The sequence below is a fragment of the Castor canadensis genome, chromosome 10 (genome assembly GCF_047511655.1).
Source record: "Castor canadensis chromosome 10, mCasCan1.hap1v2, whole genome shotgun sequence".
Taxonomy (NCBI): Eukaryota; Metazoa; Chordata; class Mammalia; order Rodentia; family Castoridae; genus Castor; species Castor canadensis.
The window spans coordinates 92,738,872-92,883,050 of NC_133395.1; positions in this window are offsets into that span (position 1 = coordinate 92,738,872).

Consider the following 144,179-nt stretch of genomic DNA (forward strand, 5'->3'; position numbering starts at 1 on the left):
TCTAAGAGAATCCTTCATGTTAGAAACAAGAGGGTCTAGAAACTCGGTTACTATGGTGAATTCAGTTTGCTCTTTAAAGGAGTACTGCGTTCCTCTCAGTGTTTTCCTGGATGAACAATATCACCTCTGTGTTGAATCACTCCACTCACGTGAAATTGAGAAGCAGTGCAGGTCTTGTAAGAGAAGAATTAATATTAAAAGCAAGAGGGTCTTGCACCTTGTTAAGCATGGTGAACTGAGCTAGTTTTTAAGACTAACGCTGCCTAACTTTCAGTGTTTCCATGGGTGAGGAACATAAACTTTGTGCAAAATCACCACATAAAAGTAAATTGGAGAAAAACTGTAGCTTTTCTAAGAGATTCCTTAATGTTAGAAACAAGAGGGTCTAGCAACTTGGTTAATATTATGAATTCAGTTTGCTCTTTAAAGGAGTACTGCGTAATGTTCAGTGTTTTCCTGGATGAGCAGCATCACCTTTCTGCTGAATCTCCCCTTTCAAGTGAGTGGGAGAAGCACTTCAGCTCTTATAAGAGAAGCATTAATGTTCCAAGCAAGAGGGAATTTCACCTTGTTAAGCATGGTGAACTGAGGTAGCTTTTGAAAGGAATGCTGCCCAACTGTCAGCGTTTTTATTGGTAAGGATCATCAACTTTGTGCAAAATCACCACATACACTAAATGGGAGAAAACCTGAAGTTTTCTAAGAGAATCCTTAATGTTAGAAACAAGAGGGTCTACCAACTTGGTTAATGTTGTGAATTCAGTTTGCTCTTTAATGGAGTACTGCGTAATGCTCAGTGTTTTCCTGGATGAGCAACATCACCTTTCTGCTGAATCACCCCATTCAAGTGAACGGGAGAATCACTGCAGCTCTGTAAGAGAAGCATTAATATTAAAAGCAAGAGGGTCTTGCACCTTCTTAAGCATGGTGAACTGAGCTAGTTTTTAAGAGGAACGCTGCCTAACTTTCAGTGTTTCCATGGGTGAAGAACATAAACTTTGTGCAAAATCACCACATAAAAGTAAATGGGAGAAAAACTGCAGCTTTTCTAAGAGATTCCTTAATGTTAGAAACAAGAGGGTCTAGCAACTTGGTTAATATTATGAATTCAGTTTGCTCTTTAAAGGAGTACTGCGTAATGTTCAGTGTTTTCCCGGATGAGCAACATCACCTTTCTGGTGAATCACCCCATTCAAGTGAACGGGAGAATCACTGCAGCTGTGTAAGAGAAGCATTAGTGTTACAAGCAAGAGGGCCTGTCACCTTGTTATGCATGGTGAACCGAGTTAGCATTTGAAAAGAACGCTTCCTGACTCTCAGCGTTTTCAAAGGTGAAGAATATCAACTTTGTGCAAAACAGCCTCTTTCAAGTGAATGGAGAAAAAGTGTAGCTTTTCTAAGAAAACAATTAATGTTAGAAGCAAGATGATTTAGCAGCATGTTTAAGTTTGAGAATTGAGTGTGCTGTTTAAGGCAATACGCTCTCCCTAGCAGTGTTTCCATGGGTGAGGAACCTCATCTTGTGCATAAGGAGAGCACACAAGTGAATGGGAGAAAAACTGCAGTTTTTTAGAGAATCCTTTTACGTTATAAACAAGATGGTCTAGCAACTTGAATAATATTGTGAATTCAGTTTGCTGTTTAAACGAGTACTGAATACTTCTCAGTGTATTCCTGGATCAGCAACATCACCTTTCTGCTGAATCTCCCCATTCAAGTGAAAGGGAGAAGCACTGCAGCTCTTGTAAGAGAAGCATTAATGGTACAAGCAAGAGGGCCTTGCACCTTGTTCAGCATGGTGAACTGAGTTAGCTTTTGAAAGGAACGCTGCCCAACTGTCAGCGTTTTCATGGGTGAGGATCGTCAACTTTGTGCAAAATCTCTGCATACCAGTAAATGGGAGAAAAACTGCAGGTTTCTAAGAGAATCTTTAACGTGAGAAACAAGAGGGTCTAGCAACTTGGTTAATATATTGAATTCAGTTTGCTCTTTAAAGGAGTACTGAATACCTCTCAGTGCTTTCCTGGAGGAGAAACATCACCTTTGTGCAGAATCACCCCTTTCAAGTGAAAGGAGGAGCATTGCAGCTCTTGTAAGAGAAGCATTAATGTTACAAGCAAGAGGGCCTTGCCCCTTGTTAAGCATGGTGAGCTAAGTTAGCTTTTGAAAGGAACGCTGCCTAACTGTCTGCAATTTCATGGGTGAGGAATATCAACTTTGTGCAAAATCACCACATACAAGTAAAGGGCAGAAAAACTGCAGATTTGTAGGAGAATCCTTCATGTTAGAAACAAGAGGGTCTACCAACATGGTTAGTATGGTGAATTCAGTTTGTTTTTTAAAGGAGTACTGCCTACCTCTCAGTGTTTTCCTGGATCAGCAACATCAACTTTCTGCTGAATCTCCCCTTTCAAGTGAATGGGAGAAGCACTGCAGCTCTTATAAGAGAAGCATTAATGTTCCAAGCAAGAGGGAATTTCACCTTGTTAAGCATGGTGAACTGAGGTAGCTTTTGAAAGAAACGCTCCCCAACTGTCAGCGTTTTCATGGGTGAGGATCATCAACTTTGTGCAAAATCACTGCATACACTAAATGGGAGAAAACCTGCAGTTTTCTAAGAGAATCCTTCATGTTAGAAACAAGAGGGTCTAGAAACTCGGTTACTATGGTGAATTCAGTTTGCTCTTTAAAGGAGTACTGCGTTCCTCTCAGTGTTTTCCTGGATGAACAATATCACCTTTGTGTAGAATCACCCCATTCAAGTGAAAGGGAGAAGCACTGTAGCTCTTGTAGAGAAGGATTAATTTTACAAGCAAGAGGGTCTTGCATCTTGTTAAGCTTGGTGAACTCTGTTAGTTTTTGAAAGGTACGCTGCCTAACTTTCAGGGTTTTCATGTGTGAGGAACATAAACTTTGTGCAAAATCACCGCCTTAAATAAAAGGGAGAGAAACTGCAGTTTTTGTAAGAGCATCCTGAATGTTAGAAACAAGAGGGTCTAGCAACATTGTCAGTATCGTGAATTCAGTTTGCTCTATAAAGGAGTACTGCTTACCTCTCAGTGTTTTCCTGGATCAGCAACATCACCTTGCTGCTGAGTCTCCCCATTCAAGTGAAAGGGAGAATCACTGCAGCTTTGTAAGGGAAGTATTAATGTTACAAGCAAGATGGTGCTGCACCTTGTTAAGAATGGTGAACTGTGTTACATTTTGAAAGGAACGCTGCCTAACTTTCAGCGTTTTCATGTGTGAGGAACATAAACATTGTGCAAAATCACCGCATACAAGTGAATGGGAGGAAAACTGCACTTTTTGAAAGACATTCCTTAATGTTAGAAACAAGAAGGTCTAGCAACTTGGTTAATATGGTGAATTCAGTTTGCTACTTTAAGGAGTATTGCGTACCTCTCAGTGTTTTCCTGGATGAGCAGCATCACCTTTGTGTTGAATCACACCATTCAAGTGAAAGGGAGAAGCACTGTAGCTCTTGTAGAGAAGGATTAATTTTACAAGCAAGAGGGTCTTGCACCTTCTTAAGCAACGTGAACTCTGTTAGCTTTTGAAAGGAACGCTGCCTAAATTTCAGGGTTTTCATGTGTGAGGAACATAAACGTTGTGCAAAATCACCGCATACAAGCAAATGGGAGAAAAACTGCAGGTTTGTAAGAGAATCTTTAATGTTAGAAAAAAGAGGGTCTAGCACCATGGTTAGTATTGTGAATCCATTTTGCTCTTTAAAGGAAGTCTGCCTACTTAGCACTGTTTTCCTGGATGAGCAATATCACTTTTGTGTTGAATCACCCCATTCAAGTGAATTGGAGAATCCCTGTAGCACTTGTAAGAGAACGATTTACTTTACAAGCAAGAGTGTCTTGCACCTTGCTAAGCGTGCTGAACTGTGTTAGTTTTTGAAAGGAATGCTGCCTAACCTTCAGCCTTTTCATGGGTGAGGAACATAAACTTTGTGCAAAATCACCGCATACAAGTGAAAGGGAGAAATACTGCAGATTTGTAAGAGAATCCTTCAGGTTAGAAACAAGAGGGTCTAGCAACATGGTTACTATGGTGAATTCAGTTTGTCTTTGAAGGAGTACTGCCTACCTCTCAGTGTTTTACTGGATCAGCAACATCACCTTTCTGCTGAATCTCCCCATTCAAGTGAGTGGGAGAAACACTGCAGCTCTTATAAGAGAAGCATTAATGTTCCAAGCGAGAGGGAATTTCACCTTGTTAAGCATGGTGAACTGAGGTAGCTTTTGAAAGGAATGCTGCCCAACTGTCAGCGTTTTCATGGGTGAGGATCATCAACTTTGTGCAAAATCACCACATACACTAAATGGGAGAAAACCTGCAGTTTTCTAAGAGAATCCTTAATGTTAGAAGTAAGAAGGTCTAGAAACTCAGTTACTATGGTGAATTCAGTTTGCTCTTTAAAGGAGTACTGCATTCATCTCAGTGTTTTCCTGGATGAGCTATATCACCTTTGTGTTGAATCACCCCACTCAAGTGAAAGGGAGAAGCAGTGCAGCTCTTGTAAGAGAAGCATTAATATTAAAAGCAAGAGGGTCTTGCACCTTGTTAAGCATGGTGAACTGAGCTAGTTTTTAAGACTAACGCTGCCTAACTTTCAGTGTTTTCATGGGTGAGGAACATAAACTTTGTGCAAAATCACCACATAAAAGTAAATGGGAGAAAAACTGTAGCTTTTCTAAGAGATTCCTTAATGTTAGAAACAAGAGGGTCTAGCAACTTGGTTAATATTGTGAATTCAGTTTGCTCTTTAAAGGAGTACTGCGTAACGCTCAGTGTTTTCCTGGATGAGCAACATCACGTTTCTGCTGAATCACCCCATTCAAGTGAACGGGAGAAAAACTGCAGCTCTGTAAGAGAAGCATTAGTGTTACAAGCAAGAGGGCCTGTCACCTTGTTATGCATGGTGAACCGAGTTAGCATTTGAAAAGAACGCTTCCTGACTGTCAGCGTTTTCAAAGGTGAAAAATATCAACTTTGTGCAAAACAGCCTCTTTCAAGTGAATGGAGAAAAAGTGTAGCTTTTCTAAGAAAACAATTAATGTTAGAAGCAAGATGATTTAGCAGCATGTTTAAGTTTGAGAATTGAGTGTGCTGTTTAAGACAATACGCTCTCACTCTCAGTGTTTCCCTGGGTGAGGAACCTCATCTTTGTGCATAAGGAGAGCACACAAGTGAATGGGAGAAAAACTGCAGTTTTTTAACAGAATCCTTTTAAGTTATAAACAAGATGGTCTAGCAACTTGGATAATATTGTGAATTCAGTTTGCTGTTTAAAGGAGTACTGAATATTTCTCAGTGTATTCCTGGATCAGCAACATCACCTTTCTGCTGAATTTCCCCACTCAAGTGAAAAGGAGAAGCACTGCAGCTCTTGTAAGAGAAGCATTAATGGTACAAGCAAGAGGGCCTTGCACCTTGTTCAGCACGGTGAAGTGAGTTAGCTTTTGAAAGGAACGCTGCCCAATTGTCAGCGTTTTCATGGGTGAGGAACGTCAACTTTGTGCAAAATCTCTGCATACCAGTAAATGGGAGAAAAACTGCAGGTTTCTAAGAGAATCTTTAACGTTAGAAACAAGAGGGTCTAGCAACTTGGTTAATATATTGAATTCAGTTTGCTCTTTAAAGGAGTACTGCCTACCTCTCAGTGCTTTCCTGGAGCAGCAACATCAGCTTTCTGTTGAGTCTCCCCATTCAAGTGAATGGGAGAAGCACTGCAGCTCTTATAAGAGAAGCATTAATGTTCCAAGCAAGAGGGAATTTCACCTTGTTAAGCATGGTGAACTGAGGTAGCTTTTGAAAGAAACGCTGCCCAACTGTCATCGTTTTCATGGGTGAGGATCATCAACATTGTGCAAAATCACCGCATACACTAAATGGGAGAAAACTTCAGTTTTCTAAGAGAATCCTTCATGTTAGAAACAAGAGGGTCTAGAAACTCGATTACTATGGTGAATTCAGTTTGCTCTTTAAAGGAGTACTGCGTTCCTCTCAGTGTTTTCCTGGATGAACAATATCACCTTTGTGTAGCATCACCCCATGCAAGTGAAAGGGAGAAGCACTGTAGCTCTTGTAGAGAAGGATTAATTTTACAAGCAAGAGGGTCTTGCACCTTGTTAAGCTTGGAGAACTCTGTTAGTTTTTGAAAGGAACGCTGCCTAACTTTCAGCGTTTTCATGTGTGAGGAACATAAACTTTGTGCAAAATCACCGCATACAAGCAAATGGGAGAAAAACTGCAGGTTTGTTAGAGAATCTTTAATGTTAGAAAAAAGAGGGTCTAGCACCATGGTTAGTATTGTGAATCCATTTTGCTCTTTAAAGGAATTCTGCCTACTTAGCACTGTTTTCCTGGATGGGCAATATCACTTTTGTGTTGAATCAATCCATTCAAGTGAATTGGAGAAGCCCTGTAGCACTTGTAAGAGAATGATTAACTTTACAAGGAAGAGTGTCTTGCACCTTGCTAAGCCTGCTGAACTGTGTTAGTTTTTGAAAGGAATGCTGCCTAACCTTCAGCCTTTTCATGGGTGAGGAACATAAACTTTGTGCAAAATCACCGCATACAAGTGAATGGGAGAAATACTGCAGATTTGTAAGAGAATCCTCAGGTTAGAAACAAGAGGGTCTAGCAACATGGTTAGTATGGTGAATTCAGTTTGCTCTTTAAAGGAGTACTGAGTACCTCTCACTGCTTTCCTATACGAGCAACATCACCTTTGTGCAGAATCACCCCTTTCAAGTGAAAGGAGGAGCATTGCAGCTCTTGTAAGAGAAGCATTAATGTTACAAGCAAGAGGGCCTTGCCCCTTGTTAAGCATGGTGAGCTAAGTTAGCTTTTGAAAGGAACGCTGCCTAACTGTCTGCAATTTCATGGGTGAGGAATATCAACTTTGTGCAAAATCACCACATACAAGTAAAGGGCAGAAAAACTGCAGATTTGTAGGAGAATCCTTCATGTTAGAAACAAGAGGGTCTACCAACATGGTTAGTATGGTGAATTCAGTTTGTTTTTTAAAGGAGTACTGCCTACCTCTCAGTGTTTTCCTGGATCAGCAACATCAACTTTCTGTTGAGTCTCCCCATTCAAGTGAATGGGAGAAGCACTGCAGCTCTTATAAGAGAAGCATTAATGTTCCAAGCAAGAGGGAATTTCACCTTGTTAAGCATGGTGAACTGAGGTAGCTTTTGAAAGAAACGCTGCCCAACTGTCATCGTTTTCATGGGTGAGGATCATCAACTTTGTGCAAAATCACCGCATACACTAAATGGGAGAAAACTTGCAGTTTTCTAAGAGAATCCTTCATGTTAGAAACAAGAGGGTCTAGAAACTCGGTTACTATGGTGAATTCAGTTTGCTCTTTAAAGGAGTACTGCGTTCCTCTCAGTGTTTTCCTGGATGAACAATATCACCTTTGTGTAGCATCACCCCATTCAAGTGAAAGGGAGAAGCACTGTAGCTCTTGTAGAGAAGGTTTAATTTTACAAGCAAGAGGGTCTTGCACCTTGTTAAGCTTGGTGAACTCTGTTAGTTTTTGAAAGGAACGCTGCCTAACTTTCAGCGTTTTCATGTGTGAGGAACATAAACTTTGTGCAAAATCACCGCATACAAGCAAATGGGAGAAAAACTGCAGGTTTGTAAGAGAATCTTTAATGTTAGAAAAAAGAGGGTCTAGCACCATGGTTAGTATTGTGAATCCATTTTGCTCTTTAAAGGAATTCTGCCTACTTAGCACTGTTTTCCTGGATGGGCAATATCACTTTTGTGTTGAATCAATCCATTCAAGTGAATTGGAGAAGCCCTGTAGCACGTGTAAGAGAATGATTAACTTTACAAGGAAGAGTGTCTTGCACCTTGCTAAGCCTGCTGAACTGTGTTAGTTTTTGAAAGGAATGCTGCCTAACCTTCAGCCTTTTCATGGGTGAGGAACATAAACTTTGTGCAAAATCACCGCATACAAGTGAATGGGAGAAATACTGCAGATTTGTAAGAGAATCCTTCAGGTTAGAAACAAGAGGGTCTAGCAACATGGTTAGTATGGTGAATTCAGTTTGCTCTTTAAAGGAGTACTGCCTACCTCTCAGTGTTTTCCTGGATCAGCAACATCACCTTTCTGCTGAATCTCCCCTTTCAAGTGAGTGGGAGAAGCACTGCAGCTCTTATAAGGGAAGCATTAATGTTCCAAGCGAGAGGGAATTTCACCTTGGTAAGCATGGTGAACTGAGTTAGCTTTTGAAAGGAATGCTGCCCAACTGTCAGCATTTTCATGGGTGAGGATCATCAACTTTGTGCAAAATCACCACATACACTAAATGGGAGAAAACCTGCAGTTTTCTAAGAGAATCCTTAATGTTAGAAGTAAGAGGGTCTAGAAACTCAGTTACTATGGTGAATTTAGTTTGCTCTTTAAAGGAGTACTGCATTCATCTCAGTGTTTTCCTGGATGAGCTATATCACCTTTGTGTTGAATCACTCCACTCACGTGAAAGGGAGAAGCAGTGCAGCTCTTGTAAGAGAAGAATTAATATTAAAAGCAAGAGGGTCTTGCACCTTGTTAAGCATGGTGAACTGAGCTAGTTTTTAAGACTAACGCTGCCTAACTTTCAGTGTTTCCATGGGTGAGGAACATAAACTTTGTGCAAAATCACCACATAAAAGTAAATGGGAGAAAAACTGTAGCTTTTCTAAGAGATTCCTTAATGTTAGAAACAAGAGGGTCTAGCAACTTGGTTAATATTGTGAATTCAGTTTGCTCTTTAAAGGAGTACTGCATAACGCTCAGTGTTTTCATTGATGAGCAACATCACCTTTCTGCTGAAACACCCCATTCAAGTGAACGGGAGAATCACTGCAGCTCTGTAAGAGAAGCATTAGTGTTACAAGCAAGAGGGCCTGTCACCTTGTTATGCATGGTGAACAGAGTTAGCATTTGAAAAGAACGCTTCCTGACTGTCAGCGTTTTCAAAGGTGAAGAATATCAACTTTGTGCAAAACAGCCTCTTTCAAGTGAATGGAGAAAAAGTGTAGCTTTTCTAAGAAAACAATTAATGTTAGAAGCAAGATGATTTAGCAGCATGTTTAAGTTTGAGAATTGAGTGTGCTGTTTAAGGCAATACGCTCTCCCTCTCAGTGTTTCCATGGGTGACTAACCTCATCTTTATGCATAAGGAGAGCACACAAGTGAATGGGAGAAAAACTGCAGTTTTTTAACAGAATCCTTTTAAGTTATAAACAAGATGGTCTAGCAACTTGGATAATATTGTGAATTCAGTTTGCTGTTTAAAGGAGTACTGAATACTTCTCAGTGTATTCCTGGATCAGCAACATCACCTTTCTGCTGAATCTCCCCATTCAGGTGAAAGGGAGAAGCACTGCAGCTCTTGTAAGAGAAGCATTAATGGTACAAGCAAGAGGGCCTTGCACCTTGTTCAGCATGGTGAACTGAGTTAGCTTTTGCAAGGAACGCTGCCCAACTGTCAGCGTTTTCATGGGTGAAGATCGTCAACTTTGTGCAAAATCTCTGCATACCAGTAAATGGGAGAAAAACTGCAGGTTTCTAAGAGAATCTTTAACGTTAGAAACAAGAGGGTCTAGCAACTTGGTTAATATATTGAATTCAGTTTGCTCTTTAAAGGAGTACTGAATACCTCTCAGTGCTTTCCTATAGGAGCAACATCACCTTTGTGCAGAATCACCCCTTTCAAGTGAAAGGAGGAGCATTGCAGCTCTTGTAAGAGAAGCATTAATGTTACAAGCAAGAGGGTCTTGCACCTTGTTAAGCATGGTGAACTGAGCTAGTTTTTAAGACTAACGCTGCCTAACTTTCAGCGTTTTCATGTGTGAGGAACATAAACTTTGTGCAAAATCACCGCCTTAAATAAAAGGGAGAGAAACTGCAGTTTTTGTAAGAGCATCCTGAATGTTAGAAACAAGAGGGTCTAGCAACATTGTCAGTATCGTGAATTCAGTTTGCTCTATAAAGGAGTACTGCTTACCTCTCTGTTTTCCTGGATCAGCAACATCACCTTGCTGCTGAATCTCCCCATTCAAGTGAAAGGGAGAATCACTGCAGCTTTGTAAGGGAAGTATTAATGTTACAAGCAAGATGGTGCTGCACCTTGTTAAGAATGGTGAACTGTGTTAGCTTTTGAGAGGAACGCTGCCTAACTTTCAGCGTTTTCATGTTTGAGGAACATAAACATTGTGCAAAATCACCGCATACAAGTGAAAGGGAGAAAAACTGCACTTTTTGAAAGACAATCCTTAATGTTAGAAACAAGAAGGTCTAGCAACTTGGTTAATATTGTGAATTCAGTTTGCTACTTTAAGGAGTATTGCCTACCTCTCAGTGTTTTCCTGGATGAGTAGCATCACCTTTGTCTTGAATCACCCCATTCAAGTGAAAGGGAGAAGCACTGTAGCTCTTGTAGAGAAGGATTAATTTTACAAGCAAGAGGGTCTTGCACCTTCTTAAGCAATGTGAACTCTGTTAGCTTTTGAAAGGAACGCTGCCTAACTTTCAGGGTTTTCATGTGTGAGGAACATAAACGTTGTGCAAAATCACCGCATACAAGCAAATGGGAGAAAAACTGCAGGTTTGTAAGAGAATCTTTAATGTTAGAAAAAAGAGGGTCTAGCACCATGGTTAGTATTGTGAATCCATTTTGCTCTTTAAAGGAATTCTGCCTACTTAGCACTGTTTTCCTGGATGGGCAATATCACTTTTGTGTTGAATCACCCCATTCAAGTGAATTGGAGAAGCCCTGTAGCACTTGTAAGAGAATGATTAACTTTACAAGGAAGAGTGTCTTGCACCTTGCTAAGCATGCTGAACTGTGTTAGTTTTTGAAAGGAATGCTGCCTAACCTTCAGCCTTTTCATGGGTGAGGAACATAAACTTTGTGCAAAATCACCGCATACAAGTGAATGGGAGAAATACTGCAGATTTGTAAGAGAATCCTTCAGGTTAGAAACAAGAGGCTCTAACAACTTGGTTAGTATGGTGAATTCAGTTTGCTCTTTAAAGGAGTACTGCCTACCTCTCAGTGTTTTCCTGGATCAGCAACATCACCTTTCTGCTGAATCTCCCCATTCAAGTGAGTTTGAGAAGCACTGCAGCTCTTATAAGAGAAGCATTAATGTTCCAAGCAAGAGGGAATTTCACCTTGTTAAGCATGGTGAACTGAGTTAGCTTTTGAAAGGATTGCTGCCCAACTGTCAGCGTTTTCATGGGTAAGGATCATCAACTTTGTGCAAAATCACCACATACACTAAATGGGAGAAAACCTGCAGTTTCCTAAGAGAATCCTTAATGTTAGAAGTAAGAGGGTCTAGAAACTCAGTTACTATGGTGAATTCAGTTTGCTCTTTAAAGGAGTACTGCATTCATCTCAGTGTTTTCCTGGATGAGCTATATCACCTTTGTGTTGAATCACTCCACTCACGTGAAAAGGAGAAGCAGTGCTGCTCTTGTAAGAGAAGAATATATATTAAAAGCAAGAGCGTCTTGCACCTTGTTAAGCATGGTGAACTGAGCTAGTTTTTAAGACTAACGCTGCCTAACTTTCAGTGTTTCCATGGGTGAGGAACATAAACTTTGTGCAAAATCACCACATAAAAGTAAATGGGAGAAAAACTGTAGCTTTTGTAAGAGATTCCTTAATGTTAGAAACAAGAGGGTCTAGCAACTTGGTTAATATTGTGAATTCAGTTTGCTCTTTAAAGGAGTACTGCATAACGCTCAGTGTTTTCCTGGATGAGCAACATCACCTTTCTGCTGAAACACCCCATTCAAGTGAACGGGAGAATCACTGCAGCTCTGTAAGAGAAGCATTAGTGTTACAAGCAAGAGGGCCTGTCACCTTGTTATGCATGGTGAACCGAGTTAGCATTTGAAAAGAACGCTTCCTGACTGTCAGCGTTTTCAAAGGTGAAGAATATCAACTTTGTGCAAAACAGCCTCTTTCAAGTGAATGGAGAAAAAGTGTAGCTTTTCTAAGAAAACAATTAATGTTAGAAGCAATATGATTTAGCAGCATGTTTAAGTTTGAGAATTGAGTGTGCTGTTTAAGGCAATACGCTCTCCCTCTCAGTGTTTCCATGGGTGAGTAACCTCATCTTTGTGCATAAGGAGAGCACACAAGTGAATGGGAGAAAAACTGCAGTTTTTTAACAGAATCCTTTTAAGTTATAAACAAGATGGTCTAGCAACTTGGATAATATTGTGAATTCAGTTTGCTGTTTAAACGAGTACTGAATACTTCTCAGTGTATTCCTGGATCAGCAACATCACCTTTCTGCTGAATCTCCCCATTCAAGTGAAAGGGAGAAGCACTGCAGCTCTTGTAAGAGAAGCATTAATGGTACAAGCAAGAGGGCCTTGCACCTTGTTCAGCATGGTGAACTGAGTTAGCTTTTGAAAGGAACGCTGCCCAAGTGTCAGCGTTTTCATGGGTGAGGATCGTCAACTTTGTGCAAAATCTCTGCATACCAGTAAATGGGAGAAAAACTGCAGGTTTCTAAGAGAATCTTTAACGTTAGAAACAAGAGGGTCTAGCAACTTGGTTAATATATTGAATTCAGTTTGCTCTTTAAAGGAGTACTGAATACCTCTCAGTGCTTTCCTATAGGAGCAACATCACCTTTGTGCAGAATCACCCCTTTCAAGTGAAAGGAGGAGCATTGCAGCTCTTTTTTTTTTTTTTTTTGATTTCTTTTTTTTTTTTTTATTTTTCTTTTATTATTCATATGTGCATACAAGGCTTGGTTCATTTCTCCCCCCTGCACCCACCCCCTCCCTTACCACCCACTCCACCCCCTCCCGCTCCCCCCCTCAATACCCAGCAGAAACTATTTTGCCCTTATCTCTAATTTTGTTGTAGAGAGAGTATAAGCAATAATAGGAAGGAACAAGGGGTTTTGCTGGTTGAGATAAGGATAGCTATACAGGGCATTGACTCACATTGATTTCCTGTGTGTGGGTGTTACCTTCTAGGTTAATTCTTTTTGATCTAACCTTTTCTCTAGTTCCTGGTCCCCTTTTCCTATTGGCCTCAGTTGCTTTAAGGTATCTGCTTTAGTTTCTCTGCGTTAAGGGCAACAAATGCTAGCTAGTTTTTTAGGTGTCTTACCTATCCTCACCCCTCCTTGTGTGCTCTCGCTTTTATCATGTGCTCATAGTCCAATCCCCTTGTTGTGTTTGCCCTTGATCTAATGTCCACATATGAGGGAGAACATACGATTTTTGGTCTTTTGAGCCAGGCTAACCTCACTCAGAATGATGTTCTCCAATTCCATCCATTTACCAGCGAATGATAACATTTCGTTCTTCTTCATGGCTGCATAAAATTCCATTGTGTATAGATAACACATTTTCTTAATCCATTCGTCAGTGCTGGGGCATCTTGGCTGTTTCCATAACTTGGCTATTGTGAATAGTGCCGCAATAAACATGGATGTGCAGGTGCCTCTGGAGTAACAGTCTTTTGGGTATATCCCCAAGAGTGGTATTGCTGGATCAAATGGTAGATCGATGTCCATCTTTTTAAGTAGCCTCCAAATTTTTTTCCAGAGTGGTTGTACTAGTCTACATTCCCACCAACAGTGTAAAAGGGTTCCTTTTTCCCCACATCCTCGCCAACACCTGTTGTTGGTGGTGTTGCTGATGATGGCTATTCTAACAGGGGTGAGGTGGAATCTTAGTGTGGTTTTAATTTGCATTTCCTTTATTGCTAGAGATGGTGAACATTTTTTCATGTGTTTTCTGGCCATTTGAATTTCTTCTTTTGAGAAAGTTCTGTTTAGTTCACATGCCCATTTCTTTATTGGTTCATTAGTTTTGGGAGAATTTAGTTTTTTAAGTTCCCTTTATATTTTGGTTATCAGTCCTTTGTCTGATGTATAATTGGCAAATATTTTCTCCCACTCTGTGGGTGTTCTCTTCACTTTAGAGACCATTTCTTTTGATGAACAGAAGCTTTTTAGTTTTATGAGGTCCCATTTATCTATGCTATCTCTTAGTTGCTGTGCTGCTGGGGTTTCATTGAGAAAGTTCTTACCTATACCTACTAACTCCAGAGTATTTCCTACTCTTTCTTGTATCAACTTAAGAGTTTGGGGTCTGATATTAAGATCCTTGATCCATTTTGAGTTAATCTTGGTATAGGGTGATATACATGGATCTAGTTTCAGTTTTTTGCAGACTGCTAACCAGTTTTCCCAGCAGTTTTTGTTGAAGAGGCTGCTATTTCTCCATCGTATATTTTTAGCTCCTTTGTCAAAGATAAGTTGCTCATAGTTGTGTGGCTTCATATCTGGATCCTCTATTCTGTTCCACTGGTCTTCATGTCTGTTTTTGTGCCAGTACCATGCTGTTTTTATTGTTATTGCTTTGTAATATAGTTTGAAGTCAGGTATTGTGATACCTCCTGCATTGTTCTTTTGACTGAGTATTGCCTTGGCTATTCGTGGCCTCTTGTGTTTCCATATAAATTTCACAGTAGATTTTTCAATCTCTTTAATGAATGTCATTGGAATTTTGATGGGAATTGCATTAAACATGTAGATTACTTTGGGGAGTATCGACATTTTTACTATGTTGATTCTACCAATCCATGAGCATGGGAGATCTCTCCACTTTCTATAGTCTTCCTCAATCTCTTTCTTCAGAAGTGTATAGTTTTCCTTGTAGAGGTCTTTCACATCTTTTGTTAGGTTTACACCTAGGTATTTGATTTTTTTTGAGGCTATTGTAAATGGAATTGTTTTCATACATTCTTTTTCCGTTTGCTCATTGTTAGTGTATAGAAATGCTAATGATTTTTCTATGTTGATTTTATATCCTGCTACTTTGCTATAGCTATTGATGATGTCTAGAAGCTTCTGAGTAGAGTTTTTTGGGTCTTTAAGGTATAGGATCATGTCGTCTGCAAATAGGGATATTTTGACAGTTTCTTTACCTATTTGTATTCCTTTTATTCCTTCTTCTTGCCTAATTGCTCTGGCTAGGAATTCCAGTACTATGTTGAATAGGAGTGGAGATAGTGGGCATCCTTGTCTGGTTCCTGATTTTAGAGGGAACGGTTTTAATTTTTCTCCGTTAAGTATAATGCTGGCTGTAGGTTTGTCATATATAGCTTTTATAATGTTGAGGAACTTTCCTTCTATTCCTAGTTTTCTTAGAGCTTTTATCATGAAATGATGTTGGATCTTATCAAAGGCTTTTTCTGCGTCTATTGAGATGATCAAGTGGTTTTTGTCTTTGCTTCTGTTAATGTGGTTTATTACGTTTATTGATTTTCGTATGTTGAACCACCCCTGCATCCCTGGGATGAAGCCTACCTGGTCGTGGTGGATAATCTTTTTGATGTGTTGCTGAATTCGGTTTGCCATTATTTTGTTGAGGATTTTTGCATCAATGTTCATTAAGGAGATTGGCCTATAGTTCTCCTTTTTGGAGGTGTCTTTGCCTGGTTTTGGGATAAGTGTAATAGTGGCTTCATAAAATGTGTTTGGCAGTTTTCCTTCCCTTTCTATTTCATGGAACAGTTTAAGGAGGGTTGGTATCAGTTCTTCTTTAAAGGTCTGATAGAATTCAGCAGAGAATCCATCAGGTCCTGGACTTTTCTTTTTGGGGAGACTCTTGATTGCTGCTTCAATTTCATTTTGTGTTATAGGTCTATTCAGGTGATTAATTTCCTCTTGGTTCAGTTTTGGATGATCATATGTATCTAGAAATCTGTCCATTTCTTTTAGATTTTCAAATTTATTTGAATATAGGTTCTCAAAGTAGTCTCTGATGATTTCCTGGATTTCCATGGTGTTTGTTGTTATCTCCCCTTTTGCATTCCTGATTCTACTAATTTGGGTTTTTTCTCTCCTCATTTTAGTCAGGTTTGCCAGGGGTCTATCGATCTTGTTTATTTTTTCAAAGAACCAACTTTTTGTTTCATTAATTCTTTGTATGGTTTTTTTGGTTTCTATTTCGTTGATTTCAGCTCTTATTTTTATTATTTGTCTCCTTCTATTTGTTTTGGGATTTGCTTGTTCTTGTTTTTCTAGGAGTTTGAGATGTATCATTAGGTCATTGATTTGGGATCTTTCAATCTTTTTAATATATGCACTCATGGCTATAAACTTTCCTCTCAAGACTGCCTTAGCTGTGTCCCATAGGTTCCGGTAGGTTGTGTTTTCATTTTCATTGACTTCTAGGAACTTTTTAATTTCCTCTTTTATTGCATCGATGATCCATTCTTCATTAAGTAATGAGTTATTTAGTTTCCAGCTGTTTGCATGTTTTTTGTCTTTACTTTTGTTGTTGAGTTCTACTTTTACTGCATTGTGGTCAGATAGTATGCACAGTATTATTTCTATTTTCTTATATTTGCTGAGGCTTGCTTTGTGCCCTAGGATATGATCTATTTTGGAGAAGGTTCCATGGGCTGCTGAGAAGAATGTATATTGTGTAGAGGTTGGATGAAATGTTCTATAGACATCTACTAGGTCCACTTGATCTATTGCATATTTTAGATCTTGGATTTCTTTATTGAGTTTTTGTTTGGATGACCTATCTATTGATGATAATGGAGTGTTAAAGTCTCCCACAACCACTGTGTTGGCGTTTATATATGCTTTTAGGTCTTTTAGGGTATGTTTGATGAAATTGGGTGCGTTGACATTGGGTGCGTACAGATTGATGATTATTATTTCCTTTTGGTCTATTTCCCCTTTTATTAGTATGGAATGTCCTTCTTTGTCTCATTTGATCAATGTAGGTTTGAAGTCTACTTTGTCAGAGATAAGTATTGCTACTCCTGCTTGTTTTCGGGGGCCATTAGCTTGGTAAATCTTCTTCCAGCCTTTCATCCAAAGCATATGCTTATTTCTGTCAGTGAGATGAGTCTCCTGTAAGCAACAAATTGTTGGATCTCCTTTTTTAATCCATTTTGTCAAACGGTGTCTTTTGATGGGTGAATTAAGTCCATTGACATTAAGTGTTAGTACTGATAGGTATGTGGTGATTCCTGCCATTTAGTTATCTTAGTTGTTTGAAGGTTTGATTGTGTGTACCTAACTTGATGTTACTCTCTACTGTCTTGCTTTTTCTTATCCTGTGGTTTGGTGCATTGCAGCTCTTGTAAGAGAAGCATTAATGTTACAAGCAAGAGGGCCTTGCCCCTTGTTAAGCATGGTGAGCTAAGTTAGCTTTTGAAAGGAACGCTGCCTAACTGTCTGCAATTTCATGGGTGAGGAATATCAACTTTGTGCAAAATCACCACATACAAGTAAAGGGCAGAAAAACTGCCGATTTGTAGGAGAATCCTTCATGTTAGAAACAAGAGGGTCTACCAACATGGTTAGTATGGTGAATTCAGTTTGCTTTTTAAAGGAGTACTGCCTACCTCTCAGTGTTTTCCTGGATCAGCAACATCAACTTTCTGCTGAATCTCCCCATTCAATTGAATGGGAGAAGCACTGCAGCTCTTATAAGAACAGCATTAATGTTCCAAGCAGGAGGGAATTTCACCTTGTTAAGCATGGTGAACTGAGGTAGCTTTTGAAAGAAACACTGCCCAACTGTCAGCGTTTTCATGGGTGAGGATCATCAACTTTGTGCAAAATCACCGCATACACTAAATGGGAGAAAACCTGCAGTTTTCTAAGAGAATCCTTCATGTTAGAAACAAGAGGGTCTAGAAACTCGGTTACTATGGTGAATTCAGTTTGCTCTTTAAAGGAGTACTGCGTTCCTCTCAGTGTTTTCCTGGATGAACAATATCACCTTTGTGTAGAATCACCCCATTCAAGTGAAAGGGAGAAGCACTGTAGCTCTTGTAGAGAAGGATTAATTTTACAAGCAAGAGGGTCTTGCACCTGGTTAAGCTTGGCGAACTCTGTTAGTTTTTGAAAGGAACGCTGCCTAACTTTCAGCGTTTTCATGTGTGAGGAACATAAACTTTGTGCAAAATCACCACCTTAAATAAAAGGGAGAGAAACTGCAGTTTTTGTAAGAGCATCCTGAATGTTAGAAACAAGAGGGTCTAGCAACATTGTCAGTATCGTGAATTCAGTTTGCTCTATAAAGGAGTACTGCTTACCTCTCAGTGTTTTCCTGGATCAGCAACATCACCTTGCTACTGAATCTCCCCATTCAAGTGAAAGGGAGAATCACTGCAGCTTTGTAAGGGAAGTATTAATGTTACAAGCAAGATGGTGCTGCACCTTGTTAAGAATGGTGAACTGTGTTAGTTTTTGAAAGGAACGCTGCCTAACTTTCAGCGTTTTCATGTGTGAGGAACATAAACATTGTGCAAAATCACTGCATACAAGTGCATGGGAGAAAAACTGCACTTTTTGAAAGACATTCCTTAATGTTAGAAACAAGAAGGTCTAGCAACTTGGTTAATATTGTGAATTCAGTTTGCTACTTTAAGGAGTATTGCCTACCTCTCAGTGTTTTCCTGGATGAGCAGCATCACCTTTGTGTTGAATCACCCCATTCAAGTGAAAGGGAGAAGCACTGTAGCTCTTGTAGAGAAGGATTAATTTTACAAGCAAGAGGGTCTTGCACCTTCTTAAGCAATGTGAACTCTGTTAGCTTTTGAAAGGAACGCTGCCTAACTTTCAGGGTTTTCATGTGTGAGGAACATAAACGTTGTGCAAAATCACCGCATACAAGCAAATGGGAGAAAAACTGCAGGTTTGTAAGAGAATCTTTAATGTTAGAAAAAAGAGGGTCTAGCACCATGGTTAGTATTGTGAATCCATTTTGCTCTTTAAAGGAATTCTGCCTACTTAGCACTGTTTTCCTGGATGAGCAATATCACTTTTGTGTTGAATCACCCCATTCAAGTGAATTGGATAAGCCCTGTAGCACTTGTAAGAGAACGATTTACTTTACAAGCAAGAGTGTCTTGCACCTTGCGAAGCATGCTGAACTGTGTTAGTTTTTGAAAGGAATGCTGCCTAACCTTCAGCCTTTTCATGGGTGAGGAACATAAACTTTGTGCAAAATCAACGCATACAAGTGAATGGGAGAAATACTGCAGATTTGTAAGAAAATCCTTCAGGTTAGAAACAAGAGGGTCTAGCAACATGGTTAGTATGGTGAATTCAGTTTGCTCTTTAAAGGAGTACTGCCTACCTCTCAGTGTTTTCCTGGATCAGCAACATCACCTTTCTGCTGAATCTCCCCATTCAAGTGAGTGGGAGAAGCACTGCAGCTCTTTTAAGAGAAGCATTAATGTTCCAAGCAAGAGGGAATTTCACCTTGTTAAGCATGGTGAACTGAGTTAGCTTTTGAAAGGAATGCTGTCCAAATGTCAGCGTTTTCATGGGTGAGGATCATCAACTTTGTGCAAAATCACCACATCACTAAATGAGAGAAAACCTGCAGTTTTCTAAGAGAATCCTTAATGTTAGAAGTAAGAGGGTCTAGAAACTCAGTTACTATGGTGAATTCAGTTTGCTCTTTAAAGGAGTACTGCATTCATCTCAGTGTTTTCCTGGATGAGCTATATCACCTTTGTGTTGAATCACTCCACTCACGTGAAAGGGAGAAGCAGTGCAGCTCTTGTAAGAGAAGAATTAATATTAAAAGCAAGAGGGTTTTGCACCTTGTTAAGCATGGTGAACTGAGCTAGTTTTTAACACTAACGCTGCCTAACTTTCAGTGTTTCCATGGGTGAGGAACATAAACTTTGTGCAAAATCACCACATAAAAGTAAATGGGAGAAAAACTGTAGCTTTTCTAAGAGATTCCTTAATGTTAGAAACAAAAGGGTCTAGCAACTTGGTTAATATTGTGAATTCAGTTTGCTCTTTAAAGGAGTACTGCCTACCTCTCAGTGTTTTCCTGGATCAGCAACATCACCTTTCTGCTGAATCTCCCCATTCAAGTGAGTGGGAGAAGCACTGCAGCTCTTATAAGAACAGCATTAATGTTCCAAGCAAGAGGGAATTTCACCTTGTTAAGCATGGTGAACTGAGTTAGCTTTTGAAAGGAATGCTGCCCAACTGTCAGCGTTTTCATGGGTGAGGATCATCAACTTTGTGCAAAATCACCACATACACTAAATGGGAGAAAACCTGCAGTTTTCTAAGAGAATCCTTAATGTTAGAAGTAAGAGGGTCTAGAAACTCAGTTATTATGGTGAATTCAGTTTGCTCTTTAAAGGAGTACTGCATTCATCTTAGTGTTTTCCTGGATGAGCTATATCACCTTTGTGTTGAATCACTCCACTCACGTGAAAGGGAGAAGCAGTGCAGCTCTTGTAAGAGAAGAATTAATATTAAAAGCAAGAGGGTTTTGCACCTTGTTAAGCATGGTGAACTGAGCTAGTTTTTAAGACTAACGCTGCCTAACTTTCAGTGTTTCCATTGGTGAGGAACATAAACTTTGTGCAAAATCACCACATAAAAGTAAATGGGAGAAAAACTGTAGCTTTTGTAAGAGATTCCTTAATGTTAGAAACAAGAGGGTCTAGCAACTTGGTTAATATTGTGAATTCAGTTTGCTCTTTAAAGGAGTACTGCGTAATGTTCAGTGTTTTCCTGGATGAGCAGCATCACCTTTCTGCTGAATCTCCCCTTTCAAGTGAGTGGGAGAAGCACTGCAGCTCTTATAAGAGAAGCATTAATGTTCCAAGCGAGAGGGAATTTCACCTTGGTAAGCATGGTGAACTGAGTTAGCTTTTGAAAGGAATGCTGCCCAACTGTCAGCGTTTTCATGGGTGAGGATCATCAACTTTGTGCAAAATCACCGCATACACTAAATGGGAGAAAACCTGCAGTTTTCTAAGAGAATCCTTAATGTTAGAAGTAAGAGGGTCTAGAAACTCAGTTACTATGGTGAATTCAGTTTGCTCTTTAAAGGAGTACTGCATTCATCTCAGTGTTTTCCTGGATGAGCTATATCACCCTTGCGTTGAATCACTCCACTCACGTGAAAGGGAGAAGCAGTGCAGCTCTTGTAAGAGAAGAATTAATATTAAAAGCAAGAGGGTCTTGCACCTTGTTAAGCATGGTGAACTGAGCTAGTTTTTAAGACTAACGCTGCCTAACTTTCAGTGTTTCCATGGGTGAGGAACATAAACTTTGTGCAAAATCACCACATAAAAGTAAATGGGAGAAAAACTGTAGCTTTTCTAAGAGATTGCTTAATGTTAGAAACAAGAGGGTCTAGCAACTTGGTTAATATTGTGAATTCAGTTTGCTCTTTAAAGGAGTACTGCATAACGCTCAGTGTTTTCCTGGATGAGCAACATCACCTTTCTGCTGAAACACCCCATTCAAGTGAGTGGGAGAAGCACTGCAGCTCTTATAAGAGAAGCATTAATGTTCCAAGCAAGAGGGAATTTCACCTTGTTAAGCATGGTGAACTGAGGTAGCTTTTGAAAGGAATGCTGCCCAACTGTCAGCGTTTTCATGGGTGAGGATCATCAACTTTGTGTAAAATCACCACATACACTAAATGGGAGAAAACCTGCAGTTTTCTAAGAGAATCCTTCATGTTAGAAACAAGAGGGTCTGGAAACTCAGTTACTATGGTGTATTCAGTTTGCTCGATAAAGGAGTACTGCGTTCCTCTCAGTGTTTTCCTGGATAAACAATATCACCTTTGTGTAGAATCACCCCATTCAGGTGAAAGGGAGAAGCACTGTAGCTCTTGTAGTGAAGGATTAATTTTACAAGCAAGAGTGTCTTGCACCTTGTTAAGCTTGGTGAACTCTGTTAGTTTTTGAAAGGAACGCTGCCTAACTTTCAGCGTTTTCATGTGTGAGGAACATAAACTTTGTGGAAAATCACCGCCTTAAATAAAAGGGAGAGAAACTGCAGTTTTTGTAAGAGCATGCTGAATATTAGAAACAAGAGGGTCTAGCAACATTGTCAGTATCGTGAATTCAGTTTGCTCTATAAAGGAGTACTGCTTACCTCTCAGTGTTTTCCTGGATCAGCAACATCACCTTGCTACTGAATCTCCCCATTCAAGTGAAAGGTAGAATCACTGCAGCTTTGTAAGGGAAGTATTAATGTTACAAGCAAGATGGTGCTGCACCTTTTTAAGAATGGTGAACTGTGTTAGTTTTTGAAAGGAACGCTGCCTAACTTTCAGCGTTTTCATGTGTGAGGAACATAAACATTGTGCAAAATCACCGCATACAAGTGAATGGGAGAAAAACTGCACTTTTTGAAAGACATTCCTTAATGTTAGAAACAAGAAGGTCTAGCAACTTGGTTAATATTGTGAATTCAGTTTGCTACTTAAAAAGAGTACTGCCTACCTCTCAGTGTTTTCCTGGATGAGCAGCATCACCTTTGTGTTGAATCACCCCATTCAAGTGAAAGGGAGAAGCACTGTAGCTCTTGTAGAGAAGGATTAATTTTACAAGCAAGAGGGTCTTGCACCTTCTTAAGCAATGTGAACTCTGTTAGCTTTTGAAAGGAACGCTGCCTAACTTTCAGGGTTTTCATGTGTGAGGAACATAAACGTTGTGCAAAATCACCGCATACAAGCAAATGGGAGAAAAACTGCAGGTTTGTAGAGAATCTTTAATGTTAGAAAAAAGAGGGTCTAGCACCATGGTTAGTATTGTGAATCCATTTTGCTCTTTAAAGGAATTCTGCCTACTTAGCACTGTTTTCCTTGATGGGCAATATCACTTTTGTGTTGAATCACCCCATTCAAGTGAATTGGAGAAGCCCTGTAGCACTTGCAAGAGAATGATTAACTTTACAAGGAAGAGTGTCTTGCACCTTGCTAAGCATGCTGAACTGTGTTAGTTTTTGAAAGGAATGCTGCCTAACCTTCAGCCTTTTCATGGGTGAGGAACATAAACTTTGTGCAAAATCAATGCATAGAAGTGAATGGGAGAAATACTGCAGATTTGTAAGAGAATCCTTCATGTTAGTAACAAGAGGGTCTAGCAACATGGTTAGTATGGTGAATTCAGTTTGCAATTTAAAGGAGTACTGCCTACCTCTCAGTGTTTTCCTGGATCTTCAACATCACCTTTCTGCTGAATCTCCCCTTTCAAGTGAGGGGAGAAGCACTGCAGCTCTTATAAGAGAAGCATTAATGTTCCAAGCGAGAGGGAATTTCACCATGTTAAGCAGGGTGAAATGAGGTAGCTTTTGAAAGAAACGCTGGCCAACTGTCAGCGTTTTCATGGGTTAGGATCAATAACTTTGTGCAAAATCACCGCATACACTAAATGGGAGAAAACCTGCAGTTTTCTAAGAGAATCCTTCATGTTAGAAACAAGAGGGTCTAGAAATTCGGTTACTATGGTGAATTCAGTTTGCTCTTTAAAGGAGTACTGCGTTCCTCTCAGTGTTTTCCTGGATGAAAAATATCACCTTTGTGTTGAATCACTCCACTCACGTGAAAGGAAGAAGCAGTGCAGCTCTTGTAAGAGAAGAATTAATATTAAAAGCAAGAGGGTCTTGCACCTTGTTAAGCATGGTGAACTGAGCTAGTTTTTAAGACTAACGCTGCCTAACTTTCAGTGTTTGCATGGGTGAGGAACATAAACTTTGTGCAAAATCACCACATAAAAGTAAATGGGAGAAAAACTGTAGCTTTTCTAAGAGATTCCTTAATGTTAGAAACAAGAGGGTCTACCAACTTGGTTAATATTGTGAATTCAGTTTGCTCTTTAAAGGAGTACTGCTTAATGCTCAGTGTTTTCCTGGATGAGCAACATCACCTTTCTGGTGAATCACCCCATTCAAGTGAACGGGAGAATCACTGCAGCTCTGTAAGAGAAGCATTAGTCTTACAAGCAAGAGGGCCTGTCACCTTGTTATGCATGGTGAACCGAGTTAGCATTTGAAAAGAACGCTTCCTGACTGTCAGCGTTTTCAAAAGTGAAGAATATCAACTTTGTGCAAAACAGCCTCTTTCAAGTGAATGGAGAAAAAGTGTAGCTTTTCTAAGAAAACAATTAATGTTAGAAGGAAGATGATTTAGCAGCATGTTTAAGTTTGAGAATTGAGTGTGCTGTTTAAGGCAATACGCTCTCCCTCTCAGTGTTTCCATGGGTGACTAACCTCATCTTTGTGCATAAGGAGAGCCCACAAGTGAATGGGAGAAAAACAGCAGTTTTTTAACAGAATCCTTTTAAGTTATAAACAAGATGGTCTAGCAACTTGGATAATATTGTGAATTCAGTTTGCTGTTTAAAGGAGTACTGAAAACTTCTCAGTGTATTCCTGGATCAGCAACATCACCTTTCTGCTGAATCTCCCCATTCAAGTGAAAGGGAGAAGCACTGTAGCTCTTGTAGAGAAGGATTAATTTTACAAGCAAGAGGGTCTTGCACCTTCTTAAGCAATGTGAACTCTGTTAGCTTTTGAAAGGAACGCTGTCTAACTTTCAGGGTTTTCATGTGTGAGGAACATAAACGTTGTGCAAAATCACCGCATACAAGCAAATGGGAGAAAAACTGCAGGTTTGTAAGAGAATCTTTAATGTTAGAAAAAAGAGGGTCTAGCACCATGGTTAGTATTGTGAATCCATTTTGCTCTTTAAAGGAATTCTGCCCACTTAGCACTGTTTTCCTGGATGAGCAATATCACTTTTGTGTTGAATCACCCCATTCAAGTGAATTGGAGAAGCCCTGTAGCACTTGTAAGAGAACGATTAACTTTACAAGCAAGAGTGTCTTGCACCTTGCTAAGCATGCTGAACAGTGTTAGTTTTTGAAAGGAACGCTGCCTAACTTTCAGCGTTTTCATGTGTGAGGAACATAAACATTGTGCAAAATCACCGCATACAAGTGAATGGGAGAAAAACTGCACTTTTTGAAAGACATTCCTTAATGTTAGAAACAAGAAGGTCTAGCAACTTGGTTAATATTGTGAATACAGTTTGCTACTTTAAGGAGTATTGCCTACCTCTCAGTGTTTTCCTGGATGAGCAGCATCACCTTTGTGTTGAATCACCCCATTCAAGTGAATTGGAGAAGCCCTGTAGCTATTGTAGAGAAGGATTAATTTTACAAGCAAGAGGGTCTTGCACCTTCTTAAGCAATGTGAACTCTGTTAGTTTTTGAAAGGAACGCTGCCCAACTGTCAGCGTTTTCATGGGTGGGGTTCGTCAACTTTGTGCAAAATCTCTGCATACCAGTAAATGGGAGAAAAACTGCAGGTTTCTAAGAGAATCTTTAACGTTAGAAACAAGAGGGTCTAGCAACTTGGTTAATATATTGAATTCAGTTTGCTCTTTAAAGGAGTACTGAATACCTCTCAGTGCTTTCCTGGAGGAGCAACATCACCTTTGTGCAGAATCACCCCTTTCAAGTGAAAGGAGGAGCATTGCAGCTCTTGTAAGAGAAGCATTAATGTTACAAGCAAGAGGGCCTTGCCCCTTGTTAAGCATGGTGAGCTAAGTTAGCTTTTGAAAGGAACGCTGTCTAACTGTCTGCAATTTCATGGGTGAGGAATATCAACTTTGTGCAAAATCACCACATACAAGTGAATGGGAGAAATACTGCAGATTTGTAAGAGAATCCTTCAGGTTAGAAACAAGAGGGTGTAGCAACATGGTTAGTATGGTGAATTCAGTTTGCTCTTTAAAGGAGTACTTCCTACCTCTCAGTGTTTTCCTGGATCAGCAACATCACCTTTCTGCTGAATCTCCCCATTCAAGTGAGTGGGAGAAGCACTGCAGCTCTTATAAGAGAAGCATTAATGTTCCAAGCGAGAGGGAATTTCACCTTGTTAAGCATGGTGAACTGAGTTAGCTTTTGAAAGGAATCCTGCCCAACTGTCAGCGTTTTCATGGGTGAGGATCATCAACTTTGTGCAAAATCACCACATACACTAAATGGGATAAAACCTGCAGTTTTCTAAGAGAATCCTTAATGTTATAAACAAGATGGTCTAGCAACTTGGATAATATTGTGAATTCAGTTTGCTGTTGAAAGGAGTACTGAATACTTCTCAGTGTATTCCTGGATCAGCAACATCACCTTTCTGCTGAATCTCCCCATTCAAGTGAAAGGGAGAAGCACTGCAGCTCTTGTAAGAGAAGCATTAATGGTACAAGCAAGAGGGCCTTGCACCTTGTTCACCATGGTGAACTGAGTTAGCTTTTGAAAGGAACGCTGCCCAACTGTCAGCGTTTTCATGGGTGAGGATCGTCAACTTTGTGCAAAATCTCTGCATACCAGTAAATGGGAGAAAAACTGCAGGTTTCTAAGAGAATCTTTAACGTTAGAAACAAGAGGGTCTAGCAACTTGGTTAATATATTGAATTCAGTTTGCTCTTTAAAGGAGTACTGAATACCTCTCAGTGCTTTCCTGGAAGAGCAACATCACCTTTGTGCAGAATCACCCCTTTCAAGTGAAAGGAGGAGCATTGCAGCTCTTGTAAGAGAAGCATTAATGTTACAAGCAAGAGGGCCTTGCCCCTTGTTAAGCATGGTGAGCTAAGTTAGCTTTTGAAAGGAACGCTGCCTAACTGTCTGCAATTTCATGGGTGAGGAATATCAACTTTTTGCAAAATCACCACATACAAGTAAAGGACAGAAAAACTGCAGATTTGTAGGAGAATCCTTCATGTTAGAAACAAGAGGGTCTAGCAACATGGTTAGTATGGTGAATTCACTTTGCTCTTTAAAGGAGTACTGCCTACCTCTCAGTGTTTTCCTGGATCAGCAACATCACCTTTCTGCTAAATCTCCCCATTCAAGTGAGTGGGAGAAGCACTGCAGCTCTTATAAGAGAAGCATTAATGTTCCAAGCAAGAGGGAATTTCACCTTGTTAAGCATGGTGAAGTGAGTTAGCTTTTGAAAGGAATGCTGCCCAACTGTCCGCGTTTTCATGGGTGAAGATCATCAACTTTGTGCAAAATCACCACATACGCTAAATGGGAGAAAACCTGCAGTTTTCTAAGAGAATCCTTCATGTTAGAAACAAGAGGGTCTAGAAACTCGGTTACTATGGTGAATTCAGTTTGCTCTTTAAAGGAGTACTGCGTTCCTCTCAGTGTTTTCCTGGATGAACAATATCACCTTTGTGTAGAATCACCCCATTCAAGTGAAAGGGAGAAGCACTGTAGCTCTTGTAGAGAAGGATTAATTTTACAAGCAAGAGGGTCTTGCACCTTGTTAAGCTTGGTGAAATCTGTTAGTTTTTGAAAGGAACGCTGCCTAACTTTCAGCGTTTTCATGTGTGAGGAACATAAACTTTGTGCAAAATCACCGCCTTAAATAAAAGGGAGAGAAACTGCAGTTTTTGTAAGAGCATCCTGAATGTTAGAAACAAGACGGTCTAGCAACATTGTCAGTATCGTGAATTCAGTTTGCCCTATAAAGGAGTACTGCTTACCTCTCAGTGTTTTCCTGGATCAGCAACATCACCTTGCTGCTGAATCTGCCCTTTCAAGTGAAAGGGAGAATCACTGCAGCTTTGTAAGGGAAGTATTGTTGTTATAAGCAAGATGGTGCTGCACATTGTTAAGAATGGTGAACTGTGTTAGTTTTTGAAAGGAACGCTGCCTAACTTTCAACGTTTTCATGTGTGAGGAACATAAACATTGTGCAAAATCACCGCATACAAGTGAATGGGAGAAAAACTGCACTTTTGGAAAGACATTCCTTAATGTTAGAAACAAGAAGGTCTAGCAACTTGGTTAATATTGTGAATTCAGTTTGCTACTTAAAAGAGTTCTGCCTACCTCTCAGTGTTTTCCTGGATGAGCAGCATCACCTTTGTGTTGAATCACCCCATTCAAGTGAAAGGGAGAAGCACTGTAGCTCTTGTAGAGAAGGATTAATTTTACAAGCAAGAGGGTCTTGCACCTTCTTAAGCAATGTGAACTCTGTTAGCTTTTGAAAGGAACGCTGCCTAACTTTCAGGGTTTTCATGTGTGAGGAACATAAACGTTGTGCAAAATCACCGCATACAAGCAAATGGGAGAAAAACTGCAGGTTTGTAAGAGAATCTTTAATGTTAGAAAAAAGAGGGTCTAGCACCATGGTTAGTATTGTGAATCCATTTTGCTCTTTAAAGGAATTCTGCCTACTTAGCACTGTTTTCCTGGATGAGCAATATCACTTTTGTGTTGAATCACCCCATTCAAGTGAATTGGAGAAGCCCTGTAGCACTTGTAAGAGAACGATTAACTTTACAAGCAAGAGTGTCTTGCACCTTGCTAAGCATGCTGAACTGTGTTAGTTTTTGAAAGGAATGCTGCCTAACCTTCAGCCTTTTCATGGGTGAGGAACATAAACTTTGTGCAAAATCACCGCATACAAGTGAATGGGAGAAATACTGCAGATTTGTAAGAGAATCCTTCAGGTTAGAAACAAGAGAGTCTAGCAACATGGTTAGTATGGTGAAATCAGTTTGCTCTTTAAAGGAGTACTGCCTACCTCTCAGTGTTTTCCTGGATCAGCAAAATCACCTTTCTGCTGAATCTCCCCATTCAAGTGAGTGGGAGAAGCACTGCAGCTCTTATAAGAGAAGCATTAATGTTCCAAGCGAGAGGGAATTTCACCTTGTTAAGCATGGTGAAGTGAGTTAGCTTTTGAAAGGCATGCTGCCCAACTGTCAGCGTTTTCATGGGTGAGGATCATCAACTTTGTGCAAAATCACCACATACGCTAAATGGGAGAAAACCTGCAGTTTTCTAAGAGAATCCTTCATGTTAGAAACAAGAGGGTCTAGCAACTTGGTTAATATTGTGAATTCAGTTTGCTCTTTAAAGGAGTACTGCGTAATGCTCAGTGTTTTCCTGGATGAGCAACATCACCTTTCTGCTGAATCACCCCATTCAAGTGAACGGGAGAATCACTGCAGCTCTGTAACAGAAGCATTACTGTTACAAGCAAGAGGGACTGTCACCTTGTTATGCATGGTGAACCGAGTTAGCATTTGAAAAGAACGCTTCCTGACTGTCAGCGTTTTCAAAGGTGAAGAATATCAACTTTGTGTAAAACAGCCTCTTTCAAGTGAATGGAGAAAAAGTGTAGCTTTTCTAAGAAAACAATTAATGTTAGAAGCAAGATGATTTAGCAGCATGTTTAAGTTTGAGAATTGAGTATGCTGTTTAAGGCAATAAGCTCTACCTCTCAGTGTTTCCATGGGTGAGGAACCTCATCTTTGTGCATACAGAGAGCACACAAGTGACTGGGAGAAAAACTGCAGTTTTTTAACAGAATCCTTTTAAGTTATAAACAAGATGGTCTAGCAACCTGGATAATATTGTGAATTCAGTTTGCTGTTTAAAGGAGTACTGAATACTTCTCAGTGTATTCCTGGATCACCAACATCACCTTTCTGCTGAATCTCCCCATTCAAATGAAAGGGAGAAGCACTGCAGCTCTTGTAAGAGAAGCATTAATGGTACAAGCAAGAGGGCCTTGCACCTTGTTCAGCATGGTGAACTGAGTTAGCTTTTGAAAGGAACGCTGCCCAACTGTCAGCGTTTTCATGGGTGGGGATCGTCAACTTTGTGCAAAATCTCTGCATACCAGTAAATGGGAGAAAAACTGCAGGTTTCTAAGAGAATCTTTAACGTTAGAAACAAGAGGGTCTAGCAACTTGGTTAATGTATTGAATTCAGTTTGCTCTTTAAAGGAGTACTGAATACCTCTCAGTGCTTTCCTGGAGGAGCAACATCACCTTTGTGCAGAATCACCCCTTTCAAGTGAAAGGAGGAGCATTGCAGCTCTTGTAAGAGAAGCATTAATGTTACAAGCAAGAGGGCCTTGCCCCTTGTTAAGCATGGTGAGCTAAGTTAGCTTTTGAAAGGAACGCTGTCTAACTGTCTGCAATTTCATGGGTGAGGAATATCAACTTTGTGCAAAATCACCACATACAAGTGAATGGGAAAAATACTGCAGATTTGTAAGAGAATCCTTCAGGTTAGAAACAAGAGGGTCTAGCAACATGGTTAGTATGGTGAATTTACTTTGCTTTTTAAAGGAGTACTGCCTACCTCTCAGTGTTTTCCTGGATCAGCAACATCACCTTTCTGCTGAATCTCCCCATTCAAATGAGTGGGAGAAGCACTGCAGCTCTTATAAGAGAAGCATTAATGTTCCAAGCGAGAGGGAATTTCACCTTGTTAAGCATGGTGAACTCAGTTAGCTTTTGAAAGGAATCCTGCCCAACTGTCAGCGTTTTCATGGGTGAGGATCATCAACTTTGTGCAAAATCACCACATACACTAAATGGGAGAAAATCTGCAATTTTCGAAGAGAATCCTTAATGTTAGAAACAAGAGGGTCTAGCAACTTGGTTAATATTGTGAATTCAGTTTGCTCTTTAAAGGAGTACTGCGTAATGCTCAGTGTTTTCCTGGATGAGCAACATCACCTTTCTGCTGAATCAACCCATTCAAGTGAACGGGAGAATCACTGCAGCTCTGTAACAGAAGCATTACTGTTACAAGCAAGAGGGACTGTCACCTTGTTATGCATGGTGAACCGAATTAGCATTTGAAAAGAACGCTTCCTGACTGTCAGCGTTTTCAAAGGTGAAGAATATCAACTTTGTGTAAAACAGCCTCTTTCAAGTGAATGGAGAAAAAGTGTAGCTTTTCTAAGAAAACAATTAATGTTAGAAGCAAGATGATTTAGCAGCATGTTTAAGTTTGAGAATTGAGTATGCTGTTTAAGGCAATAAGCTCTACCTCTCAGTGTTTCCATGGGTGAGGAACCTCATCTTTGTGCATACAGAGAGCACACAAGTGACTGGGAGAAAAACTGCAGTTTTTTAACAGAATCCTTTTAAGTTATAAACAAGATGGTCTAGCAACCTGGATAATATTGTGAATTCAGTTTGCTGTTTAAAGGAGTACTGAATACTTCTCAGTGTATTCCTGGATCACCAACATCACCTTTCTGCTGAATCTCCCCATTCAAATGAAAGGGAGAAGCACTGCAGCTCTTGTAAGAGAAGCATTAATGGTACAAGCAAGAGGGCCTTGCACCTTGTTCAGCATGGTGAACTGAGTTAGCTTTTGAAAGGAACGCTGCCCAACTGTCAGCGTTTTCATGGGTGGGGATCGTCAACTTTGTGCAAAATCTCTGCATACCACTAAAAGGGAGAAAAACTGCAGGTTTCTAAGAGAATCTTTAACGTTAGAAACAAGAGGGTCTAGCAACTTGGTTAATGTATTGAATTCAGTTTGCTCTTTAAAGGAGTACTGAATACCTCTCAGTGCTTTCCTGGAGGAGCAACATCACCTTTGTGCAGAATCACCCCTTTCAAGTGAAAGGAGGAGCATTGCAGCTCTTGTAAGAGAAGCATTAATGTTACAAGCAAGAGGGCCTTGCCCCTTGTTAAGCATGGTGAGCTAAGTTAGCTTTTGAAAGGAACGCTGTCTAACTGTCTGCAATTTCATGGGTGAGGAATATCAACTTTGTGCAAAATCACCACATACAAGTGAATGGGAAAAATACTGCAGATTTGTAAGAGAATCCTTCAGGTTAGAAACAAGAGGGTCTAGCAATATGGTTAGTATTGGGAATTCAGTTTGCTCTTTAAAGGAGTACTGCCTACCTCTCAGTGTTTTCCTGGATCAGCAACATCACCTTTCTGCTGAATCTCCCCATTCAAATGAGTGGGAGAAGCACTGCAGCTCTTATAAGAGAAGCATTAATGTTCCAAGCGAGAGGGAATTTCACCTTGTTAAGCATGGTGAACTCAGTTAGCTTTTGAAAGGAATCCTGCCCAACTGTCAGCGTTTTCATGGGTGAGGATCATCAACTTTGTGCAAAATCACCACATACACTAAATGGGAGAAAACCTGCAGTTTTCGAAGAGAATCCTTAATGTTAGAAACAAGAGGGTCTAGCAACTTGGTTAATATTGTGAATTCAGTTTGCTCTTTAAAGGAGTACTGCGTAATGCTCAGTGTTTTCCTGGATGAGCAACATCACCTTTCTGCTGAATCACCCCATTCAAGTGAACGGGAGAATCACTGCAGCTCTGTAACAGAAGCATTACTGTTACAAGCAAGAGGGACTGTCACCTTGTTATGCATGGTGAACCGAGTTAGCATTTGAAAAGAACGCTTCCTGACTGTCAGCGTTTTCAAAGGTGAAGAATATCAACTTTGTGCAAAACAGCCTGTTTCAAGTGAATGGAGAAAAAGTGTAGCTTTTCTAGAAAACAATTAATGTTAGAAGCAAGACAATTTAGCAGCATGTTTAAGTTTGAGAATTGAGTGTGCTGTTTAAGGCAATACGCTCTCCCTCTCAGTGTTTCCATGGGTGAGGAACCTCATCTTTGTGCATAAGGAGAGCACACAAGTGAATGGGAGAAAAACTGCAGTTTTTTAAGAGAATCCTTTTAAGTTATAAACAAGATGGTCTAGCAACTTGGATAATATTGTGAATTCAGTTTGCTGTTTAAAGGAGTACTGAATACTTCTCAGTGTATTCCTGGATCAGCAACATCACCTTTCTGCTGAATCTCCCCATTCAAGTGAAAGGGAGTAGCACTGCAGCTCTTGTAAGAAAAGCATTAATGGTACAAGCAAGATGGCCTTGCACCTTGTTCAGCCTGGTGAACTGAGTTAGCTTTTGAAAGGAACGCTGCCCAACTGTCAGGGTTTTCATGGGTGAGGATCGTCAACTTTGTGCAAAATCTCTGCATACCAGTAAATGGGAGAAAAACTGCAGGTTTCTAAGAGAATCTTTAACGTTAGAAACAAGAGGGTCTAGCAACTTGGTTAATATATTGAATTCAGTTTGCTCTTTAAAGGAGTACTGAATACCTCTCAGTGCTTTCCTGGAAGAGCAACATCACCTTTGTGCAGAATCACCCCTTTCAAGTGAAAGGAGGAGCATTGCAGCTCTTGTAAGAGAAGCATTAATGTTACAAGCAAGAGGGCCTTGCCCCTTGTTAAGCATGGTGAGCTAAGTTAGCTTTTGAAAGGAACGCTGCCTAACTGTCTGCAATTTCATGGGTGAGGAATATCAACTTTTTGCAAAATCACCACATACAAGTAAAGGACAGAAAAACTGCAGATTTGTAGGAGAATCCTTCATGTTAGAAACAAGAGGGTCTAGCAACATGGTTAGTATGGTGAATTCACTTTGCTCTTTAAAGGAGTACTGCCTACCTCTCAGTGTTTTCCTGGATCAGCAACATCACCTTTCTGCTGAATCTCCCCATTCAAGTGAGTGGGAGAAGCACTGCAGCTCTTATAAGAGAAGCATTAATGTTCCAAGCGAGAGGGAATTTCACCTTGTTAAGCATGGTGAAGTGAGTTAGCTTTTGAAAGGAATGCTGCCCAACTGTCAGCGTTTTCATGGGTGAAGATCATCAACTTTGTGCAAAATCACCACATACGCTAAATGGGAGAAAACCTGCAGTTTTCTAAGAGAATCCTTCATGTTAGAAACAAGAGGGTCTAGAAACTCGGTTACTATGGTGAATTCAGTTTGCTCTTTAAAGGAGTACTGCGTTCCTCTCAGTGTTTTCCTGGATGAACAATATCACCTTTGTGTAGAATCACCCCATTCAAGTGAAAGGGAGAAGCACTGTAGCTCTTGTAGAGAAGGATTAATTTTACAAGCAAGAGGGTCTTGCACCTTGTTAAGCTTGGTGAAATCTGTTAGTTTTTGAAAGGAACGCTGCCTAACTTTCAGCGTTTTCATGTGTGAGGAACATAAACTTTGTGCAAAATCACCGCCTTAAATAAAAGGGAGAGAAACTGCAGTTTTTGTAAGAGCATCCTGAATGTTAGAAACAAGACGGTCTAGCAACATTGTCAGTATCGTGAATTCAGTTTGCCCTATAAAGGAGTACTGCTTACCTCTCAGTGTTTTCCTGGATCAGCAACATCACCTTGCTGCTGAATCTACCCTTTCAAGTGAAAGGGAGAATCACTGCAGCTTTGTAAGGGAAGTATTGTTGTTATAAGCAAGATGGTGCTGCACATTGTTAAGAATGGTGAACTGTGTTAGTTTTTGAAAGGAACGCTGCCTAACTTTCAACGTTTTCATGTGTGAGGAACATAAACATTGTGCAAAATCACCGCATACAAGTGAATGGGAGAAAAACTGCACTTTTTGAAAGACATTCCTTAATGTTAGAAACAAGAAGGTCTAGCAACTTGGTTAATATTGTGAATTCAGTTTGCTACTTAAAAGAGTACTGCCTACCTCTCAGTGTTTTCCTGGATGAGCAGCATCACCTTTGTGTTGAATCACCCCATTCAAGTGAAAGGGAGAAGCACTGTAGCTCTTGTAGAGAAGGATTAATTTTACAAGCAAGAGGGTCTTGCACCTTCTTAAGCAATGTGAACTCTGTTAGCTTTTGAAAGGAACGCTGCCTAACTTTCAGGGTTTTCATGTGTGAGGAACATAAACGTTGTGCAAAATCACCGCATACAAGCAAATGGGAGAAAAACTGCAGGTTTGTAAGAGAATCTTTAATGTTAGAAAAAAGAGGGTCTAGCACCATGGTTAGTATTGTGAATCCATTTTGCTCTTTAAAGGAATTCTGCCTACTTAGCACTGTTTTCCTGGATGAGCAATATCACTTTTGTGTTGAATCACCCCATTCAAGTGAATTGGAGAAGCCCTGTAGCACTTGTAAGAGAACGATTAACTTTACAAGCAAGAGTGTCTTGCACCTTGCTAAGCATGCTGAACTGTGTTAGTTTTTGAAAGGAATGCTGCCTAACCTTCAGCCTTTTCATGGGTGAGGAACATAAACTTTGTGCAAAATCACCGCATACAAGTGAATGGGAGAAATACTGCAGATTTGTAAGAGAATCCTTCAGGTTAGAAACAAGAGAGTCTAGCAACATGGTTAGTATGGTGAAATCAGTTTGCTCTTTAAAGGAGTACTGCCTACCTCTCAGTGTTTTCCTGGATCAGCAACATCACCTTTCTGCTGAATCTCCCCATTTAAGTGAGTGGGAGAAGCACTGCTGCTCTTATAAGAGAAGCATTAATGTTCCAAGCGAGAGGGAATTTCACCTTGTTAAGCATGGTGAAGTGAGTTAGCTTTTGAAAGGAATGCTGCCCAACTGTCAGCGTTTTCATGGGTGAGGATCATCAACTTTGTGCAAAATCACCACATACGCTAAATGTGAGAAAACCTGCAGTTTTCTAAGAGAATCCTTCATGTTAGAAACAAGAGGGTCTAGCAACTTGATTAATATTGTGAATTCAGTTTGCTCTTTAAAGGAGTACTGCGTAATGCTCAGTGTTTTCCTGGATGAGCAACATCACCTTTCTGCTGAATCACCCCATTCAAGTGAACGGGAGAATCACTGCAGCTCTGTAACAGAAGCATTACTGTTACAAGCAAGAGGGACTGTCACCTTGTTATGCATGGTGAACCGAGTTAGCATTTGAAAAGAACGCTTCCTGACTGTCAGCGTTTTCAAAGGTGAAGAATATCAACTTTGTGTAAAACAGCCTCTTTCAAGTGAATGGAGAAAAAGTGTAGCTTTTCTAAGAAAACAATTAATGTTAGAAGCAAGATGATTTAGCAGCATGTTTAAGTTTGAGAATTGAGTATGCTGTTTAAGGCAATACGCTCTACCTCTCAGTGTTTCCATGGGTGAGGAACCTCATCTTTGTGCATACAGAGAGCACACAAGTGACTGGGAGAAAAACTGCAGTTTTTTAACAGAATCCTTTTAAGTTATAAACAAGATGGTCTAGCAACCTGGATAATATTGTGAATTCAGTTTGCTGTTTAAAGGAGTACTGAATACTTCTCAGTGTATTCCTGGATCACCAACATCACCTTTCTGCTGAATCTCCCCATTCAAATGAAAGGGAGAAGCACTGCAGCTCTTGTAAGAGAAGCATTAATGGTACAAGCAAGAGGGCCTTGCACCTTGTTCAGCATGGTGAACTGAGTTAGCTTTTGAAAGGAACGCTGCCCAACTGTCAGCGTTTTCATGGGTGGGGATCATCAACTTTGTGCAAAATCTCTGCATACCAGTAAATGGGAGAAAAACTGCAGGTTTCTAAGAGAATCTTTAACGTTAGAAACAAGAGGGTCTAGCAACTTGGTTAATGTATTGAATTCAGTTTGCTCTTTAAAGGAGTACTGAATACCTCTCAGTGCTTTCCTGGAGGAGCAACATCACCTTTGTGCAGAATCACCCCTTTCAAGTGAAAGGAGGAGCATTGCAGCTCTTGTAAGAGAAGCATTAATGTTACAAGCAAGAGGGCCTTGCCCCTTGTTAAGCATGGTGAGCTAAGTTAGCTTTTGAAAGGAACGCTGTCTAACTGTCTGCAATTTCATGGGTGAGGAATATCAACTTTGTGCAAAATCACCACATACAAGTGAATGGGAAAAATACTGCAGATTTGTAAGAGAATCCTTCAGGTTAGAAACAAGAGGGTCTAGCAATATGGTTAGTATTGGGAATTCAGTTTGCTCTTTAAAGGAGTACTGCCTACCTCTCAGTGTTTTCCTGGATCAGCAACATCACCTTTCTGCTGAATCTCCCCATTCAAATGAGTGGGAGAAGCACTGCAGCTCTTATAAGAGAAGCATTAATGTTCCAAGCGAGAGGGAATTTCACCTTGTTAAGCATGGTGAACTCAGTTAGCTTTTGAAAGGAATCCTGCCCAACTGTCAGCGTTTTCATGGGTGAGGATCATCAACTTTGTGCAAAATCACCACATACACTAAATGGGAGAAAACCTGCAGTTTTCGAAGAGAATCCTTAATGTTAGAAACAAGAGGGTCTAGCAACTTGGTTAATATTGTGAATTCAGTTTGCTCTTTCAAGGAGTACTGCGTAATGCTCAGTGTTTTCCTGGATGAGCAACATCACCTTTCTGCTGAATCACCCCATTCAAGTGAACGGGAGAATCACTGCAGCTCTGTAACAGAAGCATTACTGTTACAAGCAAGAGGGACTGTCACCTTGTTATGCATGGTGAACCGAGTTAGCATTTGAAAAGAACGTTTCCTGACTGTCAGCGTTTTCAAAGGTGAAGAATATCAACTTTGTGCAAAACAGCCTGTTTCAAGTGAATGGAGAAAAAGTGTAGCTTTTCTAGAAAACAATTAATGTTAGAAGCAAGACAATTTAGCAGCATGTTTAAGTTTGAGAATTGAGTGTGCTGTTTAAGGAAATACGCTCTCCCTCTCAGTGTTTCCATGGGTGAGGAACCTCATCTTTGTGCATAAGGAGAGCACACAAGTGAATGGGAGAAAAACTGCAGTTTTTTAAGAGAATCCTTTTAAGTTATAAACAAGATGGTCTAGCAACTTGGATAATATTGTGAATTCAGTTTGCTGTTTAAAGGAGTACTGAATACTTCTCAGTGTATTCCTGGATCAGCAACATCACCTTTCTGCTGAATCTCCCCATTCAAGTGAAAGGGAGTAGCACTGCAGCTCTTGTAAGAAAAGCATTAATGGTACAAGCAACATGGCCTTGCACCTTGTTCAGCATGGTGAACTGAGTTAGCTTTTGAAAGGAACGCTGCCCAACTGTCAGGGTTTTCATGGGTGAGGATCGTCAACTTTGTGCAAAATCTCTGCATACCAGTAAATGGGAGAAAAACTGCAGGTTTCTAAGAGAATCTTTAACGTTAGAAACAAGAGGGTCTAGCAACTTGGTTAATATATTGAATTCAGTTTGCTCTTTAAAGGAGTACTGAATACCTCTCAGTGCTTTCCTGGAAGAGCAACATCACCTTTGTGCAGAATCACCCCTTTCAAGTGAAAGGAGGAGCATTGCAGCTCTTGTAAGAGAAGCATTAATGTTACAAGCAAGAGGGCCTTGCCCCTTGTTAAGCATGGTGAGCTAAGTTAGCTTTTGAAAGGAACGCTGCCTAACTGTCTGCAATTTCATGGGTGAGGAATATCAACTTTTTGCAAAATCACCACATACAAGTAAAGGACAGAAAAACTGCAGATTTGTAGGAGAATCCTTCATGTTAGAAACAAGAGGGTCTAGCAACATGGTTAGTATGGTGAATTCACTTTGCTCTTTAAAGGAGTACTGCCTACCTCTCAGTGTTTTCCTGGATCAGCAACATCACCTTTCTGCTGAATCTCCCCATTCAAGTGAGTGGGAGAAGCACTGCAGCTCTTATAAGAAAAGCATTAATGTTCCAAGCGAGAGGGAATTTCACCTTGTTAAGCATGGTGAAGTGAGTTAGCTTTTGAAAGGAATGCTGCCCAACTATCAGCGTTTTCATGGGTGAAGATCATCAACTTTGTGCAAAATCACCACATACGCTAAATGGGAGAAAACCTGCAGTTTTCTAAGAGAATCCTTCATGTTAGAAACAAGAGGGTCTAGAAACTCGGTTACTATGGTGAATTCAGTTTGCTCTTTAAAGGAGTACTGCGTTCCTCTCAGTGTTTTCCTGGATGAACAATATCACCTTTGTGTAGAATCACCCCATTCAAGTGAAAGGGAGAAGCACTGTAGCTCTTGTAGAGAAGGATTAATTTTACAAGCAAGAGGGTCTTGCACCTTGTTAAGCTTGGTGAAATCTGTTAGTTTTTGAAAGGAACGCTGCCTAACTTTCAGCGTTTTCATGTGTGAGGAACATAAACTTTGTGCAAAATCACCGCCTTAAATAAAAGGGAGAGAAACTGCAGTTTTTGTAAGAGCATCCTGAATGTTAGAAACAAGACGGTCTAGCAACATTGTCAGTATCGTGAATTCAGTTTGCCCTATAAAGGAGTACTGCTTACCTCTCAGTGTTTTCCTGGATCAGCAACATCACCTTGCTGCTGAATCTACCCTTTCAAGTGAAAGGGAGAATCACTGCAGCTTTGTAAGGGAAGTATTGTTGTTATAAGCAAGATGGTGCTGCACATTGTTAAGAATGGTGAACTGTGTTAGTTTTTGAAAGGAACGCTGCCTAACTTTCAACGTTTTCATGTGTGAGGAACATAAACATTGTGCAAAATCACCGCATACAAGTGAATGGGAGAAAAACTGCACTTTTGGAAAGACATTCCTTAATGTTAGAAACAAGAAGGTCTAGCAACTTGGTTAATATTGTGAATTCAGTTTGCTACTTAAAAGAGTACTGCCTACCTCTCAGTGTTTTCCTGGATGAGCAGCATCACCTTTGTGTTGAATCACCCCATTCAAGTGAAAGGGAGAAGCACTGTAGCTCTTGTAGAGAAGGATTAATTTTACAAGCAAGAGGGTCTTGCACCTTCTTAAGCAATGTGAACTCTGTTAGCTTTTGAAAGGAACGCTGCCTAACTTTCAGGGTTTTCATGTGTGAGGAACATAAACGTTGTGCAAAATCACCGCATACAAGCAAATGGGAGAAAAACTGCAGGTTTGTAAGAGAATCTTTAATGTTAGAAAAAAGAGGGTCTAGCACCATGGTTAGTATTGTGAATCCATTTTGCTCTTTAAAGGAATTCTGCCTACTTAGCACTGTTTTCCTGGATGAGCAATATCACTTTTGTGTTGAATCACCCCATTCAAGTGAATTGGAGAAGCCCTGTAGCACTTGTAAGAGAACGATTAACTTTACAAGCAAGAGTGTCTGGCACCTTGCTAAGCATGCTGAACTGTGTTAGTTTTTGAAAGGAATGCTGCCTAACCTTCAGCCTTTTCATGGGTGAGGAACATAAACTTTGTGCAAAATCACCGCATACAAGTGAATGGGAGAAATACTGCAGATTTGTAAGAGAATCCTTCAGGTTAGAAACAAGAGAGTCTAGCAACATGGTTAGTATGGTGAAATCAGTTTGCTCTTTAAAGGAGTACTGCCTACCTCTCAGTGTTTTCCTGGATCAGCAACATCACCTTTCTGCTGAATCTCCCCATTCAAGTGAGTGGGAGAAGCACTGCAGCTCTTATAAGAGAAGCATTAATGTTCCAAATGAGAGGGAATTTCACCTTGTTAAGCATGGTGAAGTGAGTTAGCTTTTGAAAGGAATGCTGCCCAACTGTCAGCGTTTTCATGGGTGAGGATCATCAACTTTGTGCAAAATCACCACATACGCTAAATGGGAGAAAACCTGCAGTTTTCTAAGAGAATCCTTCATGTTAGAAACAAGAGGGTCTAGCAACTTGGTTAATATTGTGAATTCAGTTTGCTCTTTAAAGGAGTACTGCGTAATGCTCAGTGTTTTCCTGGATGAGCAACATCACCTTTCTGCTGAATCACCCCATTCAAGTGAACGGGAGAATCACTGCAGCTCTGTAACAGAAGCATTACTGTTACAAGCAAGAGGGACTGTCACCTTGTTATGCATGGTGAACCGAATTAGCATTTGAAAAGAACGCTTCCTGACTGTCAGCGTTTTCAAAGGTGAAGAATATCAACTTTGTGTAAAACAGCCTCTTTGAAGTGAATGGAGAAAAAGTGTAGCTTTTCTAAGAAAACAATTAATGTTAGAAGCAAGATGATTTAGCAGCATGTTTAAGTTTGAGAATTGAGTATGCTGTTTAAGGCAATACGCTCTACCCCTCAGTGTTTCCATGGGTGAGGAACCTCATCTTTGTGCATACAGAGAGCACACAAGTGACTGGGAGAAAAACTGCAGTTTTTTAACAGAATCCTTTTAAGTTATAAACAAGATGGTCTAGCAACCTGGATAATATTGTGAATTCAGTTTGCTGTTTAAAGGAGTACTGAATACTTCTCAGTGTATTCCTGGATCACCAACATCACCTTTCTGCTGAATCTCCCCATTCAAATGAAAGGGAGAAGCACTGCAGCTCTTGTAAGAGAAGCATTAATGGTACAAGCAAGAGGGCCTTGCACCTTGTTCAGCATGGTGAACTGAGTTAGCTTTTGAAAGGAACGCTGCCCAACTGTCAGCGTTTTCATGGGTGGGGATCGTCAACTTTGTGCAAAATCTCTGCATACCAGTAAATGGGAGAAAAACTGCAGGTTTCTAAGAGAATCTTTAACGTTAGAAACAAGAGGGTCTAGCAACTTGGTTAATGTATTGAATTCAGTTTGCTCTTTAAAGGAGTACTGAATACCTCTCAGTGCTTTCCTGGAGGAGCAACATCACCTTTGTGCAGAATCACCCCTTTCAAGTGAAAGGAGGAGCATTGCAGCTCTTGTAAGAGAAGCATTAATGTTACAAGCAAGAGGGCCTTGCCCCTTGTTAAGCATGGTGAGCTAAGTTAGCTTTTGAAAGGAACGCTGTCTAACTGTCTGCAATTTCATGGGTGAGGAATATCAACTTTGTGCAAAATCACCACATACAAGTGAATGAGAAAAATACTGCAGATTTGTAAGAGAATCCTTCAGGTTAGAAACAAGAGGGTCTAGCAATATGGTTAGTATTGGGAATTCAGTTTGCTCTTTAAAGGAGTACTGCCTACCTCTCAGTGTTTTCCTGGATCAGCAACATCACCTTTCTGCTGAATCTCCCCATTCAAATGAGTGGGAGAAGCACTGCAGCTCTTATAAGAGAAGCATTAATGTTCCAAGCGAGAGGGAATTTCACCTTGTTAAGCATGGTGAACTCAGTTAGCTTTTGAAAGGAATCCTGCCCAACTGTCAGCGTTTTCATGGGTGAGGATCATCAACTTTGTGCAAAATCACCACATACACTAAATGGGAGAAAACCTGCAGTTTTCGAAGAGAATCCTTAATGTTAGAAACAAGAGGGTCTAGCAACTTGGTTAATATTGTGAATTCAGTTTGCTCTTTAAAGGAGTACTGCGTAATGCTCAGTGTTTTCCTGGATGAGCAACATCACCTTTCTGCTGAATCACCCCATTCAAGTGAACGGGAGAATCACTGCAGCTCTGTAACAGAAGCATTACTGTTACAAGCAAGAGGGACTGTCACCTTGTTATGCATGGTGAACCGAGTTAGCATTTGAAAAGAACGCTTCCTGACTGTCAGCGTTTTCAAAGGTGAAGAATATCAACTTTGTGCAAAACAGCCTGTTTCAAGTGAATGGAGAAAAAGTGTAGCTTTTCTAGAAAACAATTAATGTTAGAAGCAAGACAATTTAGCAGCATGTTTAAGTTTGAGAATTGAGTGTGCTGTTTAAGGCAATACGCTCTCCCTCTCAGTGTTTCCATGGGTGAGGAACCTCATCTTTGTGCATAAGGAGAGCACACAAGTGAATGGGAGAAAAACTGCAGTTTCTTAAGAGAATCCTTTTAAGTTATAAACAAGATGGTCTAGCAACTTGGATAATATTGTGAATTCAGTTTGCTGTTTAAAGGAGTACTGAATACTTCTCAGTGTATTCCTGGATCAGCAACATCACCTTTCTGCTGAATCTCCCCATTCAAGTGAGCTCTTGTAAGAAAAGCATTAATGGTACAAGCAAGATGGCCTTGCACCTTGTTCAGCATGGTGAACTGAGTTAGCTTTTGAAAGGAACGCTGCCCAACTGTCAGGGTTTTCATGGGTGAGGATCGTCAACTTTGTGCAAAATCTCTGCATACCAGTAAATGGGAGAAAAACTGCAGGTTTCTAAGAGAATCTTTAACGTTAGAAACAAGAGGGTCTAGCAACTTGGTTAATATATTGAATTCAGTTTACTCTTTAAAGGAGTACTGAATACCTCTCAGTGCTTTCCTGGAAGAGCAACATCACCTTTGTGCAGAATCACCCCTTTCAAGTGAAAGGAGGAGCATTGCAGCTCTTGTAAGAGAAGCATTAATGTTACAAGCAAGAGGGCCTTGCCCCTTGTTAAGCATGGTGAGCTAAGTTAGCTTTTGAAAGGAACGCTGCCTAACTGTCTGCAATTTCATGGGTGAGGAATATCAACTTTTTGCAAAATCACCACATACAAGTAAAGGACAGAAAAACTGCAGATTTGTAGGAGAATCCTTCATGTTAGAAACAAGAGGGTCTAGCAACATGGTTAGTATGGTGAATTCACTTTGCTCTTTAAAGGAGTACTGCCTACCTCTCAGTGTTTTCCTGGATCAGCAACATCACCTTTCTGCTGAATCTCCCCATTCAAGTGAGTGGGAGAAGCACTGCAGCTCTTATAAGAGAAGCATTAATGTTCCAAGCGAGAGGGAATTTCACCTTGTTAAGCATGGTGAAGTGAGTTAGCTTTTGAAAGGAATGCTGCCCAACTGTCAGCGTTTTCATGGGTGAGGATCATCAACTTTGTGCAAAATCACCACATACGCTAAATGGGAGAAAACCTGCAGTTTTCTAAGAGAATCCTTCATGTTAGAAACAAGAGGGTCTAGAAACTCGGTTACTATGGTGAATTCAGTTTGCTCTTTAAAGGAGTACTGCGTTCCTCTCAGTGTTTTCCTGGATGAACAATATCACCTTTGTGTAGAATCACCCCATTCAAGTGAAAGGGAGAAGCCTTGTAGCTCTTGTAGAGAAGGATTAATTTTACAAGCAAGAGGGTCTTGCACCTTGTTAAGCTTGGTGAAATCTGTTAGTTTTTGAAAGGAACGCTGCCTAACTTTCAGCGTTTTCATGTGTGAGGAACATAAACTTTGTGCACAATCACCGCCTTAAATAAAAGGGAGAGAAACTGCAGTTTTTGTAAGAGCATCCTGAATGTTAGAAACAAGACGGTCTAGCAACATTGTCAGTATCGTGAATTCAGTTTGCCCTATAAAGGAGTACTGCTTACCTCTCAGTGTTTTCCTGGATCAGCAACATCACCTTGCTGCTGAATCTACCCTTTCAAGTGAAAGGGAGAATCACTGCAGCTTTGTAAGGGAAGTATTATTGTTATAAGCAAGATGGTGCTGCACATTGTTAAGAATGGTGAACTGTGTTAGTTTTTGAAAGGAACGCTGCCTAACTTTCAACGTTTTCATGTGTGAGGAACATAAACATTGTGCAAAATCACCGCATACAAGTGAATGGGAGAAAAACTGCACTTTTGGAAAGACATTCCTTAATGTTAGAAACAAGAAGGTCTAGCAACTTGGTTAATATTGTGAATTCAGTTTGCTACTTAAAAGAGTACTGCCTACCTCTCAGTGTTTTCCTGGATGAGCAGCATCACCTTTGTGTTGAATCACCCCATTCAAGTGAAAGGGAGAAGCACTGTAGCTCTTGTAGAGAAGGATTAATTTTACAAGCAAGAGGGTCTTGCACCTTCTTAAGCAATGTGAACTCTGTTAGCTTTTGAAAGGAACGCTGCCTAACTTTCAGGGTTTTCATGTGTGAGGAACATAAACGTTGTGCAAAATCACCGCATACAAGCAAATGGGAGAAAAACTGCAGGTTTCTAAGAGAATCTTTAATGTTAGGAAAAAGAGGGTCTAGCACCATGGTTAGTATTGTGAATCCATTTTGCTCTTTAAAGGAATTCTGCCTACTTAGCACTGTTTTCCTGGATGAGCAATATCACTTTTGTGTTGAATCACCCCATTCAAGTGAATTGGAGAAGCCCTGTAGCACTTGTAAGAGAACGATTAACTTTACAAGCAAGAGTGTCTTGCACCTTGCTAAGCATGCTGAACTGTGTTAGTTTTTGAAAGGAATGCTGCCTAACCTTCAGCCTTTTCATGGGTGAGGAACATAAACTTTGTGCAAAATCACCGCATACAAGTGAATGGGAGAAATACTGCAGATTTGTAAGAGAATCCTTCAGGTTAGAAACAAGAGAGTCTAGCAACATGGTTAGTATGGTGAAATCAGTTTGCTCTTTAAAGGAGTACTGCCTACCTCTCAGTGTTTTCCTGGATCAGCAACATCACCTTTCTGCTGAATCTCCCCATTCAAGTGAGTGGGAGAAGCACTGCAGCTCTTATAAGAGAAGCATTAATGTTCCAAACGAGAGGGAATTTCACCTTGTTAAGCATGGTGAAGTGAGTTAGCTTTTGAAAGGAATGCTGCCCAACTGTCAGCGTTTTCATGGGTGAGGATCATCAACTTTGTGCAAAATCACCACATACGCTAAATGGGAGAAAACCTGCAGTTTTCTAAGAGAATCCTTCATGTTAGAAACAAGAGGGTCTAGCAACTTGGTTAATATTGTGAATTCAGTTTGCTCTTTAAAGGAGTACTGCGTAATGCTCAGTGTTTTCCTGGATGAGCAACATCACCTTTCTGCTGAATCACCCCATTCAAGTGAACGGGAGAATCACTGCAGCTCTGTAACAGAAGCATTACTGTTACAAGCAAGAGGGACTGTCACCTTGTTATGCATGGTGAACCGAATTAGCATTTGAAAAGAACGCTTCCTGACTGTCAGCGTTTTCAAAGGTGAAGAATATCAACTTTGTGTAAAACAGCCTCTTTGAAGTGAATGGAGAAAAAGTGTAGCTTTTCTAAGAAAACAATTAATGTTAGAAGCAAGATGATTTAGCAGCATGTTTAAGTTTGAGAATTGAGTATGCTGTTTAAGGCAATACGCTCTACCCCTCAGTGTTTCCATGGGTGAGGAACCTCATCTTTGTGCATACAGAGAGCACACAAGTGACTGGGAGAAAAACTGCAGTTTTTTAACAGAATCCTTTTAAGTTATAAACAAGATGGTCTAGCAACCTGGATAATATTGTGAATTCAGTTTGCTGTTTAAAGGAGTACTGAATACTTCTCAGTGTATTCCTGGATCACCAACATCACCTTTCTGCTGAATCTCCCCATTCAAATGAAAGGGAGAAGCACTGCAGCTCTTGTAAGAGAAGCATTAATGGTACAAGCAAGAGGGCCTTGCACCTTGTTCAGCATGGTGAACTGAGTTAGCTTTTGAAAGGAACGCTGCCCAACTGTCAGCGTTTTCATGGGTGGGGATCGTCAACTTTGTGCAAAATCTCTGCATACCAGTAAATGGGAGAAAAACTGCAGGTTTCTAAGAGAATCTTTAACGTTAGAAACAAGAGGGTCTAGCAACTTGGTTAATGTATTGAATTCAGTTTGCTCTTTAAAGGAGTACTGAATACCTCTCAGTGCTTTCCTGGAGGAGCAACATCACCTTTGTGCAGAATCACCCCTTTCAAGTGAAAGGAGGAGCATTGCAGCTCTTGTAAGAGAAGCATTAATGTTATAAGCAAGAGGGCCTTGCCCCTTGTTAAGCATGGTGAGCTAAGTTAGCTTTTGAAAGGAACGCTGTCTAACTGTCTGCAATTTCATGGGTGAGGAATATCAACTTTGTGCAAAATCACCACATACAAGTGAATGGGAAAAATACTGCAGATTTGTAAGAGAATCCTTCAGGTTGGAAACAAGAGGGTCTAGCAATATGGTTAGTATTGGGAATTCAGTTTGCTCTTTAAAGGAGTACTGCCTACCTCTCAGTGTTTTCCTGGATCAGCAACATCACCTTTCTGCTGAATCTCCCCATTCAAATGAGTGGGAGAAGCACTGCAGCTCTTATAAGAGAAGCATTAATGTTCCAAGCGAGAGGGAATTTCACCTTGTTAAGCATGGTGAACTCAGTTAGCTTTTGAAAGGAATCCTGCCCAACTGTCAACATTTTCATGGGTGAGGATCATCAACTTTGTGCAAAATCACCACATACACTAAATGGGAGAAAACCTGCAGTTTTCGAAGAGAATCCTTAATGTTAGAAACAAGAGGGTCTAGCAACTTGGTTAATATTGTGAATTCAGTTTGCTCTTTAAAGGAGTACTGCGTAATGCTCAGTGTTTTCCTGGATGAGCAACATCACCTTTCTGCTGAATCACCCCATTCAAGTGAACGGGAGAATCACTGCAGCTCTGTAACAGAAGCATTACTGTTACAAGCAAGAGGGACTGTCACCTTGTTATGCATGGTGAACCGAGTTAGCATTTGAAAAGAACGCTTCCTGACTGTCAGCGTTTTCAAAGGTGAAGAATATCAACTTTGTGCAAAACAGCCTGTTTCAAGTGAATGGAGAAAAAGTGTAGCTTTTGTAGAAAACAATTAATGTTAGAAGCAAGACAATTTAGCAGCATGTTTAAGTTTGAGAATTGAGTGTGCTGTTTAAGGCAATACGCTCTCCCTCTCAGTGTTTCCATGGGTGAGGAACCTCATCTTTGTGCATAAGGAGAGCACACAAGTGAATGGGAGAAAAACTGCAGTTTTTTAAGAGAATCCTTTTAAGTTATAAACAAGATGGTCTAGCAACTTGGATAATATTGTGAATTCAGTTTGCTGTTTAAAGGAGTACTGAATACTTCTCAGTGTATTCCTGGATCAGCAACATCACCTTTCTGCTGAATCTCCCCATTCAAGTGAAAGGGAGTAGCACTGCAGCTCTTGTAAGAAAAGCATTAATGGTACAAGCAAGATGGCCTTGCACCTTGTTCAGCATGGTGAACTGAGTTAGCTTTTGAAAGGAACGCTGCCCAACTGTCAGGGTTTTCATGGGTGAGGATCGTCAACTTTGTGCAAAATCTCTGCATACCAGTAAATGGGAGAAAAACTGCAGGTTTCTAAGAGAATCTTTAACGTTAGAAACAAGAGGGTCTAGCAACTTGGTTAATATATTGAATTCAGTTTGCTCTTTAAAGGAGTACTGAATACCTCTCAGTGCTTTCCTGGAAGAGCAACATCACCTTTGTGCAGAATCACCCCTTTCAAGTGAAAGGAGGAGCATTGCAGCTCTTGTAAGAGAAGCATTAATGTTACAAGCAAGAGGGCCTTGCCCCTTGTTAAGCATGGTGAGCTAAGTTAGCTTTTGAAAGGAACGCTGCCTAACTGTCTGCAATTTCATGGGTGAGGAATATCAACTTTTTGCAAAATCACCACATACAAGTAAAGGACAGAAAAACTGCAGATTTGTAGGAGAATCCTTCATGTTAGAAACAAGAGGGTCTAGCAACATGGTTAGTATGGTGAATTCACTTTGCTCTTTAAAGGAGTACTGCCTACCTCTCAGTGTTTTCCTGGATCAGCAACATCACCTTTCTGCTGAATCTCCCCATTCAAGTGAGTGGGAGAAGCACTGCAGCTCTTATAAGAGAAGCATTAATGTTCCAAGCGAGAGGGAATTTCACCTTGTTAAGCATGGTGAAGTGAGTTAGCTTTTGAAAGGAATGCTGCCCAACTGTCAGCGTTTTCATGGGTGAGGATCATCAACTTTGTGCAAAATCACCACATACGCTAAATGGGAGAAAACCTGCAGTTTTCTAAGAGAATCCTTCATGTTAGAAACAAGAGGGTCTAGAAACTCGGTTACTATGGTGAATTCAGTTTGCTCTTTAAAGGAGTACTGCGTTCCTCTCAGTGTTTTCCTGGATGAAGAATATCACCTTTGTGTAGAATCACCCCATTCAAGTGAAAGGGAGAAGCACTGTAGCTCTTGTAGAGAAGGATTAATTTTACAAGCAAGAGGGTCTTGCACCTTGTTAAGCTTGGTGAAATCTGTTAGTTTTTGAAAGGAACGCTGCCTAACTTTCAGCGTTTTCATGTGTGAGGAACATAAACTTTGTGCACAATCACCGCCTTAAATAAAAGGGAGAGAAACTGCAGTTTTTGTAAGAGCATCCTGAATGTTAGAAACAAGACGGTCTAGCAACATTGTCAGTATCGTGAATTCAGTTTGCCCTATAAAGGAGTACTGCTTACCTCTCAGTGTTTTCCTGGATCAGCAACATCACCTTGCTGCTGAATCTACCCTTTCAAGTGAAAGGGAGAATCACTGCAGCTTTGTAAGGGAAGTATTATTGTTATAAGCAAGATGGTGCTGCACATTGTTAAGAATGGTGAACTGTGTTAGTTTTTGAAAGGAACGCTGCCTAACTTTCAACGTTTTCATGTGTGAGGAACATAAACATTGTGCAAAATCACCGCATACAAGTGAATGGGAGAAAAACTGCACTTTTGGAAAGACATTCCTTAATGTTAGAAACAAGAAGGTCTAGCAACTTGGTTAATATTGTGAATTCAGTTTGCTACTTAAAAGAGTACTGCCTACCTCTCAGTGTTTTCCTGGATGAGCAGCATCACCTTTGTGTTGAATCACCCCATTCAAGTGAAAGGGAGAAGCACTGTAGCTCTTGTAGAGAAGGATTAATTTTACAAGCAAGAGGGTCTTGCACCTTCTTAAGCAATGTGAACTCTGTTAGCTTTTGAAAGGAACGCTGCCTAACTTTCCGGGTTTTCATGTGTGAGGAACATAAACGTTGTGCAAAATCACCGCATACAAGCAAATGGGAGAAAAACTGCAGGTTTGTAAGAGAATCTTTAATGTTAGGAAAAAGAGGGTCTAGCACCATGGTTAGTATTGTGAATCCATTTTGCTCTTTAAAGGAATTCTGCCTACTTAGCACTGTTTTCCTGGATGAGCAATATCACTTTTGTGTTGAATCACCCCATTCAAGTGAATTGGAGAAGCCCTGTAGCACTTGTAAGAGAACGATTAACTTTACAAGCAAGAGTGTCTTGCACCTTGCTAAGCATGCTGAACTGTGTTAGTTTTTGAAAGGAATGCTGCCTAACCTTCAGCCTTTTCATGGGTGAGGAACATAAACTTTGTGCAAAATCACCGCATACAAGTGAATGGGAGAAATACTGCAGATTTGTAAGAGAATCCTTCAGGTTAGAAACAAGAGAGTCTAGCAACATGGTTAGTATGGTGAAATCAGTTTGCTCTTTAAAGGAGTACTGCCTACCTCTCAGTGTTTTCCTGGATCAGCAACATCACCTTTCTGCTGAATCTCCCCATTCAAGTGAGTGGGAGAAGCACTGCAGCTCTTATAAGAGAAGCATTAATGTTCCAAACGAGAGGGAATTTCACCTTGTTAAGCATGGTGAAGTGAGTTAGCTTTTGAAAGGAATGCTGCCCAACTGTCAGCGTTTTCATGGGTGAGGATCATCAACTTTGTGCAAAATCACCACATACGCTAAATGGGAGAAAACCTGCAGTTTTCTAAGAGAATCCTTCATGTTAGAAACAAGAGGGTCTAGCAACTTGGTTAATATTGTGAATTCAGTTTGCTCTTTAAAGGAGTACTGCGTAATGCTCAGTGTTTTCCTGGATGAGCAACATCACCTTTCTGCTGAATCACCCCATTCAAGTGAACGGGAGAATCACTGCAGCTCTGTAACAGAAGCATTACTGTTACAAGCAAGAGGGACTGTCACCTTGTTATGCATGGTGAACCGAATTAGCATTTGAAAAGAACGCTTCCTGACTGTCAGCGTTTTCAAAGGTGAAGAATATCAACTTTGTGTAAAACAGCCTCTTTGAAGTGAATGGAGAAAAAGTGTAGCTTTTCTAAGAAAACAATTAATGTTAGAAGCAAGATGATTTAGCAGCATGTTTAAGTTTGAGAATTGAGTATGCTGTTTAAGGCAATACGCTCTACCCCTCAGTGTTTCCATGGGTGAGGAACCTCATCTTTGTGCATACAGAGAGCACACAAGTGACTGGGAGAAAAACTGCAGTTTTTTAACAGAATCCTTTTAAGTTATAAACAAGATGGTCTAGCAACCTGGATAATATTGTGAATTCAGTTTGCTGTTTAAAGGAGTACTGAATACTTCTCAGTGTATTCCTGGATCACCAACATCACCTTTCTGCTGAATCTCCCCATTCAAATGAAAGGGAGAAGCACTGCAGCTCTTGTAAGAGAAGCATTAATGGTACAAGCAAGAGGGCCTTGCACCTTGTTCAGCATGGTGAACTGAGTTAGCTTTTGAAAGGAACGCTGCCCAACTGTCAGCGTTTTCATGGGTGGGGATCGTCAACTTTGTGCAAAATCTCTGCATACCAGTAAATGGGAGAAAAACTGCAGGTTTCTAAGAGAATCTTTAACGTTAGAAACAAGAGGGTCTAGCAACTTGGTTAATGTATTGAATTCAGTTTGCTCTTTAAAGGAGTACTGAATACCTCTCAGTGCTTTCCTGGAGGAGCAACATCACCTTTGTGCAGAATCACCCCTTTCAAGTGAAAGGAGGAGCATTGCAGCTCTTGTAAGAGAAGCATTAATGTTACAAGCAAGAGGGCCTTGCCCCTTGTTAAGCATGGTGAGCTAAGTTAGCTTTTGAAAGGAACGCTGTCTAACTGTCTGCAATTTCATGGGTGAGGAATATCAACTTTGTGCAAAATCACCACATACAAGTGAATGGGAAAAATACTGCAGATTTGTAAGAGAATCCTTCAGGTTAGAAACAAGAGGGTCTAGCAATATGGTTAGTATTGGGAATTCAGTTTGCTCTTTAAAGGAGTACTGCCTACCTCTCAGTGTTTTCCTGGATCAGCAACATCACCTTTCTGCTGAATCTCCCCATTCAAATGAGTGGGAGAAGCACTGCAGCTCTTATAAGAGAAGCATTAATGTTCCAAGCGAGAGGGAATTTCACCTTGTTAAGCATGGTGAACTCAGTTAGCTTTTGAAAGGAATCCTGCCCAACTGTCAGCGTTTTCATGGGTGAGGATCATCAACTTTGTGCAAAATCACCACATACACTAAATGGGAGAAAACCTGCAGTTTTCGAAGAGAATCCTTAATGTTAGAAACAAGAGGGTCTAGCAACTTGGTTAATATTGTGAATTCAGTTTGCTCTTTAAAGGAGTACTGCGTAATGCTCAGTGTTTTCCTGGATGAGCAACATCACCTTTCTGCTGAATCACCCCATTCAAGTGAACGGGAGAATCACTGCAGCTCTGTAACAGAAGCATTACTGTTACAAGCAAGAGGGACTGTCACCTTGTTATGCATGGTGAACCGAGTTAGCATTTGAAAAGAACGCTTCCTGACTGTCAGCGTTTTCAAAGGTGAAGAATATCAACTTTGTGCAAAACAGCCTGTTTCAAGTGAATGGAGAAAAAGTGTAGCTTTTCTAGAAAACAATTAATGTTAGAAGCAAGACAATTTAGCAGCATGTTTAAGTTTGAGAATTGAGTGTGCTGTTTAAGGCAATACGCTCTCCCTCTCAGTGTTTCCATGGGTGAGGAACCTCATCTTTGTGCATAAGGAGAGCACACAAGTGAATGGGAGAAAAACTGCAGTTTTTTAAGAGAATCCTTTTAAGTTATAAACAAGATGGTCTAGCAACTTGGATAATATTGTGAATTCAGTTTGCTGTTTAAAGGAGTACTGAATACTTCTCAGTGTATTCCTGGATCAGCAACATCACCTTTCTGCTGAATCTCCCCATTCAAGTGAAAGCGAGTAGCACTGCAGCTCTTGTAAGAAAAGCATTAATGGTACAAGCAAGATGGTCTTGCACCTTGTTCAGCATGGTGAACTGAGTTAGCTTTTGAAAGGAACGCTGCCCAACTGTCAGGGTTTTCATGGGTGAGGATCGTCAACTTTGTGCAAAATCTCTGCATACCAGTAAATGGGAGAAAAACTGCAGGTTTCTAAGAGAATCTTTAACGTTAGAAACAAGAGGGTCTAGCAACTTGGTTAATATATTGAATTCAGTTTGCTCTTTAAAGGAGTACTGAATACCTCTCAGTGCTTTCCTGGAAGAGCAACATCACCTTTGTGCAGAATCACCCCTTTCAAGTGAAAGGAGGAGCATTGCAGCTCTTGTAAGAGAAGCATTAATGTTACAAGCAAGAGGGCCTTGCCCCTTGTTAAGCATGGTGAGCTAAGTTAGCTTTTGAAAGGAACGCTGCCTAACTGTCTGCAATTTCATGGGTGAGGAATATCAACTTTTTGCAAAATCACCACATACAAGTAAAGGACAGAAAAACTGCAGATTTGTAGGAGAATCCTTCATGTTAGAAACAAGAGGGTCTAGCAACATGGTTAGTATGGTGAATTCACTTTGCTCTTTAAAGGAGTACTGCCTACCTCTCAGTGTTTTCCTGGATCAGCAACATCACCTTTCTGCTGAATCTCCCCATTCAAGTGAGTGGGAGAAGCACTGCAGCTCTTATAAGAGAAGCATTAATGTTCCAAGCGAGAGGGAATTTCACCTTGTTAAGCATGGTGAAGTGAGTTAGCTTTTGAAAGGAATGCTGCCCAACTGTCAGCGTTTTCATGGGTGAAGATCATCAACTTTGTGCAAAATCACCACATACGCTAAATGGGAGAAAACCTGCAGTTTTCTAAGAGAATCCTTCATGTTAGAAACAAGAGGGTCTAGAAACTCGGTTACTATGGTGAATTCAGTTTGCTCTTTAAAGGAGTACTGCGTTCCTCTCAGTGTTTTCCTGGATGAACAATATCACCTTTGTGTAGAATCACCCCATTCAAGTGAAAGGGAGAAGCCTTGTAGCTCTTGTAGAGAAGGATTAATTTTACAAGCAAGAGGGTCTTGCACCTTGTTAAGCTTGGTGAAATCTGTTAGTTTTTGAAAGGAACGCTGCCTAACTTTCAGTGTTTTCATGTGTGAGGAACATAAACTTTGTGCAAAATCACCGCCTTAAATAAAAGGGAGAGAAACTGCAGTTTTTGTAAGAGCATCCTGAATGTTAGAAACAAGACGGTCTAGCAACATTGTCAGTATCGTGAATTCAGTTTGCCCTATAAAGGAGTACTGCTTACCTCTCAGTGTTTTCCTGGATCAGCAACATCACCTTGCTGCTGAATCTACCCTTTCAAGTGAAAGGGAGAATCACTGCAGCTTTGTAAGGGAAGTATTATTGTTATAAGCAAGATGGTGCTGCACATTGTTAAGAATGGTGAACTGTGTTAGTTTTTGAAAGGAACGCTGCCTAACTTTCAACGTTTTCATGTGTGAGGAACATAAACATTGTGCAAAATCACCGCATACAAGTGAATGGGAGAAAAACTGCACTTTTGCAAAGACATTCCTTAATGTTAGAAACAAGAAGGTCTAGCAACTTGGTTAATATTGTGAATTCAGTTTGCTACTTAAAAGAGTACTGCCTACCTCTCAGTGTTTTCCTGGATGAGCAGCATCACCTTTGTGTTGAATCACCCCATTCAAGTGAAAGGGAGAAGCACTGTAGCTCTTGTAGAGAAGGATTAATTTTACAAGCAAGAGGGTCTTGCACCTTCTTAAGCAATGTGAACTCTGTTAGCTTTTGAAAGGAACGCTGCCTAACTTTCAGGGTTTTCATGTGTGAGGAACATAAACGTTGTGCAAAATCACCGCATACAAGCAAATGGGAGAAAAACTGCAGGTTTCTAAGAGAATCTTTAATGTTAGGAAAAAGAGGGTCTAGCACCATGGTTAGTATTGTGAATCCATTTTGCTCTTTAAAGGAATTCTGCCTACTTAGCACTGTTTTCCTGGATGAGCAATATCACTTTTGTGTTGAATCACCCCATTCAAGTGAATTGGAGAAGCCCTGTAGCACTTGTAAGAGAACGATTAACTTTACAAGCAAGAGTGTCTTGCACCTTGCTAAGCATGCTGAACTGTGTTAGTTTTTGAAAGGAATGCTGCCTAACCTTCAGCCTTTTCATGGGTGAGGAACATAAACTTTGTGCAAAATCACCGCATACAAGTGAATGGGAGAAATACTGCAGATTTGTAAGAGAATCCTTCAGGTTAGAAACAAGAGAGTCTAGCAACATGGTTAGTATGGTGAAATCAGTTTGCTCTTTAAAGGAGTACTGCCTACCTCTCAGTGTTTTCCTGGATCAGCAACATCACCTTTCTGCTGAATCTCCCCATTCAAGTGAGTGGGAGAAGCACTGCAGCTCTTATAAGAGAAGCATTAATGTTCCAAACGAGAGGGAATTTCACCTTGTTAAGCATGGTGAAGTGAGTTAGCTTTTGAAAGGAATGCTGCCCAACTGTCAGCGTTTTCATGGGTGAGGATCATCAACTTTGTGCAAAATCACCACATACGCTAAATGGGAGAAAACCTGCAGTTTTCTAAGAGAATCCTTCATGTTAGAAACAAGAGGGTCTAGCAACTTGGTTAATATTGTGAATTCAGTTTGCTCTTTAAAGGAGTACTGCGTAATGCTCAGTGTTTTCCTGGATGAGCAACATCACCTTTCTGCTGAATCACCCCATTCAAGTGAACGGGAGAATCACTGCAGCTCTGTAACAGAAGCATTACTGTTACAAGCAAGAGGGACTGTCACCTTGTTATGCATGGTGAACCGAATTAGCATTTGAAAAGAACGCTTCCTGACTGTCAGCGTTTTCAAAGGTGAAGAATATCAACTTTGTGTAAAACAGCCTCTTTGAAGTGAATGGAGAAAAAGTGTAGCTTTTCTAAGAAAACAATTAATGTTAGAAGCAAGATGATTTAGCAGCATGTTTAAGTTTGAGAATTGAGTATGCTGTTTAAGGCAATACGCTCTACCCCTCAGTGTTTCCATGGGTGAGGAACCTCATCTTTGTGCATACAGAGAGCACACAAGTGACTGGGAGAAAAACTGCAGTTTTTTAACAGAATCCTTTTAAGTTATAAACAAGATGGTCTAGCAACCTGGATAATATTGTGAATTCAGTTTGCTGTTTAAAGGAGTACTGAATACTTCTCAGTGTATTCCTGGATCACCAACATCACCTTTCTGCTGAATCTCCCCATTCAAATGAAAGGGAGAAGCACTGCAGCTCTTGTAAGAGAAGCATTAATGGTACAAGCAAGAGGGCCTTGCACCTTGTTCAGCATGGTGAACTGAGTTAGCTTTTGAAAGGAACGCTGCCCAACTGTCAGCGTTTTCATGGGTGGGGATCGTCAACTTTGTGCAAAATCTCTGCATACCAGTAAATGGGAGAAAAACTGCAGGTTTCTAAGAGAATCTTTAACGTTAGAAACAAGAGGGTCTAGCAACTTGGTTAATGTATTGAATTCAGTTTGCTCTTTAAAGGAGTACTGAATACCTCTCAGTGCTTTCCTGGAGGAGCAACATCACCTTTGTGCAGAATCACCCCTTTCAAGTGAAAGGAGGAGCATTGCAGCTCTTGTAAGAGAAGCATTAATGTTACAAGCAAGAGGGCCTTGCCCCTTGTTAAGCATGGTGAGCTAAGTTAGCTTTTGAAAGGAACGCTGTCTAACTGTCTGCAATTTCATGGGTGAGGAATATCAACTTTGTGCAAAATCACCACATACAAGTGAATGGGAAAAATACTGCAGATTTGTAAGAGAATCCTTCAGGTTAGAAACAAGAGGGTCTAGCAATATGGTTAGTATTGGGAATTCAGTTTGCTCTTTAAAGGAGTACTGCCTACCTCTCAGTGTTTTCCTGGATCAGCAACATCACCTTTCTGCTGAATCTCCCCATTCAAATGAGTGGGAGAAGCACTGCAGCTCTTATAAGAGAAGCATTAATGTTCCAAGCGAGAGGGAATTTCACCTTGTTAAGCATGGTGAACTCAGTTAGCTTTTGAAAGGAATCCTGCCCAACTGTCAGCGTTTTCATGGGTGAGGATCATCAACTTTGTGCAAAATCACCACATACACTAAATGGGAGAAAACCTGCAGTTTTCGAAGAGAATCCTTAATGTTAGAAACAAGAGGGTCTAGCAACTTGGTTAATATTGTGAATTCAGTTTGCTCTTTAAAGGAGTACTGCGTAATGCTCAGTGTTTTCCTGGATGAGCAACATCACCTTTCTGCTGAATCACCCCATTCAAGTGAACGGGAGAATCACTGCAGCTCTGTAACAGAAGCATTACTGTTACAAGCAAGAGGGACTGTCACCTTGTTATGCATGGTGAACCGAGTTAGCATTTGAAAAGAACGCTTCCTGACTGTCAGCGTTTTCAAAGGTGAAGAATATCAACTTTGTGCAAAACAGCCTGTTTCAAGTGAATGGAGAAAAAGTGTAGCTTTTGTAGAAAACAATTAATGTTAGAAGCAAGACAATTTAGCAGCATGTTTAAGTTTGAGAATTGAGTGTGCTGTTTAAGGCAATACGCTCTCCCTCTCAGTGTTTCCATGGGTGAGGAACCTCATCTTTGTGCATAAGGAGAGCACACAAGTGAATGGGAGAAAAACTGCAGTTTTTTAAGAGAATCCTTTTAAGTTATAAACAAGATGGTCTAGCAACTTGGATAATATTGTGAATTCAGTTTGCTGTTTAAAGGAGTACTGAATACTTCTCAGTGTATTCCTGGATCAGCAACATCACCTTTCTGCTGAATCTCCCCATTCAAGTGAAAGCGAGTAGCACTGCAGCTCTTGTAAGAAAAGCATTAATGGTACAAGCAAGATGGTCTTGCACCTTGTTCAGCATGGTGAACTGAGTTAGCTTTTGAAAGGAACGCTGCCCAACTGTCAGGGTTTTCATGGGTGAGGATCGTCAACTTTGTGCAAAATCTCTGCATACCAGTAAATGGGAGAAAAACTGCAGGTTTCTAAGAGAATCTTTAACGTTAGAAACAAGAGGGTCTAGCAACTTGGTTAATATATTGAATTCAGTTTGCTCTTTAAAGGAGTACTGAATACCTCTCAGTGCTTTCCTGGAAGAGCAACATCACCTTTGTGCAGAATCACCCCTTTCAAGTGAAAGGAGGAGCATTGCAGCTCTTGTAAGAGAAGCATTAATGTTACAAGCAAGAGGGCCTTGCCCCTTGTTAAGCATGGTGAGCTAAGTTAGCTTTTGAAAGGAACGCTGCCTAACTGTCTGCAATTTCATGGGTGAGGAATATCAACTTTTTGCAAAATCACCACATACAAGTAAAGGACAGAAAAACTGCAGATTTGTAGGAGAATCCTTCATGTTAGAAACAAGAGGGTCTAGCAACATGGTTAGTATGGTGAATTCACTTTGCTCTTTAAAGGAGTACTGCCTACCTCTCAGTGTTTTCCTGGATCAGCAACATCACCTTTCTGCTGAATCTCCCCATTCAAGTGAGTGGGAGAAGCACTGCAGCTCTTATAAGAGAAGCATTAATGTTCCAAGCGAGAGGGAATTTCACCTTGTTAAGCATGGTGAAGTGAGTTAGCTTTTGAAAGGAATGCTGCCCAACTGTCAGCGTTTTCATGGGTGAAGATCATCAACTTTGTGCAAAATCACCACATACGCTAAATGGGAGAAAACCTGCAGTTTTCTAAGAGAATCCTTCATGTTAGAAACAAGAGGGTCTAGAAACTCGGTTACTATGGTGAATTCAGTTTGCTCTTTAAAGGAGTACTGCGTTCCTCTCAGTGTTTTCCTGGATGAACAATATCACCTTTGTGTAGAATCACCCCATTCAAGTGAAAGGGAGAAGCACTGTAGCTCTTGTAGAGAAGGATTAATTTTACAAGCAAGAGGGTCTTGCACCTTGTTAAGCTTGGTGAAATCTGTTAGTTTTTGAAAGGAACGCTGCCTAACTTTCAGCGTTTTCATGTGTGAGGAACATAAACTTTGTGCAAAATCACCGCCTTAAATAAAAGGGAGAGAAACTGCAGTTTTTGTAAGAGCATCCTGAATGTTAGAAACAAGACGGTCTAGCAACATTGTCAGTATCGTGAATTCAGTTTGCCCTATAAAGGAGTACTGCTTACCTCTCAGTGTTTTCCTGGATCAGCAACATCACCTTGCTGCTGAATCTACCCTTTCAAGTGAAAGGGAGAATCACTGCAGCTTTGTAAGGGAAGTATTATTGTTATAAGCAAGATGGTGCTGCACATTGTTAAGAATGGTGAACTGTGTTAGTTTTTGAAAGGAACGCTGCCTAACTTTCAACGTTTTCATGTGTGAGGAACATAAACATTGTGCAAAATCACCGCATACAAGTGAATGGGAGAAAAACTGCACTTTTGCAAAGACATTCCTTAATGTTAGAAACAAGAAGGTCTAGCAACTTGGTTAATATTGTGAATTCAGTTTGCTACTTAAAAGAGTACTGCCTACCTCTCAGTGTTTTCCTGGATGAGCAGCATCACCTTTGTGTTGAATCACCCCATTCAAGTGAAAGGGAGAAGCACTGTAGCTCTTGTAGAGAAGGATTAATTTTACAAGCAAGAGGGTCTTGCACCTTCTTAAGCAATGTGAACTCTGTTAGCTTTTGAAAGGAACGCTGCCTAACTTTCAGGGTTTTCATGTGTGAGGAACATAAACGTTGTGCAAAATCACCGCATACAAGCAAATGGGAGAAAAACTGCAGGTTTCTAAGAGAATCTTTAATGTTAGGAAAAAGAGGGTCTAGCACCATGGTTAGTATTGTGAATCCATTTTGCTCTTTAAAGGAATTCTGCCTACTTAGCACTGTTTTCCTGGATGAGCAATATCACTTTTGTGTTGAATCACCCCATTCAAGTGAATTGGAGAAGCCCTGTAGCACTTGTAAGAGAACGATTAACTTTACAAGCAAGAGTGTCTTGCACCTTGCTAAGCATGCTGAACTGTGTTAGTTTTTGAAAGGAATGCTGCCTAACCTTCAGCCTTTTCATGGGTGAGGAACATAAACTTTGTGCAAAATCACCGCATACAAGTGAATGGGAGAAATACTGCAGATTTGTAAGAGAATCCTTCAGGTTAGAAACAAGAGAGTCTAGCAACATGGTTAGTATGGTGAAATCAGTTTGCTCTTTAAAGGAGTACTGCCTACCTCTCAGTGTTTTCCTGGATCAGCAACATCACCTTTCTGCTGAATCTCCCCATTCAAGTGAGTGGGAGAAGCACTGCAGCTCTTATAAGAGAAGCATTAATGTTCCAAACGAGAGGGAATTTCACCTTGTTAAGCATGGTGAAGTGAGTTAGCTTTTGAAAGGAATGGTGCCCAACTGTCAGCGTTTTCATGGGTGAGGATCATCAACTTTGTGCAAAATCACCACATACGCTAAATGGGAGAAAACCTGCAGTTTTCTAAGAGAATCCTTCATGTTAGAAACAAGAGGGTCTAGCAACTTGGTTAATATTGTGAATTCAGTTTGCTCTTTAAAGGAGTACTGCGTAATGCTCAGTGTTTTCCTGGATGAGCAACATCACCTTTCTGCTGAATCACCCCATTCAAGTGAACGGGAGAATCACTGCAGCTCTGTAACAGAAGCATTACTGTTACAAGCAAGAGGGACTGTCACCTTGTTATGCATGGTGAACCGAATTAGCATTTGAAAAGAACGCTTCCTGACTGTCAGCGTTTTCAAAGGTGAAGAATATCAACTTTGTGTAAAACAGCCTCTTTGAAGTGAATGGAGAAAAAGTGTAGCTTTTCTAAGAAAACAATTAATGTTAGAAGCAAGATGATTTAGCAGCATGTTTAAGTTTGAGAATTGAGTATGCTGTTTAAGGCAATACGCTCTACCCCTCAGTGTTTCCATGGGTGAGGAACCTCATCTTTGTGCATACAGAGAGCACACAAGTGACTGGGAGAAAAACTGCAGTTTTTTAACAGAATCCTTTTAAGTTATAAACAAGATGGTCTAGCAACCTGGATAATATTGTGAATTCAGTTTGCTGTTTAAAGGAGTACTGAATACTTCTCAGTGTATTCCTGGATCACCAACATCACCTTTCTGCTGAATCTCCCCATTCAAATGAAAGGGAGAAGCACTGCAGCTCTTGTAAGAGAAGCATTAATGGTACAAGCAAGAGGGCCTTGCACCTTGTTCAGCATGGTGAACTGAGTTAGCTTTTGAAAGGAACGCTGCCCAACTGTCAGCGTTTTCATGGGTGGGGATCGTCAACTTTGTGCAAAATCTCTGCATACCAGTAAATGGGAGAAAAACTGCAGGTTTCTAAGAGAATCTTTAACGTTAGAAACAAGAGGGTCTAGCAACTTGGTTAATGTATTGAATTCAGTTTGCTCTTTAAAGGAGTACTGAATACCTCTCAGTGCTTTCCTGGAGGAGCAACATCACCTTTGTGCAGAATCACCCCTTTCAAGTGAAAGGAGGAGCATTGCAGCTCTTGTAAGAGAAGCATTAATGTTACAAGCAAGAGGGCCTTGCCCCTTGTTAAGCATGGTGAGCTAAGTTAGCTTTTGAAAGGAACGCTGTCTAACTGTCTGCAATTTCATGGGTGAGGAATATCAACTTTGTGCAAAATCACCACATACAAGTGAATGGGAAAAATACTGCAGATTTGTAAGAGAATCCTTCAGGTTAGAAACAAGAGGGTCTAGCAATATGGTTAGTATTGGGAATTCAGTTTGCTCTTTAAAGGAGTACTGCCTACCTCTCAGTGTTTTCCTGGATCAGCAACATCACCTTTCTGCTGAATCTCCCCATTCAAATGAGTGGGAGAAGCACTGCAGCTCTTATAAGAGAAGCATTAATGTTCCAAGCGAGAGGGAATTTCACCTTGTTAAGCATGGTGAACTCAGTTAGCTTTTGAAAGGAATCCTGCCCAACTGTCAGCATTTTCATGGGTGAGGATCATCAACTTTGTGCAAAATCACCACATACACTAAATGGGAGAAAACCTGCAGTTTTCGAAGAGAATCCTTAATGTTAGAAACAAGAGGGTCTAGCAACTTGGTTAATATTGTGAATTCAGTTTGCTCTTTAAAGGAGTACTGCGTAATGCTCAGTGTTTTCCTGGATGAGCAACATCACCTTTCTGCTGAATCACCCCATTCAAGTGAACGGGAGAATCACTGCAGCTCTGTAACAGAAGCATTACTGTTACAAGCAAGAGGGACTGTCACCTTGTTATGCATGGTGAACCGAGTTAGCATTTGAAAAGAACGCTTCCTGACTGTCAGCGTTTTCAAAGGTGAAGAATATCAACTTTGTGCAAAACAGCCTGTTTCAAGTGAATGGAGAAAAAGTGTAGCTTTTCTAGAAAACAATTAATGTTAGAAGCAAGACAATTTAGCAGCATGTTTAAGTTTGAGAATTGAGTGTGCTGTTTAAGGCAATACGCTCTCCCTCTCAGTGTTTCCATGGGTGAGGAACCTCATCTTTGTGCATAAGGAGAGCACACAAGTGAATGGGAGAAAAACTGCAGTTTTTTAAGAGAATCCTTTTAAGTTATAAACAAGATGGTCTAGCAACTTGGATAATATTGTGAATTCAGTTTGCTGTTTAAAGGAGTACTGAATACTTCTCAGTGTATTCCTGGATCAGCAACATCACCTTTCTGCTGAATCTCCCCATTCAAGTGAAAGCGAGTAGCACTGCAGCTCTTGTAAGAAAAGCATTAATGGTACAAGCAAGATGGCCTTGCACCTTGTTCAGCATGGTGAACTGAGTTAGCTTTTGAAAGGAACGCTGCCCAACTGTCAGGGTTTTCATGGGTGAGGATCGTCAACTTTGTGCAAAATCTCTGCATACCAGTAAATGGGAGAAAAACTGCAGGTTTCTAAGAGAATCTTTAACGTTAGAAACAAGAGGGTCTAGCAACTTGGTTAATATATTGAATTCAGTTTGCTCTTTAAAGGAGTACTGAATACCTCTCAGTGCTTTCCTGGAAGAGCAACATCACCTTTGTGCAGAATCACCCCTTTCAAGTGAAAGGAGGAGCATTGCAGCTCTTGTAAGAGAAGCATTAATGTTACAAGCAAGAGGGCCTTGCCCCTTGTTAAGCATGGTGAGCTAAGTTAGCTTTTGAAAGGAACGCTGCCTAACTGTCTGCAATTTCATGGGTGAGGAATATCAACTTTTTGCAAAATCACCACATACAAGTAAAGGACAGAAAAACTGCAGATTTGTAGGAGAATCCTTCATGTTAGAAACAAGAGGGTCTAGCAACATGGTTAGTATGGTGAATTCACTTTGCTCTTTAAAGGAGTACTGCCTACCTCTCAGTGTTTTCCTGGATCAGCAACATCACCTTTCTGCTGAATCTCCCCATTCAAGTGAGTGGGAGAAGCACTGCAGCTCTTATAAGAGAAGCATTAATGTTCCAAGCGAGAGGGAATTTCACCTTGTTAAGCATGGTGAAGTGAGTTAGCTTTTGAAAGGAATGCTGCCCAACTGTCAGCGTTTTCATGGGTGAAGATCATCAACTTTGTGCAAAATCACCACATACGCTAAATGGGAGAAAACCTGCAGTTTTCTAAGAGAATCCTTCATGTTAGAAACAAGAGGGTCTAGAAACTCGGTTACTATGGTGAATTCAGTTTGCTCTTTAAAGGAGTACTGCGTTCCTCTCAGTGTTTTCCTGGATGAACAATATCACCTTTGTGTAGAATCACCCCATTCAAGTGAAAGGGAGAAGCACTGTAGCTCTTGTAGAGAAGGATTAATTTTACAAGCAAGAGGGTCTTGCACCTTGTTAAGCTTGGTGAAATCTGTTAGTTTTTGAAAGGAACGCTGCCTAACTTTCAGCGTTTTCATGTGTGAGGAACATAAACTTTGTGCAAAATCACCGCCTTAAATAAAAGGGAGAGAAACTGCAGTTTTTGTAAGAGCATCCTGAATGTTAGAAACAAGACGGTCTAGCAACATTGTCAGTATCGTGAATTCAGTTTGCCCTATAAAGGAGTACTGCTTACCTCTCAGTGTTTTCCTGGATCAGCAACATCACCTTGCTGCTGAATCTACCCTTTCAAGTGAAAGGGAGAATCACTGCAGCTTTGTAAGGGAAGTATTATTGTTATAGGCAAGATGGTGCTGCACATTGTTAAGAATGGTGAACTGTGTTAGTTTTTGAAAGGAACGCTGCCTAACTTTCAACGTTTTCATGTGTGAGGAACATAAACATTGTGCAAAATCACCGCATACAAGTGAATGGGAGAAAAACTGCACTTTTGCAAAGACATTCCTTAATGTTAGAAACAAGAAGGTCTAGCAACTTGGTTAATATTGTGAATTCAGTTTGCTACTTAAAAGAGTACTGCCTACCTCTCAGTGTTTTCCTGGATGAGCAGCATCACCTTTGTGTTGAATCACCCCATTCAAGTGAAAGGGAGAAGCACTGTAGCTCTTGTAGAGAAGGATTAATTTTACAAGCAAGAGGGTCTTGCACCTTCTTAAGCAATGTGAACTCTGTTAGCTTTTGAAAGGAACGCTGCCTAACTTTCAGGGTTTTCATGTGTGAGGAACATAAACGTTGTGCAAAATCACCGCATACAAGCAAATGGGAGAAAAACTGCAGGTTTCTAAGAGAATCTTTAATGTTAGGAAAAAGAGGGTCTAGCACCATGGTTAGTATTGTGAATCCATTTTGCTCTTTAAAGGAATTCTGCCTACTTAGCACTGTTTTCCTGGATGAGCAATATCACTTTTGTGTTGAATCACCCCATTCAAGTGAATTGGAGAAGCCCTGTAGCACTTGTAAGAGAACGATTAACTTTACAAGCAAGAGTGTCTTGCACCTTGCTAAGCATGCTGAACTGTGTTAGTTTTTGAAAGGAATGCTGCCTAACCTTCAGCCTTTTCATGGGTGAGGAACATAAACTTTGTGCAAAATCACCGCATACAAGTGAATGGGAGAAATACTGCAGATTTGTAAGAGAATCCTTCAGGTTAGAAACAAGAGAGTCTAGCAACATGGTTAGTATGGTGAAATCAGTTTGCTCTTTAAAGGAGTACTGCCTACCTCTCAGTGTTTTCCTGGATCAGCAACATCACCTTTCTGCTGAATCTCCCCATTCAAGTGAGTGGGAGAAGCACTGCAGCTCTTATAAGAGAAGCATTAATGTTCCAAACGAGAGGGAATTTCACCTTGTTAAGCATGGTGAAGTGAGTTAGCTTTTGAAAGGAATGCTGCCCAACTGTCAGCGTTTTCATGGGTGAGGATCATCAACTTTGTGCAAAATCACCACATACGCTAAATGGGAGAAAACCTGCAGTTTTCTAAGAGAATCCTTCATGTTAGAAACAAGAGGGTCTAGCAACTTGGTTAATATTGTGAATTCAGTTTGCTCTTTAAAGGAGTACTGCGTAATGCTCAGTGTTTTCCTGGATGAGCAACATCACCTTTCTGCTGAATCACCCCATTCAAGTGAACGGGAGAATCACTGCAGCTCTGTAACAGAAGCATTACTGTTACAAGCAAGAGGGACTGTCACCTTGTTATGCATGGTGAACCGAATTAGCATTTGAAAAGAACGCTTCCTGACTGTCAGCGTTTTCAAAGGTGAAGAATATCAACTTTGTGTAAAACAGCCTCTTTGAAGTGAATGGAGAAAAAGTGTAGCTTTTCTAAGAAAACAATTAATGTTAGAAGCAAGATGATTTAGCAGCATGTTTAAGTTTGAGAATTGAGTATGCTGTTTAAGGCAATACGCTCTACCCCTCAGTGTTTCCATGGGTGAGGAACCTCATCTTTGTGCATACAGAGAGCACACAAGTGACTGGGAGAAAAACTGCAGTTTTTTAACAGAATCCTTTTAAGTTATAAACAAGATGGTCTAGCAACCTGGATAATATTGTGAATTCAGTTTGCTGTTTAAAGGAGTACTGAATACTTCTCAGTGTATTCCTGGATCACCAACATCACCTTTCTGCTGAATCTCCCCATTCAAATGAAAGGGAGAAGCACTGCAGCTCTTGTAAGAGAAGCATTAATGGTACAAGCAAGAGGGCCTTGCACCTTGTTCAGCATGGTGAACTGAGTTAGCTTTTGAAAGGAACGCTGCCCAACTGTCAGCGTTTTCATGGGTGGGGATCGTCAACTTTGTGCAAAATCTCTGCATACCAGTAAATGGGAGAAAAACTGCAGGTTTCTAAGAGAATCTTTAACGTTAGAAACAAGAGGGTCTAGCAACTTGGTTAATGTATTGAATTCAGTTTGCTCTTTAAAGGAGTACTGAATACCTCTCAGTGCTTTCCTGGAGGAGCAACATCACCTTTGTGCAGAATCACCCCTTTCAAGTGAAAGGAGGAGCATTGCAGCTCTTGTAAGAGAAGCATTAATGTTACAAGCAAGAGGGCCTTGCCCCTTGTTAAGCATGGTGAGCTAAGTTAGCTTTTGAAAGGAACGCTGTCTAACTGTCTGCAATTTCATGGGTGAGGAATATCAACTTTGTGCAAAATCACCACATACAAGTGAATGGGAAAAATACTGCAGATTTGTAAGAGAATCCTTCAGGTTAGAAACAAGAGGGTCTAGCAATATGGTTAGTATTGGGAATTCAGTTTGCTCTTTAAAGGAGTACTGCCTACCTCTCAGTGTTTTCCTGGATCAGCAACATCACCTTTCTGCTGAATCTCCCCATTCAAATGAGTGGGAGAAGCACTGCAGCTCTTATAAGAGAAGCATTAATGTTCCAAGCGAGAGGGAATTTCACCTTGTTAAGCATGGTGAACTCAGTTAGCTTTTGAAAGGAATCCTGCCCAACTGTCAGCATTTTCATGGGTGAGGATCATCAACTTTGTGCAAAATCACCACATACACTAAATGGGAGAAAACCTGCAGTTTTCGAAGAGAATCCTTAATGTTAGAAACAAGAGGGTCTAGCAACTTGGTTAATATTGTGAATTCAGTTTGCTCTTTAAAGGAGTACTGCGTAATGCTCAGTGTTTTCCTGGATGAGCAACATCACCTTTCTGCTGAATCACCCCATTCAAGTGAACGGGAGAATCACTGCAGCTCTGTAACAGAAGCATTACTGTTACAAGCAAGAGGGACTGTCACCTTGTTATGCATGGTGAACCGAGTTAGCATTTGAAAAGAACGCTTCCTGACTGTCAGCGTTTTCAAAGGTGAAGAATATCAACTTTGTGCAAAACAGCCTGTTTCAAGTGAATGGAGAAAAAGTGTAGCTTTTCTAGAAAACAATTAATGTTAGAAGCAAGACAATTTAGCAGCATGTTTAAGTTTGAGAATTGAGTGTGCTGTTTAAGGCAATACGCTCTCCCTCTCAGTGTTTCCATGGGTGAGGAACCTCATCTTTGTGCATAAGGAGAGCACACAAGTGAATGGGAGAAAAACTGCAGTTTTTTAAGAGAATCCTTTTAAGTTATAAACAAGATGGTCTAGCAACTTGGATAATATTGTGAATTCAGTTTGCTGTTTAAAGGAGTACTGAATACTTCTCAGTGTATTCCTGGATCAGCAACATCACCTTTCTGCTGAATCTCCCCATTCAAGTGAAAGCGAGTAGCACTGCAGCTCTTGTAAGAAAAGCATTAATGGTACAAGCAAGATGGCCTTGCACCTTGTTCAGCATGGTGAACTGAGTTAGCTTTTGAAAGGAACGCTGCCCAACTGTCAGGGTTTTCATGGGTGAGGATCGTCAACTTTGTGCAAAATCTCTGCATACCAGTAAATGGGAGAAAAACTGCAGGTTTCTAAGAGAATCTTTAACGTTAGAAACAAGAGGGTCTAGCAACTTGGTTAATATATTGAATTCAGTTTGCTCTTTAAAGGAGTACTGAATACCTCTCAGTGCTTTCCTGGAAGAGCAACATCACCTTTGTGCAGAATCACCCCTTTCAAGTGAAAGGAGGAGCATTGCAGCTCTTGTAAGAGAAGCATTAATGTTACAAGCAAGAGGGCCTTGCCCCTTGTTAAGCATGGTGAGCTAAGTTAGCTTTTGAAAGGAACGCTGCCTAACTGTCTGCAATTTCATGGGTGAGGAATATCAACTTTTTGCAAAATCACCACATACAAGTAAAGGACAGAAAAACTGCAGATTTGTAGGAGAATCCTTCATGTTAGAAACAAGAGGGTCTAGCAACATGGTTAGTATGGTGAATTCACTTTGCTCTTTAAAGGAGTACTGCCTACCTCTCAGTGTTTTCCTGGATCAGCAACATCACCTTTCTGCTGAATCTCCCCATTCAAGTGAGTGGGAGAAGCACTGCAGCTCTTATAAGAGAAGCATTAATGTTCCAAGCGAGAGGGAATTTCACCTTGTTAAGCATGGTGAAGTGAGTTAGCTTTTGAAAGGAATGCTGCCCAACTGTCAGCGTTTTCATGGGTGAAGATCATCAACTTTGTGCAAAATCACCACATACGCTAAATGGGAGAAAACCTGCAGTTTTCTAAGAGAATCCTTCATGTTAGAAACAAGAGGGTCTAGAAACTCGGTTACTATGGTGAATTCAGTTTGCTCTTTAAAGGAGTACTGCGTTCCTCTCAGTGTTTTCCTGGATGAACAATATCACCTTTGTGTAGAATCACCCCATTCAAGTGAAAGGGAGAAGCACTGTAGCTCTTGTAGAGAAGGATTAATTTTACAAGCAAGAGGGTCTTGCACCTTGTTAAGCTTGGTGAAATCTGTTAGTTTTTGAAAGGAACGCTGCCTAACTTTCAGCGTTTTCATGTGTGAGGAACATAAACTTTGTGCAAAATCACCGCCTTAAATAAAAGGGAGAGAAACTGCAGTTTTTGTAAGAGCATCCTGAATGTTAGAAACAAGACGGTCTAGCAACATTGTCAGTATCGTGAATTCAGTTTGCCCTATAAAGGAGTACTGCTTACCTCTCAGTGTTTTCCTGGATCAGCAACATCACCTTGCTGCTGAATCTACCCTTTCAAGTGAAAGGGAGAATCACTGCAGCTTTGTAAGGGAAGTATTATTGTTATAGGCAAGATGGTGCTGCACATTGTTAAGAATGGTGAACTGTGTTAGTTTTTGAAAGGAACGCTGCCTAACTTTCAACGTTTTCATGTGTGAGGAACATAAACATTGTGCAAAATCACCGCATACAAGTGAATGGGAGAAAAACTGCACTTTTGCAAAGACATTCCTTAATGTTAGAAACAAGAAGGTCTAGCAACTTGGTTAATATTGTGAATTCAGTTTGCTACTTAAAAGAGTACTGCCTACCTCTCAGTGTTTTCCTGGATGAGCAGCATCACCTTTGTGTTGAATCACCCCATTCAAGTGAAAGGGAGAAGCACTGTAGCTCTTGTAGAGAAGGATTAATTTTACAAGCAAGAGGGTCTTGCACCTTCTTAAGCAATGTGAACTCTGTTAGCTTTTGAAAGGAACGCTGCCTAACTTTCAGGGTTTTCATGTGTGAGGAACATAAACGTTGTGCAAAATCACCGCATACAAGCAAATGGGAGAAAAACTGCAGGTTTCTAAGAGAATCTTTAATGTTAGGAAAAAGAGGGTCTAGCACCATGGTTAGTATTGTGAATCCATTTTGCTCTTTAAAGGAATTCTGCCTACTTAGCACTGTTTTCCTGGATGAGCAATATCACTTTTGTGTTGAATCACCCCATTCAAGTGAATTGGAGAAGCCCTGTAGCACTTGTAAGAGAACGATTAACTTTACAAGCAAGAGTGTCTTGCACCTTGCTAAGCATGCTGAACTGTGTTAGTTTTTGAAAGGAATGCTGCCTAACCTTCAGCCTTTTCATGGGTGAGGAACATAAACTTTGTGCAAAATCACCGCATACAAGTGAATGGGAGAAATACTGCAGATTTGTAAGAGAATCCTTCAGGTTAGAAACAAGAGAGTCTAGCAACATGGTTAGTATGGTGAAATCAGTTTGCTCTTTAAAGGAGTACTGCCTACCTCTCAGTGTTTTCCTGGATCAGCAACATCACCTTTCTGCTGAATCTCCCCATTCAAGTGAGTGGGAGAAGCACTGCAGCTCTTATAAGAGAAGCATTAATGTTCCAAACGAGAGGGAATTTCACCTTGTTAAGCATGGTGAAGTGAGTTAGCTTTTGAAAGGAATGCTGCCCAACTGTCAGCGTTTTCATGGGTGAGGATCATCAACTTTGTGCAAAATCACCACATACGCTAAATGGGAGAAAACCTGCAGTTTTCTAAGAGAATCCTTCATGTTAGAAACAAGAGGGTCTAGCAACTTGGTTAATATTGTGAATTCAGTTTGCTCTTTAAAGGAGTACTGCGTAATGCTCAGTGTTTTCCTGGATGAGCAACATCACCTTTCTGCTGAATCACCCCATTCAAGTGAACGGGAGAATCACTGCAGCTCTGTAACAGAAGCATTACTGTTACAAGCAAGAGGGACTGTCACCTTGTTATGCATGGTGAACCGAATTAGCATTTGAAAAGAACGCTTCCTGACTGTCAGCGTTTTCAAAGGTGAAGAATATCAACTTTGTGTAAAACAGCCTCTTTGAAGTGAATGGAGAAAAAGTGTAGCTTTTCTAAGAAAACAATTAATGTTAGAAGCAAGATGATTTAGCAGCATGTTTAAGTTTGAGAATTGAGTATGCTGTTTAAGGCAATACGCTCTACCCCTCAGTGTTTCCATGGGTGAGGAACCTCATCTTTGTGCATACAGAGAGCACACAAGTGACTGGGAGAAAAACTGCAGTTTTTTAACAGAATCCTTTTAAGTTATAAACAAGATGGTCTAGCAACCTGGATAATATTGTGAATTCAGTTTGCTGTTTAAAGGAGTACTGAATACTTCTCAGTGTATTCCTGGATCACCAACATCACCTTTCTGCTGAATCTCCCCATTCAAATGAAAGGGAGAAGCACTGCAGCTCTTGTAAGAGAAGCATTAATGGTACAAGCAAGAGGGCCTTGCACCTTGTTCAGCATGGTGAACTGAGTTAGCTTTTGAAAGGAACGCTGCCCAACTGTCAGCGTTTTCATGGGTGGGGATCGTCAACTTTGTGCAAAATCTCTGCATACCAGTAAATGGGAGAAAAACTGCAGGTTTCTAAGAGAATCTTTAACGTTAGAAACAAGAGGGTCTAGCAACTTGGTTAATGTATTGAATTCAGTTTGCTCTTTAAAGGAGTACTGAATACCTCTCAGTGCTTTCCTGGAGGAGCAACATCACCTTTGTGCAGAATCACCCCTTTCAAGTGAAAGGAGGAGCATTGCAGCTCTTGTAAGAGAAGCATTAATGTTACAAGCAAGAGGGCCTTGCCCCTTGTTAAGCATGGTGAGCTAAGTTAGCTTTTGAAAGGAACGCTGTCTAACTGTCTGCAATTTCATGGGTGAGGAATATCAACTTTGTGCAAAATCACCACATACAAGTGAATGGGAAAAATACTGCAGATTTGTAAGAGAATCCTTCAGGTTAGAAACAAGAGGGTCTAGCAATATGGTTAGTATTGGGAATTCAGTTTGCTCTTTAAAGGAGTACTGCCTACCTCTCAGTGTTTTCCTGGATCAGCAACATCACCTTTCTGCTGAATCTCCCCATTCAAATGAGTGGGAGAAGCACTGCAGCTCTTATAAGAGAAGCATTAATGTTCCAAGCGAGAGGGAATTTCACCTTGTTAAGCATGGTGAACTCAGTTAGCTTTTGAAAGGAATCCTGCCCAACTGTCAGCGTTTTCATGGGTGAGGATCATCAACTTTGTGCAAAATCACCACATACACTAAATGGGAGAAAACCTGCAGTTTTCGAAGAGAATCCTTAATGTTAGAAACAAGAGGGTCTAGCAACTTGGTTAATATTGTGAATTCAGTTTGCTCTTTAAAGGAGTACTGCGTAATGCTCAGTGTTTTCCTGGATGAGCAACATCACCTTTCTGCTGAATCACCCCATTCAAGTGAACGGGAGAATCACTGCAGCTCTGTAACAGAAGCATTACTGTTACAAGCAAGAGGGACTGTCACCTTGTTATGCATGGTGAACCGAGTTAGCATTTGAAAAGAACGCTTCCTGACTGTCAGCGTTTTCAAAGGTGAAGAATATCAACTTTGTGCAAAACAGCCTGTTTCAAGTGAATGGAGAAAAAGTGTAGCTTTTCTAGAAAACAATTAATGTTAGAAGCAAGACAATTTAGCAGCATGTTTAAGTTTGAGAATTGAGTGTGCTGTTTAAGGCAATACGCTCTCCCTCTCAGTGTTTCCATGGGTGAGGAACCTCATCTTTGTGCATAAGGAGAGCACACAAGTGAATGGGAGAAAAACTGCAGTTTTTTAATAGAATCCTTTTAAGTTATAAACAAGATGGTCTAGCAACTTGGATAATATTGTGAATTCAGTTTGCTGTTTAAAGGAGTACTGAATACTTCTCAGTGTATTCCTGGATCAGCAACATCACCTTTCTGCTGAATCTCCCCATTCAAGTGAAAGGGAGTAGCACTGCAGCTCTTGTAAGAAAAGCATTAATGGTACAAGCAACATGGCCTTGCACCTTGTTCAGCATGGTGAACTGAGTTAGCTTTTGAAAGGAACGCTGCCCAACTGTCAGGGTTTTCATGGGTGAGGATCGTCAACTTTGTGCAAAATCTCTGCATACCAGTAAATGGGAGAAAAACTGCAGGTTTCTAAGAGAATCTTTAACGTTAGAAACAAGAGGGTCTAGCAACTTGGTTAATATATTGAATTCAGTTTGCTCTTTAAAGGAGTACTGAATACCTCTCAGTGCTTTCCTGGAAGAGCAACATCACCTTTGTGCAGAATCACCCCTTTCAAGTGAAAGGAGGAGCATTGCAGCTCTTGTAAGAGAAGCATTAATGTTACAAGCAAGAGGGCCTTGCCCCTTGTTAAGCATGGTGAGCTAAGTTAGCTTTTGAAAGGAACGCTGCCTAACTGTCTGCAATTTCATGGGTGAGGAATATCAACTTTTTGCAAAATCACCACATACAAGTAAAGGACAGAAAAACTGCAGATTTGTAGGAGAATCCTTCATGTTAGAAACAAGAGGGTCTAGCAACATGGTTAGTATGGTGAATTCACTTTGCTCTTTAAAGGAGTACTGCCTACCTCTCAGTGTTTTCCTGGATCAGCAACATCACCTTTCTGCTGAATCTCCCCATTCAAGTGAGTGGGAGAAGCACTGCAGCTCTTATAAGAGAAGCATTAATGTTCCAAGCGAGAGGGAATTTCACCTTGTTAAGCATGGTGAAGTGAGTTAGCTTTTGAAAGGAATGCTGCCCAACTGTCAGCGTTTTCATGGGTGAAGATCATCAACTTTGTGCAAAATCACCACATACGCTAAATGGGAGAAAACCTGCAGTTTTCTAAGAGAATCCTTCATGTTAGAAACAAGAGGGTCTAGAAACTCGGTTACTATGGTGAATTCAGTTTGCTCTTTAAAGGAGTACTGCGTTCCTCTCAGTGTTTTCCTGGATGAACAATATCACCTTTGTGTAGAATCACCCCATTCAAGTGAAAGGGAGAAGCACTGTAGCTCTTGTAGAGAAGGATTAATTTTACAAGCAAGAGGGTCTTGCACCTTGTTAAGCTTGGTGAAATCTGTTAGTTTTTGAAAGGAACGCTGCCTAACTTTCAGCGTTTTCATGTGTGAGGAACATAAACTTTGTGCAAAATCACCGCCTTAAATAAAAGGGAGAGAAACTGCAGTTTTTGTAAGAGCATCCTGAATGTTAGAAACAAGACGGTCTAGCAACATTGTCAGTATCGTGAATTCAGTTTGCCCTATAAAGGAGTACTGCTTACCTCTCAGTGTTTTCCTGGATCAGCAACATCACCTTGCTGCTGAATCTACCCTTTCAAGTGAAAGGGAGAATCACTGCAGCTTTGTAAGGGAAGTATTATTGTTATAAGCAAGATGGTGCTGCACATTGTTAAGAATGGTGAACTGTGTTAGTTTTTGAAAGGAACGCTGCCTAACTTTCAACGTTTTCATGTGTGAGGAACATAAACATTGTGCAAAATCACCGCATACAAGTGAATGGGAGAAAAACTGCACTTTTGCAAAGACATTCCTTAATGTTAGAAACAAGAAGGTCTAGCAACTTGGTTAATATTGTGAATTCAGTTTGCTACTTAAAAGAGTACTGCCTACCTCTCAGTGTTTTCCTGGATGAGCAGCATCACCTTTGTGTTGAATCACCCCATTCAAGTGAAAGGGAGAAGCACTGTAGCTCTTGTAGAGAAGGATTAATTTTACAAGCAAGAGGGTCTTGCACCTTCTTAAGCAATGTGAACTCTGTTAGCTTTTGAAAGGAACGCTGCCTAACTTTCAGGGTTTTCATGTGTGAGGAACATAAACGTTGTGCAAAATCACCGCATACAAGCAAATGGGAGAAAAACTGCAGGTTTCTAAGAGAATCTTTAATGTTAGGAAAAAGAGGGTCTAGCACCATGGTTAGTATTGTGAATCCATTTTGCTCTTTAAAGGAATTCTGCCTACTTAGCACTGTTTTCCTGGATGAGCAATATCACTTTTGTGTTGAATCACCCCATTCAAGTGAATTGGAGAAGCCCTGTAGCACTTGTAAGAGAACGATTAACTTTACAAGCAAGAGTGTCTTGCACCTTGCTAAGCATGCTGAACTGTGTTAGTTTTTGAAAGGAATGCTGCCTAACCTTCAGCCTTTTCATGGGTGAGGAACATAAACTTTGTGCAAAATCACCGCATACAAGTGAATGGGAGAAATACTGCAGATTTGTAAGAGAATCCTTCAGGTTAGAAACAAGAGAGTCTAGCAACATGGTTAGTATGGTGAAATCAGTTTGCTCTTTAAAGGAGTACTGCCTACCTCTCAGTGTTTTCCTGGATCAGCAACATCACCTTTCTGCTGAATCTCCCCATTCAAGTGAGTGGGAGAAGCACTGCAGCTCTTATAAGAGAAGCATTAATGTTCCAAACGAGAGGGAATTTCACCTTGTTAAGCATGGTGAAGTGAGTTAGCTTTTGAAAGGAATGCTGCCCAACTGTCAGCGTTTTCATGGGTGAGGATCATCAACTTTGTGCAAAATCACCACATACGCTAAATGGGAGAAAACCTGCAGTTTTCTAAGAGAATCCTTCATGTTAGAAACAAGAGGGTCTAGCAACTTGGTTAATATTGTGAATTCAGTTTGCTCTTTAAAGGAGTACTGCGTAATGCTCAGTGTTTTCCTGGATGAGCAACATCACCTTTCTGCTGAATCACCCCATTCAAGTGAACGGGAGAATCACTGCAGCTCTGTAACAGAAGCATTACTGTTACAAGCAAGAGGGACTGTCACCTTGTTATGCATGGTGAACCGAATTAGCATTTGAAAAGAACGCTTCCTGACTGTCAGCGTTTTCAAAGGTGAAGAATATCAACTTTGTGTAAAACAGCCTCTTTGAAGTGAATGGAGAAAAAGTGTAGCTTTTCTAAGAAAACAATTAATGTTAGAAGCAAGATGATTTAGCAGCATGTTTAAGTTTGAGAATTGAGTATGCTGTTTAAGGCAATACGCTCTACCCCTCAGTGTTTCCATGGGTGAGGAACCTCATCTTTGTGCATACAGAGAGCACACAAGTGACTGGGAGAAAAACTGCAGTTTTTTAACAGAATCCTTTTAAGTTATAAACAAGATGGTCTAGCAACCTGGATAATATTGTGAATTCAGTTTGCTGTTTAAAGGAGTACTGAATACTTCTCAGTGTATTCCTGGATCACCAACATCACCTTTCTGCTGAATCTCCCCATTCAAATGAAAGGGAGAAGCACTGCAGCTCTTGTAAGAGAAGCATTAATGGTACAAGCAAGAGGGCCTTGCACCTTGTTCAGCATGGTGAACTGAGTTAGCTTTTGAAAGGAACGCTGCCCAACTGTCAGCGTTTTCATGGGTGGGGATCGTCAACTTTGTGCAAAATCTCTGCATACCAGTAAATGGGAGAAAAACTGCAGGTTTCTAAGAGAATCTTTAACGTTAGAAACAAGAGGGTCTAGCAACTTGGTTAATGTATTGAATTCAGTTTGCTCTTTAAAGGAGTACTGAATACCTCTCAGTGCTTTCCTGGAGGAGCAACATCACCTTTGTGCAGAATCACCCCTTTCAAGTGAAAGGAGGAGCATTGCAGCTCTTGTAAGAGAAGCATTAATGTTACAAGCAAGAGGGCCTTGCCCCTTGTTAAGCATGGTGAGCTAAGTTAGCTTTTGAAAGGAACGCTGTCTAACTGTCTGCAATTTCATGGGTGAGGAATATCAACTTTGTGCAAAATCACCACATACAAGTGAATGGGAAAAATACTGCAGATTTGTAAGAGAATCCTTCAGGTTAGAAACAAGAGGGTCTAGCAATATGGTTAGTATTGGGAATTCAGTTTGCTCTTTAAAGGAGTACTGCCTACCTCTCAGTGTTTTCCTGGATCAGCAACATCACCTTTCTGCTGAATCTCCCAATTCAAATGAGTGGGAGAAGCACTGCAGCTCTTATAAGAGAAGCATTAATGTTCCAAGCGAGAGGGAATTTCACCTTGTTAAGCATGGTGAACTCAGTTAGCTTTTGAAAGGAATCCTGCCCAACTGTCAGCATTTTCATGGGTGAGGATCATCAACTTTGTGCAAAATCACCACATACACTAAATGGGAGAAAACCTGCAGTTTTCGAAGAGAATCCTTAATGTTAGAAACAAGAGGGTCTAGCAACTTGGTTAATATTGTGAATTCAGTTTGCTCTTTAAAGGAGTACTGCGTAATGCTCAGTGTTTTCCTGGATGAGCAACATCACCTTTCTGCTGAATCACCCCATTCAAGTGAACGGGAGAATCACTGCAGCTCTGTAACAGAAGCATTACTGTTACAAGCAAGAGGGACTGTCACCTTGTTATGCATGGTGAACCGAGTTAGCATTTGAAAAGAACGCTTCCTGACTGTCAGCGTTTTCAAAGGTGAAGAATATCAACTTTGTGCAAAACAGCCTGTTTCAAGTGAATGGAGAAAAAGTGTAGCTTTTCTAGAAAACAATTAATGTTAGAAGCAAGACAATTTAGCAGCATGTTTAAGTTTGAGAATTGAGTGTGCTGTTTAAGGCAATACGCTCTCCCTCTCAGTGTTTCCATGGGTGAGGAACCTCATCTTTGTGCATAAGGAGAGCACACAAGTGAATGGGAGAAAAACTGCAGTTTTTTAAGAGAATCCTTTTAAGTTATAAACAAGATGGTCTAGCAACTTGGATAATATTGTGAATTCAGTTTGCTGTTTAAAGGAGTACTGAATACTTCTCAGTGTATTCCTGGATCAGCAACATCACCTTTCTGCTGAATCTCCCCATTCAAGTGAAAGCGAGTAGCACTGCAGCTCTTGTAAGAAAAGCATTAATGGTACAAGCAAGATGGCCTTGCACCTTGTTCAGCATGGTGAACTGAGTTAGCTTTTGAAAGGAACGCTGCCCAACTGTCAGGGTTTTCATGGGTGAGGATCGTCAACTTTGTGCAAAATCTCTGCATACCAGTAAATGGGAGAAAAACTGCAGGTTTCTAAGAGAATCTTTAACGTTAGAAACAAGAGGGTCTAGCAACTTGGTTAATATATTGAATTCAGTTTGCTCTTTAAAGGAGTACTGAATACCTCTCAGTGCTTTCCTGGAAGAGCAACATCACCTTTGTGCAGAATCACCCCTTTCAAGTGAAAGGAGGAGCATTGCAGCTCTTGTAAGAGAAGCATTAATGTTACAAGCAAGAGGGCCTTGCCCCTTGTTAAGCATGGTGAGCTAAGTTAGCTTTTGAAAGGAACGCTGCCTAACTGTCTGCAATTTCATGGGTGAGGAATATCAACTTTTTGCAAAATCACCACATACAAGTAAAGGACAGAAAAACTGCAGATTTGTAGGAGAATCCTTCATGTTAGAAACAAGAGGGTCTAGCAACATGGTTAGTATGGTGAATTCACTTTGCTCTTTAAAGGAGTACTGCCTACCTCTCAGTGTTTTCCTGGATCAGCAACATCACCTTTCTGCTGAATCTCCCCATTCAAGTGAGTGGGAGAAGCACTGCAGCTCTTATAAGAGAAGCATTAATGTTCCAAGCGAGAGGGAATTTCACCTTGTTAAGCATGGTGAAGTGAGTTAGCTTTTGAAAGGAATGCTGCCCAACTGTCAGCGTTTTCATGGGTGAAGATCATCAACTTTGTGCAAAATCACCACATACGCTAAATGGGAGAAAACCTGCAGTTTTCTAAGAGAATCCTTCATGTTAGAAACAAGAGGGTCTAGAAACTCGGTTACTATGGTGAATTCAGTTTGCTCTTTAAAGGAGTACTGCGTTCCTCTCAGTGTTTTCCTGGATGAACAATATCACCTTTGTGTAGAATCACCCCATTCAAGTGAAAGGGAGAAGCACTGTAGCTCTTGTAGAGAAGGATTAATTTTACAAGCAAGAGGGTCTTGCACCTTGTTAAGCTTGGTGAAATCTGTTAGTTTTTGAAAGGAACGCTGCCTAACTTTCAGCGTTTTCATGTGTGAGGAACATAAACTTTGTGCAAAATCACCGCCTTAAATAAAAGGGAGAGAAACTGCAGTTTTTGTAAGAGCATCCTGAATGTTAGAAACAAGACGGTCTAGCAACATTGTCAGTATCGTGAATTCAGTTTGCCCTATAAAGGAGTACTGCTTACCTCTCAGTGTTTTCCTGGATCAGCAACATCACCTTGCTGCTGAATCTACCCTTTCAAGTGAAAGGGAGAATCACTGCAGCTTTGTAAGGGAAGTATTATTGTTATAAGCAAGATGGTGCTGCACATTGTTAAGAATGGTGAACTGTGTTAGTTTTTGAAAGGAACGCTGCCTAACTTTCAACGTTTTCATGTGTGAGGAACATAAACATTGTGCAAAATCACCGCATACAAGTGAATGGGAGAAAAACTGCACTTTTGCAAAGACATTCCTTAATGTTAGAAACAAGAAGGTCTAGCAACTTGGTTAATATTGTGAATTCAGTTTGCTACTTAAAAGAGTACTGCCTACCTCTCAGTGTTTTCCTGGATGAGCAGCATCACCTTTGTGTTGAATCACCCCATTCAAGTGAAAGGGAGAAGCACTGTAGCTCTTGTAGAGAAGGATTAATTTTACAAGCAAGAGGGTCTTGCACCTTCTTAAGCAATGTGAACTCTGTTAGCTTTTGAAAGGAACGCTGCCTAACTTTCAGGGTTTTCATGTGTGAGGAACATAAACGTTGTGCAAAATCACCGCATACAAGCAAATGGGAGAAAAACTGCAGGTTTCTAAGAGAATCTTTAATGTTAGGAAAAAGAGGGTCTAGCACCATGGTTAGTATTGTGAATCCATTTTGCTCTTTAAAGGAATTCTGCCTACTTAGCACTGTTTTCCTGGATGAGCAATATCACTTTTGTGTTGAATCACCCCATTCAAGTGAATTGGAGAAGCCCTGTAGCACTTGTAAGAGAACGATTAACTTTACAAGCAAGAGTGTCTTGCACCTTGCTAAGCATGCTGAACTGTGTTAGTTTTTGAAAGGAATGCTGCCTAACCTTCAGCCTTTTCATGGGTGAGGAACATAAACTTTGTGCAAAATCACCGCATACAAGTGAATGGGAGAAATACTGCAGATTTGTAAGAGAATCCTTCAGGTTAGAAACAAGAGAGTCTAGCAACATGGTTAGTATGGTGAAATCAGTTTGCTCTTTAAAGGAGTACTGCCTACCTCTCAGTGTTTTCCTGGATCAGCAACATCACCTTTCTGCTGAATCTCCCCATTCAAGTGAGTGGGAGAAGCACTGCAGCTCTTATAAGAGAAGCATTAATGTTCCAAACGAGAGGGAATTTCACCTTGTTAAGCATGGTGAAGTGAGTTAGCTTTTGAAAGGAATGCTGCCCAACTGTCAGCGTTTTCATGGGTGAGGATCATCAACTTTGTGCAAAATCACCACATACGCTAAATGGGAGAAAACCTGCAGTTTTCTAAGAGAATCCTTAATGTTAGAAACAAGAGGGTCTAGCAACTTGGTTAATATTGTGAATTCAGTTTGCTCTTTAAAGGAGTACTGCGTAATGCTCAGTGTTTTCCTGGATGAGCAACATCACCTTTCTGCTGAATCACCCAATTCAAGTGAACGGGAGAATCACTGCAGCTCTGTAACAGAAGCATTACTGTTACAAGCAAGAGGGACTGTCACCTTGTTATGCATGGTGAACCGAGTTAGCATTTGAAAAGAACGCTTCCTGACTGTCAGCGTTTTCAAAGGTGAAGAATATCAACTTTGTGTAAAACAGCCTCTTTCAAGTGAATGGAGAAAAAGTGTAGCTTTTCTAAGAAAACAATTAATGTTAGAAGCAAGATGATTTAGCAGCATGTTTAAGTTTGAGAATTGAGTATGCTGTTTAAGGCAATACGCTCTACCTCTCAGTGTTTCCATGGGTGAGGAACCTCATCTTTGTGCATACAGAGAGCACACAAGTGACTGGGAGAAAAACTGCAGTTTTTTAACAGAATCCTTTTAAGTTATAAACAAGATGGTCTAGCAACCTGGATAATATTGTGAATTCAGTTTGCTGTTTAAAGGAGTACTGAATACTTCTCAGTGTATTCCTGGATCACCAACATCACCTTTCTGCTGAATCTCCCCATTCAAATGAAAGGGAGAAGCACTGCAGCTCTTGTAAGAGAAGCATTAATGGTACAAGCAAGAGGGCCTTGCACCTTGTTCAGCATGGTGAACTGAGTTAGCTTTTGAAAGGAACGCTGCCCAACTGTCAGCGTTTTCATGGGTGGGGATCGTCAACTTTGTGCAAAATCTCTGCATACCAGTAAATGGGAGAAAAACTGCAGGTTTCTAAGAGAATCTTTAACGTTAGAAACAAGAGGGTCTAGCAACTTGGTTAATGTATTGAATTCAGTTTGCTCTTTAAAGGAGTACTGAATACCTCTCAGTGCTTTCCTGGAGGAGCAACATCACCTTTGTGCAGAATCACCCCTTTCAAGTGAAAGGAGGAGCATTGCAGCTCTTGTAAGAGAAGCATTAATGTTACAAGCAAGAGGGCCTTGCCCCTTGTTAAGCATGGTGAGCTAAGTTAGCTTTTGAAAGGAACGCTGTCTAACTGTCTGCAATTTCATGGGTGAGGAATATCAACTTTGTGCAAAATCACCACATACAAGTGAATGGGAAAAATACTGCAGATTTGTAAGAGAATCCTTCAGGTTAGAAACAAGAGGGTCTAGCAATATGGTTAGTATTGGGAATTCAGTTTGCTCTTTAAAGGAGTACTGCCTACCTCTCAGTGTTTTCCTGGATCAGCAACATCACCTTTCTGCTGAATCTCCCCATTCAAATGAGTGGGAGAAGCACTGCAGCTCTTATAAGAGAAGCATTAATGTTCCAAGCGAGAGGGAATTTCACCTTGTTAAGCATGGTGAACTCAGTTAGCTTTTGAAAGGAATCCTGCCCAACTGTCAGCGTTTTCATGGGTGAGGATCATCAACTTTGTGCAAAATCACCACATACACTAAATGGGAGAAAACCTGCAGTTTTCGAAGAGAATCCTTAATGTTAGAAACAAGAGGGTCTAGCAACTTGGTTAATATTGTGAATTCAGTTTGCTCTTTAAAGGAGTACTGCGTAATGCTCAGTGTTTTCCTGGATGAGCAACATCACCTTTCTGCTGAATCACCCCATTCAAGTGAACGGGAGAATCACTGCAGCTCTGTAACAGAAGCATTACTGTTACAAGCAAGAGGGACTGTCACCTTGTTATGCATGGTGAACCGAGTTAGCATTTGAAAAGAACGCTTCCTGACTGTCAGCGTTTTCAAAGGTGAAGAATATCAACTTTGTGCAAAACAGCCTGTTTCAAGTGAATGGAGAAAAAGTGTAGCTTTTCTAGAAAACAATTAATGTTAGAAGCAAGACAATTTAGCAGCATGTTTAAGTTTGAGAATTGAGTGTGCTGTTTAAGGCAATACGCTCTCCCTCTCAGTGTTTCCATGGGTGAGGAACCTCATCTTTGTGCATAAGGAGAGCACACAAGTGAATGGGAGAAAAACTGCAGTTTTTTAAGAGAATCCTTTTAAGTTATAAACAAGATGGTCTAGCAACTTGGATAATATTGTGAATTCAGTTTGCTGTTTAAAGGAGTACTGAATACTTCTCAGTGTATTCCTGGATCAGCAACATCACCTTTCTGCTGAATCTCCCCATTCAAGTGAAAGCGAGTAGCACTGCAGCTCTTGTAAGAAAAGCATTAATGGTACAAGCAAGATGGCCTTGCACCTTGTTCAGCATGGTGAACTGAGTTAGCTTTTGAAAGGAACGCTGCCCAACTGTCAGGGTTTTCATGGGTGAGGATCGTCAACTTTGTGCAAAATCTCTGCATACCAGTAAATGGGAGAAAAACTGCAGGTTTCTAAGAGAATCTTTAACGTTAGAAACAAGAGGGTCTAGCAACTTGGTTAATATATTGAATTCAGTTTGCTCTTTAAAGGAGTACTGAATACCTCTCAGTGCTTTCCTGGAAGAGCAACATCACCTTTGTGCAGAATCACCCCTTTCAAGTGAAAGGAGGAGCATTGCAGCTCTTGTAAGAGAAGCATTAATGTTACAAGCAAGAGGGCCTTGCCCCTTGTTAAGCATGGTGAGCTAAGTTAGCTTTTGAAAGGAACGCTGCCTAACTGTCTGCAATTTCATGGGTGAGGAATATCAACTTTTTGCAAAATCACCACATACAAGTAAAGGACAGAAAAACTGCAGATTTGTAGGAGAATCCTTCATGTTAGAAACAAGAGGGTCTAGCAACATGGTTAGTATGGTGAATTCACTTTGCTCTTTAAAGGAGTACTGCCTACCTCTCAGTGTTTTCCTGGATCAGCAACATCACCTTTCTGCTGAATCTCCCCATTCAAGTGAGTGGGAGAAGCACTGCAGCTCTTATAAGAGAAGCATTAATGTTCCAAGCGAGAGGGAATTTCACCTTGTTAAGCATGGTGAAGTGAGTTAGCTTTTGAAAGGAATGCTGCCCAACTGTCAGCGTTTTCATGGGTGAAGATCATCAACTTTGTGCAAAATCACCACATACGCTAAATGGGAGAAAACCTGCAGTTTTCTAAGAGAATCCTTCATGTTAGAAACAAGAGGGTCTAGAAACTCGGTTACTATGGTGAATTCAGTTTGCTCTTTAAAGGAGTACTGCGTTCCTCTCAGTGTTTTCCTGGATGAACAATATCACCTTTGTGTAGAATCACCCCATTCAAGTGAAAGGGAGAAGCACTGTAGCTCTTGTAGAGAAGGATTAATTTTACAAGCAAGAGGGTCTTGCACCTTGTTAAGCTTGGTGAAATCTGTTAGTTTTTGAAAGGAACGCTGCCTAACTTTCAGCGTTTTCATGTGTGAGGAACATAAACTTTGTGCAAAATCACCGCCTTAAATAAAAGGGAGAGAAACTGCAGTTTTTGTAAGAGCATCCTGAATGTTAGAAACAAGACGGTCTAGCAACATTGTCAGTATCGTGAATTCAGTTTGCCCTATAAAGGAGTACTGCTTACCTCTCAGTGTTTTCCTGGATCAGCAACATCACCTTGCTGCTGAATCTACCCTTTCAAGTGAAAGGGAGAATCACTGCAGCTTTGTAAGGGAAGTATTATTGTTATAAGCAAGATGGTGCTGCACATTGTTAAGAATGGTGAACTGTGTTAGTTTTTGAAAGGAACGCTGCCTAACTTTCAACGTTTTCATGTGTGAGGAACATAAACATTGTGCAAAATCACCGCATACAAGTGAATGGGAGAAAAACTGCACTTTTGGAAAGACATTCCTTAATGTTAGAAACAAGAAGGTCTAGCAACTTGGTTAATATTGTGAATTCAGTTTGCTACTTAAAAGAGTACTGCCTACCTCTCAGTGTTTTCCTGGATGAGCAGCATCACCTTTGTGTTGAATCACCCCATTCAAGTGAAAGGGAGAAGCACTGTAGCTCTTGTAGAGAAGGATTAATTTTACAAGCAAGAGGGTCTTGCACCTTCTTAAGCAATGTGAACTCTGTTAGCTTTTGAAAGGAACGCTGCCTAACTTTCAGGGTTTTCATGTGTGAGGAACATAAACGTTGTGCAAAATCACCGCATACAAGCAAATGGGAGAAAAACTGCAGGTTTGTAAGAGAATCTTTAATGTTAGAAAAAAGAGGGTCTAGCACCATGGTTAGTATTGTGAATCCATTTTGCTCTTTAAAGGAATTCTGCCTACTTAGCACTGTTTTCCTGGATGAGCAATATCACTTTTGTGTTGAATCACCCCATTCAAGTGAATTGGAGAAGCCCTGTAGCACTTGTAAGAGAACGATTAACTTTACAAGCAAGAGTGTCTTGCACCTTGCTAAGCATGCTGAACTGTGTTAGTTTTTGAAAGGAATGCTGCCTAACCTTCAGCCTTTTCATGGGTGAGGAACATAAACTTTGTGCAAAATCACCGCATACAAGTGAATGGGAGAAATACTGCAGATTTGTAAGAGAATCCTTCAGGTTAGAAACAAGAGAGTCTAGCAACATGGTTAGTATGGTGAAATCAGTTTGCTCTTTAAAGGAGTACTGCCTACCTCTCAGTGTTTTCCTGGATCAGCAACATCACCTTTCTGCTGAATCTCCCCATTCAAGTGAGTGGGAGAAGCACTGCAGCTCTTATAAGAGAAGCATTAATGTTCCAAACGAGAGGGAATTTCACCTTGTTAAGCATGGTGAAGTGAGTTAGCTTTTGAAAGGAATGCTGCCCAACTGTCAGCGTTTTCATGGGTGAGGATCATCAACTTTGTGCAAAATCACCACATACGCTAAATGGGAGAAAACCTGCAGTTTTCTAAGAGAATCCTTCATGTTAGAAACAAGAGGGTCTAGCAACTTGGTTAATATTGTGAATTCAGTTTGCTCTTTAAAGGAGTACTGCGTAATGCTCAGTGTTTTCCTGGATGAGCAACATCACCTTTCTGCTGAATCACCCCATTCAAGTGAACGGGAGAATCACTGCAGCTCTGTAACAGAAGCATTACTGTTACAAGCAAGAGGGACTGTCACCTTGTTATGCATGGTGAACCGAGTTAGCATTTGAAAAGAACGCTTCCTGACTGTCAGCATTTTCAAAGGTGAAGAATATCAACTTTGTGTAAAACAGCCTCTTTGAAGAGAATGGAGAAAAAGTGTAGCTTTTCTAAGAAAACAATTAATGTTAGAAGCAAGATGATTTAGCAGCATGTTTAAGTTTGAGAATTGAGTATGCTGTTTAAGGCAATACGCTCTACCCCTCAGTGTTTCCATGGGTGAGGAACCTCATCTTTGTGCATACAGAGAGCACACAAGTGACTGGGAGAAAAACTGCAGTTTTTTAACAGAATCCTTTTAAGTTATAAACAAGATGGTCTAGCAACCTGGATAATATTGTGAATTCAGTTTGCTGTTTAAAGGAGTACTGAATACTTCTCAGTGTATTCCTGGATCACCAACATCACCTTTCTGCTGAATCTCCCCATTCAAATGAAAGGGAGAAGCACTGCAGCTCTTGTAAGAGAAGCATTAATGGTACAAGCAAGAGGGCCTTGCACCTTGTTCAGCATGGTGAACTGAGTTAGCTTTTGAAAGGAACGCTGCCCAACTGTCAGCGTTTTCATGGGTGGGGATCGTCAACTTTGTGCAAAATCTCTGCATACCAGTAAATGGGAGAAAAACTGCAGGTTTCTAAGAGAATCTTTAACGTTAGAAACAAGAGGGTCTAGCAACTTGGTTAATGTATTGAATTCAGTTTGCTCTTTAAAGGAGTACTGAATACCTCTCAGTGCTTTCCTGGAGGAGCAACATCACCTTTGTGCAGAATCACCCCTTTCAAGTGAAAGGAGGAGCATTGCAGCTCTTGTAAGAGAAGCATTAATGTTACAAGCAAGAGGGCCTTGCCCCTTGTTAAGCATGGTGAGCTAAGTTAGCTTTTGAAAGGAACGCTGTCTAACTGTCTGCAATTTCATGGGTGAGGAATATCAACTTTGTGCAAAATCACCACATACAAGTGAATGGGAAAAATACTGCAGATTTGTAAGAGAATCCTTCAGGTTAGAAACAAGAGGGTCTAGCAATATGGTTAGTATTGGGAATTCAGTTTGCTCTTTAAAGGAGTACTGCCTACCTCTCAGTGTTTTCCTGGATCAGCAACATCACCTTTCTGCTGAATCTCCCCATTCAAATGAGTGGGAGAAGCACTGCAGCTCTTATAAGAGAAGCATTAATGTTCCAAGCGAGAGGGAATTTCACCTTGTTAAGCATGGTGAACTCAGTTAGCATTTGAAAGGAATCCTGCCCAACTGTCAGCGTTTTCATGGGTGAGGATCATCAACTTTGTGCAAAATCACCACATACACTAAATGGGAGAAAACCTGCAGTTTTCGAAGAGAATCCTTAATGTTAGAAACAAGAGGGTCTAGCAACTTGGTTAATATTGTGAATTCAGTTTGCTCTTTAAAGGAGTACTGCGTAATGCTCAGTGTTTTCCTGGATGAGCAACATCACCTTTCTGCTGAATCACCCCATTCAAGTGAACGGGAGAATCACTGCAGCTCTGTAACAGAAGCATTACTGTTACAAGCAAGAGGGACTGTCACCTTGTTATGCATGGTGAACCGAGTTAGCATTTGAAAAGAACGCTTCCTGACTGTCAGCGTTTTCAAAGGTGAAGAATATCAACTTTGTGCAAAACAGCCTGTTTCAAGTGAATGGAGAAAAAGTGTAGCTTTTCTAGAAAACAATTAATGTTAGAAGCAAGACGATTTAGCAGCATGTTTAAGTTTGAGAATTGAGTGTGCTGTTTAAGGCAATACGCTCTCCCTCTCAGTGTTTCCATGGGTGAGGAACCTCATCTTTGTGCATAAGGAGAGCACACAAGTGAATGGGAGAAAAACTGCAGTTTTTTAAGAGAATCCTTTTAAGTTATAAACAAGATGGTCTAGCAACTTGGATAATATTGTGAATTCAGTTTGCTGTTTAAAGGAGTACTGAATACTTCTCAGTGTATTCCTGGATCAGCAACATCACCTTTCTGCTGAATCTCCCCATTCAAGTGAAAGGGAGTAGCACTGCAGCTCTTGTAAGAAAAGCATTAATGGTACAAGCAAGATGGCCTTGCACCTTGTTCAGCATGGTGAACTGAGTTAGCTTTTGAAAGGAACGCTGCCCAACTGTCAGAGTTTTCATGGGTGAGGATCGTCAACTTTGTGCAAAATCTCTGCATACCAGTAAATGGGAGAAAAACTGCAGGTTTCTAAGAGAATCTTTAACGTTAGAAACAAGAGGGTCTAGCAACTTGGTTAATATATTGAATTCAGTTTGCTCTTTAAAGGAGTACTGAATACCTCTCAGTGCTTTCCTGGAAGAGCAACATCACCTTTGTGCAGAATCACCCCTTTCAAGTGAAAGGAGGAGCATTGCAGCTCTTGTAAGAGAAGCATTAATGTTACAAGCAAGAGGGCCTTGCCCCTTGTTAAGCATGGTGAGCTAAGTTAGCTTTTGAAAGGAACGCTGCCTAACTGTCTGCAATTTCATGGGTGAGGAATATCAACTTTTTGCAAAATCACCACATACAAGTAAAGGACAGAAAAACTGCAGATTTGTAGGAGAATCCTTCATGTTAGAAACAAGAGGGTCTAGCAACATGGTTAGTATGGTGAATTCACTTTGCTCTTTAAAGGAGTACTGCCTACCTCTCAGTGTTTTCCTGGATCAGCAACATCACCTTTCTGCTGAATCTCCCCATTCAAGTGAGTGGGAGAAGCACTGCAGCTCTTATAAGAGAAGCATTAATGTTCCAAGCGAGAGGGAATTTCACCTTGTTAAGCATGGTGAAGTGAGTTAGCTTTTGAAAGGAATGCTGCCCAACTGTCAGCGTTTTCATGGGTGAAGATCATCAACTTTGTGCAAAATCACCACATACGCTAAATGGGAGAAAACCTGCAGTTTTCTAAGAGAATCCTTCATGTTAGAAACAAGAGGGTCTAGAAACTCGGTTACTATGGTGAATTCAGTTTGCTCTTTAAAGGAGTACTGCGTTCCTCTCAGTGTTTTCCTGGATGAACAATATCACCTTTGTGTAGAATCACCCCATTCAAGTGAAAGGGAGAAGCACTGTAGCTCTTGTAGAGAAGGATTAATTTTACAAGCAAGAGGGTCTTGCACCTTGTTAAGCTTGGTGAAATCTGTTAGTTTTTGAAAGGAACGCTGCCTAACTTTCAGCGTTTTCACGTGTGAGGAACATAAACTTTGTGCAAAATCACCGCCTTAAATAAAAGGGAGAGAAACTGCAGTTTTTGTAAGAGCATCCTGAATGTTAGAAACAAGACGGTCTAGCAACATTGTCAGTATCGTGAATTCAGTTTGCCCTATAAAGGAGTACTGCTTACCTCTCAGTGTTTTCCTGGATCAGCAACATCACCTTGCTGCTGAATCTACCCTTTCAAGTGAAAGGGAGAATCACTGCAGCTTTGTAAGGGAAGTATTATTGTTATAAGCAAGATGGTGCTGCACATTGTTAAGAATGGTGAACTGTGTTAGTTTTTGAAAGGAACGCTGCCTAACTTTCAACGTTTTCATGTGTGAGGAACATAAACATTGTGCAAAATCACCGCATACAAGTGAATGGGAGAAAAACTGCACTTTTGGAAAGACATTCCTTAATGTTAGAAACAAGAAGGTCTAGCAACTTGGTTAATATTGTGAATTCAGTTTGCTACTTAAAAGAGTACTGCCTACCTCTCAGTGTTTTCCTGGATGAGCAGCATCACCTTTGTGTTGAATCACCCCATTCAAGTGAAAGGGAGAAGCACTGTAGCTCTTGTAGAGAAGGATTAATTTTACAAGCAAGAGGGTCTTGCACCTTCTTAAGCAATGTGAACTCTGTTAGCTTTTGAAAGGAACGCTGCCTAACTTTCAGGGTTTTCATGTGTGAGGAACATAAACGTTGTGCAAAATCACCGCATACAAGCAAATGGGAGAAAAACTGCAGGTTTGTAAGAGAATCTTTAATGTTAGAAAAAAGAGGGTCTAGCACCATGGTTAGTATTGTGAATCCATTTTGCTCTTTAAAGGAATTCTGCCTACTTAGCACTGTTTTCCTGGATGAGCAATATCACTTTTGTGTTGAATCACCCCATTCAAGTGAATTGGAGAAGCCCTGTAGCACTTGTAAGAGAACGATTAACTTTACAAGCAAGAGTGTCTTGCACCTTGCTAAGCATGCTGAACTGTGTTAGTTTTTGAAAGGAATGCTGCCTAACCTTCAGCCTTTTCATGGGTGAGGAACATAAACTTTGTGCAAAATCACCGCATACAAGTGAATGGGAGAAATACTGCAGATTTGTAAGAGAATCCTTCAGGTTAGAAACAAGAGAGTCTAGCAACATGGTTAGTATGGTGAAATCAGTTTGCTCTTTAAAGGAGTACTGCCTACCTCTCAGTGTTTTCCTGGATCAGCAACATCACCTTTCTGCTGAATCTCCCCATTCAAGTGAGTGGGAGAAGCACTGCAGCTCTTATAAGAGAAGCATTAATGTTCCAAACGAGAGGGAATTTCACCTTGTTAAGCATGGTAAAGTGAGTTAGCTTTTGAAAGGAATGCTGCCCAACTGTCAGCGTTTTCATGGGTGAGGATCATCAACTTTGTGCAAAATCACCACATACGCTAAATGGGAGAAAACCTGCAGTTTTCTAAGAGAATCCTTCATGTTAGAAACAAGAGGGTCTAGCAACTTGGTTAATATTGTGAATTCAGTTTGCTCTTTAAAGGAGTACTGCGTAATGCTCAGTGTTTTCCTGGATGAGCAACATCACCTTTCTGCTGAATCACCCCATTCAAGTGAACGGGAGAATCAGTGCAGCTCTGTAACAGAAGCATTACTGTGACAAGCAAGAGGGACTGTCACCTTGTTATGCATGGTGAACCGAGTTAGCATTTGAAAAGAACGCTTCCTGACTGTCAGCATTTTCAAAGGTGAAGAATATCAACTTTGTGTAAAACAGCCTCTTTGAAGTGAATGGAGAAAAAGTGTAGCTTTTCTAAGAAAACAATTAATGTTAGAAGCAAGATGATTTAGCAGCATGTTTAAGTTTGAGAATTGAGTATGCTGTTTAAGGCAATACGCTCTACCCCTCAGTGTTTCCATGGGTGAGGAACCTCATCTTTGTGCATACAGAGAGCACACAAGTGACTGGGAGAAAAACTGCAGTTTTTTAACAGAATCCTTTTAAGTTATAAACAAGATGGTCTAGCAACCTGGATAATATTGTGAATTCAGTTTGCTGTTTAAAGGAGTACTGAATACTTCTCAGTGTATTCCTGGATCACCAACATCACCTTTCTGCTGAATCTCCCCATTCAAATGAAAGGGAGAAGCACTGCAGCTCTTGTAAGAGAAGCATTAATGGTACAAGCAAGAGGGCCTTGCACCTTGTTCAGCATGGTGAACTGAGTTAGCTTTTGAAAGGAACGCTGCCCAACTGTCAGCGTTTTCATGGGTGGGGATCGTCAACTTTGTGCAAAATCTCTGCATACCAGTAAATGGGAGAAAAACTGCAGGTTTCTAAGAGAATCTTTAACGTTAGAAACAAGAGGGTCTAGCAACTTGGTTAATGTATTGAATTCAGTTTGCTCTTTAAAGGAGTACTGAATACCTCTCAGTGCTTTCCTGGAGGAGCAACATCACCTTTGTGCAGAATCACCCCTTTCAAGTGAAAGGAGGAGCATTGCAGCTCTTGTAAGAGAAGCATTAATGTTACAAGCAAGAGGGCCTTGCCCCTTGTTAAGCATGGTGAGCTAAGTTAGCTTTTGAAAGGAACGCTGTCTAACTGTCTGCAATTTCATGGGTGAGGAATATCAACTTTGTGCAAAATCACCACATACAAGTGAATGGGAAAAATACTGCAGATTTGTAAGAGAATCCTTCAGGTTAGAAACAAGAGGGTCTAGCAATATGGTTAGTATTGGGAATTCAGTTTGCTCTTTAAAGGAGTACTGCCTACCTCTCAGTGTTTTCCTGGATCAGCAACATCACCTTTCTGCTGAATCTCCCCATTCAAATGAGTGGGAGAAGCACTGCAGCTCTTATAAGAGAAGCATTAATGTTCCAAGCGAGAGGGAATTTCACCTTGTTAAGCATGGTGAACTCAGTTAGCTTTTGAAAGGAATCCTGCCAACTGTCAGCGTTTTCATGGGTGAGGATCATCAACTTTGTGCAAAATCACCACATACACTAAATGGGAGAAAACCTGCAGTTTTCGAAGAGAATCCTTAATGTTAGAAACAAGAGGGTCTAGCAACTTGGTTAATATTGTGAATTCAGTTTGCTCTTTAAAGGAGTACTGCGTAATGCTCAGTGTTTTCCTGGATGAGCAACATCACCTTTCTGCTGAATCACCCCATTCAAGTGAACGGGAGAATCACTGCAGCTCTGTAACAGAAGCATTACTGTTACAAGCAAGAGGGACTGTCACCTTGTTATGCATGGTGAACCGAGTTAGCATTTGAAAAGAACGCTTCCTGACTGTCAGCGTTTTCAAAGGTGAAGAATATCAACTTTGTGCAAAACAGCCTGTTTCAAGTGAATGGAGAAAAAGTGTAGCTTTTCTAGAAAACAATTAATGTTAGAAGCAAGACAATTTAGCAGCATGTTTAAGTTTGAGAATTGAGTGTGCTGTTTAAGGCAATACGCTCTCCCTCTCAGTGTTTCCATGGGTGAGGAACCTCATCTTTGTGCATAAGGAGAGCACACAAGTGAATGGGAGAAAAACTGCAGTTTTTTAAGAGAATCCTTTTAAGTTATAAACAAGATGGTCTAGCAACTTGGATAATATTGTGAATTCAGTTTGCTGTTTAAAGGAGTACTGAATACTTCTCAGTGTATTCCTGGATCAGCAACATCACCATTCTGCTGAATCTCCCCATTCAAGTGAAAGGGAGTAGCACTGCAGCTCTTGTAAGAAAAGCATTAATGGTACAAGCAAGATGGCCTTGCACCTTGTTCAGCATGGTGAACTGAGTTAGCTTTTGAAAGGAACGCTGCCCAACTGTCAGGGTTTTCATGGGTGAGGATCGTCAACTTTGTGCAAAATCTCTGCATACCAGTAAATGGGAGAAAAACTGCAGGTTTCTAAGAGAATCTTTAACGTTAGAAACAAGAGGGTCTAGCAACTTGGTTAATATATTGAATTCAGTTTGCTCTTTAAAGGAGTACTGAATACCTCTCAGTGCTTTCCTGGAAGAGCAACATCACCTTTGTGCAGAATCACCCCTTTCAAGTGAAAGGAGGAGCATTGCAGCTCTTGTAAGAGAAGCATTAATGTTACAAGCAAGAGGGCCTTGCCCCTTGTTAAGCATGGTGAGCTAAGTTAGCTTTTGAAAGGAACGCTGCCTAACTGTCTGCAATTTCATGGGTGAGGAATATCAACTTTTTGCAAAATCACCACATACAAGTAAAGGACAGAAAAACTGCAGATTTGTAGGAGAATCCTTCATGTTAGAAACAAGAGGGTCTAGCAACATGGTTAGTATGGTGAATTCACTTTGCTCTTTAAAGGAGTACTGCCTACCTCTCAGTGTTTTCCTGGATCAGCAACATCACCTTTCTGCTGAATCTCCCCATTCAAGTGAGTGGGAGAAGCACTGCAGCTCTTATAAGAGAAGCATTAATGTTCCAAGCGAGAGGGAATTTCACCTTGTTAAGCATGGTGAAGTGAGTTAGCTTTTGAAAGGAATGCTGCCCAACTGTCAGCGTTTTCATGGGTGAAGATCATCAACTTTGTGCAAAATCACCACATACGCTAAATGGGAGAAAACCTGCAGTTTTCTAAGAGAATCCTTCATGTTAGAAACAAGAGGGTCTAGAAACTCGGTTACTATGGTGAATTCAGTTTGCTCTTTAAAGGAGTACTGCGTTCCTCTCAGTGTTTTCCTGGATGAAGAATATCACCTTTGTGTAGAATCACCCCATTCAAGTGAAAGGGAGAAGCACTGTAGCTCTTGTAGAGAAGGATTAATTTTACAAGCAAGAGGGTCTTGCACCTTGTTAAGCTTGGTGAAATCTGTTAGTTTTTGAAAGGAACGCTGCCTAACTTTCAGCGTTTTCATGTGTGAGGAACATAAACTTTGTGCAAAATCACCGCCTTAAATAAAAGGGAGAGAAACTGCAGTTTTTGTAAGAGCATCCTGAATGTTAGAAACAAGACGGTCTAGCAACATTGTCAGTATCGTGAATTCAGTTTGCCCTATAAAGGAGTACTGCTTACCTCTCAGTGTTTTCCTGGATCAGCAACATCACCTTGCTGCTGAATCTACCCTTTCAAGTGAAAGGGAGAATCACTGCAGCTTTGTAAGGGAAGTATTATTGTTATAAGCAAGATGGTGCTGCACATTGTTAAGAATGGTGAACTGTGTTAGTTTTTGAAAGGAACGCTGCCTAACTTTCAACGTTTTCATGTGTGAGGAACATAAACATTGTGCAAAATCACCGCATACAAGTGAATGGGAGAAAAACTGCACTTTTGGAAAGACATTCCTTAATGTTAGAAACAAGAAGGTCTAGCAACTTGGTTAATATTGTGAATTCAGTTTGCTACTTAAAAGAGTACTGCCTACCTCTCAGTGTTTTCCTGGATGAGCAGCATCACCTTTGTGTTGAATCACCCCATTCAAGTGAAAGGGAGAAGCACTGTAGCTCTTGTAGAGAAGGATTAATTTTACAAGCAAGAGGGTCTTGCACCTTCTTAAGCAATGTGAACTCTGTTAGCTTTTGAAAGGAACGCTGCCTAACTTTCAGGGTTTTCATGTGTGAGGAACATAAACGTTGTGCAAAATCACCGCATACAAGCAAATGGGAGAAAAACTGCAGGTTTGTAAGAGAATCTTTAATGTTAGAAAAAAGAGGGTCTAGCACCATGGTTAGTATTGTGAATCCATTTTGCTCTTTAAAGGAATTCTGCCTACTTAGCACTGTTTTCCTGGATGAGCAATATCACTTTTGTGTTGAATCACCCCATTCAAGTGAATTGGAGAAGCCCTGTAGCACTTGTAAGAGAACGATTAACTTTACAAGCAAGAGTGTCTTGCACCTTGCTAAGCATGCTGAACTGTGTTAGTTTTTGAAAGGAATGCTGCCTAACCTTCAGCCTTTTCATGGGTGAGGAACATAAACTTTGTGCAAAATCACCGCATACAAGTGAAAGGGAGAAATACTGCAGATTTGTAAGAGAATCCTTCAGGTTAGAAACAAGAGAGTCTAGCAACATGGTTAGTATGGTGAAATCAGTTTGCTCTTTAAAGGAGTACTGCCTACCTCTCAGTGTTTTCCTGGATCAGCAACATCACCTTTCTGCTGAATCTCCCCATTCAAGTGAGTGGGAGAAGCACTGCAGCTCTTATAAGAGAAGCATTAATGTTCCAAGCGAGAGGGAATTTCACCTTGTTAAGCATGGTGAAGTGAGTTAGCTTTTGAAAGGAATGCTGCCCAACTGTCAGCGTTTTCATGGGTGAGGATCATCAACTTTGTGCAAAATCACCACATACGCTAAATGGGAGAAAACCTGCAGTTTTCTAAGAGAATCCTTCATGTTAGAAACAAGAGGGTCTAGCAACTTGGTTAATATTGTGAATTCAGTTTGCTCTTTAAAGGAGTACTGCGTAATGCTCAGTGTTTTCCTGGATGAGCAACATCACCTTTCTGCTGAATCACCCCATTCAAGTGAACGGGAGAATCACTGCAGCTCTGTAACAGAAGCATTACTGTTACAAGCAAGAGGGACTGTCACCTTGTTATGCATGGTGAACCGAGTTAGCATTTGAAAAGAACGCTTCCTGACTGTCAGCGTTTTCAAAGGTGAAGAATATCAACTTTGTGTAAAACAGCCTCTTTCAAGTGAATGGAGAAAAAGTGTAGCTTTTCTAAGAAAACAATTAATGTTAGAAGCAAGATGATTTAGCAGCATGTTTAAGTTTGAGAATTGAGTATGCTGTTTAAGGCAATACGCTCTACCCCTCAGTGTTTCCATGGGTGAGGAACCTCATCTTTGTGCATACAGAGAGCACACAAGTGACTGGGAGAAAAACTGCAGTTTTTTAACAGAATCCTTTTAAGTTATAAACAAGATGGTCTAGCAACCTGGATAATATTGTGAATTCAGTTTGCTGTTTAAAGGAGTACTGAATACTTCTCAGTGTATTCCTGGATCACCAACATCACCTTTCTGCTGAATCTCCCCATTCAAATGAAAGGGAGAAGCACTGCAGCTCTTGTAAGAGAAGCATTAATGGTACAAGCAAGAGGGCCTTGCACCTTGTTCAGCATGGTGAACTGAGTTAGCTTTTGAAAGGAACGCTGCCCAACTGTCAGCGTTTTCATGGGTGGGGATCGTCAACTTTGTGCAAAATCTCTGCATACCAGTAAATGGGAGAAAAACTGCAGGTTTCTAAGAGAATCTTTAACGTTAGAAACAAGAGGGTCTAGCAACTTGGTTAATGTATTGAATTCAGTTTGCTCTTTAAAGGAGTACTGAATACCTCTCAGTGCTTTCCTGGAGGAGCAACATCACCTTTGTGCAGAATCACCCCTTTCAAGTGAAAGGAGGAGCATTGCAGCTCTTGTAAGAGAAGCATTAATGTTACAAGCAAGAGGGCCTTGCCCCTTGTTAAGCATGGTGAGCTAAGTTAGCTTTTGAAAGGAACGCTGTCTAACTGTCTGCAATTTCATGGGTGAGGAATATCAACTTTGTGCAAAATCACCACATACAAGTGAATGGGAAAAATACTGCAGATTTGTAAGAGAATCCTTCAGGTTAGAAACAAGAGGGTCTAGCAATATGGTTAGTATTGGGAATTCAGTTTGCTCTTTAAAGGAGTACTGCCTACCTCTCAGTGTTTTCCTGGATCAGCAACATCACCTTTCTGCTGAATCTCCCCATTCAAATGAGTGGGAGAAGCACTGCAGCTCTTATAAGAGAAGCATTAATGTTCCAAGCGAGAGGGAATTTCACCTTGTTAAGCATGGTGAACTCAGTTAGCTTTTGAAAGGAATCCTGCCCAACTGTCAGCGTTTTCATGGGTGAGGATCATCAACTTTGTGCAAAATCACCACATACACTAAATGGGAGAAAACCTGCAGTTTTCGAAGAGAATCCTTAATGTTAGAAACAAGAGGGTCTAGCAACTTGGTTAATATTGTGAATTCAGTTTGCTCTTTAAAGGAGTACTGCGTAATGCTCAGTGTTTTCCTGGATGAGCAACATCACCTTTCTGCTGAATCACCCCATTCAAGTGAACGGGAGAATCACTGCAGCTCTGTAACAGAAGCATTACTGTTACAAGCAAGAGGGACTGTCACCTTGTTATGCATGGTGAACCGAGTTAGCATTTGAAAAGAACGCTTCCTGACTGTCAGCGTTTTCAAAGGTGAAGAATATCAACTTTGTGCAAAACAGCCTGTTTCAAGTGAATGGAGAAAAAGTGTAGCTTTTCTAGAAAACAATTAATGTTAGAAGCAAGACAATTTAGCAGCATGTTTAAGTTTGAGAATTGAGTGTGCTGTTTAAGGCAATACGCTCTCCCTCTCAGTGTTTCCATGGGTGAGGAACCTCATCTTTGTGCATAAGGAGAGCACACAAGTGAATGGGAGAAAAACTGCAGTTTTTTAAGAGAATCCTTTTAAGTTATAAACAAGATGGTCTAGCAACTTGGATAATATTGTGAATTCAGTTTGCTGTTTAAAGGAGTACTGAATACTTCTCAGTGTATTCCTGGATCAGCAACATCACCTTTCTGCTGAATCTCCCCATTCAAGTGAAAGGGAGTAGCACTGCAGCTCTTGTAAGAAAAGCATTAATGGTACAAGCAAGATGGCCTTGCACCTTGTTCAGCATGGTGAACTGAGTTAGCTTTTGAAAGGAACGCTGCCCAACTGTCAGGGTTTTCATGGGTGAGGATCGTCAACTTTGTGCAAAATCTCTGCATACCAGTAAATGGGAGAAAAACTGCAGGTTTCTAAGAGAATCTTTAACGTTAGAAACAAGAGGGTCTAGCAACTTGGTTAATATATTGAATTCAGTTTGCTCTTTAAAGGAGTACTGAATACCTCTCAGTGCTTTCCTGGAAGAGCAACATCACCTTTGTGCAGAATCACCCCTTTCAAGTGAAAGGAGGAGCATTGCAGCTCTTGTAAGAGAAGCATTAATGTTACAAGCAAGAGGGCCTTGCCCCTTGTTAAGCATGGTGAGCTAAGTTAGCTTTTGAAAGGAACGCTGCCTAACTGTCTGCAATTTCATGGGTGAGGAATATCAACTTTTTGCAAAATCACCACATACAAGTAAAGGACAGAAAAACTGCAGATTTGTAGGAGAATCCTTCATGTTAGAAACAAGAGGGTCTAGCAACATGGTTAGTATGGTGAATTCACTTTGCTCTTTAAAGGAGTACTGCCTACCTCTCAGTGTTTTCCTGGATCAGCAACATCACCTTTCTGCTGAATCTCCCCATTCAAGTGAGTGGGAGAAGCACTGCAGCTCTTATAAGAGAAGCATTAATGTTCCAAGCGAGAGGGAATTTCACCTTGTTAAGCATGGTGAAGTGAGTTAGCTTTTGAAAGGAATGCTGCCCAACTGTCAGCGTTTTCATGGGTGAAGATCATCAACTTTGTGCAAAATCACCACATACGCTAAATGGGAGAAAACCTGCAGTTTTCTAAGAGAATCCTTCATGTTAGAAACAAGAGGGTCTAGAAACTCGGTTACTATGGTGAATTCAGTTTGCTCTTTAAAGGAGTACTGCGTTCCTCTCAGTGTTTTCCTGGATGAAGAATATCACCTTTGTGTAGAATCACCCCATTCAAGTGAAAGGGAGAAGCACTGTAGCTCTTGTAGAGAAGGATTAATTTTACAAGCAAGAGGGTCTTGCACCTTGTTAAGCTTGGTGAAATCTGTTAGTTTTTGAAAGGAACGCTGCCTAACTTTCAGCGTTTTCATGTGTGAGGAACATAAACTTTGTGCAAAATCACCGCCTTAAATAAAAGGGAGAGAAACTGCAGTTTTTGTAAGAGCATCCTGAATGTTAGAAACAAGACGGTCTAGCAACATTGTCAGTATCGTGAATTCAGTTTGCCCTATAAAGGAGTACTGCTTACCTCTCAGTGTTTTCCTGGATCAGCAACATCACCTTGCTGCTGAATCTACCCTTTCAAGTGAAAGGGAGAATCACTGCAGCTTTGTAAGGGAAGTATTATTGTTATAAGCAAGATGGTGCTGCACATTGTTAAGAATGGTGAACTGTGTTAGTTTTTGAAAGGAACGCTGCCTAACTTTCAACGTTTTCATGTGTGAGGAACATAAACATTGTGCAAAATCACCGCATACAAGTGAATGGGAGAAAAACTGCACTTTTGGAAAGACATTCCTTAATGTTAGAAACAAGAAGGTCTAGCAACTTGGTTAATATTGTGAATTCAGTTTGCTACTTAAAAGAGTACTGCCTACCTCTCAGTGTTTTCCTGGATGAGCAGCATCACCTTTGTGTTGAATCACCCCATTCAAGTGAAAGGGAGAAGCACTGTAGCTCTTGTAGAGAAGGATTAATTTTACAAGCAAGAGGGTCTTGCACCTTCTTAAGCAATGTGAACTCTGTTAGCTTTTGAAAGGAACGCTGCCTAACTTTCAGGGTTTTCATGTGTGAGGAACATAAACGTTGTGCAAAATCACCGCATACAAGCAAATGGGAGAAAAACTGCAGGTTTGTAAGAGAATCTTTAATGTTAGAAAAAAGAGGGTCTAGCACCATGGTTAGTATTGTGAATCCATTTTGCTCTTTAAAGGAATTCTGCCTACTTAGCACTGTTTTCCTGGATGAGCAATATCACTTTTGTGTTGAATCACCCCATTCAAGTGAATTGGAGAAGCCCTGTAGCACTTGTAAGAGAACGATTAACTTTACAAGCAAGAGTGTCTTGCACCTTGCTAAGCATGCTGAACTGTGTTAGTTTTTGAAAGGAATGCTGCCTAACCTTCAGCCTTTTCATGGGTGAGGAACATAAACTTTGTGCAAAATCACCACATACAAGTGAAAGGGAGAAATACTGCAGATTTGTAAGAGAATCCTTCAGGTTAGAAACAAGAGAGTCTAGCAACATGGTTAGTATGGTGAAATCAGTTTGCTCTTTAAAGGAGTACTGCCTACCTCTCAGTGTTTTCCTGGATCAGCAACATCACCTTTCTGCTGAATCTCCCCATTCAAGTGAGTGGGAGAAGCACTGCAGCTCTTATAAGAGAAGCATTAATGTTCCAAGCGAGAGGGAATTTCACCTTGTTAAGCATGGTGAAGTGAGTTAGCTTTTGAAAGGAATGCTGCCCAACTGTCAGCGTTTTCATGGGTGAGGATCATCAACTTTGTGCAAAATCACCACATACGCTAAATGGGAGAAAACCTGCAGTTTTCTAAGAGAATCCTTCATGTTAGAAACAAGAGGGTCTAGCAACTTGGTTAATATTGTGAATTCAGTTTGCTCTTTAAAGGAGTACTGCGTAATGCTCAGTGTTTTCCTGGATGAGCAACATCACCTTTCTGCTGAATCACCCCATTCAAGTGAACGGGAGAATCACTGCAGCTCTGTAACAGAAGCATTACTGTTACAAGCAAGAGGGACTGTCACCTTGTTATGCATGGTGAACCGAGTTAGCATTTGAAAAGAACGCTTCCTGACTGTCAGCGTTTTCAAAGGTGAAGAATATCAACTTTGTGTAAAACAGCCTCTTTCAAGTGAATGGAGAAAAAGTGTAGCTTTTCTAAGAAAACAATTAATGTTAGAAGCAAGATGATTTAGCAGCATGTTTAAGTTTGAGAATTGAGTATGCTGTTTAAGGCAATACGCTCTACCCCTCAGTGTTTCCATGGGTGAGGAACCTCATCTTTGTGCATACAGAGAGCACACAAGTGACTGGGAGAAAAACTGCAGTTTTTTAACAGAATCCTTTTAAGTTATAAACAAGATGGTCTAGCAACCTGGATAATATTGTGAATTCAGTTTGCTGTTTAAAGGAGTACTGAATACTTCTCAGTGTATTCCTGGATCACCAACATCACCTTTCTGCTGAATCTCCCCATTCAAATGAAAGGGAGAAGCACTGCAGCTCTTGTAAGAGAAGCATTAATGGTACAAGCAAGAGGGCCTTGCACCTTGTTCAGCATGGTGAACTGAGTTAGCTTTTGAAAGGAACGCTGCCCAACTGTCAGCGTTTTCATGGGTGGGGATCGTCAACTTTGTGCAAAATCTCTGCATACCAGTAAATGGGAGAAAAACTGCAGGTTTCTAAGAGAATCTTTAACGTTAGAAACAAGAGGGTCTAGCAACTTGGTTAATGTATTGAATTCAGTTTGCTCTTTAAAGGAGTACTGAATACCTCTCAGTGCTTTCCTGGAGGAGCAACATCACCTTTGTGCAGAATCACCCCTTTCAAGTGAAAGGAGGAGCATTGCAGCTCTTGTAAGAGAAGCATTAATGTTACAAGCAAGAGGGCCTTGCCCCTTGTTAAGCATGGTGAGCTAAGTTAGCTTTTGAAAGGAACGCTGTCTAACTGTCTGCAATTTCATGGGTGAGGAATATCAACTTTGTGCAAAATCACCACATACAAGTGAATGAGAAAAATACTGCAGATTTGTAAGAGAATCCTTCAGGTTAGAAACAAGAGGGTCTAGCAATATGGTTAGTATTGGGAATTCAGTTTGCTCTTTAAAGGAGTACTGCCTACCTCTCAGTGTTTTCCTGGATCAGCAACATCACCTTTCTGCTGAATCTCCCCATTCAAATGAGTGGGAGAAGCACTGCAGCTCTTATAAGAGAAGCATTAATGTTCCAAGCGAGAGGGAATTTCACCTTGTTAAGCATGGTGAACTCAGTTAGCTTTTGAAAGGAATCCTGCCCAACTGTCAGCGTTTTCATGGGTGAGGATCATCAACTTTGTGCAAAATCACCACATACACTAAATGGGAGAAAACCTGCAGTTTTCGAAGAGAATCCTTAATGTTAGAAACAAGAGGGTCTAGCAACTTGGTTAATATTGTGAATTCAGTTTGCTCTTTAAAGGAGTACTGCGTAATGCTCAGTGTTTTCCTGGATGAGCAACATCACCTTTCTGCTGAATCACCCCATTCAAGTGAACGGGAGAATCACTGCAGCTCTGTAACAGAAGCATTACTGTTACAAGCAAGAGGGACTGTCACCTTGTTATGCATGGTGAACCGAGTTAGCATTTGAAAAGAACGCTTCCTGACTGTCAGCGTTTTCAAAGGTGAAGAATATCAACTTTGTGCAAAACAGCCTGTTTCAAGTGAATGGAGAAAAAGTGTAGCTTTTCTAGAAAACAATTAATGTTAGAAGCAAGACAATTTAGCAGCATGTTTAAGTTTGAGAATTGAGTGTGCTGTTTAAGGCAATACGCTCTCCCTCTCAGTGTTTCCATGGGTGAGGAACCTCATCTTTGTGCATAAGGAGAGCACACAAGTGAATGGGAGAAAAACTGCAGTTTTTTAAGAGAATCCTTTTAAGTTATAAACAAGATGGTCTAGCAACTTGGATAATATTGTGAATTCAGTTTGCTGTTTAAAGGAGTACTGAATACTTCTCAGTGTATTCCTGGATCAGCAACATCACCTTTCTGCTGAATCTCCCCATTCAAGTGAAAGGGAGTAGCACTGCAGCTCTTGTAAGAAAAGCATTAATGGTACAAGCAAGATGGCCTTGCACCTTGTTCAGCATGGTGAACTGAGTTAGCTTTTGAAAGGAACGCTGCCCAACTGTCAGGGTTTTCATGGGTGAGGATCGTCAACTTTGTGCAAAATCTCTGCATACCAGTAAATGGGAGAAAAACTGCAGGTTTCTAAGAGAATCTTTAACGTTAGAAACAAGAGGGTCTAGCAACTTGGTTAATATATTGAATTCAGTTTGCTCTTTAAAGGAGTACTGAATACCTCTCAGTGCTTTCCTGGAAGAGCAACATCACCTTTGTGCAGAATCACCCCTTTCAAGTGAAAGGAGGAGCATTGCAGCTCTTGTAAGAGAAGCATTAATGTTACAAGCAAGAGGGCCTTGCCCCTTGTTAAGCATGGTGAGCTAAGTTAGCTTTTGAAAGGAACGCTGCCTAACTGTCTGCAATTTCATGGGTGAGGAATATCAACTTTTTGCAAAATCACCACATACAAGTAAAGGACAGAAAAACTGCAGATTTGTAGGAGAATCCTTCATGTTAGAAACAAGAGGGTCTAGCAACATGGTTAGTATGGTGAATTCACTTTGCTCTTTAAAGGAGTACTGCCTACCTCTCAGTGTTTTCCTGGATCAGCAACATCACCTTTCTGCTGAATCTCCCCATTCAAGTGAGTGGGAGAAGCACTGCAGCTCTTATAAGAGAAGCATTAATGTTCCAAGCGAGAGGGAATTTCACCTTGTTAAGCATGGTGAAGTGAGTTAGCTTTTGAAAGGAATGCTGCCCAACTGTCAGCGTTTTCATGGGTGAAGATCATCAACTTTGTGCAAAATCACCACATACGCTAAATGGGAGAAAACCTGCAGTTTTCTAAGAGAATCCTTCATGTTAGAAACAAGAGGGTCTAGAAACTCGGTTACTATGGTGAATTCAGTTTGCTCTTTAAAGGAGTACTGCGTTCCTCTCAGTGTTTTCCTGGATGAACAATATCACCTTTGTGTAGAATCACCCCATTCAAGTGAAAGGGAGAAGCACTGTAGCTCTTGTAGAGAAGGATTAATTTTACAAGCAAGAGGGTCTTGCACCTTGTTAAGCTTGGTGAAATCTGTTAGTTTTTGAAAGGAACGCTGCCTAACTTTCAGCGTTTTCATGTGTGAGGAACATAAACTTTGTGCAAAATCACCGCCTTAAATAAAAGGGAGAGAAACTGCAGTTTTTGTAAGAGCATCCTGAATGTTAGAAACAAGACGGTCTAGCAACATTGTCAGTATCGTGAATTCAGTTTGCCCTATAAAGGAGTACTGCTTACCTCTCAGTGTTTTCCTGGATCAGCAACATCACCTTGCTGCTGAATCTACCCTTTCAAGTGAAAGGGAGAATCACTGCAGCTTTGTAAGGGAAGTATTATTGTTATAAGCAAGATGGTGCTGCACATTGTTAAGAATGGTGAACTGTGTTAGTTTTTGAAAGGAACGCTGCCTAACTTTCAACGTTTTCATGTGTGAGGAACATAAACATTGTGCAAAATCACCGCATACAAGTGAATGGGAGAAAAACTGCACTTTTGGAAAGACATTCCTTAATGTTAGAAACAAGAAGGTCTAGCAACTTGGTTAATATTGTGAATTCAGTTTGCTACTTAAAAGAGTACTGCCTACCTCTCAGTGTTTTCCTGGATGAGCAGCATCACCTTTGTGTTGAATCACCCCATTCAAGTGAAAGGGAGAAGCACTGTAGCTCTTGTAGAGAAGGATTAATTTTACAAGCAAGAGGGTCTTGCACCTTCTTAAGCAATGTGAACTCTGTTAGCTTTTGAAAGGAACGCTGCCTAACTTTCAGGGTTTTCATGTGTGAGGAACATAAACGTTGTGCAAAATCACCGCATACAAGCAAATGGGAGAAAAACTGCAGGTTTGTAAGAGAATCTTTAATGTTAGAAAAAAGAGGGTCTAGCACCATGGTTAGTATTGTGAATCCATTTTGCTCTTTAAAGGAATTCTGCCTACTTAGCACTGTTTTCCTGGATGAGCAATATCACTTTTGTGTTGAATCACCCCATTCAAGTGAATTGGAGAAGCCCTGTAGCACTTGTAAGAGAACGATTAACTTTACAAGCAAGAGTGTCTTGCACCTTGCTAAGCATGCTGAACTGTGTTAGTTTTTGAAAGGAATGCTGCCTAACCTTCAGCCTTTTCATGGGTGAGGAACATAAACTTTGTGCAAAATCACCGCATACAAGTGAAAGGGAGAAATACTGCAGATTTGTAAGAGAATCCTTCAGGTTAGAAACAAGAGAGTCTAGCAACATGGTTAGTATGGTGAAATCAGTTTGCTCTTTAAAGGAGTACTGCCTACCTCTCAGTGTTTTCCTGGATCAGCAACATCACCTTTCTGCTGAATCTCCCCATTCAAGTGAGTGGGAGAAGCACTGCAGCTCTTATAAGAGAAGCATTAATGTTCCAAGCGAGAGGGAATTTCACCTTGTTAAGCATGGTGAAGTGAGTTAGCTTTTGAAAGGAATGCTGCCCAACTGTCAGCGTTTTCATGGGTGAGGATCATCAACTTTGTGCAAAATCACCACATACGCTAAATGGGAGAAAACCTGCAGTTTTCTAAGAGAATCCTTCATGTTAGAAACAAGAGGGTCTAGCAACTTGGTTAATATTGTGAATTCAGTTTGCTCTTTAAAGGAGTACTGCGTAATGCTCAGTGTTTTCCTGGATGAGCAACATCACCTTTCTGCTGAATCACCCCATTCAAGTGAACGGGAGAATCACTGCAGCTCTGTAACAGAAGCATTACTGTTACAAGCAAGAGGGACTGTCACCTTGTTATGCATGGTGAACCGAGTTAGCATTTGAAAAGAACGCTTCCTGACTGTCAGCGTTTTCAAAGGTGAAGAATATCAACTTTGTGTAAAACAGCCTCTTTCAAGTGAATGGAGAAAAAGTGTAGCTTTTCTAAGAAAACAATTAATGTTAGAAGCAAGATGATTTAGCAGCATGTTTAAGTTTGAGAATTGAGTATGCTGTTTAAGGCAATACGCTCTACCCCTCAGTGTTTCCATGGGTGAGGAACCTCATCTTTGTGCATACAGAGAGCACACAAGTGACTGGGAGAAAAACTGCAGTTTTTTAACAGAATCCTTTTAAGTTATAAACAAGATGGTCTAGCAACCTGGATAATATTGTGAATTCAGTTTGCTGTTTAAAGGAGTACTGAATACTTCTCAGTGTATTCCTGGATCACCAACATCACCTTTCTGCTGAATCTCCCCATTCAAATGAAAGGGAGAAGCACTGCAGCTCTTGTAAGAGAAGCATTAATGGTACAAGCAAGAGGGCCTTGCACCTTGTTCAGCATGGTGAACTGAGTTAGCTTTTGAAAGGAACGCTGCCCAACTGTCAGCGTTTTCATGGGTGGGGATCGTCAACTTTGTGCAAAATCTCTGCATACCAGTAAATGGGAGAAAAACTGCAGGTTTCTAAGAGAATCTTTAACGTTAGAAACAAGAGGGTCTAGCAACTTGGTTAATGTATTGAATTCAGTTTGCTCTTTAAAGGAGTACTGAATACCTCTCAGTGCTTTCCTGGAGGAGCAACATCACCTTTGTGCAGAATCACCCCTTTCAAGTGAAAGGAGGAGCATTGCAGCTCTTGTAAGAGAAGCATTAATGTTACAAGCAAGAGGGCCTTGCCCCTTGTTAAGCATGGTGAGCTAAGTTAGCTTTTGAAAGGAACGCTGTCTAACTGTCTGCAATTTCATGGGTGAGGAATATCAACTTTGTGCAAAATCACCACATACAAGTGAATGGGAAAAATACTGCAGATTTGTAAGAGAATCCTTCAGGTTAGAAACAAGAGGGTCTAGCAATATGGTTAGTATTGGGAATTCAGTTTGCTCTTTAAAGGAGTACTGCCTACCTCTCAGTGTTTTCCTGGATCAGCAACATCACCTTTCTGCTGAATCTCCCCATTCAAATGAGTGGGAGAAGCACTGCAGCTCTTATAAGAGAAGCATTAATGTTCCAAGCGAGAGGGAATTTCACCTTGTTAAGCATGGTGAACTCAGTTAGCTTTTGAAAGGAATCCTGCCCAACTGTCAGCGTTTTCATGGGTGAGGATCATCAACTTTGTGCAAAATCACCACATACACTAAATGGGAGAAAACCTGCAGTTTTCGAAGAGAATCCTTAATGTTAGAAAAAAGAGGGTCTAGCAACTTGGTTAATATTGTGAATTCAGTTTGCTCTTTAAAGGAGTACTGCGTAATGCTCAGTGTTTTCCTGGATGAGCAACATCACCTTTCTGCTGAATCACCCCATTCAAGTGAACGGGAGAATCACTGCAGCTCTGTAACAGAAGCATTACTGTTACAAGCAAGAGGGACTGTCACCTTGTTATGCATGGTGAACCGAGTTAGCATTTGAAAAGAACGCTTCCTGACTGTCAGCGTTTTCAAAGGTGAAGAATATCAACTTTGTGCAAAACAGCCTGTTTCAAGTGAATGGAGAAAAAGTGTAGCTTTTCTAGAAAACAATTAATGTTAGAAGCAAGACAATTTAGCAGCATGTTTAAGTTTGAGAATTGAGTGTGCTGTTTAAGGCAATACGCTCTCCCTCTCAGTGTTTCCATGGGTGAGGAACCTCATCTTTGTGCATAAGGAGAGCACACAAGTGAATGGGAGAAAAACTGCAGTTTTTTAAGAGAATCCTTTTAAGTTATAAACAAGATGGTCTAGCAACTTGGATAATATTGTGAATTCAGTTTGCTGTTTAAAGGAGTACTGAATACTTCTCAGTGTATTCCTGGATCAGCAACATCACCTTTCTGCTGAATCTCCCCATTCAAGTGAAAGGGAGTAGCACTGCAGCTCTTGTAAGAAAAGCATTAATGGTACAAGCAAGATGGCCTTGCACCTTGTTCAGCATGGTGAACTGAGTTAGCTTTTGAAAGGAACGCTGCCCAACTGTCAGGGTTTTCATGGGTGAGGATCGTCAACTTTGTGCAAAATCTCTGCATACCAGTAAATGGGAGAAAAACTGCAGGTTTCTAAGAGAATCTTTAACGTTAGAAACAAGAGGGTCTAGCAACTTGGTTAATATATTGAATTCAGTTTGCTCTTTAAAGGAGTACTGAATACCTCTCAGTGCTTTCCTGGAAGAGCAACATCACCTTTGTGCAGAATCACCCCTTTCAAGTGAAAGGAGGAGCATTGCAGCTCTTGTAAGAGAAGCATTAATGTTACAAGCAAGAGGGCCTTGCCCCTTGTTAAGCATGGTGAGCTAAGTTAGCTTTTGAAAGGAACGCTGCCTAACTGTCTGCAATTTCATGGGTGAGGAATATCAACTTTTTGCAAAATCACCACATACAAGTAAAGGACAGAAAAACTGCAGATTTGTAGGAGAATCCTTCATGTTAGAAACAAGAGGGTCTAGCAACATGGTTAGTATGGTGAATTCACTTTGCTCTTTAAAGGAGTACTGCCTACCTCTCAGTGTTTTCCTGGATCAGCAACATCACCTTTCTGCTGAATCTCCCCATTCAAGTGAGTGGGAGAAGCACTGCAGCTCTTATAAGAGAAGCATTAATGTTCCAAGCGAGAGGGAATTTCACCTTGTTAAGCATGGTGAAGTGAGTTAGCTTTTGAAAGGAATGCTGCCCAACTGTCAGCGTTTTCATGGGTGAAGATCATCAACTTTGTGCAAAATCACCACATACGCTAAATGGGAGAAAACCTGCAGTTTTCTAAGAGAATCCTTCATGTTAGAAACAAGAGGGTCTAGAAACTCGGTTACTATGGTGAATTCAGTTTGCTCTTTAAAGGAGTACTGCGTTCCTCTCAGTGTTTTCCTGGATGAACAATATCACCTTTGTGTAGAATCACCCCATTCAAGTGAAAGGGAGAAGCACTGTAGCTCTTGTAGAGAAGGATTAATTTTACAAGCAAGAGGGTCTTGCACCTTCTTAAGCAATGTGAACTCTGTTAGCTTTTGAAAGGAACGCTGCCTAACTTTCAGGGTTTTCATGTGTGAGGAACATAAACGTTGTGCAAAATCACCGCATACAAGCAAATGGGAGAAAAACTGCAGGTTTGTAAGAGAATCTTTAATGTTAGAAAAAAGAGGGTCTAGCACCATGGTTAGTATTGTGAATCCATTTTGCTCTTTAAAGGAATTCTGCCTACTTAGCACTGTTTTCCTGGATGAGCAATATCACTTTTGTGTTGAATCACCCCATTCAAGTGAATTGGAGAAGCCCTGTAGCACTTGTAAGAGAACGATTAACTTTACAAGCAAGAGTGTCTTGCACCTTGCTAAGCATGCTGAACTGTGTTAGTTTTTGAAAGGAATGCTGCCTAACCTTCAGCCTTTTCATGGGTGAGGAACATAAACTTTGTGCAAAATCACCGCATACAAGTGAAAGGGAGAAATACTGCAGATTTGTAAGAGAATCCTTCAGGTTAGAAACAAGAGAGTCTAGCAACATGGTTAGTATGGTGAAATCAGTTTGCTCTTTAAAGGAGTACTGCCTACCTCTCAGTGTTTTCCTGGATCAGCAACATCACCTTTCTGCTGAATCTCCCCATTCAAGTGAGTGGGAGAAGCACTGCAGCTCTTATAAGAGAAGCATTAATGTTCCAAGCGAGAGGGAATTTCACCTTGTTAAGCATGGTGAAGTGAGTTAGCTTTTGAAAGGAATGCTGCCCAACTGTCAGCGTTTTCATGGGTGAGGATCATCAACTTTGTGCAAAATCACCACATACGCTAAATGGGAGAAAACCTGCAGTTTTCTAAGAGAATCCTTCATGTTAGAAACAAGAGGGTCTAGCAACTTGGTTAATATTGTGAATTCAGTTTGCTCTTTAAAGGAGTACTGCGTAATGCTCAGTGTTTTCCTGGATGAGCAACATCACCTTTCTGCTGAATCACCCCATTCAAGTGAACGGGAGAATCACTGCAGCTCTGTAACAGAAGCATTACTGTTACAAGCAAGAGGGACTGTCACCTTGTTATGCATGGTGAACCGAGTTAGCATTTGAAAAGAACGCTTCCTGACTGTCAGCGTTTTCAAAGGTGAAGAATATCAACTTTGTGTAAAACAGCCTCTTTCAAGTGAATGGAGAAAAAGTGTAGCTTTTCTAAGAAAACAATTAATGTTAGAAGCAAGATGATTTAGCAGCATGTTTAAGTTTGAGAATTGAGTATGCTGTTTAAGGCAATACGCTCTACCCCTCAGTGTTTCCATGGGTGAGGAACCTCATCTTTGTGCATACAGAGAGCACACAAGTGACTGGGAGAAAAACTGCAGTTTTTTAACAGAATCCTTTTAAGTTATAAACAAGATGGTCTAGCAACCTGGATAATATTGTGAATTCAGTTTGCTGTTTAAAGGAGTACTGAATACTTCTCAGTGTATTCCTGGATCACCAACATCACCTTTCTGCTGAATCTCCCCATTCAAATGAAAGGGAGAAGCACTGCAGCTCTTGTAAGAGAAGCATTAATGGTACAAGCAAGAGGGCCTTGCACCTTGTTCAGCATGGTGAACTGAGTTAGCTTTTGAAAGGAACGCTGCCCAACTGTCAGCGTTTTCATGGGTGGGGATCGTCAACTTTGTGCAAAATCTCTGCATACCAGTAAATGGGAGAAAAACTGCAGGTTTCTAAGAGAATCTTTAACGTTAGAAACAAGAGGGTCTAGCAACTTGGTTAATGTATTGAATTCAGTTTGCTCTTTAAAGGAGTACTGAATACCTCTCAGTGCTTTCCTGGAGGAGCAACATCACCTTTGTGCAGAATCACCCCTTTCAAGTGAAAGGAGGAGCATTGCAGCTCTTGTAAGAGAAGCATTAATGTTACAAGCAAGAGGGCCTTGCCCCTTGTTAAGCATGGTGAGCTAAGTTAGCTTTTGAAAGGAACGCTGTCTAACTGTCTGCAATTTCATGGGTGAGGAATATCAACTTTGTGCAAAATCACCACATACAAGTGAATGGGAAAAATACTGCAGATTTGTAAGAGAATCCTTCAGGTTAGAAACAAGAGGGTCTAGCAATATGGTTAGTATTGGGAATTCAGTTTGCTCTTTAAAGGAGTACTGCCTACCTCTCAGTGTTTTCCTGGATCAGCAACATCACCTTTCTGCTGAATCTCCCCATTCAAATGAGTGGGAGAAGCACTGCAGCTCTTATAAGAGAAGCATTAATGTTCCAAGCGAGAGGGAATTTCACCTTGTTAAGCATGGTGAACTCAGTTAGCTTTTGAAAGGAATCCTGCCCAACTGTCAGCGTTTTCATGGGTGAGGATCATCAACTTTGTGCAAAATCACCACATACACTAAATGGGAGAAAACCTGCAGTTTTCGAAGAGAATCCTTAATGTTAGAAACAAGAGGGTCTAGCAACTTGGTTAATATTGTGAATTCAGTTTGCTCTTTAAAGGAGTACTGCGTAATGCTCAGTGTTTTCCTGGATGAGCAACATCACCTTTCTGCTGAATCACCCCATTCAAGTGAACGGGAGAATCACTGCAGCTCTGTAACAGAAGCATTACTGTTACAAGCAAGAGGGACTGTCACCTTGTTATGCATGGTGAACCGAGTTAGCATTTGAAAAGAACGCTTCCTGACTGTCAGCGTTTTCAAAGGTGAAGAATATCAACTTTGTGCAAAACAGCCTCTTTCAAGTGAATGGAGAAAAAGTGTAGCTTTTCTAGAAAACAATTAATGTTAGAAGCAAGACAATTTAGCAGCATGTTTAAGTTTGAGAATTGAGTGTGCTGTTTAAGGCAATACGCTCTCCCTCTCAGTGTTTCCATGGGTGAGGAACCTCATCTTTGTGCATAAGGAGAGCACACAAGTGAATGGGAGAAAAACTGCAGTTTTTTAAGAGAATCCTTTTAAGTTATAAACAAGATGGTCTAGCAACTTGGATAATATTGTGAATTCAGTTTGCTGTTTAAAGGAGTACTGAATACTTCTCAGTGTATTCCTGGATCAGCAACATCACCTTTCTGCTGAATCTCCCCATTCAAGTGAAAGGGAGTAGCACTGCAGCTCTTGTAAGAAAAGCATTAATGGTACAAGCAAGATGGCCTTGCACCTTGTTCAGCATGGTGAACTGAGTTAGCTTTTGAAAGGAACGCTGCCCAACTGTCAGGGTTTTCATGGGTGAGGATCGTCAACTTTGTGCAAAATCTCTGCATACCAGTAAATGGGAGAAAAACTGCAGGTTTCTAAGAGAATCTTTAACGTTAGAAACAAGAGGGTCTAGCAACTTGGTTAATATATTGAATTCAGTTTGCTCTTTAAAGGAGTACTGAATACCTCTCAGTGCTTTCCTGGAAGAGCAACATCACCTTTGTGCAGAATCACCCCTTTCAAGTGAAAGGAGGAGCATTGCAGCTCTTGTAAGAGAAGCATTAATGTTACAAGCAAGAGGGCCTTGCCCCTTGTTAAGCATGGTGAGCTAAGTTAGCTTTTGAAAGGAACGCTGCCTAACTGTCTGCAATTTCATGGGTGAGGAATATCAACTTTTTGCAAAATCACCACATACAAGTAAAGGACAGAAAAACTGCAGATTTGTAGGAGAATCCTTCATGTTAGAAACAAGAGGGTCTAGCAACATGGTTAGTATGGTGAATTCACTTTGCTCTTTAAAGGAGTACTGCCTACCTCTCAGTGTTTTCCTGGATCAGCAACATCACCTTTCTGCTGAATCTCCCCATTCAAGTGAGTGGGAGAAGCACTGCAGCTCTTATAAGAGAAGCATTAATGTTCCAAGCGAGAGGGAATTTCACCTTGTTAAGCATGGTGAAGTGAGTTAGCTTTTGAAAGGAATGCTGCCCAACTGTCAGCGTTTTCATGGGTGAAGATCATCAACTTTGTGCAAAATCACCACATACGCTAAATGGGAGAAAACCTGCAGTTTTCTAAGAGAATCCTTCATGTTAGAAACAAGAGGGTCTAGAAACTCGGTTACTATGGTGAATTCAGTTTGCTCTTTAAAGGAGTACTGCGTTCCTCTCAGTGTTTTCCTGGATGAACAATATCACCTTTGTGTAGAATCACCCCATTCAAGTGAAAGGGAGAAGCACTGTAGCTCTTGTAGAGAAGGATTAATTTTACAAGCAAGAGGGTCTTGCACCTTGTTAAGCTTGGTGAAATCTGTTAGTTTTTGAAAGGAACGCTGCCTAACTTTCAGCGTTTTCATGTGTGAGGAACATAAACTTTGTGCAAAATCACCGCCTTAAATAAAAGGGAGAGAAACTGCAGTTTTTGTAAGAGCATCCTGAATGTTAGAAACAAGACGGTCTAGCAACATTGTCAGTATCGTGAATTCAGTTTGCCCTATAAAGGAGTACTGCTTACCTCTCAGTGTTTTCCTGGATCAGCAACATCACCTTGCTGCTGAATCTACCCTTTCAAGTGAAAGGGAGAATCACTGCAGCTTTGTAAGGGAAGTATTATTGTTATAAGCAAGATGGTGCTGCACATTGTTAAGAATGGTGAACTGTGTTAGTTTTTGAAAGGAACGCTGCCTAACTTTCAACGTTTTCATGTGTGAGGAACATAAACATTGTGCAAAATCACCGCATACAAGTGAATGGGAGAAAAACTGCACTTTTGGAAAGACATTCCTTAATGTTAGAAACAAGAAGGTCTAGCAACTTGGTTAATATTGTGAATTCAGTTTGCTACTTAAAAGAGTACTGCCTACCTCTCAGTGTTTTCCTGGATGAGCAGCATCACCTTTGTGTTGAATCACCCCATTCAAGTGAAAGGGAGAAGCACTGTAGCTCTTGTAGAGAAGGATTAATTTTACAAGCAAGAGGGTCTTGCACCTTCTTAAGCAATGTGAACTCTGTTAGCTTTTGAAAGGAACGCTGCCTAACTTTCAGGGTTTTCATGTGTGAGGAACATAAACGTTGTGCAAAATCACCGCATACAAGCAAATGGGAGAAAAACTGCAGGTTTGTAAGAGAATCTTTAATGTTAGAAAAAAGAGGGTCTAGCACCATGGTTAGTATTGTGAATCCATTTTGCTCTTTAAAGGAATTCTGCCTACTTAGCACTGTTTTCCTGGATGAGCAATATCACTTTTGTGTTGAATCACCCCATTCAAGTGAATTGGAGAAGCCCTGTAGCACTTGTAAGAGAACGATTAACTTTACAAGCAAGAGTGTCTTGCACCTTGCTAAGCATGCTGAACTGTGTTAGTTTTTGAAAGGAATGCTGCCTAACCTTCAGCCTTTTCATGGGTGAGGAACATAAACTTTGTGCAAAATCAACGCATACAAGTGAAAGGGAGAAATACTGCAGATTTGTAAGAGAATCCTTCAGGTTAGAAACAAGAGAGTCTAGCAACATGGTTAGTATGGTGAAATCAGTTTGCTCTTTAAAGGAGTACTGCCTACCTCTCAGTGTTTTCCTGGATCAGCAACATCACCTTTCTGCTGAATCTCCCCATTCAAGTGAGTGGGAGAAGCACTGCAGCTCTTATAAGAGAAGCATTAATGTTCCAAGCGAGAGGGAATTTCACCTTGTTAAGCATGGTGAAGTGAGTTAGCTTTTGAAAGGAATGCTGCCCAACTGTCAGCGTTTTCATGGGTGAGGATCATCAACTTTGTGCAAAATCACCACATACGCTAAATGGGAAAAAACCTGCAGTTTTCTAAGAGAATCCTTCATGTTAGAAACAAGAGGGTCTAGCAACTTGGTTAATATTGTGAATTCAGTTTGCTCTTTAAAGGAGTACTGCGTAATGCTCAGTGTTTTCCTGGATGAGCAACATCACCTTTCTGCTGAATCACCCCATTCAAGTGAACGGGAGAATCACTGCAGCTCTGTAACAGAAGCATTACTGTTACAAGCAAGAGGGACTGTCACCTTGTTATGCATGGTGAACCGAGTTAGCATTTGAAAAGAACGCTTCCTGACTGTCAGCGTTTTCAAAGGTGAAGAATATCAACTTTGTGTAAAACAGCCTCTTTCAAGTGAATGGAGAAAAAGTGTAGCTTTTCTAAGAAAACAATTAATGTTAGAAGCAAGATGATTTAGCAGCATGTTTAAGTTTGAGAATTGAGTATGCTGTTTAAGGCAATACGCTCTACCCCTCAGTGTTTCCATGTGTGAGGAACCTCATCTTTGTGCATACAGAGAGCACACAAGTGACTGGGAGAAAAACTGCAGTTTTTTAACAGAATCCTTTTAAGTTATAAACAAGATGGTCTAGCAACCTGGATAATATTGTGAATTCAGTTTGCTGTTTAAAGGAGTACTGAATACTTCTCAGTGTATTCCTGGATCACCAACATCACCTTTCTGCTGAATCTCCCCATTCAAATGAAAGGGAGAAGCACTGCAGCTCTTGTAAGAGAAGCATTAATGGTACAAGCAAGAGGGCCTTGCACCTTGTTCAGCATGGTGAACTGAGTTAGCTTTTGAAAGGAACGCTGCCCAACTGTCAGCGTTTTCATGGGTGGGGATCGTCAACTTTGTGCAAAATCTCTGCATACCAGTAAATGGGAGAAAAACTGCAGGTTTCTAAGAGAATCTTTAACGTTAGAAACAAGAGGGTCTAGCAACTTGGTTAATGTATTGAATTCAGTTTGCTCTTTAAAGGAGTACTGAATACCTCTCAGTGCTTTCCTGGAGGAGCAACATCACCTTTGTGCAGAATCACCCCTTTCAAGTGAAAGGAGGAGCATTGCAGCTCTTGTAAGAGAAGCATTAATGTTACAAGCAAGAGGGCCTTGCCCCTTGTTAAGCATGGTGAGCTAAGTTAGCTTTTGAAAGGAACGCTGTCTAACTGTCTGCAATTTCATGGGTGAGGAATATCAACTTTGTGCAAAATCACCACATACAAGTGAATGGGAAAAATACTGCAGATTTGTAAGAGAATCCTTCAGGTTAGAAACAAGAGGGTCTAGCAATATGGTTAGTATTGGGAATTCAGTTTGCTCTTTAAAGGAGTACTGCCTACCTCTCAGTGTTTTCCTGGATCAGCAACATCACCTTTCTGCTGAATCTCCCCATTCAAATGAGTGGGAGAAGCACTGCAGCTCTTATAAGAGAAGCATTAATGTTCCAAGCGAGAGGGAATTTCACCTTGTTAAGCATGGTGAACTCAGTTAGCTTTTGAAAGGAATCCTGCCCAACTGTCAGCGTTTTCATGGGTGAGGATCATCAACTTTGTGCAAAATCACCACATACACTAAATGGGAGAAAACCTGCAGTTTTCGAAGAGAATCCTTAATGTTAGAAACAAGAGGGTCTAGCAACTTGGTTAATATTGTGAATTCAGTTTGCTCTTTAAAGGAGTACTGCGTAATGCTCAGTGTTTTCCTGGATGAGCAACATCACCTTTCTGCTGAATCACCCCATTCAAGTGAACGGGAGAATCACTGCAGCTCTGTAACAGAAGCATTACTGTTACAAGCAAGAGGGACTGTCACCTTGTTATGCATGGTGAACCGAGTTAGCATTTGAAAAGAACGCTTCCTGACTGTCAGCGTTTTCAAAGGTGAAGAATATCAACTTTGTGCAAAACAGCCTGTTTCAAGTGAATGGAGAAAAAGTGTAGCTTTTCTAGAAAACAATTAATGTTAGAAGCAAGACAATTTAGCAGCATGTTTAAGTTTGAGAATTGAGTGTGCTGTTTAAGGCAATACGCTCTCCCTCTCAGTGTTTCCATGGGTGAGGAACCTCATCTTTGTGCATAAGGAGAGCACACAAGTGAATGGGAGAAAAACTGCAGTTTTTTAAGAGAATCCTTTTAAGTTATAAACAAGATGGTCTAGCAACTTGGATAATATTGTGAATTCAGTTTGCTGTTTAAAGGAGTACTGAATACTTCTCAGTGTATTCCTGGATCAGCAACATCACCTTTCTGCCGAATCTCCCCATTCAAGTGAAAGGGAGTAGCACTGCAGCTCTTGTAAGAAAAGCATTAATGGTACAAGCAAGATGGCCTTGCACCTTGTTCAGCATGGTGAACTGAGTTAGCTTTTGAAAGGAACGCTGCCCAACTGTCAGGGTTTTCATGGGTGAGGATCGTCAACTTTGTGCAAAATCTCTGCATACCAGTAAATGGGAGAAAAACTGCAGGTTTCTAAGAGAATCTTTAACGTTAGAAACAAGAGGGTCTAGCAACTTGGTTAATATATTGAATTCAGTTTGCTCTTTAAAGGAGTACTGAATACCTCTCAGTGCTTTCCTGGAAGAGCAACATCACCTTTGTGCAGAATCACCCCTTTCAAGTGAAAGGAGGAGCATTGCAGCTCTTGTAAGAGAAGCATTAATGTTACAAGCAAGAGGGCCTTGCCCCTTGTTAAGCATGGTGAGCTAAGTTAGCTTTTGAAAGGAACGCTGCCTAACTGTCTGCAATTTCATGGGTGAGGAATATCAACTTTGTGCAAAATCACCACATACAAGTAAAGGACAGAAAAACTGCAGATTTGTAGGAGAATCCTTCATGTTAGAAACAAGAGGGTCTAGCAACATGGTTAGTATGGTGAATTCACTTTGCTCTTTAAAGGAGTACTGCCTACCTCTCAGTGTTTTCCTGGATCAGCAACATCACCTTTCTGCTGAATCTCCCCATTCAAGTGAGTGGGAGAAGCACTGCAGCTCTTATAAGAGAAGCATTAATGTTCCAAGCAAGAGGGAATTTCACCTTGTTAAGCATGGTGAAGTGAGTTAGCTTTTGAAAGGAATGCTGCCCAACTGTCAGCGTTTTCATGGGTGAAGATCATCAACTTTGTGCAAAATCACCACATACGCTAAATGGGAGAAAACCTGCAGTTTTCTAAGAGAATCCTTCATGTTAGAAACAAGAGGGTCTAGAAACTCGGTTACTATGGTGAATTCAGTTTGCTCTTTAAAGGAGTACTGCGTTCCTCTCAGTGTTTTCCTGGATGAACAATATCACCTTTGTGTAGAATCACCCCATTCAAGTGAAAGGGAGAAGCACTGTAGCTCTTGTAGAGAAGGATTAATTTTACAAGCAAGAGGGTCTTGCACCTTGTTAAGCTTGGTGAAATCTGTTAGTTTTTGAAAGGAACGCTGCCTAACTTTCAGCGTTTTCATGTGTGAGGAACATAAACTTTGTGCAAAATCACCGCCTTAAATAAAAGGGAGAGAAACTGCAGTTTTTGTAAGAGCATCCTGAATGTTAGAAACAAGACGGTCTAGCAACATTGTCAGTATCGTGAATTCAGTTTGCCCTATAAAGGAGTACTGCTTACCTCTCAGTGTTTTCCTGGATCAGCAACATCACCTTGCTGCTGAATCTACCCTTTCAAGTGAAAGGGAGAATCACTGCAGCTTTGTAAGGGAAGTATTATTGTTATAAGCAAGATGGTGCTGCACATTGTTAAGAATGGTGAACTGTGTTAGTTTTTGAAAGGAACGCTGCCTAACTTTCAACGTTTTCATGTGTGAGGAACATAAACATTGTGCAAAATCACCGCATACAAGTGAATGGGAGAAAAACTGCACTTTTGGAAAGACATTCCTTAATGTTAGAAACAAGAAGGTCTAGCAACTTGGTTAATATTGTGAATTCAGTTTGCTACTTAAAAGAGTACTGCCTACCTCTCAGTGTTTTCCTGGATGAGCAGCATCACCTTTGTGTTGAATCACCCCATTCAAGTGAAAGGGAGAAGCACTGTAGCTCTTGTAGAGAAGGATTAATTTTACAAGCAAGAGGGTCTTGCACCTTCTTAAGCAATGTGAACTCTGTTAGCTTTTGAAAGGAACGCTGCCTAACTTTCAGGGTTTTCATGTGTGAGGAACATAAACGTTGTGCAAAATCACCGCATACAAGCAAATGGGAGAAAAACTGCAGGTTTGTAAGAGAATCTTTAATGTTAGAAAAAAGAGGGTCTAGCACCATGGTTAGTATTGTGAATCCATTTTGCTCTTTAAAGGAATTCTGCCTACTTAGCACTGTTTTCCTGGATGAGCAATATCACTTTTGTGTTGAATCACCCCATTCAAGTGAATTGGAGAAGCCCTGTAGCACTTGTAAGAGAACGATTAACTTTACAAGCAAGAGTGTCTTGCACCTTGCTAAGCATGCTGAACTGTGTTAGTTTTTGAAAGGAATGCTGCCTAACCTTCAGCCTTTTCATGGGTGAGGAACATAAACTTTGTGCAAAATCACCGCATACAAGTGAAAGGGAGAAATACTGCAGATTTGTAAGAGAATCCTTCAGGTTAGAAACAAGAGAGTCTAGCAACATGGTTAGTATGGTGAAATCAGTTTGCTCTTTAAAGGAGTACTGCCTACCTCTCAGTGTTTTCCTGGATCAGCAACATCACCTTTCTGCTGAATCTCCCCATTCAAGTGAGTGGGAGAAGCACTGCAGCTCTTATAAGAGAAGCATTAATGTTCCAAGCGAGAGGGAATTTCACCTTGTTAAGCATGGTGAAGTGAGTTAGCTTTTGAAAGGAATGCTGCCCAACTGTCACCGTTTTCATGGGTGAGGATCATCAACTTTGTGCAAAATCACCACATACGCTAAATGGGAGAAAACCTGCAGTTTTCTAAGAGAATCCTTCATGTTAGAAACAAGAGGGTCTAGCAACTTGGTTAATATTGTGAATTCAGTTTGCTCTTTAAAGGAGTACTGCGTAATGCTCAGTGTTTTCCTGGATGAGCAACATCACCTTTCTGCTGAATCACCCCATTCAAGTGAACGGGAGAATCACTGCAGCTCTGTAACAGAAGCATTACTGTTACAAGCAAGAGGGACTGTCACCTTGTTATGCATGGTGAACCGAGTTAGCATTTGAAAAGAACGCTTCCTGACTGTCAGCGTTTTCAAAGGTGAAGAATATCAACTTTGTGTAAAACAGCCTCTTTCAAGTGAATGGAGAAAAAGTGTAGCTTTTCTAAGAAAACAATTAATGTTAGAAGCAAGATGATTTAGCAGCATGTTTAAGTTTGAGAATTGAGTATGCTGTTTAAGGCAATACGCTCTACCCCTCAGTGTTTCCATGGGTGAGGAACCTCATCTTTGTGCATACAGAGAGCACACAAGTGACTGGGAGAAAAACTGCAGTTTTTTAACAGAATCCTTTTAAGTTATAAACAAGATGGTCTAGCAACCTGGATAATATTGTGAATTCAGTTTGCTGTTTAAAGGAGTACTGAATACTTCTCAGTGTATTCCTGGATCACCAACATCACCTTTCTGCTGAATCTCCCCATTCAAATGAAAGGGAGAAGCACTGCAGCTCTTGTAAGAGAAGCATTAATGGTACAAGCAAGAGGGCCTTGCACCTTGTTCAGCATGGTGAACTGAGTTAGCTTTTGAAAGGAACGCTGCCCAACTGTCAGCGTTTTCATGGGTGGGGATCGTCAACTTTGTGCAAAATCTCTGCATACCAGTAAATGGGAGAAAAACTGCAGGTTTCTAAGAGAATCTTTAACGTTAGAAACAAGAGGGTCTAGCAACTTGGTTAATGTATTGAATTCAGTTTGCTCTTTAAAGGAGTACTGAATACCTCTCAGTGCTTTCCTGGAGGAGCAACATCACCTTTGTGCAGAATCACCCCTTTCAAGTGAAAGGAGGAGCATTGCAGCTCTTGTAAGAGAAGCATTAATGTTACAAGCAAGAGGGCCTTGCCCCTTGTTAAGCATGGTGAGCTAAGTTAGCTTTTGAAAGGAACGCTGTCTAACTGTCTGCAATTTCATGGGTGAGGAATATCAACTTTGTGCAAAATCACCACATACAAGTGAATGGGAAAAATACTGCAGATTTGTAAGAGAATCCTTCAGGTTAGAAACAAGAGGGTCTAGCAATATGGTTAGTATTGGGAATTCAGTTTGCTCTTTAAAGGAGTACTGCCTACCTCTCAGTGTTTTCCTGGATCAGCAACATCACCTTTCTGCTGAATCTCCCCATTCAAATGAGTGGGAGAAGCACTGCAGCTCTTATAAGAGAAGCATTAATGTTCCAAGCGAGAGGGAATTTCACCTTGTTAAGCATGGTGAACTCAGTTAGCTTTTGAAAGGAATCCTGCCCAACTGTCAGCGTTTTCATGGGTGAGGATCATCAACTTTGTGCAAAATCACCACATACACTAAATGGGAGAAAACCTGCAGTTTTCGAAGAGAATCCTTAATGTTAGAAACAAGAGGGTCTAGCAACTTGGTTAATATTGTGAATTCAGTTTGCTCTTTAAAGGAGTACTGCGTAATGCTCAGTGTTTTCCTGGATGAGCAACATCACCTTTCTGCTGAATCACCCCATTCAAGTGAACGGGAGAATCACTGCAGCTCTGTAACAGAAGCATTACTGTTACAAGCAAGAGGGACTGTCACCTTGTTATGCATGGTGAACCGAGTTAGCATTTGAAAAGAACGCTTCCTGACTGTCAGCGTTTTCAAAGGTGAAGAATATCAACTTTGTGCAAAACAGCCTGTTTCAAGTGAATGGAGAAAAAGTGTAGCTTTTCTAGAAAACAATTAATGTTAGAAGCAAGACAATTTAGCAGCATGTTTAAGTTTGAGAATTGAGTGTGCTGTTTAAGGCAATACGCTCTCCCTCTCAGTGTTTCCATGGGTGAGGAACCTCATCTTTGTGCATAAGGAGAGCACACAAGTGAATGGGAGAAAAACTGCAGTTTTTTAAGAGAATCCTTTTAAGTTATAAACAAGATGGTCTAGCAACTTGGATAATATTGTGAATTCAGTTTGCTGTTTAAAGGAGTACTGAATACTTCTCAGTGTATTCCTGGATCAGCAACATCACCTTTCTGCCGAATCTCCCCATTCAAGTGAAAGGGAGTAGCACTGCAGCTCTTGTAAGAAAAGCATTAATGGTACAAGCAAGATGGCCTTGCACCTTGTTCAGCATGGTGAACTGAGTTAGCTTTTGAAAGGAACGCTGCCCAACTGTCAGGGTTTTCATGGGTGAGGATCGTCAACTTTGTGCAAAATCTCTGCATACCAGTAAATGGGAGAAAAACTGCAGGTTTCTAAGAGAATCTTTAACGTTAGAAACAAGAGGGTCTAGCAACTTGGTTAATATATTGAATTCAGTTTGCTCTTTAAAGGAGTACTGAATACCTCTCAGTGCTTTCCTGGAAGAGCAACATCACCTTTGTGCAGAATCACCCCTTTCAAGTGAAAGGAGGAGCATTGCAGCTCTTGTAAGAGAAGCATTAATGTTACAAGCAAGAGGGCCTTGCCCCTTGTTAAGCATGGTGAGCTAAGTTAGCTTTTGAAAGGAACGCTGCCTAACTGTCTGCAATTTCATGGGTGAGGAATATCAACTTTGTGCAAAATCACCACATACAAGTAAAGGACAGAAAAACTGCAGATTTGTAGGAGAATCCTTCATGTTAGAAACAAGAGGGTCTAGCAACATGGTTAGTATGGTGAATTCACTTTGCTCTTTAAAGGAGTACTGCCTACCTCTCAGTGTTTTCCTGGATCAGCAACATCACCTTTCTGCTGAATCTCCCCATTCAAGTGAGTGGGAGAAGCACTGCAGCTCTTATAAGAGAAGCATTAATGTTCCAAGCAAGAGGGAATTTCACCTTGTTAAGCATGGTGAAGTGAGTTAGCTTTTGAAAGGAATGCTGCCCAACTGTCAGCGTTTTCATGGGTGAAGATCATCAACTTTGTGCAAAATCACCACATACGCTAAATGGGAGAAAACCTGCAGTTTTCTAAGAGAATCCTTCATGTTAGAAACAAGAGGGTCTAGAAACTCGGTTACTATGGTGAATTCAGTTTGCTCTTTAAAGGAGTACTGCGTTCCTCTCAGTGTTTTCCTGGATGAACAATATCACCTTTGTGTAGAATCACCCCATTCAAGTGAAAGGGAGAAGCACTGTAGCTCTTGTAGAGAAGGATTAATTTTACAAGCAAGAGGGTCTTGCACCTTGTTAAGCTTGGTGAAATCTGTTAGTTTTTGAAAGGAACGCTGCCTAACTTTCAGCGTTTTCATGTGTGAGGAACATAAACTTTGTGCAAAATCACCGCCTTAAATAAAAGGGAGAGAAACTGCAGTTTTTGTAAGAGCATCCTGAATGTTAGAAACAAGACGGTCTAGCAACATTGTCAGTATCGTGAATTCAGTTTGCCCTATAAAGGAGTACTGCTTACCTCTCAGTGTTTTCCTGGATCAGCAACATCACCTTGCTGCTGAATCTACCCTTTCAAGTGAAAGGGAGAATCACTGCAGCTTTGTAAGGGAAGTATTATTGTTATAAGCAAGATGGTGCTGCACATTGTTAAGAATGGTGAACTGTGTTAGTTTTTGAAAGGAACGCTGCCTAACTTTCAACGTTTTCATGTGTGAGGAACATAAACATTGTGCAAAATCACCGCATACAAGTGAATGGGAGAAAAACTGCACTTTTGGAAAGACATTCCTTAATGTTAGAAACAAGAAGGTCTAGCAACTTGGTTAATATTGTGAATTCAGTTTGCTACTTAAAAGAGTACTGCCTACCTCTCAGTGTTTTCCTGGATGAGCAGCATCACCTTTGTGTTGAATCACCCCATTCAAGTGAAAGGGAGAAGCACTGTAGCTCTTGTAGAGAAGGATTAATTTTACAAGCAAGAGGGTCTTGCACCTTCTTAAGCAATGTGAACTCTGTTAGCTTTTGAAAGGAACGCTGCCTAACTTTCAGGGTTTTCATGTGTGAGGAACATAAACGTTGTGCAAAATCACCGCATACAAGCAAATGGGAGAAAAACTGCAGGTTTGTAAGAGAATCTTTAATGTTAGAAAAAAGAGGGTCTAGCACCATGGTTAGTATTGTGAATCCATTTTGCTCTTTAAAGGAATTCTGCCTACTTAGCACTGTTTTCCTGGATGAGCAATATCACTTTTGTGTTGAATCACCCCATTCAAGTGAATTGGAGAAGCCCTGTAGCACTTGTAAGAGAACGATTAACTTTACAAGCAAGAGTGTCTTGCACCTTGCTAAGCATGCTGAACTGTGTTAGTTTTTGAAAGGAATGCTGCCTAACCTTCAGCCTTTTCATGGGTGAGGAACATAAACTTTGTGCAAAATCACCGCATACAAGTGAATGGGAGAAATACTGCAGATTTGTAAGAGAATCCTTCAGGTTAGAAACAAGAGAGTCTAGCAACATGGTTAGTATGGTGAAATCAGTTTGCTCTTTAAAGGAGTACTGCCTACCTCTCAGTGTTTTCCTGGATCAGCAACATCACCTTTCTGCTGAATCTCCCCATTCAAGTGAGTGGGAGAAGCACTGCAGCTCTTATAAGAGAAGCATTAATGTTCCAAGCGAGAGGGAATTTCACCTTGTTAAGCATGGTGAAGTGAGTTAGCTTTTGAAAGGAACGCTGCCCAACTGTCAGCGTTTTCATGGGTGAGGATCATCAACTTTGTGCAAAATCACCACATACGCTAAATGGGAGAAAACCTGCAGTTTTCTAAGAGAATCCTTCATGTTAGAAACAAGAGGGTATAGCAACTTGGTTAATATTGTGAATTCAGTTTGCTCTTTAAAGGAGTACTGCGTAATGCTCAGTGTTTTCCTGGATGAGCAACATCACCTTTCTGCTGAATCACCCCATTCAAGTGAACGGGAGAATCACTGCAGCTCTGTAACAGAAGCATTACTGTTACAAGCAAGAGGGACTGTCACCTTGTTATGCATGGTGAACCGAGTTAGCATTTGAAAAGAACGCTTCCTGACTGTCAGCGTTTTCAAAGGTGAAGAATATCAACTTTGTGTAAAACAGCCTCTTTCAAGTGAATGGAGAAAAAGTGTAGCTTTTCTAAGAAAACAATTAATGTTAGAAGCAAGATGATTTAGCAGCATGTTTAAGTTTGAGAATTGAGTATGCTGTTTAAGGCAATACGCTCTACCTCTCAGTGTTTCCATGGGTGAGGAACCTCATCTTTGTGCATACAGAGAGCACACAAGTGACTGGGAGAAAAACTGCAGTTTTTTAACAGAATCCTTTTAAGTTATAAACAAGATGGTCTAGCAACCTGGATAATATTGTGAATTCAGTTTGTTGTTTAAAGGAGTACTGAATACTTCTCAGTGTATTCCTGGATCACCAACATCACCTTTCTGCTGAATCTCCCCATTCAAATGAAAGGGAGAAGCACTGCAGCTCTTGTAAGAGAAGCATTAATGGTACAAGCAAGAGGGCCTTGCACCTTGTTCAGCATGGTGAGCTAAGTTAGCTTTTGAAAGGAACGCTGTCTAACTGTCTGCAATTTCATGGGTGAGGAATATCAACTTTGTGCAAAATCACCACATACAAGTGAATGGGAAAAATACTGCAGATTTGTAAGAGAATCCTTCAGGTTAGAAACAAGAGGGTCTAGCAACTTGGTTAATATTGTGAATTCAGTTTGTTCTTTAAAGGAGTACTGCGTAATGCTCAGTGTTTTCCTGGATGAGCAACATCACCTTTCTGCTGAATCACCCCATTCAAGTGAACGGGAGAATCACTGCAGCTCTGTAACAGAAGCATTACTGTTACAAGCAAGAGGGACTGTCACCTTGTTATGCATGGTGAACCGAGTTAGCATTTGAAAAGAACGCTTCCTGACTGTCAGCGTTTTCAAAGGTGAAGAATATCAACTTTGTGTAAAACAGCCTCTTTCAAGTGAATGGAGAAAAAGTGTAGCTTTTCTAAGAAAACAATTAATGTTAGAAGCAAGATGATTTAGCAGCATGTTTAAGTTTGAGAATTGAGTATGCTGTTTAAGGCAATACGCTCTACCCCTCAGTGTTTCCATGGGTGAGGAACCTCATCTTTGTGCATACAGAGAGCACACAAGTGACTGGGAGAAAAACTGCAGTTTTTTAACAGAATCCTTTTAAGTTATAAACAAGATGGTCTAGCAACCTGGATAATATTGTGAATTCAGTTTGCTGTTTAAAGGAGTACTGAATACTTCTCAGTGTATTCCTGGATCACCAACATCACCTTTCTGCTGAATCTCCCCATTCAAATGAAAGGGAGAAGCACTGCAGCTCTTGTAAGAGAAGCATTAATGGTACAAGCAAGAGGGCCTTGCACCTTGTTCAGCATGGTGAACTGAGTTAGCTTTTGAAAGGAACGCTGCCCAACTGTCAGCGTTTTCATGGGTGGGGATCGTCAACTTTGTGCAAAATCTCTGCATACCAGTAAATGGGAGAAAAACTGCAGGTTTCTAAGAGAATCTTTAACGTTAGAAACAAGAGGGTCTAGCAACTTGGTTAATGTATTGAATTCAGTTTGCTCTTTAAAGGAGTACTGAATACCTCTCAGTGCTTTCCTGGAGGAGCAACATCACCTTTGTGCAGAATCACCCCTTTCAAGTGAAAGGAGGAGCATTGCAGCTCTTGTAAGAGAAGCATTAATGTTACAAGCAAGAGGGCCTTGCCCCTTGTTAAGCATGGTGAGCTAAGTTAGCTTTTGAAAGGAACGCTGTCTAACTGTCTGCAATTTCATGGGTGAGGAATATCAACTTTGTGCAAAATCACCACATACAAGTGAATGGGAAAAATACTGCAGATTTGTAAGAGAATCCTTCAGGTTAGAAACAAGAGGGTCTAGCAATATGGTTAGTATTGGGAATTCAGTTTGCTCTTTAAAGGAGTACTGCCTACCTCTCAGTGTTTTCCTGGATCAGCAACATCACCTTTCTGCTGAATCTCCCCATTCAAATGAGTGGGAGAAGCACTGCAGCTCTTATAAGAGAAGCATTAATGTTCCAAGCGAGAGGGAATTTCACCTTGTTAAGCATGGTGAACTCAGTTAGCTTTTGAAAGGAATCCTGCCCAACTGTCAGCGTTTTCATGGGTGAGGATCATCAACTTTGTGCAAAATCACCACATACACTAAATGGGAGAAAACCTGCAGTTTTCGAAGAGAATCCTTAATGTTAGAAACAAGAGGGTCTAGCAACTTGGTTAATATTGTGAATTCAGTTTGCTCTTTAAAGGAGTACTGCGTAATGCTCAGTGTTTTCCTGGATGAGCAACATCACCTTTCTGCTGAATCACCCCATTCAAGTGAACGGGAGAATCACTGCAGCTCTGTAACAGAAGCATTACTGTTACAAGCAAGAGGGACTGTCACCTTGTTATGCATGGTGAACCGAGTTAGCATTTGAAAAGAACGCTTCCTGACTGTCAGCGTTTTCAAAGGTGAAGAATATCAACTTTGTGCAAAACAGCCTGTTTCAAGTGAATGGAGAAAAAGTGTAGCTTTTCTAGAAAACAATTAATGTTAGAAGCAAGACAATTTAGCAGCATGTTTAAGTTTGAGAATTGAGTGTGCTGTTTAAGGCAATACGCTCTCCCTCTCAGTGTTTCCATGGGTGAGGAACCTCATCTTTGTGCATAAGGAGAGCACACAAGTGAATGGGAGAAAAACTGCAGTTTTTTAAGAGAATCCTTTTAAGTTATAAACAAGATGGTCTAGCAACTTGGATAATATTGTGAATTCAGTTTGCTGTTTAAAGGAGTACTGAATACTTCTCAGTGTATTCCTGGATCAGCAACATCACCTTTCTGCTGAATCTCCCCATTCAAGTGAAAGGGAGTAGCACTGCAGCTCTTGTAAGAAAAGCATTAATGGTACAAGCAAGATGGCCTTGCACCTTGTTCAGCATGGTGAACTGAGTTAGCTTTTGAAAGGAACGCTGCCCAACTGTCAGGGTTTTCATGGGTGAGGATCGTCAACTTTGTGCAAAATCTCTGCATACCAGTAAATGGGAGAAAAACTGCAGGTTTCTAAGAGAATCTTTAACGTTAGAAACAAGAGGGTCTAGCAACTTGGTTAATATATTGAATTCAGTTTGCTCTTTAAAGGAGTACTGAATACCTCTCAGTGCTTTCCTGGAAGAGCAACATCACCTTTGTGCAGAATCACCCCTTTCAAGTGAAAGGAGGAGCATTGCAGCTCTTGTAAGAGAAGCATTAATGTTACAAGCAAGAGGGCCTTGCCCCTTGTTAAGCATGGTGAGCTAAGTTAGCTTTTGAAAGGAACGCTGCCTAACTGTCTGCAATTTCATGGGTGAGGAATATCAACTTTTTGCAAAATCACCACATACAAGTAAAGGACAGAAAAACTGCAGATTTGTAGGAGAATCCTTCATGTTAGAAACAAGAGGGTCTAGCAACATGGTTAGTATGGTGAATTCACTTTGCTCTTTAAAGGAGTACTGCCTACCTCTCAGTGTTTTCCTGGATCAGCAACATCACCTTTCTGCTGAATCTCCCCATTCAAGTGAGTGGGAGAAGCACTGCAGCTCTTATAAGAGAAGCATTAATGTTCCAAGCGAGAGGGAATTTCACCTTGTTAAGCATGGTGAAGTGAGTTAGCTTTTGAAAGGAATGCTGCCCAACTGTCAGCGTTTTCATGGGTGAAGATCATCAACTTTGTGCAAAATCACCACATACGCTAAATGGGAGAAAACCTGCAGTTTTCTAAGAGAATCCTTCATGTTAGAAACAAGAGGGTCTAGAAACTCGGTTACTATGGTGAATTCAGTTTGCTCTTTAAAGGAGTACTGCGTTCCTCTCAGTGTTTTCCTGGATGAAGAATATCACCTTTGTGTAGAATCACCCCATTCAAGTGAAAGGGAGAAGCACTGTAGCTCTTGTAGAGAAGGATTAATTTTACAAGCAAGAGGGTCTTGCACCTTGTTAAGCTTGGTGAAATCTGTTAGTTTTTGAAAGGAACGCTGCCTAACTTTCAGCGTTTTCATGTGTGAGGAACATAAACTTTGTGCAAAATCACCGCCTTAAATAAAAGGGAGAGAAACTGCAGTTTTTGTAAGAGCATCCTGAATGTTAGAAACAAGACGGTCTAGCAACATTGTCAGTATCGTGAATTCAGTTTGCCCTATAAAGGAGTACTGCTTACCTCTCAGTGTTTTCCTGGATCAGCAACATCACCTTGCTGCTGAATCTCCCCATTCAAGTGAAAGGGAGAATCACTGCAGCTTTGTAAGGGAAGTATTAATGTTACAAGCAAGATGGTGCTGCACCTTGTTAAGAATGGTGAACTGTGTTAGTTTTTGAAAGGAACGCTGCCTAACTTTCAGCGTTTTCATGTGTGAGGAACATAAACATTGTGCAAAATCACCGCATACAAGTGAATGGGAGAAAAACTGCACTTTTTGAAAGACATTCCTTAATGTTAGAAACAAGAAGGTCTAGCAACTTGGTTAATATTGTGAATTCAGTTTGCTACTTAAAAAGTGTACTGCCTACCTCTCAGTGTTTTCCTGGATGAGCAGCATCACTTTGTGTTGAATCACCCCATTCAAGTGAAAGGGAGAAGCACTGTAGCTCTTGTAGAGAAGGATTAATTTTACAAGCAAGAGGGTCTTGCACCTTCTTAAGCAATGTGAACTCTGTTAGCTTTTGAAAGGAACGCTGCCCAACTGTCAGCGTTTTCATGGGTGAGGAACATAAACGTTGTGCAAAATCACCGCATACAAGCAAATGGGAGAAAATCTTCATTTTTGTAAGAGAATCTTTAATGTTAGAAAAAAGAGGGTCTAGCACCATGGTTAGTATTGTGAATCCATTTTGCTCTTTAAAGGAATTCTGCCCACTTAGCACTGTTTTCCTGGATGAGCAATATCACTTTTGTGTTGAATCACCCCATTCAAGTGAATTTAGAAGCCCTGTAGCACTTGTAAGAGAACGATTAACTTTACAAGCAAGAGTGTCTTGCACCTTGCTAAGCATGCTGAACTGTGTTAGTTTTTGAAAGGAATGCTGCCTAACCTTCAGCCTTTTCATGGGTGAGGAACATAAACTTTGTGCAAAATCCCCGCATACAAGTGAATGGGAGAAATAGTGCAGATTTGTAAGAGAATCCTTCAGGTTAGAAACAAGAGGGTCTAGCAACATGGTTAGTATGGTGAATTCAGTTTGCTCTTTAAAGGAGTACTGCCTACCTCTCAGTGTTTTCCTGGATCAGCAACATCACCTTTCTGCTGAATCTCCCCATTCAAATGAGTGGGAGAAGCACTGCAGCTCTTATAAGAGAAGCATTAATGTTCCAAGCGAGAGGGAATTTCACCTTGTTAAGCATGGTGAACTGAGTTAGCTTTTGAAAGGAATCCTGCCCAACTGTCAGCGTTTTCATGGGTGAGGATCATCAACTTTGTGCAAAATCACCACATACGCTAAATGGGAGAAAACCTGCAGTTTTCTAAGAGAATCCTTAATGTTAGAAACAAGAGGGTCTAGCAACTTGGTTAATATTGTGAATTCAGTTTGCTGTTTAAAGGAGTACTGCATAATGCTCAGTGTTTTCCTGGATGAGCAACATCACCTTTCTGCTGAATCACCCCATTCAAGTGAACGGGAGAATCACTGCAGCTCTGTAAGAGAAGCATTAGTGTTACAAGCAAGAGGGCCTGTCACCTTGTTATGCATGGTGAACCGAGTTAGCATTTGAAAAGAACGCTTCCTGACTGTCAGCGTTTTCAAAGGTGAAGAATACCAACTTTGTGCAAAACAGCGTCTTTGAAGTGAATGGAGAAAAAGTGTAGCTTTTCTAAGAAAACAATTAATGTTAGAAGCAAGATGATTTAGCAGCATGTTTAAGTTTGAGAATTGAGTGTGCTGTTTAAGGCAATATGCTCTCCCTCTCAGTGTTTCCATGGGTGAGGAACCTCATCTTTGTGCATAAGGAGAGCACACAAGTGAATGGGAGAAAAACTGCAGTTTTTGAACAGAATCCTTTTAAGTTATAAACAAGATGGTCTAGCAACTTGGATAATATTGTGAATTCAGTTTGCTGTTGAAAGGAGTACTGAATACTTCTCAGTGTATTCCTGGATCAGCAACATCACCTTTCTGCTGAATCTCCCCATTCAAGTGAAAGGGAGAAGCACTGCAGCTCTTGGAAGAGAAGCATTAATGGTACAAGCAAGAGGGCCTTGCACCTTGTTCAGCATGGTGAACTGAGTTAGCTTTTGAAAGGAACGCTGCCCAACTGTCAGCGTTTTCATGGGTGAGGATCGTCAACTTTGTGCAAAATCTCTGCATACCAGTAAATGGGAGAAAAACTGCAGGTTTCTAAGAGAATCTTTAACGTTAGAAACAAGAGGGTCTAGCAACTTGGTTAATATATTGAATTCAGTTTACTCTTTAAAGGAGTACTGAATACCTCTCAGTGCTTTCCTGGAGGAGCAACATCACCTTTGTGCAGAATCACCCCTTTCAAGTGAAAGGAGGAGCATTGCAGCTCTTGTAAGAGAAGCATTAATGTTACAAGCAAGAGGGCCTTGCCCCTTGTTAAGCATGGTGAGCTAAGTTAGCTTTGGAAGAAACGCTGCCTAACTGTCTGCAATTTCATGGGTGAGGAATATCAACTTTGTGCAAAATCACCACATACAAGTAAAGGGCAGAAAAACTGTCGATTTGTAGGAGAATCCTTCATGTTAGAAACAAGAGGGTCTACCAACATGGTTAGTATGGTGAATTCAGTTTGCTTTTCAAAGGAGTACTGCCTACCTCTCAGTGTTTTCGTGGATCAGCAACATCAACTTTTTGCTGAATCTCCCCATTCAAGTGAATGGGAGAAGCACTGCAGCTCTTATAAGAGAAGCATTAATGTTCCAAGCAAGAGGGAATTTCACCTTGTTAAGCATGGTGAACTGAGGTAGCTTTTGAAAGGAACGCTGCCCAACTGTCAGCGTTTTCATGGATGAGGATCATCAACTTTGTGCAAAATCACCGCATACACTAAATGGGAGAAAACCTGCAGTTTTCTAAGAGAATCCTTCATGTTAGAAACAAGAGGGTCTAGACACTCGGTTACTATGGTGAATTCAGTTTGCTCTTTAAAGGAGTACTGCGTTCCTCTCAGTGTTTTCCTGGATGAACAATATCACCTTTGTGTAGAATCACCCCATTCAAGTGAAAGGGAGAAGCACTGTAGCTCTTGTAGAGAAGGATTAATTTTACAAGCAAGAGGGTCTTGCACCTTGTTAAGCTTGGTGAAGTCTGTTAATTTTTGAAAGGAACGCTGCCTAACTTTCAGCGTTTTCATGTGTGAGGAACATAAACTTTGTGCAAAATCACCGCCTTAATTAAAAGGGAGAGAAACTGCAGTTTTTGTAAGAGCATCCTGAATGTTAGAAACAAGAGGGTCTAGCCATATTGTCAGTATCGTGAATTCAGTTTGCTCTATAAAGGAGTACTGCTTACCTCTCAGTGTTTTCCTGGATCAGCAACATCACCTTGCTGCTGAATCTCCCCATTCAAGTGAAAGGGAGAATCACTGCAGCTTTGTAAGGGAAGTATTAATGTTACAAGCAAGATGGTGCTGCACCTTGTTAAGAATGGTGAACTGTGTTAGTTTTTGAAAGGAACGCTGCCTAACTTTCAGCGTTTTCATGTGTGAGGAACATAAACATTGTGCAAAATCACCGCATACAAGTGAATGGGAGAAAAACTGCACTTTTTGAAAGACATTCCTTAATGTTAGAAACAAGAAGGTCTAGCAACTTGGTTAATATTGTGAATTCAGTTTGCTACTTAAAAAGAGTACTGCCTACCTCTCAGTGTTTTCCTGGATGAGCAGCATCACCTTTGTGTTGAATCACCCCATTCAAGTGAAAGGGAGAAGCACTGTAGCTCTTGTAGAGAAGGATTAATTTTACAAGCAAGAGGGTCTTGCACCTTCTTAAGCAATGTGAACTCTGTTAGCTTTTGAAAGGAACGCTGCCTAACTTTCAGGGTTTTCATGTGTGAGGAACATAAACGTTGTGCAAAATCACCGCATACAAGCAAATGGGAGAAAAACTGCAGGTTTGTAAGAGAATCTTTAATGTTAGAAAAAAGAGGGTCTAGCACCATGGTTAGTATTGTGAATCCATTTTTCTCTTTAAAGTTATTCTGCCCACTTAGCACTGTTTTCCTGGATGAGCAATATCACTTTTGTGTTGAATCACCCCATTCAAGTGAATTGGAGAAGCCCTGTAGCACTTGTAAGAGAACGATGAACTTTACAAGCAAGAGTGTCTTGCACCTTGCTAAGCATGCTGAACTGTGTTAGTTTTTGAAAGGAATGCTGCCTAACCTTCAGCCTTTTCATGGGTGAGGAACATAAACTTTGTGCAAAATCATCGCATACAAGTGAATGGGAGAAATACTGCAGATTTGTAAGAGAATCCTTCAGGTTAGAAACAAGAGGGTCTAGCAACATGGTTAGTATGGTGAATTCAGTTTGCTCTTTAAAGGAGTACTGCCTACCTCTCAGTGTTTTCCTGGATCAGCAACATCACCTTTCTGCTGAATCACCCCATTCAAATGAGTGGGAGAAGCACTGCAGCTCTTATAAGAGAAGCATTAATGTTCCAAGCGAGAGGGAATTTCACCTTGTTAAGCATGGTGAACTGAGTTAGCTTTTGAAAGGAATCCTGCCCAACTGTCAGCGTTTTCATGGGTGAGGATCATCAACTTTGTGCAAAATCACCACATACGCTAAATGGGAGAAAACCTGCAGTTTTCTAAGAGAATCCTTCATGTTAGAAACAAGAGGGTCTAGCAACTTGGTTAATATTGTGAATTCAGTTTGCTCTTTAAAGGAGTACTGCGTAATGCTCAGTGTTTTCCTGGATGAGCAACATCACCTTTCTGCTGAATCACCCCATTCAAGTGAACGGGAGAATCACTGCAGCTCTGTAAGAGAAGCATTAGTGTTACAAGCAAGAGGGACTGTCACCTTGTTATGCATGGTGAACCGAGTTAGTATTTGAAAAGAACGATTCCTGACTGTCAGCGTTTTCAAAGGTGAAGAATATCAACTTTGTGCAAAACAGCCTCTTTCAAGTGAATGGAGAAAAAGTGTAGCTTTTCTAAGAAAACAATTAATGTTAGAAGCAAGACGATTTAGCAGCATGTTTAAGTTTGAGAATTGAGTGTGCTGTTTAAGGCAATACGTTCTCCCTCTCAGTGTTTCCATGGGTGAGGAACCTCATCTTTGTGCATAAGGAGAGCACTCAAGTGAATGGGAGAAAAACTGCAGTTTTTTAAGAGAATCCTTTTAAGTTATAAACAAGATGGTCTAGCAACTTGGATAATATTGTGAATTCAGTTTGCTGTTGAAAGGAGTACTGAATACTTCTCAGTGTATTCCTGGATCAGCAACATCACCTTTCTGCTGAATCTCCCCATTCAAGTGAAAGGGAGAAGCACTGCAGCTCTTGTAAGAGAAGCATTAATGGTACAAGCAAGAGGGCCTTGCACCTTGTTCAACATGGTGAACTGAGTTAGCTTTTGAAAGGAACGCTGCCCAACTGTCAGCGTTTTCATGGGTGAGGATCGTCAACTTTGTGCAAAATCTCTGCATACCAGTAAATGGGAGAAAAACTGCAGGTTTCTAAGAGAATCTTTAACTTTAGAAACAAGAGGGTCTAGCAACTTGGTTAATATATTGAATTCAGTTTGCTCTTTAAAGGAGTACTGAATACCTCTCAGTGCTTTTCTGGAAGAGCAACATCACCTTTGTGCAGATTCACCCCTTTCAAGTGAAAGGAGGAGCATTGCAGCTCTTGTAAGAGAAGCATTAATGTTACAAGCAAGAGGGCCTTGCCCCTTGTTAAGCATGGTGAGCTAAGTTAGCTTTTGAAAGGAACGCTGCCTAACTGTCTGCAATTTCATGGGTGAGGAATATCAACTTTGTGCAAAATCACCACATACAAGTAAAGGGCAGAAAAACTGCAGATTTGTAGGAGAATCCTTCATGTTAGAAACAAGAGGGTCTAGCAACATGGTTAGTATGGTGAATTCAGTTTGCTTTTTAAAGGAGTACTGCCTACCTCTCAGTGTTTTCGTGGATCAGCAACATCAACTTTTTGCTGAATCTCCCCATTCAAGTGAATGGGAGAAGCACTGCAGCTCTTATAAGAGAAGCATTAATGTTCCAAGCAAGAGGGAATTTCACCTTGTTAAGCATGGTGAACTGAGGTAGCTTTTGAAAGGAACGCTGCCCAACTGTCAGCGTTTTCATGGATGAGGATCATCAACTTTGTGCAAAATTACCTCATACACTAAATGGGAGAAAACCTGCAGTTTTCTAAGAGAATCCTTCATGTTAGAAACAAGAGGGTCTAGAAATTCGGTTACTATGGTGAATTCAGTTTGCTCTTTAAAGGAGTACTGCGTTCCTCTCAGTGTTTTCCTGGATGAACAATATCACCTTTGTGTAGAATCACCCCATTCAAGTGAAAGGGAGAAGCACTGTAGCTCTTGTAGAGAAGGATTAATTTTACAAGCAAGAGGGTCTTGCACCTTGTTAAGCTTGGTGAACTCTGTTAGTTTTTGAAAGGAATGCTGCCTAACTTTCAGCGTTTTCATGTGTGAGGAACATAAACTTTGTGCAAAATCACCGCCTTAAATAAAAGGGAGAGAAACTGCAGTTTTTGTAAGAGCATCCTGAATGTTAGAAACAAGAGGGTCCAGCCATATTGTCAGTATCGTGAATTCAGTTTGCTCTATAAAGGAGTACTGCTTACCTCTCAGTGTTTTCCTGGATCAGCAACATCACCTTGCTGCTGAATCTCCCCATTCAAGTGAAAGGGAGAAGCACTGCAGCTTTGTAAGGGAAGTATTAATGTTACAAGCAAGATGGTGCTGCACCTTGTTAAGAATGGTGAACTGTGGTAGTTTTTGAAAGGAACGCTGCCTAACTTTCAGCGTTTTCATGTGTGAGGAACATAAACATTGTGCAAAATCACCGCATACAAGTGAATGGGAGAAAAACTGCACTTTTTGAAAGACATTTCTTAATGTTAGAAACAAGAAGGTCTAGCAACTTGGTTAATATTGTGAATTCAGTTTGCTACTTAAAAAGAGTACTGCCTACCTCTCAGTGTTTTCCTGGATGAGCAGCATCACCTTTGTGTTGAATCACCCCATTCAAGTGAAAGGGAGAAGCACTGTAGCTCTTGTAGAGAAGGATTAATTTTACAAGCAAGAGGGTCTTGCACCTTCTTAAGCAATGTGAACTCTGTTAGCTTTTGAAAGGAACGCTGCCTAACTTTCAGGGTTTTCATGTGTGAGGAACATAAACGTTGTGCAAAATCACCGCATACAAGCAAATGGGAGAAAAACTGCAGGTTTGTAAGAGAATATTTAATGTTAGAAAAAAGAGGCTCTAGCACCATGGTTAGTATTGTGAATCCATTTTTCTCTTTAAAGGAATTCTGCCCACTTAGCACTGTTTTCCTGGATGAGCAATATCACTTTTGTGTTGAATCACCCCATCAAGTGAATTGGAGAAGCCATGTAGCACTTGGAAGAGAACGATTAACTTTACAAGCAAGAGGGCCTTGCCCCTTGTTAAGCATGGTGAGCTAAGTTAGCTTTTGAAAGGAACGCTGCCTAACTGTCTGCAATTTCATGGGTGAGGAATATCAACTTTGTGCAAAATCACCACCTACAAGTAAAGGGCAGAAAAACTGCAGATTTGTAGGAGAATCCTTCATGTTAGAAACAAGAGGGTCTAGCAACATGGTTAGTATGGTGAATTCAGTTTGCTCTTTTAAGGAGTACTGCCTACCTCTAAGTGTTTTCGTGGATCAGCAACATCAACTTTCTGCTGAATCTCCCCTTTCAAGTGAATGCGAGAAGCACTGCAGCTCTTATAAGAGAAGCATTAATGTTCCAAGCAAGAGGGAATTTCACCTTGTTAAGCATGGTGAACTGAGGTAGCTTTTGAAAGGAAAGCTGCCCAACTGTCAGCGTTTTCATGGGTGAGGATCATCAACTTTGTGCAAAATCACCACATACACTAAATGGGAGAAAACATGCAGTTTTCTAAGAGAATCCTTCATGTTAGAAACAAGAGGGTCTAGAAACTCGGTTACTATGGTGAATTCAGTTTGCTCTTTAAAGGAGTACTGCGTTCCTCTCAGTGTTTTCCTGGATGAACAATATCACCTTTGTGTAGAATCACCCCATTCAAGTGAAAGGGAGAAGCACTGTAGCTCTTGTAGAGAAGGATTAATTTTACAAGCAAGAGGGTCTTGCACCTTCTTAAGCAATGTGAACTCTGTTAGCTTTTGAAAGGAACGCTGCCTAACTTTCAGGGTTTTCATGTGGGAGGAACATAAACGTTGTGCAAAATCACCGCATACAAGCAAATGGGAGAAAAACTGCAGGTTTGTAAGAGAATCTTTAATGTTAGAAAAAAGAGGGTCTAGCACCATGGTTAGTATTGTGAATCCATTTTTCTCTTTAAAGGAATTCTGCCCACTTAGCACTGTTTTCCTGGATGAGCAATATCACTTTTGTGTTGAATCACCCCATTCAAGTGAATTGGAGAAGCCCTGTAGCACTTGTAAGAGAACGATTAACTTTACAAGCAAGAGTGTCTTGCACCTTGCTAAGCATGCTGAACTGTGTTAGTTTTTGAAAGGAATGCTGCCTAACCTTCAGCCTTTTCATGGGTGAGGAACATAAACTTTGTGCAAAATCCCCGCATACAAGTGAATGGGAGAAATACTGCAGATTTGTAAGAGAATCCTTCAGGTTAGAAACAAGAGGGTCTAGCAACATGGTTAGTATGGTGAATTCAGTTTGCTCTTTAAAGGAGTACTGCCTACCTCTCAGTGTTTTCCTGGATCAGCAACATCACCTTTCTGCTGAATCTCCCCTTTCAAATGAGTGGGAGAAGCACTGCAGCTCTTATAAGAGAAGCATTAATGTTCCAAGCGAGAGGGAATTTCACCTTGTTAAGCATGGTGAACTGAGTTAGCTTTTGAAAGGAATCCTGCCCAACTGTCAGCGTTTTCATGGGTGATTATCATCAACTTTGTGCAAAATCACCACATACGCTAAATGGGAGAAAACCTGCAGTTTTCTAAGAGAATCCTTCATGTTAGAAACAAGAGGGTCTAGCAACTTGGTTAATATTGTGAATTCAGTTTGCTCTTTAAAGGAGTACTGCGTAATGCTCAGTGTTTTCCTGGATGAGCAACATCACCTTTCTGCTGAATCACCCCATTCAAGTGAACGGGAGAATCACTGCAGCTCTGTAAGAGAAGCATTAGTGTTACAAGCAAGAGGGCCTGTCACCTTGTTATGCATGGTGAACCGAGTTACCATTTGAAAAGAACGCTTCCTGACTGTCAGCGTTTTCAAAGGTGAAGAATATCAACTTTGTGCAAAACAGCCTCTTTCAAGTGAATGGAGAAAAAGTGTAGCTTTTCTAAGAAAACAATTAATGTTAGAAGCAAGACGATTTAGCAGCATGTTTAAGTTTGAGAATTGAGTGTGCTGTTTAAGGCAATACGCTCTCCCTCTCAGTGTTTTCATGGGTGAGGAAACTCATCTTTGTGCATAAGGAGAGCACACAAGTGAATGGGAGAAAAACTACAGTTTTTTAAGAGAATCCTTTTAAGTTATAAACAAGATGGTCTAGCAACTTGGATAATATTGTGAATTCAGTTTGCTGTTGAAAGGAGTACTGAATACTTCTCAGTGTATTCCTGGATCAGCAACATCACCTTTCTGCTGAATCTCCCCATTCAAGTGAAAGGGAGAAGCACTGCAGCTCTTGTAAGAGAAGCATTAATGGTACAAGCAAGAGGGCCTTGCACCTTGTTCAACATGGTGAACTGAGTTAGCTTTTGAAAGGAACGCTGCCCAACTGTCAGCGTTTTCATGGGTGAGGATCGTCAACTTTGTGCAAAATCTCTGCATACCAGTAAATGGGAGAAAAACTGCAGGTTTCTAAGAGAATCTTTAACGTTAGAAACAAGAGGGTCTAGCAACTTGGTTAATATATTGAATTCAGTTTGCTCTTTAAAGGAGTACTGAATACCTCTCAGTGCTTTCCTGGAAGAGCAACATCACCTTTGTGCAGAATCACCCCTTTCAAGTGAAAGGAGGAGCATTGCAGCTCTTGTAAGAGAAGCATTAATGTTACAAGCAAGAGGGCCTTGCCCCTTGTTAAGCATGGTGAGCTAAGTTAGCTTTTGAAAGGAACGCTGCCTAACTGTCTGCAATTTCATGGGTGAGGAATATCAACTTTGTGCAAAATCACCACATACAAGTAAAGGGCAGAAAAACTGCAGATTTGTAGGAGAATCCTTCATGTTAGAAACAAGAGGGTCTAGCAACATGGTTAGTATTGTGAATTCAGTTTGCTCTTTAAAGGAGTACTGCCTACCTCTAAGTGTTTTCGTGGATCAGCAACATCAACTTTGTGCTGAATCTCCCCTTTCAAGTGAATGCGAGAAGCACTGCAGCTCTTATAAGAGAAGCATTAATGTTCCAAGCAAGAGGGAATTTCACCTTGTTAAGCATGGTGAACTGAGGTAGCTTTTGAAAGGAAAGCTGCCCAACTGTCAGCGTTTTCATGGGTGAGGATCATCAACTTTGTGCAAAATCACCACATACACTAAATGGGAGAAAACATGCAGTTTTCTAAGAGAATCCTTCATGTTAGAAACAAGAGGGTCTAGAAACTCGGTTACTACGGTGAATTCAGTTTGCTCTTTAAAGGAGTACTGCTTTCCTCTCAGTGTTTTCCTGGATGAACAATATCACCTTTGTGTAGAATCACCCCATTCAAGTGAAAGGGAGAAGCACTGTAGCTCTTGTAGAGAAGGATTAATTTTACAAGCAAGAGGGTCTTGCACCTTCTTAAGCAATGTGAACTCTGTTAGCTTTTGAAAGGAATGCTGCCTAACTTTCAGGGTTTTCATGTGTGAGGAACATAAACGTTGTGCAAAATCACCGCATACAAGCAAATGGGAGAAAAACTGCAGGTTTGTAAGAGAATCTTTAATGTTAGAAAAAAGAGGGTCTAGCACCATGGTTAGTATTGTGAATCCATTTTTCTCTTTAAAGGAATTCTGCCCACTTAGCACTGTTTTCCTGGATGAGCAATATCACTTTTGTGTTGAATCACCCCATTCAAGTGAATTGGAGAAGCCCTGTAGCACTTGTAAGAGAACGATTAACTTTACAAGCAAGAGTGTCTTGCACCTTGCTAAGCATGCTGAACTGTGTTAGTTTTTGAAAGGAATGCTGCCTAACCTTCAGCCTTTTCATGGGTGAGGAACATAAACTTGTGCAAAATCCCCGCATACAAGTGAATGGGAGAAATACTGCAGATTTGTAAGAGAATCCTTCAGGTTAGAAACAAGAGGGTCTAGCAACATGGTTAGTATGGTGAATTCAGTTTGCTCTTTAAAGGAGTACTGCCTACCTCTCAGTGTTTTCCTGGATCAGCAACATCACCTTTCTGCTGAATCACCCCATTCAAATGAGTGGGAGAAGCACTGCAGCTCTTATAAGAGAAGCATTAATGTTCTAAGCGAGAGGGAATTTCACCTTGTTAAGCATGGTGAACTGAGTTAGCTTTTGAAAGGAATCCTGCCCAACTGTCAGCGTTTTCATGGGTGATTATCATCAACTTTGTGCAAAATCACCACATACGCTAAATGGGAGAAAACCTGCAGTTTTCTAAGAGAATCCTTCATGTTAGAAACAAGAGGGTCTAGCAACTTCGTTAATATTGTGAATTCAGTTTGCTCTTTAAAGGAGTACTGCGTAATGCTCAGTGTTTTCCTGGATGAGCAACATCACCTTTCTGCTGAATCACCCCATTCAAGTGAACGGGAGAATCACTGCAGCTCTGTAAGAGAAGCATTAGTGTTACAAGCAAGAGGGCCTGTCACCTTGTTATGCATGGTGAACCGAGTTAGCATTTGAAAAGAACGCTTCCTGACTGTCAGCGTTTTCAAAGGTGAAGAATATCAACTTTGTGCAAAACAGCCTCTTTCAAGTGAATGGAGAAAAAGTGTAGCTTTTCTAAGAAAACAATTAATGTTAGAAGCAAGACGATTTAGCAGCATGTTTAAGTTTGAGAATTGAGTGTGCTGTTTAAGGCAATACGCTCTCCCTCTCAGTGTTTTCATGGGTGAGGAACCTCATCTTTGTGCATAAGGAGAGCACACAAGTGAATGGGAGAAAAACTGCAGTTTTTTAAGAGAATCCTTTTAAGTTATAAACAAGATGGTCTAGCAACTTGGATAATATTGTGAATTCAGTTTGCTGTTGAAAGGAGTACTGAATACTTCTCAGTGTATTCCTGGATCAGCAACATCACCTTTCTGCTGAATCTCCCCATTCAAGTGAAAGGGAGAAGCACTGCAGCTCTTGTAAGAGAAGCATTAATGGTACAAGCAAGAGGGCCTTGCACCTTGTTCAACATGGTGAACTGAGTTAGCTTTTGAAAGGAACGCTGCCCAACTGTCAGCGTTTTCATGGGTGAGGATCGTCAACTTTGTGCAAAATCTCTGCATACCAGTAAATGGGAGAAAAACTGCAGGTTTCTAAGAGAATCTTTAACGTTAGAAACAAGAGGGTCTAGCAACTTGGTTAATATATTGAATTCAGTTTGCTCTTTAAAGGAGTACTGAATACATCTCAGTGCTTTCCTGGAAGAGCAACATCACCTTTGTGCAGAATCACCCCTTTCAAGTGAAAGGAGGAGCATTGCAGCTCTTGTAAGAGAAGCATTAATGTTACAAGCAAGAGGGCCTTGCCCCTTGTTAAGCATGGTGAGCTAAGTTAGCTTTTGAAAGGAACGCTGCCTAACTGTCTGCAATTTCATGGGTGAGGAATATCAACTTTGTGCAAAATCACCACATACAAGTAAAGGGCAGAAAAACTGCAGATTTGTAGGAGAATCCTTCATGTTAGAAACAAGAGGGTCTAGCAACATGGTTAGTATGGTGAATTCAGTTTGCTCTTTAAAGGAGTACTGCCTACCTCTAAGTGTTTTCGTGGATCAGCAACATCAACTTTCTGCTGAATCTCCCCTTTCAAGTGAATGCGAGAAGCCCTGCAGCTCTTATAAGAGAAGCATTAATGTTCCAAGCAAGAGGGAATTTCACCTTGTTAAGCATGGTGAACTGAGGTAGCTTTTGAAAGGAAAGCTGCCCAACTGTCAGCGTTTTCATCGGTGAGGATCATCAACTTTGTGCAAAATCACCACATACACTAAATGGGAGAAAACATGCAGTTTTCTAAGAGAATCCTTCATGTTAGAAACAAGAGGGTCTAGAAACTCGGTTACTATGGTGAATTCAGTTTGCTCTTTAAAGGAGTACTGCGTTCCTCTCAGTGTTTTCCTGGATGAACAATATCACCTTTGTGTAGAATCACCCCATTCAAGTGAAAGGGAGAAGCACTGTAGCTCTTGTAGAGAAATATTAATTTTACAAGCAAGAGGGTCTTGCACCTTCTTAAGCAATGTGAACTCTGTTAGCTTTTGAAAGGAACGCTGCCTAACTTTCAGGGTTTTCATGTGTGAGGAACATAAACGTTGTGCAAAATCACCGCATACAAGCAAATGGGAGAAAAACTGCAGGTTTGTAAGAGAATCTTTAATGTTAGAAAAAAGAGGGTCTAGCACCATGGTTAGTATTGTGAATCCATTTTTCTCTTTAAAGGAATTCTGCCCACTTAGCACTGTTTTCCTGGATGAGCAATATCACTTTTGTGTTGAATCACCCCATTCAAGTGAATTGGAGAAGCCCTGTAGCACTTGTAAGAGAACGATTAACTTTACAAGCAAGAGTGTCTTGCACCTTGCTAAGCATGCTGAACTGTGTTAGTGTTTGAAAGGAATGCTGCCTAACCTTCAGCCTTTTCATGGGTGAGGAACATAAACTTTGTGCAAAATCCCCGCATACAAGTGAATGGGAGAAATACTGCAGATTTGTAAGAGAATCCTTCAGGTTAGAAACAAGAGGGTCTAGCAACATGGTTAGTATGGTGAATTCAGTTTGCTCTTTAAAGGAGTACTGCCTACCTCTCAGTGTTTTCCTGGATCAGCAACATCACCTTTCTGCTGAATCTCCCCTTTCAAATGAGTGGGAGAAACACTGCAGCTCTTATAAGAGAAGCATTAATGTTCCAAGCGAGAGGGAATTTCACCTTGTTAAGCATGGTGAACTGAGTTAGCTTTTGAAAGGAATCCTGCCCAACTGTCAGCGTTTTCATGGGTGAGGATCATCAACTTTGTGCAAAATCACCACATACGCTAAATGGGAGAAAACCTGTAGTTTTCTAAGAGAATCCTTAATGTTAGAAACAAGAGGGTCTAGCAACTTGGTTAATATTGTGAATTCAGTTTGCTCTTTAAAGGAGTACTGCGTAATGCTCAGTGTTTTCCTGGATGAGCAACATCACCTTTCTGCTGAATCACCCCATTCAAGTGAACGGGAGAATCACTGCAGCTCTGTAACAGAAGCATTACTGTTACAAGCAAGAGGGACTGTCACCTTGTTATGCATGGTGAACCGAGTTAGCATTTGAAAAGAATGCTTCCTGACTGTCAGCGTTTTCAAAGGTGAAGAATATCAACTTTGTGCAAAACAGCCTCTTTCAAGTGAATGGAGAAAAAGTGTAGCTTTTCTAAGAAAACAATTAATGTTAGAAGCAAGATGATTTAGCAGCATGTTTAAGTTTGAGAATTGAGTGTGCTGTTTAAGGCAATACGCTCTACCTCTCAGTGTTTCCATGGGTGAGGAACCTCATCGTTGTGCATAAGGAGAGCACACAAGTGAATGGGAGAAAAACTGCAGTTTTTTAAGAGAATCCTTTTAAGTTATAAACAAGATGGTCTAGCAACTTGGATAATATTGTGAATTCAATTTGCTGTTGAAAGGAGTACTGAATACTTCTCAGTGTATTCCTGGATCAGCAACATCACCTTTCTGCTGAATCTCCCCATTCAAGTGAAAGGGAGAAGCACTGCAGCTCTTGTAAGAGAAGCATTAATGGTACAAGCAAGAGGGCCTTGCACCTTGTTCAGCATGGTGAACTGAGTTAGCTTTTGAAAGGAACGCTGCCCAACTGTCAGCGTTTTCATGGGTGGGGATCGTCAACTTTGTGCAAAATCTCTGCCTACCAGTAAATGGGAGAAAAACTGCAGGTTTCTAAGAGAATCTTTAACGTTAGAAACAAGAGGGTCTAGCAACTTGGGTAATATATTGAATTCAGTTTGCTCTTTAAAGGAGTACTGAATACCTCTCAGTGCTTTCCTGGAAGAGCAACATCACCTTTGTGCAGAATCACCCCTTTCAAGTGAAAGGAGGAGCATTGCAGCTCTTGTAAGAGAAGCATTAATGTTACAAGCAAGAGGGCCTTGCCCCTTGTTAAGCATGGTGAGCTAAGTTAGCTTTTGAAAGGAACGCTGCCTAACTGTCTGCAATTACATGGGTGAGGAATATCAACTTTGTGCAAAATCACCACCTACAAGTAAAGGGCAGAAAAACTGCAGATTTGTAGGAGAATCCTTCATGTTAGAAACAAGAGGGTCTAGCAACATGGTTAGTATGGTGAATTCAGTTTGCTCTTTAAAGGAGTACTGCCTACCTCTAAGTGTTTTCGTGGATCAGCAACATCAACTTTCTGCTGAATCTCCCCTTTCAAGTGAATGCGAGAAGCACTGCAGCTCTTATAAGAGAAGCATTAATGTTCCAAGCAAGAGGGAATTTCACCTTGTTAAGCATGGTGAACTGAGGTAGCTTTTGAAAGGAAAGCTGCCCAACTGTCAGCGTTTTCATGGGTGAGGATCATCAACTTTGTGCAAAATCACCACATACACTAAATGGGAGAAAACATGCAGTTTTCTAAGAAAATCCTTCATGTTAGAAACAAGAGGGTCTAGAAACTCGGTTACTATGGTGAATTCCGTTTGCTCTTTAAAGGAGTACTGCGTTCCTCTCAGTGTTTTCCTGGATGAACAATATCACCTTTGTGTAGAATCACCCCATTCAAGTGAAAAGGAGAAGCACTGTAGCTCTTGTAGAGAAGGATTAATTTTACAAGCAAGAGGGTCTTGCACCTTCTTAAGCAATGTGAACTCTGTTAGCTTTTGAAAGGAACGCTGCCTAACTTTCAGGGTTTTCATGTGTGAGGAACATAAACGTTGTGCAAAATCACCGCATACAAGCAAATGGGAGAAAAACTGCAGGTTTGTAAGAGAATCTTTAATGTTAGAAAAAAGAGGGTCTAGCACCATGGTTAGTATTGTGAATCCATTTTTCTCTTTAAAGGAATTCTGCCCACTTAGCACTGTTTTCCTGGATGAGCAATATCACTTTTGTGTTGAATCACCCCATTCAAGTGAATTGGAGAAGCCCTGTAGCACTTGTAAGAGAACGATTAACTTTACAAGCAAGAGTGTCTTGCACCTTGCTAAGCATGCTGAACTGTGTTAGTTTTTGAAAGGAATGCTGCCTAACCTTCAGCCTTTTCATGGGTGAGGAACATAAACTTTGTGCAAAATCCCCGCATACAAGTGAATGGGAGAAATACTGCAGATTTGTAAGAGAATCCTTCAGGTTAGAAACAAGAGGGTCTAGCAACTTGGTTAATATTGTGAATTCAGTTTGCTCTTTAAAGGAGTACTGCGTAATGCTCAGTGTTTTCCTGGATGAGCAACATCACCTTTCTGCTGAATCACCCCATTCAAGTGAACGGGAGAATCACTGCAGCTCTGTAAGAGAAGCATTAGTGTTACAAGCAAGAGGGCCTGTCACCTTGTTATGCATGGTGAACCGAGTTAGCATTTGAAAAGAACGCTTCCTGACTGTCAGCGTTTTCAAAGGTGAAGAATATCAACTTTGTGCAAAACAGCCTCTTTCAAGTGAATGGAGAAAAAGTGTAGCTTTTCTAAGAAAACAATTAATGTTAGAAGCAAGACGATTTAGCAGCATGTTTAAGTTTGAGAATTGAGTGTGCTGTTTAAGGCAATACGCTCTCCCTCTCAGTGTTTTCATGGGTGAGGAACCTCATCTTTGTGCATAAGGAGAGCACACAAGTGAATGGGAGAAAAACTGCAGTTTTTTAAGAGAATCCTTTTAAGTTATAAACAAGATGGTCTAGCAACTTGGATAATATTGTGAATTCAGTTTGCTGTTGAAAGGAGTACTGAATACTTCTCAGTGTATTCCTGGATCAGCAACATCACCTTTCTGCTGAATCTCCCCATTCAAGTGAAAGGGAGAAGCACTGCAGCTCTTGTAAGAGAAGCATTAATGGTACAAGCAAGAGGGCCTTGCACCTTGTTCAACATGGTGAACTGAGTTAGCTTTTGAAAGGAACGCTGCCCAACTGTCAGCGTTTTCATGGGTGAGGATCGTCAACTTTGTGCAAAATCTCTGCATACCAGTAAATGGGAGAAAAACTGCAGGTTTCTAAGAGAATCTTTAACGTTAGAAACAAGAGGGTCTAGCAACTTGGTTAATATATTGAATTCAGTTTGCTCTTTAAAGGAGTACTGAATACCTCTCAGTGCTTTCCTGGAAGAGCAACATCACCTTTGTGCAGAATCACCCCTTTCAAGTGAAAGGAGGAGCATTGCAGCTCTTGTAAGAGAAGCATTAATGTTACAAGCAAGAGGGCCTTGCCCCTTGTTAAGCAT